General features: G+C 41.7%; 1 protein-coding gene and 1 long non-coding RNA gene across 2 annotated transcripts; one reads left to right on the top strand and one right to left on the bottom strand.

Annotated features, from left to right (window-relative positions):
• The first annotated feature begins 14,665 nt into the window (after positions 1-14,665).
• Positions 14,666-105,767, top strand: skia (v-ski avian sarcoma viral oncogene homolog a). The gene is made up of 7 exons (XM_047364463.1): positions 14,666-16,079; positions 93,182-93,298; positions 93,612-93,727; positions 94,343-94,644; positions 94,734-95,071; positions 99,655-99,885; positions 102,667-105,767. The coding sequence occupies exons 1-7, from the start codon at positions 15,174-15,176 to the stop codon at positions 102,835-102,837; spliced, it is 2,181 nt and encodes a 726-aa protein (XP_047220419.1). The 5' UTR covers positions 14,666-15,173; the 3' UTR covers positions 102,838-105,767.
• Positions 25,365-30,408, bottom strand: LOC124867830. The gene is made up of 2 exons (XR_007038154.1): positions 30,089-30,408; positions 25,365-26,147 (listed from the first exon to the last, which is right to left on the bottom strand). It is a non-coding gene; the product is annotated as an uncharacterized LOC124867830 (long non-coding RNA).
• Positions 105,768-136,135: the final 30,368 nt, after the last annotated feature.

Here is a 136,135-nt window from a genome sequence, read left to right as displayed (position 1 = left end):
AAAGCCCGGAAACCACCCTGACACTCTCCCTTTCCTCCACACCCCCCCTTTTATGCTGACAGGACACTTGTAACTTGTAACTCTATGCGTTACATTAACGCTCAGCTTGGACTCCTGCTTTACTTGCACTGCCATAATTGCACAATGATCACCTGCACTGTTGTACTGCTCTCGCACCCAATACTGCTCTATATTTACTCTCACTCACTTAAAACTGTGCACATATATTTATATTATATTGTAGATATGTTTATACTGTTTAATTTGTACTGTATTGCATTGACTACGCCAAAACAAATTCCTTGTATGTCCAAAAACGTACTTGGCAATAAAGTATCTGTCTATCTATCTATCTATCTATCTATCTATCTATCTATCTATCTATCTATCTATCTATCTATCTATCTATCTATCTATCTATCTATCTATCTATCTATCTATCTATCTATCTATCTATCTATCTATCTATCTATCTATCTATCTATCTATCTATCTATCTATCTATCTATCTATCTATCTATCTATCTATCTATCTATCTATCTATCTATCTATCTATCTATCTATCTATCTATCTATCTATCTATCTATCTATCTATCTATCTATCTATCTATCTATCTATCTATCTATCTATCTATCTATCTATCTATCTATCTATCTATCTATCTATCTATCTATCTATCTATCTATCTACAACATTGTACAAACTTTTAGGCAGGTGTAAAAAAATGCTGTAAACAAAGAATGCTTTCAGAAATGGAGTTCAAACGAAAATTCAGTATGAAAGATTCACCCTCTCCGTCTCCACCTTCCAATGACTCTTCTGTGCGTCTCCTGGCCTTCCAATCAGCATCCTGTCCACCTGATTCTCCATCCAATCACCTTCCGACACCTTGTTTTTAAAGGGCCTTCGGTTGTGTTCCTCCTCGCTTGTCAGCTGAGCTCATCCCTCCTCCACCCCACCTCCACCATCTTCCTCCACATCTATTCTGGCTTCCTCGCTCCCTGGCTGCCAATCCACCACCAGTGTCGGATCAGGGGAAGACATCTCAAAATCTAAGCCTTACAAATGTTCATCTTGGCTCATTTCATTCACACCATTCATGTCTTCCTCCAAGGTCTGAGCGCCAAAGATATAATAATGTAATTTCACATCATTAAAACTTTTCTAATTGCCAACCTTCTCTTTGTGAGTCTTTTCAGAATGAAATATTAATGATGGTTGTTCATTTTTCTTAATTTACAGAATGCTAAGTGAGTGAACCCAAACATACAGCCAAAGTCATTAAAACTATCTTCAGCATAAAGAAGAACAAGAATTACTGGAAGTGATGGTCTGGCCCCACAGAGCCCTGATCTCAACATCATGGAGTGTGTCTGGGATTACATGAAGAGACAGAAGGATGTGAGCCTACATCCACAGATCTGTGGTTAGTTCTTCAAGATGTTTGGAACAACCTACCAGCCGAATACCTTCAAAAACTGTGTGCAAGTGTACCTAGAAGAATTGATGCTGTTTTGAAGGCAAAGGGAAGTCACACCAAATATTAATTTGATTTAGATTTATCTTTTGTTCATTCACTGCATTTTATTGACTGATGAAAATAAATGATTAACATTTCCATTTTTAAAAACATTCTCTGTTTACATATATAAAAGTTCATAAAACCTTTTCACAGTACTGTATATCGAGGAGAGGAGAGGAGAGGAGAGGAGAGGAGAGGAGAGGAGAGGAGAGGAGAGGAGAGGGCTTTTCAATAATTAATTTTAATAGTAGGAGTATGCGTAGCTACTTTTCTCAGATAAAAAGGTACCTTGGGAAATTTGATGAGAAATGTAGTGTGGTAGCAATCTCAGAAACCTGGATTACTGAGGGAAACAATCTGATGGATGGTCTGGATGGATATCAAATGTTTAGTCAGAATAGGTTAAACAAAAGGGGAGGTGGTGTTGTACTGTTTGTGTGGATTGAGATGTATGGTTATTGCTAAAATGACATTTTCAGTTGACAACTTGATGGAATGTTTATCTGTTAAAATTGAGGGTAATAGACCTGGACATATGTTAATTAGTTGTGTTTAACGACCACTTTCACCCTCTTCGCTACATTCTCACACTACTCTCCAATTTTGCATTGTTTGCTGTTATTTCAGCTTTTAACCTTGTTCTCTCTTTTCTCTTCCTAGAAGCTACACCTGGCATGGCTCTGTGTCTGCCTGTGACACCTTTCTGGAGAGGGGAATCGTCCGAGCTTCTGCTGGCAACAACTTAATGCTCACCCTCTACCGATGATCCACATAGCCCTGTCTTTTAGTGTTTAACCCTTTCTCTCTCCTAGACATGGAAATTGACTGAGCTTTTACTGTAACTAATTATATGTGCTCTCTTTCAGACTCTAACCTTGAAAACTGGCTCAGAGTTTATCTGTTCTTTCTTTCTAGGTGAAACGACCAAAGGAGCTACAACCATTAACATTTACTTTTCCTTCCCTTAGAAAATACTTCTGGATCAGTGCTTCTGTGTTCTTTTTGTGTCTCTGCTCTGTTCTCTCAAACCCCCAGTCGGTCGTGGCAGATGGCCGCTCACACTGAGCCTGGTTCTGCTGGAGGTTTCTTCCTGTTAAAAGGGAGTTTTTCCTCTCCGCTGTCGCTACATGCATGCTCAGTATGAGGGATTGCTGCAAAGTCAACGCCAGTGACTGTCCACTGTCTCTACATGCTCATCCAGGAAGAGGGAATGCTGCAAGTCACTGACTGGATGCAATCTGCTGGGTTTCCTTAGATAGAAAAACTTTTTATCCAATTTGAATAAAAAGCTAACTCCGACTTCACTGTTCAATTGTTAGGATTAATTGGAATGTATGTACCTGACTGTTGTGAAGTGCCTTGAGACAACATGTGTTGTGAATTGGCGCTATATAAATAAAACTGAATTGAATTGAATTGAATTGAACTCCTGGGTCATCCATAGATGAGTTTAGTAAGAGAATATTAGAGACGTATGAAAGGCACAATGATTTTAACGTTTATTTGTTGAAATATAATGAGACTATTAAAACGACAGAATTCATGAATACAAGGTTTGGTCTAGGTTTCTATCCATTAATTTTAAGACCTACACAAATAACTAAAGACAGTGCGTCATTGATCGATAATATTTTTATAAACAAGCTCAATGTGAAAACAAAAAGTGGATTGCTGGTTACTGATATAACTGATCATTTGCCAGTGTTCACTATGTTGGATATTAGTAATCAGTTTAACTTAAGTATGGCAAAGCAAATTACTAATCTAGTTAGAGTAAAATCACCTGAAGCTGCGGAAGAAATGAAAGTAGAATTATTAAATTATAATTGGCAAAATGTTTATGTTGAAAGAATTTACAATCGTTATTGTCCCTTCAAATAATATAAACAAACACCTAAAAATAGATTGACTCCCTGGATGACAAAGAGTTTGGAGAAGGTATGTAAAAAGAAAAACAAGTTATATAAGGATTTCATTAAATGCCCAACTCAAGAAAAAGTAGAAAAATATAAAATATATAAAAACAAATTAACATCAGTGCTAATATCGGTCCTAATTTAGTTAATAAATTGCCAAAGGTTACAGATGGAAGACATAATTATAAATTTAACAATATTAATACAATGTTTCTGGGAATAGTGAGTGAAAGTGAGGTAAAAGACGTAGTTAAAAAAAATAAAAAATAGAAATCCAAAGATTGTAATGAAATAGATATGGTTATTGTGAAAGACATAATTTATAGTATTATTAAACCTCTCACCTATATTTGTAACAGATCATTTTTAACTGGAACCTTTCCTGACAAAATGAAGATACCAAAGGTTTTTCCAGTTCATAAAAGTGGAGACAAGCAAATATTAACAAATTACAGGCCGATATCATTGCTACCACAATTTTCAAATGTTTTGGAAAAATGATTCATAAAAAGGCTGGACTCCTTTCTTAATAAATATAATATACTGAATGAACACCAGTACGGCATCAGGAACAACTGCTCCACAACTTTAGCTGTGATGGAGTTTGTTGAGCACATTGTTGCAGCAGTTGACCAGAAGCTTAATACCGTAGGTGTGTTTATTGACCTATGTAAGGCACTATTGACCACGCACGACTATTAGGTAAATGTGAATTGAATGGCTTAGGGTTACATATCAGTGGTTAAAGAGTTACTTGAGTAATAGATTACAATTTGTACAAATTAACAACACAAAGTCACAAAGACAAAGTAAAATGTGGTCTTCCTCAAGGCTCAGTTCTAGGACCTAAATTATTTATACTTTATTTAAACGATATTTTTGCAGTATCCAGTATTTTAAAGTTTATAATGTTTGCAGATGATACAAATTTCTTTTTTTCTGGAAAACATATGGATGAAATAATAAAAACAGTACAAAAAGAATTAGCTAAGTTGAAAACATGCTGTGATTACAATACGTTGTCGTTAAATGAAGGAAAAACTAAATTTATAGTATTCTCTGGTAATCGGATTTATAATAATGTACAGTTATGTATAAATGGAGTTGAAATCGAAAGAGTATATGAGACAAAATATTTATGGGTTATTATAGACAATAAATTCAGTTGGAAGCCTCCCATTGAATATATTAGAAATAAAGTTGCAAAAACTATTGGAATATTGGTTAAAATAAAAGATTTAATAAATGTTAAGGGCTTGTATATTATATATTCTTCTTTGGTTATGCCTTATTTGTCTTACTGCTCAGAAATCTGGGGAAATGAAAGTAAAACAATTATTGATAATTCGGCCGCATGTTATGGACACTCGGGTGAAGAGAGGGGCTGAGCTGTCCACTGATCACCACCTGGTGGTGAGTTGGATCCGCTGGAGGAGGAGAAAGCCGGAAATAGTGAGGGTCTGCTGGGAACGCCTGGCGGAGCCCTCGGCCAGGGATGTATTCAACTCCCACCTCCGGGAGAGCTTCGACCAGATCCCGGGGGATGTTGGAGACATAGAGTCCGAGTGGACCACGTTCTCTGCATCTATTGTCGATGCTGCTGCCCGTAGCTGCGGCCGTAAGGTCTGCGGTGCCTGTTGCGGCGGCAATCCCAGAACCCGGTGGTGGAAACCGGCAGTAAGGGATGCTGTCAAGCTGAAGAAGGAGTCCTATCGACTGTGGTTGGCTTGTGGGACTCCTGAGGCGGCTGACGGGTATTGTGAGGCCAAGCATGCTGCAGCCCGGGCTGTGGCAGAGGCAAAAACTCGGGCCTGGGAGGAGTTCGGTGAGGCCATGGAGGACTACCGGTTGGCCTCGAAGCGATTCTGGCAAAACATTGTGTGGCCTTCGGGGACAGTGCCTCTGGACTGGCAGACTGGTGTGGTGGTCCCCCTTCATAAGAAGGGTGACAGGAGGGTGTGTTCCAAATACAGGGGGATCACACTCCTCAGCCTCCCTGGTAAGGCCTACGCCAGGGTATTGGAGAGGAGAGTCCGGCCGATAGTCGAACCTTGGCTTCAGGAGGAGCAGTGTGGTTTTCGTCCTGGCCGTGAAATACTGGACCAGCTCTATACCCTCTACAGGGTGCTCGAGGGTTCATGGGAGTTTGCCCAACCGGTTCACATGTGTTTTGTGGACCTGGAGAAGGCAATCGACTGTGTCCCTCGTGATGCCCTGTGGGGGGTGCTCCAGTGGTATGGAATCGGGGGCCCTTTATTAGGGGCCATCCATTCCCTGTACGAGCGGAGCAGGAGTTTGGTCCGCATTGCCGGCACTAAGTCGGACCTGTTCCCGGTGCATGTTGGACTCCGGCAGGGCTGCCCTTTGTCACCGGTCCTGTTCATAACTTTTATGGACAGGATTTCTAGATGCAGCCAAGGGCCGGAGGGGTCTGGTTTGGGGACCAGTTGATTACGTCTCTTCTTTTTGCAGATGACGTGGTCCTGCTGGCCCCCTCTAGCCAAGACCTACAGCATGCGCTGTGGCGGTTCGCAGCCGAGTGTGAAGCGGCTGGGATGAAGATCAGCTCCTCCAAGTCCAAGGCCATGGTACTCGACCGGAAAAGGGTGGCCTGTCCTCTTCAGGTTGGAGGGGAGTTCCTGCCTCAAGTGGAGGAGTTCAAGTATCTCGGGGTCTTGTTCACGAGTGGGGTAAAAATGTAGTGGGAGATCGACAGACGGATCGGTGCGGCTGCCGCAATAATGGGGGCACTCTGCCGGTCCGTTGTGGTGAAGAGAGAGCTGAGCCGAAAAGCACAGCTCTCAATTTACCGGTCGGTCTACGTTCCTACCCTCACCTATGGCCATGAACTTTGGGTCATGACCGAAAGAACAAGATCCCGGATACAAGCGGCTGAAATGAGCTTCCTCCGTAGGGTGGCCTGGCACTCCCTTAGAGATAGGGTGAGGAGCTCGGCCATCCGGGAGGGGCTCGGAGTAGAGCCACTGCTGCTCCACATCGAGAGGAGCCAGTTGAGGTGGCTCGGGCATCTATACTGGATGTCTCCTGGACGCCTTCCTCGGGAGGTGTTCCAGGCGCGTCCCACTAGGAGGAGGCCCAGGGGACGGCCCAAGATACGCTGGAGGGACTATGTCTCTCGGCTGGCCTGGGAACGCCTTGGGCTCCCCCCGGAGGAGCTGGAGGAGGTGTCTGGGGAGAGGGACGTCTGGGCATCTCTGCTGAGTCTGCTGCCCCCGCGACCCAGTCCCGGATAAGCGGAAGACGACGAGGTACGAGGTAGTTAAGTTGCAACAAAAAGCTATAAGACTTATTAATAAGGTGGGATACCGTGAACCAACTGATAAACTCTTTATTCAAAGTAATACATTAAAATTTAAAGACATTGTTTATATAAAAATGCTGGACATAATGTACAAAGCATTGAACAAAAGCCTTCCTTCTGGTATTCAGAGATTATTTAAGCTAAGGGAGAATAAATATAATTTAAGAGGTTGGTTTATATTTTAATGTGCAAAAGAGAAGAGCCAGATAAAGTCTAGATGTGTTTCAGTTACTGGTGTGAAATTGTGGAATAAATTGAATGATGAGTTTAAAGTGTGTTCTTTCTTGGTGAACTTTAAAAGAGCTTTAAAATGTAAACTGATAAAATCATACGCTGTTATGTAGATTTATATTGTGAAGACATCCTGGTAGTTTGTAAGATAAAATAAAAAATAGGGTAGGCAAGAATAAACTTTGCTTCGGCCTATTCCTTTTTTGGTAAACTGTGGGTTTGTTTATTGTTATATATTTTTTTCTCCTTTGCTTGGTGTGGACAATTTACCAAAATCAAGTAAGTAAAGTAAGTAACCGTTAGAGTTAATCGCACAAACCAGAACTATGATTCCACAGACATATATATATAAAACATTTCTACTTCTGTTGCCACCAAATATCTTAAAAAATACCTCTTTGTTAATATGTCGTAAAAACTACAGATCAAATGAGGCAGCTTCTGTTTCGTTCAGTCATGATTGTTTTGGGTTTTGTTGTGGTTCCTACCTCTGATCATGATCATTAACGTTCTCCAGGTGCTGCTTTTTCTCATTCCTTGGGTTTAGTTTCTTGTTTATCGTGCATTTTAGTTCTGTTACATCTTAAGACTAAACTTTGCTTAGATTGTTTCCTCGTATCTCCGTTCAGCTCATTCATATTTTAGTTACAGCTGTCACAATCACATTATAATCAGCTTCTTTTAGTCTGCCTGTGCCATGTCATTAGTCTCCCTGTCTCAGCTGTGACTGGTACTATTTATACTTGTCTGTTCTCTTTGCTCTCAACTGGTTTATACTGGGTTACCCATGCATGTCCATGCCTGCTTCTGTTATTTCCATGTCTGGATGTAAGTTTCCTCTTTTTATTTAATTACATTTTTTGACTCACCATGCTGCTTCTGCCTGCCTATCTGCTTTTGAGTCCAGTCCCAAGAGCTCCTCTTGACATGTTCTTTAACTATGAAAAGAAAGAATACCAAAACAGAAAAGGATGGTTTCATATTTCCACAAACATTAATTTAAACAAGTGCCACCAAGTCACTTTGTCATAATACTGGTGCCAATCATTGTGTCAACACGAATGTTTTTTTCATGATGGAGCAATAACTTAGACTTTGGGTCAACAACAGATTTAAAACTATATTCATATCCAAAAATGAATTATAATAAAGTATTGTTGGATACCAAAAACAGATCAAACTTAAACAAGATCTATATAATTAAACTGAACACAAGACCTGTTGGTTTATGCCCGACTAACCCAGTCTTAGTGGGTTAGAGTTACATTCCATCTGAGCCCAAATTCTTGACAAGGATACAAATATTGAAATTAAATGACAAACCTTACAGCTTGAGTGTCGTGGTGGCAGTTCACATCACTGTGCAGAGGGGACAGGTGCATTGTAATTTATTGCAAAGGGCTTTGTAAGTCGAAAATCTATACTTCATAACAAACAGATATTTTTTTTTAAGCTGGCACAAAAAACAGTTAACCCAATTTTAGAATAAACAGTCATCAGTACAAATGAAGCTGTGTTATCTTCAGTCTAGTTACCAGACTGATGGTTACTGCTGTTTCCCAGATGACCCATCCTACAGAGTGTGCCACCAGTGCAGAGCTTGCTCAACACTGACATAAGTGGTCAATCAGTTGACGAGAGTGAATATATCTGCACTCAGTGAGACTTTTGAACAACAAGAGTTGCAGCATAGAAGTCAAATCTGAAAACAGCAGGAACAGATCTGAGTTCTGCTGGAAGTAAACAGATGGACAACAGAAGTTATTTTCTCTTCTTCTGATTCTTTGAAGCATTTCAGAGTTCAGGGACATTTGTCCTGTGATGAATAGACTCTGTCAGGTTTTGGCTCAGAAGTTGATATCCAGTTTGCTAAAATAATTTGCAGATATTTATGAAAAACCATAATGCACCCTGTAAATATTAACCCTCTTCCTTTATATTTGTCATCAAAAGCCTTTCACTCTTGTGAAATGTTTTACATATTTCAGGAGTATGCCACAGAAACGTAAAAAGATCTAAAGACGTCAGAACCAAGAAAACAGCATGTGTGTAATGTGCCATGACTGTATAATCAGCATAAATCAATTATTTATAAATTCTGAACACATTAAAGGATGGCACACTATCTTTATGTGCCTTCAGAGGCACATAAAGACAGTTACAAGGTTGGCCTTCTATCACATAAAGAACATCTCCAGGATTAAAGGACTAATGTCTCAGCAGGACCTTGAAAAAGTAATTCATGCGTTCATCTTTAGTAGAATTGATTACTGCAACGGTGTCTTCACAGGTCTGCCTAAAAAGTCAATCAGACAGCTGCAGTTGATCCAGAACGCTGCTGCCCGCGTCCTCACTAGAACTAAGAAAGTGGAGCACATCACCCCGGTTCTAAAGTCCTTACACTGGCTCCCTGTAGCTCAGAGAATAGAGTTTAAAATACTTCTGTTAGTCTATAAATCACTGAATGGCTTAGCACCAAAATACATTACAGACTTGTTGTCAGTGTATCAACCACCCAGACCTCTCAGGTCTTCTGGCTCAAATCTACTCTGCAGAATCAGCTTTTAGTTCTTATGCTCCACTAATCTGGAATAAACTCCCAGAAAACTGTAAAAGCGCCGAAACCTTAAGTTGCTTTAAATCAAGATTAAAAACTTATTTGTTTAGAGTGTCCTTTGACTGTGCCATATAAAACATTATTAGTTACATTTTTAGTCCAATTTTCCTTTCGTTTTCTTGACCATCATTCTATTCTCTTTATTTTATTTATTTATTTATTTAAATTACCTATGTTGTTTGATTTTCTGTATCATTGTAATGTTTTTCCTTGTGTGCAGCGCCTTGAATGCCTTGTTGCTGAAAAGCGCTATATAAATAAACTTGACTTGACTTAAAGGATGAAAATAATGTATAACTTCTGTAGTTTGGAAATGTCTCTCCAAATAGTGCCACAACAGATCTTAGTCATGAAATAATTTTGTTTTAGCATTAACATGTGTGTGACACAGCTGTGTATATCTAGCTGAGAAGTGTGGATAGATCTGAATGACGTTACGGACATTTTCTAGGAACAGCTACTGGAAATTTGTCTCCTAGGAGAAATTTGCAAAAGAAAATGCTGCCCATCAATCTGGTAAGGGTTATTAGGCCATTTTCAAAAAATTAAAAAAAGGTGGAGAGCCTCCAAATCCTTCACATATTTGTCTGTCAATGTTTCAACCCTCGCCTGTGGTTATGAGACATGGATGATGACCAAAAGAACGAGATGCTGGATATAAGTGAATGAAACTAGTTTCCTCTATTGGTTGGCTGGATTCAGCCTTAGCGATAGAATACGGAGCTTCATCATCCTGGGAGAGTCAGCTGAGGTGCTTCGGGCATCTAATCTGGATACTTCCAGGGGGCCTCCTTTTGGAGGTTTTCTAGGCATGTCCCAATGGGAAGAGATTCTGGAGCAAACCCAGAACCCAGAGAAGGGACATATCTCTTCTGACCTGGAAACACCCTGGGATCCCACAGACTGGGTTTCCCTCCTGGATGTGTTACCCTGGCCTGATCTCTGTATGAATATTTTTGACCCTGACTGTGTAGTTTAGAGAAATCTACAATAAATTTGAACTTGTGCTCCCACCCCAGCTGCTGTAAATAAATGCATTTAACCGTGTCACTAAAACTGCTTTAGCAGACTCGCACAATACAAAAACACTGAGGGGAATAAATCCCCTTTAGGAGGAAACACTGGTCTCTGAATTCCAACATATCACTAAGTGTGAAGCATTCACACAGTCGGTTGGTTCTAACACTGATCCAGGAGCTCCATTTAACAGGACAAAAGAAGTTTGAAATGTGTAAAAAAAAAAACTTTCTTCATCTCTACTTGTCAAAAAACGTCTCAAAAAGTATTAATAACTAATTTATTATTGTAATATTTAAAATCAGAGAAAGACAAGTTAAGATTAAATCTGGGTAAAGTAAAAAACAAGAAAATGATTCTTAGGTCAATAATTTCTGTAATTATAGGATGACTCTGAATACGTTTAGAAATATTTTTATTCAAGCTTATATTTCGGTGTTCTTCAGGTTGCTCCATTTATGTGTATGCTCTTTCATCTAAAATTGGAATTACTGTTTATTTTGTATCTTTAAATTTAGAATTTAAAGATGCAAAATAATCTTTAAAATGATAATTTTTTGTACTAAATTATTTTCTTTCTTTATATTACCTTTCATTTAAATATTAAAAACAAACATTCCTATTTTTTTCTGAATAATCACGATGCAAATATTCACATGAATATTCCTGGGTGATATAAGCAGTTTATTACAAACAATTAAACAAATATGCGGGAATCTGGAACCAATTGTTTGTTTATTTAAAGAATGACTTGGCCATTACCATCGGATTTTCTGTCGGACGAATCATCTCATACTGTAATTACTTTGGCTTTGACCGTGCAGATGTTTGAGTAATATGAGTGACCCCCCACCCCCTACTGATGAATTTGGATTATTAACAGTGCAATTGGGCAACAGTCTAAAAGAGCCCTCAAGCTACAGGTTTTTCTCACCATTACCACAGTTTGACTGCTGCAAAGAGGTGTCCATTACATTCTACATTACACTGATCTTCAGTCCTCCAGGTCTGTAGGAGACAGACTTTTTGAAATTTCTTTGTATGTAGAGTGACAGATAGTTTTTAAATAAAAAATAATCAATTTAACTGATGTTTGGCATTTACTGCATTGGAGGTTTTCAGCTCGTTAGGGGACTAAAATCCTATTTTCTGTTATGTTTGCAAATTTTTATTCAATTAAAGCCATGGGAACAAAGGATGTATCTGTGACAGGGTGCTGGCAATGAGGTGTCAAAAGATCCCAGTTAAAATAATTTTTGATAAGTTGTCTGTTATGCTTGAACACAACATGGGTTTATCTCTGGAGTTTAAGAGCACTTTTATGCTTGAATGACTCCCAGATAAGAATCAGGTTAGGTGAGCTCAACAAAGAAAAATCAGTCCTCTGAAACGTTTCAGCCACTGGACTGAAAGTGAGTAGAAATTAGAAAAAGACCTTCAGAAAGCATCAAGGTTAAGATACATTTAAAAGATTATAAGAAAATCTCCTCTAAAACAGAAGAGACCTGTTATTTAACACAAAACCCCAAACATATTTAGTTAGGTGTAATAGAGAAACAGAGAGCATGAAGTCCTTACTCTGAAAATGACTCAGGTAGGTGATCCTTTGGTCATTAAATGACTGCAGTTCTGCAGTAGTTCAGATGTTCTTCCTGAACTAGAATAAGATGAAAAAAACCCTCTCCCCTGGACCGCACACTGGTGAAGTTGGTAGTACTGCAGGTTCATAGCAAGAAGTTCCTGATTTCTCCTCTAGGTTTCCCGTCAAAGTCCAAAAACATGTGTTAGGTTAAATGGCCGCTCTACAGTCACATTGGTGAGTGTTCTTGTTGTGATGGAATGACAACCTATCCAGGGCTTGGAGTTAGTCTCTGATAATGCAAGGATTAGAAAATGAATGGGAGTGCCCTTCTGTTTGTTGATAATTCTCATTAATATTTCGTATTTTTAAATCTATTTACTACATTTTCAGTTGTGGTTTTAAAATTAAAGCTTTATTTTGGTCAAATCTTTTAGTTTTTCTCACATGAAATCAATTACTAGTCAATACGTGGGCATGCTTTATGCTCCCAAAAACTGAAATTTATAAAAAAAACCTTGACTAAGTGACATTTTTCTTCAAATCTTCATTATTATTATTATTATCATTATGCTTTCGTATGTGTATCCTCCTCATTCTTGACTTTGCTCTTTGAAGCTCCCTGTGTTGTACATGTGTTTGAAAGGTACTATCCCAACACGTTTCAGGTCATGACCTACATCTCAAATTGCAGTTGGAGCTAGATTTGGAAAGGGGGCGCTAAAGGAACAGAATTCCACTAAAAATCTCCAGAAGTTGAACTTGCCCTCAACACAAGGACCCAAACTACCCCCAAGATGGTTTGGATTATAGATCATGATTACCTTTTAGTATTCCTTCATTTTTTGTTCTTCATGAATAAACAATTGATAAATAAAAATATAAACCTTTTTTTCTGCGGCACAATTTAATTAGCACATAATTACATAGAATCAACCACATGTCCAAATACATGGTTAAAATCGACTAAATATTAACAGATTTTAAAAGATTAAAATTCCTCTGAGAAAAGTCAAATTCTGATAAATGTTGCTGATTTTCTTTCAGTAATCACCAAACCAAGCTAACCGCTGGTTGACAAACTCTGATGACAATTGTTTTTAAAACACTAACAAGAATGTTTCTCACAGTAACCTCCAATATTATTTGACAATTAATCAACTCTTACCGATGAATTTTAACACATTAAAGCAGAAGGTAAAATAAACCGCAGCCAGACGTGCAACTTGTGTTTCCTTCTGCACACATAAATATGTCCTCTCTCACAAGACAACGCCCATCCTCCTTGTGGTTCCTCTGTCACCGAGCCAAGCGATTCACATCAACTTGCTGCTCTCTTGCATTCAGGGCCCCTTGGCGAAATGGGTAAACTATTTAAGGAAAGCTTTTTTTGTTATGCCTTTTCATTGTATTTTTGATGTATGTTACTTAAGTCTATACTGTTACAAAAAGGGTTTTCTTCATAGTATCACTTAAAACAGGTCCAGCCCTAGGTACAAGCAAACTTTGAGACTGCAACCTCATTGGTGGATTTCTTCACAGCTTTAAAGTTGTGTTGGAAAATAAATCGTTTCCAGCTAATCTAAGGATTTCCCATGCTTCTGTCTGTGCATTGAACACTCCATTAACATTGGCTCCTCTCAGTATTTGCCTTCCATATGGGAGCTTCACTTCATATGACTGACATTGCTATGGAAATTAATACTGAAAAACCGAAGCAAAAATCAAATGTTATTAATGAGTACCTTATTGACATGTATTTATTAAACAATGTGTAGGGATTGATTTAATTGTCACGCACAAGTTCAGTCATATTCTTCACTTTCCTCACTAATTAGTTCTAAATGGATATGCAAATAAATAAATTAATTAATGAATAAACAAAGAAATAAATATAAGTACTATAAACAATAAAACAAGGACTATATAAAGAGAGGTCAGCGGTGCTATGGTGGCTGGTGGGATGGGAAGCCCCGGTGAATTCCTCCATGCGGTCTTTTCCATCCTTCCTTTGGTTAATATGTAAAGTGTCTTCTCATTTATTTAATACAGAGCTTCACTGGTAAAAACTTTGCATTTGTTGTTAAAAAAAAAGTTAGAACACAGCATAATAAAATATGACTAATTAAAAACTATTTAAAATATCTCAGTTAACCTTAAATAACACGTCTTGAACTTTTTTCCCACGTCTTCCTTGAAAGCAGAACCAGTCTTCCTTGCTTTCTTCGCCTTTTTTCCCTTTCTTCAAGGTCTGTTTAGCAGTCCGTGCAGTGTTTCCGCGTGTCTGTGCGTGCGCCATGGTGCGCGCTGTGCGCGTGCGGCGGCGGTGAGGGGGTGACGGCTCGTTCTTGGAAGAGCCCGGCCTGCCTGCAGAGTCACTCACATTCCTGGCTGGGATTCAACGACTGAGCCAGACACACAAACACAGAGAGGGGAGGGGGAGGGGAGGGGAGGGGAGGGGAGGGGGCGCGAGAGAGCGCTAGACGGAGCGCGAGGCAGAGAGACAGGGAGGGAGCGCGCGCGGACGGGCACGGCAGGCTGCCTCTCAGACTTCACATCTCCATCCAGTCAGAGTGAACTGCGGGGGCAGATCGAGCGGATCTCTGCAGTCCTCGACAGCGGAAACAGCCCTAGATTAAGGAATTTTCTAACCCCGCTTTTTTCTTCGTTTGCTTTTGAAGTCGACAAACGGAACTTTTTGCCCCTCTGGAGACTTTTTTTTTGTGGAAATGGACAGTCGGCGACCTGCTGCGGGGAGCGACTGGCCGGTGTTCACTGAGCTGGAATAAAACAGTAAAAACTGCTATTGGGTCTTTAAAAACGACATAAACTGGATGTTTGATGAAGCTCTTCGCAGTTTTAGTCAGTTCTGGGACACTGTGGATTTACCAGGTTGGAGAACGGATTGATATTTGTGATTCCCGTTCAGCAAGTAGGATTTACGCTTCCAAAGTTGAAGGAAAAACATGGAGACCGTAAGTCGGCAGAGCTTCCAGCCTCATCCGGGACTGCAACAAACTCTGAAACAGTTTCACCTCAGCGCTATAAACTCCCTGGGCGGACCGGCGGCATTCTCTGCTCGGTGGCAGCATGAGCTCCTATTCAAGAAGGACGGGAAAGAGCCCGAACCGGTCCTGCAGCATCTGCCGCCGCCCGTGATGCCGGGCCCACTGTTCATCCCGTCCGACCGCTCCACCGAGAGGTGCGAGACGGTGCTGGAGGGTGAGACCATCTCGTGCTTCGTGGTCGGCGGGGAGAAGCGCCTGTGCCTGCCGCAGATCCTCAACACGGTCCTGCGGGACTTCACTCTGCAGCAGATCAACTCTGTGTGCGACGAGCTTCACATCTACTGCTCCCGTTGTACAGCGGACCAGCTGGAGATCCTTAAAGTCATGGGGATCCTGCCCTTCTCTGCGCCGTCCTGCGGGCTCATTACCAAAACGGACGCCGAGCGGCTCTGCAACGCCCTGATCTACGGAGGCGCATACCCGCCGCGCTGCAAGAAGGACCTGGGCACAGGCTCTCTGGAGCTGCAGCTCACCGACAGGAGCTTCAAGATCTACCACGAGTGCTTCGGCAAGTGCAAGGGCTTGTTCGTACCGGAGCTGTACAGCAGCCCCAACGCAGCGTGCATCCAGTGCATGGACTGCAGACTCATGTACCCGACCCACAAGTTCGTGGTGCACAGCCACAAGGCGCAGGAGAACAGGACTTGCCACTGGGGCTTCGATTCGGCAAACTGGAGGGCGTACATCCTCCTGGGTCAGGATTACACGGGCAAAGAGGAGAAGGCTCGCCTGGAGCAGCTCCTGGACGAGATCAAAGAGAAATTTGACTTTGCCAACAAGTACAAGAGGAAAGCATCATCCAGGGTGAGTTAGTCTGGATGCTTTGCATCATATGTGTTTGCTTCATTCCTCTGGTAAAATGTTGCTCCTGTTGAAAACTTTGAGCTAAGGATGCACTCAGTGCGCTGCAACTCTACCATCTGCTGATGTTCCTGCTTCATGTGCTTGCTTTATTCACCGAATTCCCATCCATAGGAAGGAGTCCGTGTAATGTCTCTGGCTTTCACTTTCCTGTCCCAGTGAAAGAAAAAGTTTTCTGTTACTAAAATAACATTCCCTCCAATCCCTGTTTTAATCCCTGACTCTTCCAGCTGTGTCCCACTTTAGGAACCCCTCAGTATTTGGCCATAATTGCCATATTGGCACTAATTGGGCCTCATCCAGTGGTGACAACAGAACGCCTCTGGTGGCAATGAAGTCATTATTTGGATCATTATTTGGATCATTATTTGGATCGTGAAACACCTCTTAAAGCCTACTTTACTTGCCTGTACAGTAAATACAATCTCATCTAGCAACAAATGGCTCAGTGGGGGGATTGTAAACATGGGTGGGAGGGAGAAATCAGATAAAGTAGTTTGTTGCCTTTTCCCAGGTGTAATAACAGTGTTCTCCAAGGATTACACCATAAGCTAAAATCCTTTCTGGCAGTTTTTCCACTCATGCGGATCTGACGATCATCTGGCTGTTGCAAATCTGGATTTTGACTTTTGTTTCTACATTTTTGGTTGCAGTTGTGTCTCTTTTTCTCTGAATGCATTTATTTTATCTTCACAGACTTTGAACGTGTAGATGTTTGCCTCTGGATGCTGAGGTTTAGGTGATGAGTTGCAAACTTTTTGAAGTGTGAGATCTGACTGTTTGAAATCTTGGAGGAGGAGTTTGCAAGGAGTGGTGGGCTGATTTAAAAAGAGTCCTGCCCCCACACCCATCCCTCAGTGAAAAAGGGCTAGTGGGGCCATTTGCATGAACTGTTACACATCAATGGAGGTGATGAAGCAGGGTTTAGAAGTATTGTGGTGGAAACATAATATGATCTCAACAAAGGGGAGCATTCCGTAAACAGACTGGACCACCCATCCCTACCTTTGACACACTACTCCTCTCCCCTTCACCTTCTGCTTTATTTCCCCCCGTCAGAGTATCTTGAGTGGAATCGCAGTGGGCTTCTTGTTGACGGAGCTCAGAAAGTGTTTACAAGCAGCAGCTCTCTGCTACTGAGGCTTCTTTCAGTCAGAGTCAGAGAAAAAAGAGGAATCAGTGAAAGCCCTTGAAATCCAGAAGAGTCCCAGAGTCCTGCAATGCACGGTGAATACAAGACTATTGGCACACACACCTCGAAGACCTCCGCTCTCAGGGGGCCTCTTGTGTTTGTAAGAACGCCAATGGGGAGCAGTAAACTTGTTTGAGACTCCTCCATCCTGCTTTTTATCCCACACAGAAGTTTCATCTCCTGATTCAAGGAACTACTAATGAAGGAGTCGACATCAGCTGCTACACGTCAACAACGTGGTTCTTTTTCGCCAGCACATATCAGCTCTGAACCCTGAATGAGGTTCTTGGATGTGGCGAGGCAAGAAAAGGCCACGGCGTTGTGAGCTCAGCAGCGGGGCGTCTCTGGGAATATTAATGAGACTGTTACAGAAGTGTGAGCAGCAGTCTCGTATGCAGACAGACACAGGAAGTGATATTGCCACACTTCCCTCCTTGCAGACGCTCTTTTGAAAGCTTCACTTTGGGGCGTGCACATGTCTGGATCACAGAGTGTTTGTTTGATAAAAAAGTCACTTTGTTTCTGCCGCTGTGCCTCATGTCGGGGTACCGAGTGTGAATTTGCTTTTCATTCTGTGCTCCTTATCTCAGAGGATGCACGGCGCTGTAAATAGCAGCAGGCTAAATGTGCTGGAGTTTTGGATTGTTGAAATGAGTTTTGTTGTGCTGAGTGTGGAGCTCTCCTCTGCATGGCTCTGATGCCAGGCCTTGGCTGTGAGTCCTTTTGGTTTCTGGCTGGTGCACATGTGGGCGGTGCGCATAATCAGTGGCTTTCCGCATCAGGATGTTTAGATAAGAATTGTGGCTGCAGAATTAGCATGTTTCTAACTTTATAATTTGCCCTCAAGATGAAGTGATTTCTCCTCTGGCTGCCTGTTTAGAGAAGATATGAGAGTAAAGAGGAGACTAGCAATGCAGACTGAGCATGTTTATGTGGGTTATTTTTCCTCTACAGACTTCAGTTTTCCAAAGTCTGCCTTCAGTTCTGGAAGTAGATGAGCCTCCATCAATCAGATTATTGTACATTCATCTGTGCTTACTTCTTTCACCTAAAGAGATCGTTCCACTAAAAGCCCAAACAGGACTCAAATGGGTGCATGGCCTTCCAGCCAAGCGCGACTCCACTGTTTACTGTTGCAAACTCTAAGGGAAACCTCGTTAACTTATATGTAATGAGCTGTTCTTTTTAGCAGACGTTATGAAAAATGTCTTGGGATAAAAGTCCATCAGGAATCCAGCAAGAATAATAAAACAGAGTGTGTGCTTGACAGATGTTGTGTTATTATGCTGACACCCAGCACCATGTGTTTGTTATGGATATCACTGTAAAAAAAGCAAGGCTGAAACTGGTGCTGACTTATGTGGTTGTTTTGAGCTATTTATTCCTACAAATAGATGCTGTTTGTGGTTGATACATTTTCTTCCACAGCTGCAGAGACACTTTTAAATATTCAGACGCTAAAACTTCCCGTTTTACTTCCAGAACCACTCCTACCCTTCCCCCCTCACTGCTGTAGCTCAGGATATCTGGCCTCCAGCTGAAGGGGCTGCTTGTTTCAGGAGGTAGGAGGGGTTTGTGGTGGTTGGGGCTCAGAGGAAGTGAACTCCCATAGGGGATAGAGGGTCATGTCCTGTTTCATATGCAAGGCGCAGTGTTGGAAAAAGTTTGCTGACTGCCAGCCATGTGTGCACAGAGGACAGGACAACAGCTGCAAACTTACTTTTCAGGATTGTTCTAAGAAATCTGCAGCAGATCTTAATGTTGTCCTGGCTGTGGGCATGAAGATTCTACAGTGAGATTTCATGCAGTGTTTTCTGTTTGGATTCTGCTTTTGACATATCTGACCGGGTTTAACATTTGTCCTATTAGACAGACTACAGTGTGTGTGTGTGTGTCTTTTTTATTACAAAGAACTCAGTTTAATGATATGAAGTATTTTAATTTAAACAGGGTTTCACTATTTTATATCAAGGACGTTGACATTACAACAATCCTTAGCATCATGTGTTAGCAGATGGCATGGCTAGCATCACCAAAACAGTGCTTTCTGTGTGTATATTATAGAGAAGGTAGATCCTTTACTTAACTCTGGGATTTCCAAAAGGTTTCCAGCATTTTCAAATCCAGCATGTTCCATGATAGACAGAGGTTAACAGCTCAAAAGGATAAAACGGGGCGTTGTTGCTGTGGTCTGTTCAGTCTTCCTGTTATCTGCTGAAAGTCTTTCTCTCTCTCACTGTGATGCAGCCGGAATACAACACAGACATGTCTGTACTTGTTGGACAAAGTTCTGTTTCCTTTTTTACATCGGTGCCTTCTCTGATTTCTTTTCAAACACCTAACAGATACTGAAAAAGCTAACTTTGACTCTTCACCTCGCAGTGACAGCATCCACAATAAAGAGCATTGTTTTCATTGATATTCATATTGGTTACAGTAATTATGTTGATATATTGTGAGATCGTACTGTAGAAAGAACTCTATGAAGGAATCACTTTCTTCTGTAACTTTATTTTATGTCCCAGAGAAAATGAAGACTAGAAGCAGGTTTAGAAACCCTGATGACCTTCATTCAGTCTAGCTTTTTCTTAGGGGCTTATAGTGTGATACATGATTGAAGCTCAGTAAAATCAATGCCCCATTCACCTTTCGGAGTCACTACATCAAGTGTGATTGAAAACTGTGTCTTAGATCCGTTCAGAGTGACATACTGACATAGAATAGAACTGAAACTGATTCAAAACATGGACCTGTTCATCATTTCAGAGGGGTTAGATCGTTGTTAGGGTTGTATGTTTCCTGCAGAGTTGTTTCCTAATCTCTTTCATCTCGCTTCCTCTGAGCTGCAAATTAGCTCTATAAATATATAAATATATGTACTTGAGAAATACTTTTGCCTTTTTTCCTTCTTCCATTATGGAAAGAAATCTCACTTTGAGGCTTGGGGATGTAAACTTTGAGGGACTATGTCTTTAGATGAAATAGTCTGCGTAGTAGGTTTGATACGTCTTTAAACGGCAGCCTCTGAGTCTTTTTTCCACCAAAACTGCTGACATTAAAAGCACCGCGGTGTGCATAAAAACGGAGGAAACGCGAGCAACAGAACATCACAGACTGCATCGGTTGTTTCATTTGTTTGGAAAAAAGAGGTTCCAGGAGGTGGCCACTGAAGCAGCAGTGGAAAATGAAATAAGTGCAGTGATTCTCTTTGTAAGGTAGGTCCTTCTGCCAGAAGCTGTTTATTTCAAAAGCCTTTATAGTTGTGAGAACAAAAAGGGATTTTCCCAGATGATGCTTGATCATGTGCAAGCCATGAAGGCTTTTAGCAAACAGTGTGAATTTCATTGTATTCTGATTATCTTAACATGCACAACATTCAAATTTCTACTGCAACATGTTTTTCTAGACCTTCTTAATTAAGCCAGAAGCCTCAAGAATGTTCCTATTAGCCCTTCTTGGTACTACGCAAATACATGAAGCCCTAGACAGAACTGCTGATTATTAAAAACTGCCAGCAAATGTAAAAGAAAAAATGAATATTGCTTGCATATTGTGTGAAGAAGCCCTAAGATGGACTCACCACCTGTTGCTCATTGACCATCCATTGAGACAGGCAGAACCGATGGATGGATGATATTCTGTGAGGCAATCAGAGATGCATTTATCAGTCGGTCAGGGATTTTCCCTCTATTGGTTCTAATCCTTGATTGGCATGTCAAATAGGGAAAAACAGATTTTCTTTCTAAAATCATTAAAAACTTAAAACTGCAGGGCTCCTCCCAGTTTAACTCTATAACTGCATCAACCAGCAGCATTTACTTCCCTAAACTATAATCAACTATAATCAGATGTTCAGGGACAGGCTTTAATGGTCTTTTGGGGAGACTCTTGTAAATCCTTCATGGTCTGTTAGATTTTAAACTTCTACATCTAAGAACCCGCAGCACAGCTTTTCTCTTTTACTGTATGCATTATAGTCTCACCTAAAAGCAAAAATGAAATTGGTACATGTCAGGAAAATGCTGATTGGCGCATCTCCAGAGGACATAGTTTAGGACTTTTTGCGCAAAGCAAGCAGTAACTACAATGATTCCATCTACTGATAGCAAAACAAAAAATCTAGACTATGTTCCCATTTTTTACTTTTAGGAAATAAGACACAAAACTCTTTGGCAGTAAAGTTGTGTATTATTTGAAGTCTTTATTAAATTTTCCAGATGAGCCATCTCAAAACATCTGCAGCTACACTACAATGCAAAAGTTTTAAACAGCCCCAAGGTGCTTTAGATTTTACATCCAAGAAGCATGAGTTTCAGTTTAATATAACAAAGTGGTTTTTATCAATTGTTCTCCAGGCTTCTTTCAGTTTCTTTGGACTTTGGCAGCTTCTTAAAATCAATACCAGTCCTGTCCTAGTCCCTTACATTGCCATGATATGGTGTAATGATTGCATAAAAATGACGAAAGTTGTACTTAACAAAGTACCAAAAGATCCAGTTTTAATCAATTCGTGCCTGAATGTTTCTTAGGTCAGAGTTGAGTGGCTTAACAGTCCAAAAAAGTTCATCTGAAAATGGTCAGGTACTGCAATGGACATGATCCAAAATTCAAACCAAAGCTTTGAAAGCCCTCCAAAAGACTTGGAGGATTATTGATAATGATCACTGTAAATGTCACTATGAGATCTGGTTGCTTGGAATCAAAATCCTGTCTCTAGAAGTTAAGGATGAGCTGAAAACTTTGGAACATCACTGTATTTTTAACTACCTACTGAGATCTGAATAAAAAGAAATAAAAGAGAAGTTCAAGCCCTCATTGTCAGCCATTGTCTGGCCTCCACCCACTGTGCTGCATGCTCTGCCCCCAGCTTCACTCCCCCTTCCATCCATCAGCAGTGTCGCCATGTGATGAATGGATGTAGCGGCCCATCGAGTGCTTCACTGAGGGCCCAGCCGGGGAGGACTGAACTCCATTGATACACCTGCTGGGGACTGACAGCAGTAAGTCAGTCTATGAACAGAAGAGGAGGCTGGAGCAGGGGAAGAAAAACAAGGCCCTCAGCAACTACCTCCCACCATCTATTATTCCATTCAGAAAGCATGGAGAAAAAAACTGCCTCCCAACTTATTAGCTACATGGCTGTTGTAAATTATATCAGCTTAAAGAGACGGCAGCACGTGAAGAAATACAGATTTCCTTCCGCTGCCTGAAATTTCTGTCACAATATTCACAGCTTTGCAGTAAAGTGTGACCTTACAAGTGCTCTCAGCATACTGTTCTATTCTTAACCGCCTTAAGGTGTTGCGTGGTACAGAAGCTGTTTCTCCTTACTTGTCGGTTTGCAAACAACCTGCTCAGGTTTTTGTGGCCTTTCAATATTTATGATAGGCCACTGTAGGAGGAGAGGGCTGCCGTGTTTATTTAATGAAAGGGCTCTGAAACATTCATAATCACACTGTAAAATCCAGCAGCAGTCACAGCTGCACATTCCTGGGCTTCATCCACAAACCTTAGATCTGACTTGCAGCTCCTGTCATACATGTCTATGCTCCATTACCACTAGTCCGTACTCTACTCGACTTGGGTCAGGTCAGCTCTACATGGTTTGGTTTGTTTTCCAGTACAATTGAGTACCATCTCATTGTGGCGACATGTAAGATTTTTCCAACTGACATTCATCAGTCCAAATGGCGATATATTCGTGCGGTTGAGTTTTAATCTTTTTTGTGGGCGGAGCAATGTAAACAGCCACGGACTTATTTGCCAATTTAGAACACAGAAGTCCAAAAAATGCAGGAACTAGTTATCAAAGAAAATACCAAGTCCATACTAACTGTTTGGCTTTAAACCGGATGACCTAGAGGTACAGCACAGGATGTAACTAAAGCTGTGTGCTGCTCGTGCAGATGTATAGTGCCAGCAAATGCCCGGAGTAGCGACTAGTAGGGATGGGTACCTTTAGTATTTGAACCGATGTGGTACCAATACCCAGTACCTGGGAATCAATAACGGTACTCAACAGTACCAGTTTTCTGTACATTTGTGTGTGTTTATGTGGTAATAAATGTTTAATCGTTTAAATAAAATCCAACAAATTTTCAATTTAACTTATTAATTTCTCAATATATAAACTTTAATGGATATATTTGTATTGTAACATCTCAGTTGTTTCAAAGCATTTCTTCATCATTAAAACCCTTAACTGACTACGCAGTGTAATGCACAAATTAAAACCCAGCCATGTCGTTGGCTGCAGACAACGAGTTGCTAACGGATGCAGGCGTGCTAACGGTGCTGAATGCAGGAGTTGTAGCCATAGCTCTGAGGCTGACAAAAACTGTCTCTTCAACCTTGACAAAAACCTTGTGCTTAACCAACCGAATTCAGTACCCATCCCTAGTGACTAGTGAAAAAGGGGCAATAGAAGCCCCTTTTTCACCTTGGCAAATTTTCCGATCTTGTGTTCTCCACAAGGCATGAACAGCCTTCTAGAGCTGGTGCAAACTTAAAACTGCAGTTATAAATAGAGAATAAAGCCCTTCTCTGTAATAAATGTGTAAAGCATGTTTAATTTAAATCTTTTTGCCAGATTTCAAGTCTCACGTAAAAGATCTACACTCTTACTATAAAAGCGCTTAACGATCCGGTCTGTTTAAGGGTTAGTGGATAAAAGTGGGATTACAGATTTATTTATTTACCTTTTTGGAGTTCTTAAGATGGAATGCATACTGTACACACAGATTCTTCTTTTGCTAAATTAAATCAAAATTTAAATAACAGCAGAAAGATTCTATAAAATCAGAACAAATTTAGTTATTATAGTAAAGCCAACCAAGAATTGGTCTCTGGGTTTTGTTCTCCTCTGTGCATATATAGGTCATGCTCCTTTAAAAAAAAAAAACTCAATCCTGTGTTACTTGCTTATTTTGAAAGATTTTCATCACTCACACTGTAAAGTCTTGACAGGACAGAAAAAGCAGTGCAGCTGTAGTTCTAGTAAAGTAATCAGGGTAAACAATGGAGAAATCTGGTCTCAGAGCTTGAAAACAGCCAATGCAGCTTCCCCCATTGGTTCTGGTGTTGGTTTTATGCTGCGTCAGCCAGGGGCTATCGCCCACTACATCTCACCCAGTACCATTGCTGCACCCCTCCCCAAAGGTTTGCAAGACCAAGCAGTAGCACATGACCTTTTCCCTCCTCAAATAAAGATGTGACCCACCTCACCCCTCTGCTCTCTTGAAGATATGTCAGCCAGTTGGGTGGTGCTGAGTAAATCCCACGAGACAAATGGTTGCCTGATGAAGCACTTTAAAACTTGTGGACGCATATGAATGCGTTTACCTCAATGTAAAGAAATGAATGGTCAGATTTTTAAAGGTTGACTTGTTTTAGATTGTGCTAACTGATTTTGTGCTTAATATAGATGAGATATATGCTCCTGCTTCATTCGGACTGGAACTGAGCCAGTGGGCGATTTGTAGTGTCACACGTGTATATATGTGTGTGTGTGTGTGTGTGTGTGTGTGTGTGTGTGTGTGTGTGGATCAACTGTAGGAGGAGATTAGCATAAGCTCTCTGCCTACTCATTTCCATCCCCATCTGCCTGTCTCCCACAATGATGCTGCCCCACCCCCATCACACACACCAACACTACAGCCCTACAATCACACAAATAAATGCTCGGACGTCACCCCCCCATTATTTTGGATGTGAATTTTCCAGGTTCACGCCTTCCCGGATAAAAGGTTCTGGTCTGGGGATAGGAGTTTCACATTAATAGATTGTTGAGGTGTGAGGTTATTTGCTGAGCAACGATGATTAGTGGACCCTTTCTTGTTCAGTTCAATGTGCTGAAGTCGTACCCACCATATTTAAGAGCATACTTCCAGTGTTTGAGAATGAACCAAAGGAAGAGGACGTACGATAGGCGGATGAATGATCAAGAGCAACAAATGATTCTTATAGTCGTAACAGGACCAATTAATGGTTCATCAATGAAATAGAAAAATTTTTGAATACATAAAAAATCTCACAGATTTTTGTTTCGCAACATTTATCATCTCAAAGCACTAGAAAACAAACGGGTCCAAATCACATTCAGTTACATAGAATCAAATCCTTCAGATTCGTCCCAGGACAATCCAATCATGTGGACAAATTCTGATACATTCAAATTAGATCGTAATTAAAATGCAATACAGTCATATTCAGTGGATCATATAGTGTCATTTGGTAAAAAGTTAGCTATCTGCACTCATAAATATTTGATAATAATGTAGTTTTAATGAAGTCCTAACCTAAGGGGTTCTAATACATTTGATTATAGTTCCTTGTGATATATTTGTGTAATAACTTGACAAAAACTTCCACTGACATACTTTAAAAGTAGAGTTTGGAAGCCCTCAAGTTGTATTTTCTGATGTCCTTAATGAACCTCTTTGTCGGGCTCCTCTTTCTGCTTTTTTCCATTCTTCCAGAAATGGGGGATGGGTCACGTTGGCTTGACCTCCTCCATGTGGAAAGGAAGCTTCCAGGAGCTTGGTCTAAGGTATTGTGAGAGCGTAGAGTGATCATGGTGGAGCTGGCGGAGGGGGAAGTGGGGGTTCCACTGGCCAGTCTTTGTCCCCTCTTCTGTAGTGGGTATCAGATGTTGATCTATGATTGTTGGATAGATAGCGGTGATTCCCCACCTCCTCTACCTCCCCTTCACTGCTGGATGATTGGTGTTACCAATCTGAGTCATGGACCAGTTTTGGCCTCCCCCTCCTCCGTCCTCAGCCCGTCTTTGGTCAGATTTCCAGGAAATGTCATTCCTTCTCCTGTCCAGGATAAACAAATAAAAAGGTGACGGAACCATATTGGAAAACTGTCCCGTTGCTTTATTTACAAGATGTAATCAGGAGTGGACCCTTGAGCCACAATGTAAATGTTTAAGACTACATGGTTTTATTTTTAGATATTTTCAGCATCCATCTAAACGTACATGTAGATCTATCTTACATGCTTTACAAAGGCCACTCATATCTAAACCATCCACATAATGTCTGTGCAAACTTGAAACACTAAATAACCTCTAACACAAGTAGAAACCAGGCCAGAGATTTCTAACTGCTGTACTGATCTTTTAGGAAGCTGTAGCCTGGAGTAAAGGCATTTACATCTCCTGGATTTTAAGGCTGAAAGGGGACTAACTGGGGGTGGGTAAGGGTGAGGTGTTGGGGGGTGGGTGTTTGTTGGGGCAGAGAAACATATCAGGGTTGTTAAACAGAGTTAGCAGGCCCACAGGATCTAAACTCCTTACTCTTTCCAGCAGATTATTCTGGCTCCACAATGAATAAACTTGTCTTATTGTTGATTTCTGTTCAGCCGCTCATAGTTATGTTACAGTGAGGCTGGTTAATCTTAAACTAAACTAATCAGCAGAACAGCCGTCCTGCCCTTAATGAGCCAATAAAAAAATCCTTATCAATTAAATTCTGAAAATCGTGGAGGAGGTAGAAGTGAAAGCAGACAAATTTAGGGTGGTTGTAGTTGGTGAATGTGGTAAACAATGACACAGATTATCTGCACTGGAACTGCCTTAAACAACTTATCTGGAATCTTCAACCACACCTCAGCCTCAGCCTTTTAAAAAGTCTGCTGCACCACGTTAGGAAAACATACAGTTGACATATTACCACTGAATACTGTGATGATGATGTTAGTTGCAATTAACCCACAATTTCCTTACAGCATCCATATCCACACGTCTCCTTCAACTTCTCACTAAAGACTTGCTTGTTAATGGCAGTGAAAGTCCATCCGACTGAATATATTATTTCCATGCAGAGCATTAAAGACTTGCTCTCAGGATATATTAGCCCTCTGAATATTGGATTCAAGCGGTTCTTTGTTATTGCACATAAATCAGCTAGTCTCTTGCCTGTCCTCCTAGACTTTATTCCATTCTGTTTCTGTCTAAAAGATAAAGCTCTGATGTTCTGAAAAAGAAGGTGCCTTTTTCATTGATTCATTTGGCATCTTTTATGTTTGATTTCCCTCATAAAACCTGACCAGCTGGTCAGAAACTCCATACTAAGGCCTACTACTAACAACTACACTCTGGTGTGGACATTATTACTGAGGGAAGAAGACCCAATATTAGATTTTGTCAGTATTAGAAGGGTGATGAAGGCAGATCACAACATTTACAACCGAATGACTGTGCAAGCACCCTCTTTCTCTTCATGCACTCATTCACATGCAACACACTCATGCTCCTCTAGAGCAGACAATAGGGCTCTTGAAATCCCTCCTCTTATAATTACTGTAATTGTAGATCTCTAAGACAAGGTAATGTGTGGAGTGTGTAACCACCTCCGAGCACAAAGGCGATATTCTGCTTCACAGAACCACTGCCAGGCTCGTCCTCAGCAGCAGTGTCTGCTTGTCTGCAGCTAACGGTGTGGAGTAGCGGCGGCTGACTCAGCCGCGCTGACTTCTCCTATGTGACCCCTGCCTTTCTCATCTGTCTGCCCTTTTTAATTATCTGCTCGCACACAGAAACATGCACACATGCTCATAGGTCAGAGATGCAGGTGAACCTTAGCACCCTTAGCAAAACTATGTAGGAACCTTGGCCTGGTGCACTACTGTAATACCTCGCAGCCTTAGGCAGCAAAGTACTTGTTTTCCTCATAATCTCCAGGATGTGTCAAGATTTCATCTTCCATTATCTACCAAACACAAAATCCTGATCAAATGTCCACCTCATCCCCTTCACCGTCTAGGCAGTGAAACTGAGAGAGGCAGTTACACCACACAGATATCAAATGTGAAAGAGGTGGTTTGATCAAAGCTAAATTGGTCAGCATGCTTACAGATTCACATTAAGATACTCTGATAGTTAAGGCTGGTTTCATGCCAGAAAAACCATACTTTGCTCTGCAAATAATCTTGTGTTTGTAAAGGAGAACCGTGTATAGCTCAGAGATACGTTGGACCGCGTGTCTACATGGTCATTATGCTGGTCAAGCTCAAAACATAAATGAAGTCAGTATGGTAGGATAGGATGAGCATTAACGTATCAGGAATCATAGATGTATCAGTGTAAATATGTTTGATTCTGAATGCTGTCTGCTGCTCTGATATTACGGGGATTATTAGAATGATGGCCTGGATAGCCTAAAAGGGTTGACCATCTAAATCTGAGACGTTCATAGAGTGAACATGGTGAGAGTTCTTAGTTTTGATCCATTTAATGACAAGGAAAAAAAGAAAACCAATTCTTCAGTGTATGACTGGCCAGTTAGAGCTGATCAAGAGAAAAACTGGTTCCAATCTCTGGCCGACTGGTTTACTGTAACCCAGAGGTTCAGTAGGAGCTGCCAGGCACAAATATTCTTGATTAGGAAGAGGAGTGTCAGTCAACAGAATCTTTCCTATCTTTTAAACTCTGACTAAAGACAAAGGTCCAAACACTTCTGACTGTGCAAACAAACACACTCACACACACACACACACACACACACACACACACACACACACACACACACACACACACACACACAGTTGCAAATGTCATGCTTTAGGGCTTCAGGCTCCTGAAACACTGGATAGCAATTGATTTTTCTGCGGAGCAGCGGTCAGCTCTCTTTGAAAAAGAAGAAGAGGCATTGTTTGGTCTCAGCCCAAGGACAAAGCCAAAGCTGTGCCTGTCTCTGCACTCCTTCTTCTCTTCCTTCAAGCCTGTTTCTCTGTTCTTGCTGTTTTTCTAAACCTGGTTACTTCCCCTGTGTTGAGTCTCTTCTTCCACCCGACCTGAACTCCGCCGCTCACAGCTTTCACTGTCGGTGGCGCAACTCTCTAACTCAGGAAGCACTCTGAAACATCAGATTCCACTTCCTGCATCGATCAATACAGCTCACGTCCAGACAACTGAGACACACATTCAGTGCACGTATATACACACGCACATACACGCACGCACGCACACACACACACACACACACACACACACACACACACACACACACACACACACACACACACACAGTGTGAAGTCCTGCTGTAAGCCTCAGAAAATGTGCTTTATTCAGAGCAACATCCAAAAAAAGGGTTGGATTCTGTTTTCAGGCATTGAGATTAGAAAAGATGGGTTAAAATATCCTGCTTGGCCTTAGAGAATTCAAGAATGGCAAATCAAATAAAGAATTTGTTCATGTTCAAGAATTTAAAAGATTATTCCAGCACACTAACATGCAATACATTCAGTTACAAATGTTTTTTTCTAGCTGAAGAGCCTTCTGAGAGCTACTAGGACAATCTACTGTTCAGTCCATTTCTCTCCCATGGTTTAGCTTTGACTCTAAAAGCAAGGAGCATGGAAACGGACTGATAGCAGACATGAGGAGGCGATACTTCCAGGACCTAAACGACAGTAATGAAATGATAAATTCCTGATGCAGATGGAAGGAGAAGTGAAGGAATGACCTCACGGCCACCTAATCGTCGCTGTGGGAGTAGACGGCAGCTAATGTGTCCATTAACTCTCCTTTCTCCAGAGGAGAAACCAACCTGGCAGGGAATAAGTAAGCAGAGGATGGAGAACAGGAAAGAACACAACTGCTGTATTTCAAATTCCTTGGATTTTAGTGACCTATCTGTCTTTAGTTGGGATTGAAGTTAAATTCTGATCTAAATAAAAACTCCGGTTTACTGGAACATAAAGTTTGCCATTCTAGACGAGCCCTTTTCAACCTTTTGAACTCAGAAACCTTACCGGTTCATCCAGAATAAAAGCCGTGTTGACCCAGTATCTCTGTCTGACCCCTGCACAAACATGGACCTCTGTGAGAGATGATCTCTGTGGTTGTGCAAATGTTGTCTACTGTCTGTTCCTGTTGTTCCAGGCCTGTGGTACGGTTCATCAGAGGGGAGGTGGGGGTCAGAGAGGTTGCTGATTCCACTTTTCTCCCATGGAAGCCCCTCCTCATCATGTGACCCCGGGTGGGGTGATGGGCTAGGGGACAACATCCACTAGCCCATCACTGGGGCCTTTTTTTGTTCAGATTTCAAACATAGCACACCACTGAACCCTTGCAGTGGTGTGCATGGGTTCACAGTCACATGACCTTCTGCTGCACTGAATTCCCTCCCACTTCCCCTTTTCTCGGTACAGCCCGGATGAGCAGAGTGTTGGCTGTCGGCCACAACACCCCAGCAGGCTGTCAGTCGAAATGTCTACCGCAGAGCTGTGGCAGGCACAAACCCTTACACTTCTGGTTTCGACACCACACTGGCTTTATTTTGGGACTCCTCCCTGTTGACAGAAGCGTCTTAATGTAACAGTCTCAGACACTTGTACTGCTTTAAACTCTAATTTCCCTTTTTTCACTGTTGAACAAGGCTAGATGGATATACTGGTCTCACACCTCTGACGCGTCTGCAGTAGAGCTCTAAGAGGTTGAACCCATAGCAACTACAATAATATTAAGGACCACAATGGCCAGAATTTTATTATTTACAGATCATAAACCATGCCTGAAGACCGAAAGAAAAGGAAAAGGACACATCAGCTTTCTGAATTACACGCAGGTAGGAGGCGCTGTATTTAATAACACTCTAAATCAGACTGCTTGCATCGGATCAAATAGAAGGAAGATCCCGCTGAATCCGCGGGGCAGGAATATCCAATATCCAACCTGAAACTAACTTTACCGCAGTCAAAAGTCTGTGGTTTTGTGCTTTAAAGTCCTTGTCTTCATTATTGCCATGGCTGAGACAAAAACTTCCTCGTAAAGCCCAAAATTGTAACTTTAGATAAACCTTGGTGCATTACCAGTCCAGACAGCAGTGTCTTTCATCTCTTCTCCTGCCACACCCCCCTCACATCAGAACAGTGTCCAGAAGGCCACTATTGACACCCTCAAGCAAGAGGGTAAGACACAGAAAGAAATTTCTGAACGAATAGGCTGTTCCCAGAATGCTGTATCAAGGCACCTCAGTGGGAAGGAAAAAGTGTGGCAGAAAACGCTGCACAACGAGAAGAGGTGACCGGACCCTGAGGAAGATTGTGGAGAAGGGCCGATTCCAGACCTTGGGGGACCTGTGGAAGCAGTGGACTGAGTCTGGAGTAGAAACATCCAGAGCCACCGTGCACAGGCGTGTGCAGGAAATGGGCTACAGGTGCCGCATTCCCCAGGTCAAGCCACTTTTGAACCAGAAACAGCGGCAGAAGCGCCTGACCTGGGCTACAGAGAAGCAGCACTGGACTGTTGCTCAGTGGTCCAAAGTACTTTTTTCGGATGAAAGCAAATTCTGCATGTCATTTGGAAATCAAGGTGCCAGAGTCTGGAGGAAGACTGGGGAGAAGGAAATGCCAAAATGCCAGAAGTCCAGTGTCAAGTACCCACTGTCAGTGATGGTCTGGGTGACGTGTCAGCTGCTGGTGTTGGTCCACTGTGTTTTATCAAGGGCAGGGTCAATGCAGCTAGCTATCAGGAGATTTTGGAGCACTTCATGCTTCCATTTGCTGAAAAGCTTTATGGAGATGAAGATTTCATTTTTCAGCACAACCTGGCACCTGCTCACAGTGCCAAAACCACTGGTAAATGGTTTACTGACCATGGTATCACTGTGCTCAATTGGCCTGCCAACTCTCCTGACCTGAACCCCATAGAGAATTTGTGGGATATTGTGAAGAGAACATTGAGAGACTCAAGACCCAACACTCTGGATGAGCTAAAGGCCGCTATCGAAGCATCCTGGGCCTCCATAAGACCTCAGCAGTGCCACAGGCTGATTGCCTCCATGCCACGCCGCATTGAAGCAGTCATTTCTGCAAAAGGATTCCCGACCAAGTATTGAGTGCATAACTGTACATGATTATTTGAAGGTTGACGTTTTTTGTATTAAAAACACTTTTCTTTTATTGGTTGGATGAAATATGCTAATTTTGTGAGATAGGAATTTTGGGTTTTCATGAGCTGTATGCCACAATCATCCGTATTAAGACAATAAAAGACCTAAAATATTTCAGTTAGTGTGCAATGAATCTAAAATATATGAATGTTAAATTTTCATCACGACATTATGGAAAATAATGAACTTTATCACAATATGCTAATATTTTGAGAAGGACCTGTATGCACCATCAGTATTCCCAGTTGAGGACAGTGTTTTTATGAAGCGGCTCAAATAGGAAACAAGTAATTCTATTCTGGCTACAATCAGATTTTGGCTCAGGAGACCTTCTCCATACAATATGCGGATACCAGAACCAGATTTCCAGATCCTCCTCCCTCACTTCCAGCCTTCCTTCCTGTCCACTGGAAAATTATGTGATCTGGCTCCACAGTCAAGTCTCTCACTCTCCCTTTCACTTGATCAGCTTATCCCAGAGTTCAGCAGTGGAACAAAATGTCCGACCTTGGAATGGAAAACACCAGCATGTACTGTCCAGTCGGCTCGGTTACGAGGCGGCCCAGTGTCCTGCGCTGAACTGAGGGGCCTCTTTGTGCTCTGGCCTTACAGAGATATACCCGAGCAGCAGAAAAAAGCCACCTTCTAAAAACAAAACCAACAGCAGCGTCTTGGTTAGGGACATGCCTGCAGCCCTGTCCAAGTAAAAGAGCTGGCTACAAAAATATCGGGTGAGTAAACCAGAGAAAACAGAGGAAGGAAGTTTCCCATTTGACCTGAAGGGGCCCCACGTGGTTTGCTTCCCGTTATTCCTTCCTTTATGTACAAAACCAGGACTGCTCTGCAATTGCTCCAATCTTTGTAAGAGCTTTGCTCTCTGTAAATTCTACATTACCAACCAAAGCCAGTTCTGTGTAGTACACCACACATATGTCCACAGATTCAGTGCTTCAGGTCAGCCAATTCTGCTGCATATCATGATGTGGAAGAAGAGCAGGAGATGATTGGAGCTAACCTTCTCTGAAAGGTCTGTTTCCACTGGGCTCATCAATGCAGATTTTAACATTGGAAATTAGCAAAGACAGATGGAAATGTTACACTTTCAAAGCAATCTTGAAGAATTTTGAGACTTACTTCCGTTTTCCTCTTTTCAAGAAAGGCTTGATTCACATGAGGAGGAATGAAAACATTTCTGGCATTATTATTGACTCACTTTTACACAAAAACAAACCCAGCTAGTGTTTAAAATAATACCACACACCATCTTCTTATGTGCAGCTAAGGTTACTGCTTTTCTGTGTTCTAGCTAGCATCGTCATGTAGCCTTCAGTGTCATGCTTCGAAGCCAACACCCCTCAGACTGCAAGACTCAGTCAGTCAGTCATTTTCTATACTGCTTTTTCCATAGTGGGCCGTGGGGAAGCTGGTGCCTATCTCCAGCAGTCTACGGGCAGGTCGCCAGTCCATCGCAGGGTAGCACACAAACAACCATGCACACACTCATTTACACACCTAAGGACAATTTAGAGAGACCAATTAACCTAACAGGCATGTCTTTGGACTATGGGAGGAAACCGGAGTAGCCGGTGAGAACCCACACATGCACGGTGAGAACATGCAGAAAGATCCCCGGCTGGGAATTGAACCCAGGACCTTCTTGCTACAAGGAAACAGTGCTACCAACAATTAGTGACAGTTCCAAAAACTGCACCACAGATTCACCTGATGAATACACAGGTAGTGAATCAGCTCAGCACTCCATGCTCAGTAGTAGAAAACACCTAAGACTTTAACTCCTGCCACCTAACTGAGGATAGTACGTGCGCATAGGAAACCATCCTGTTTGCTTTTAACACCTGCTCAGGGATCACAGTAACCATACTGTTGTCCTGCACTGAATATATTAGAGACGAGTTTTCTCAGGTTAACACAGTTGTCTAACATACTGTATGTAGTGATTGATAATATAATCTCAAGACAATTTATATTTCAATCTTTTTCTAACTTGGTGCGATGGCAGAGTTTAGTCTTAGGTTCTGTGAGGGTATCCAAAACACGATCTGCTGATTTTGTGGTTGGTTAGGCAGTTCCACCTTTTCAGGGTCTTGGACAAGTAATATGCACAGGGCACAACGCTTTTCAATAGAGACAAACTGATACTAATAAAATGTAGCCTAAACAAATTACTGTTAAAACACAAATCTAACAGTGTTTCAGATTTTATAAATGTTTTGGTACAACCTTCATTAGAATGGAATGGAGTCTTAGTGTGATTAATGAACATTCTTATATAATAGAGATGCATTTAGAGAGGGGTTGATTTTTAACATGACAGGCCCAGAACATCCAGTCAGTTTCCTGTCAGTAAATGCATTAAAACAACAATCTTCAGTGTGGAAGTCGATACTGATGGAGAAAGGCTGGATAGATCCAGTTCTGATCCAAAAATGAATGTCTGTTAAAACTAAATATGACCAAAAATGTACTTTTTCTAATGTATTGAAAGATGCTGCTCCATACTGAATATTTTTTCAAATAGTTAAACTGTATAGAGCATCTACTATGAACACAGGAATTCAAATAAAATGTGACCTTTGTCAACCAATTACCTAGAACTTCATGTGTTCTCCATGCTTGTTCATGCTCTAATGAAGGCTGGTGGCCCGAGATGTTAGCGTGATTTCTTTCATATGGACTGGAGCTAAAATGGGGAATGAGAAACCAGCCTGAGCCTGAAGTCTTATGTGGATCCTACCAGGAAGTTTAGATCTATACGGGGACCAAATCCAATGGTCTTTGGTGTAAAACTTCACTGAAACTTCTTAGATAACTGCACTCTAGAGTGAATATGGAAAGCGTGGATCTAGAGTGACAGGGAGTAGTAATTTGAAAGAAGGAGAAACTCATGACTGCTGGTGTGCAGAGGTGACTCCGTCTCCTTCTCCCTCTGTGGGTGCTTCTAAACATTAATGCTAATGAACTTTGGACCCTGTCTTGAGGTCTCAGGTACCGACTGTGATGTGATGAAATCATGTCTGTCCCTAATAATCCAGCTAGGTGGTACAGCGACCTGATTAGTCGTACTTTTACACCACCTGCAACATACGCCTCTACACAAACTTTATTGTTTACTGCTCCATGTGTTCAAGGTGTGCCGTACAAAGTCTCTTTTCAAGTGTTAATTTGGCTCAGCCCGAAGGTCAGTTCATTAAAGAAATAGCTCTGAGGTCCTGGTGAGGATAGCCTAGACTGGGTGGTGTGTTTCTGTCCAGCATCTAGGGCTCAGCCCCATCAGCAGCAGCTACCGCAGATATGTCTGTTCTAGTGTGTTTGTCTGACTGGGGAGATTGAGGCAGACAGTCAGACACCTCTGTGGCATACAGAGGGAGGGGAAGAGCGATAGTGGCTTTACTTTGGTGTGCCTTTTTTGAGGTGCCAGACAGTGTTTCACTCCCTTCCTCTCTAGAAGAGGGCTAGGCAGTAGCTCAAGCATTAAGGAAAAACCCTCTTCCTCTTCCTTTCATGCTCGGGGAGAACAGCAGCAGCAGCATTAAGTGAGACAGGCATCAGATTGGTGTGTGTGCTTTTTGAGGCTAATGCACCGCCTCCACACAGCAGAGCGCAGCTCTCTGGTCCTGCATTATCCCAAATGCTGCTGCTGCTGTGATTGGAGCTGTAATGTGGTTGCTAAGCAAATGCAATCTTCCTGGACTAAATTGCAATGGGCATGACGGCTTCCTGGCTGGCGAGTCGGACTCAGGTGCTGGGACTGCTGTTGTGCTGACTACACTCACAAGTCTGTCTGGTCTGTGGCAGCAAGTTCATCTCGATCTCATCTTACTGCTTATTATCAAGGATATGTTTAGATTACTCAAACCTCTTACATTTAAGCCAGATTTCAACCAAACTATAAGGTTCCCTGAAATCTGGCGAGTTTTATTCAGAAAACTTCAAGTAAGTGATGGTTTACTTTTCCAGCATAGTGTAAAGCAGGGCGAGGATTAAACAAGTTGGTCCGCTGCCTCGCTGCTGCACATCCGTTTAAGGAACGCAGTTTGCAAACCAGTGTGCAGCTGCACACCCCCAGATCAGGCTTGTCCTGGCAGGGCTGTGGGGGGCTGGTGTCTATCTCAGGTGGGCAGCGGGCAGCAGGAGGGATACACCCGGATAGGTCGCCATTGCATAAACATATAAACAATATCTATATATTTTTACTTTTTAATTTCTGTTTGAAAGCCGACAGCCTCCTGAAACAGATTCAGTCCAGTAAAAGTTGACTTATAAGAGCTGTCATGTCTGCAGCCCATGGAGAGAGGACGACTAGTTATGACTTAAATGAATCACGCAGCAGTGGCAGGCAACAACAAAGGGTTTCAGATGATTCAGTGAAAGTAGTTGTAATTTATTAGTAACTGTCCTGCAGCTCCAAAATGTGATGCTTCAAAATAACACAGAAGAGAAGAGAACCAAGTTGTTTTTCTCCAACTTAATGCATTTAGTTTTAATCCAGTCATGTTACAGTTTATTACAACATAATTACAATTAGGGCTGTAATGTACACAAAACTTAGGGTTGGGTACATTTTCTATATGCTTCAATCAAGAAAAGTAAATCAATATTTTTTTACTTGGGTCAGCAGTACACAAAGAGTCTTTTTTAATTTCTGAAATGAATCTGATTTTATTAAGTTCTAAAACTTAAAAACCTGGTCTGCCTATATTTGAAAATAAAGTCACTTTATTAGATTTCAGCAGCCTAGTATCCCAGCTGTACCTGAATGCAGCATGGGCAGTTGTTGGGGACATCCCCTCTCATCAACTGAGGTTCCTCAGACTTGATCTCATGTGGAGTTTGATCAGATTGGGTGCTACAGGTAGCCATTCAGAAGTCAGCTGGGTTTTCTCCAGTATCTGTGAAGTTTACATTTAGCTTGAGGTTCAGCACAGAGCAGAGCAGAGTTGCTTTATGTACCTTATCTCTGTTGGAAAACACTGATGTAAAGTTCTGGTTTGGTCCACCTTACCTTCTCCCCTGTAGCTGCATGAGAGACCTTCATGTTCCCAAATAGCGGAGTTCAGTGACAACTTGGAGTCCTCTCTGTTTAGTTCTGGTGTCACTTTTTAAAGTTTCCCTACAGAACGTTGCATTGCGCTCTTAGTTCCACACATAAACATTCTGCAGGTGTTCAGGTAGAAAACAATCATTTAGAATATTACATCATTTTATCACTTTGCGTGTGTGCTGGTGGAGATTCCCAGTCATCCAGGTTAATGTAGCCAAAAAACTGAATGAAATTCAACTGGACTTCCTCTAGTTCTGGAAGAGAACTACAAGAAGTCCAGTTGCCTTTCATTCAGATATTTGCACCACATTCTTTTTGCAAAATAAATACAGTTTAATACAATTGAGTTCAGTTTATTTTAAGCAAGATTTCCATTTCAATTCATTTAATTTATATGGCAGCATTTCACAACACGTCACCGCAAGCCACAAAAAATCCCAAAACAGTCCAGTCAAATCAGACAGATTCCAATTCAGTCTCATACATTCTAATTTATTATTTTTTATCAAACAATGCCGTCAGGTTTAGTTTATTAATCCAACTGGTCACCTGGGGTTGAGGCTAATTAGCTCAGTTATAACCTAGTTGAATAAATCTCAAAACTTTTCAAACCATCAATTCTGTACATTTTATGCTAATTGAAAAGTTTACTACAAATAATTAACCTTTCATATTTAATTGTTGTGATTTAGGTTTTTCAATCATTAAATGTCACAGATGTGATGACAAAATGTAAAGTAATTCAATATTTCATTAGATGTACCAAAAGAAAAACGTTTGGACTTCCTTCTCTGAATTTCCAGAGTATTCAGGTCATTCTCAGATTCTGGCTTACATCGTATGTTTTTGCTGTTAGGGTTGGGGTCTGGTCCACTCCTCCTCAGGTTGCCTTTCAGGCATATTTGCCAGCTTGGGTTTCCAGTAAGTTGAGATTCTAGGTCTCAGTCATGAGTCTGTCAGAGAGAGTGAGATGGAGGAGCAAGCTGAAGGAGTGGTTCTGTTAAGGTTTTGGTTTGGTTGGAATCTAAGAGAGTGCCACAGAGAATCAATTAGACTTCCCAGGAGTCAAGCTGGTTCTACAGGGGTTGGACAATGAAACTGAAACACCTGTCATTTTAGTGTGGGAGGTTTCATGGCTAAATTGGACCAGCCTGGTAGCCAGTCTTCATTGATTGGACATTGCACCAGTAAGAGCAGAGTGTGAAGGTTCAATTAGCAGGGTAAGAGCACAGTTTTGCTCAAAATATTGAAATGCACACAACATTATGTCTGACATAGCAGAGTTCAAAAGAGGACAAATTGTTGGTGCACGTCTTGCTGGTGCATCTGTGACCAAGACAGCAAGTCTTTGTGATGTATCAAGAGCCACGGTATCCAGGGTAATGTCAGCATACCACCAAGAAGGATGAACCACATTCAACAGGATTAACTGTGGACGCAAGAGGAAGCTGTCTGAAAGGGATGTTCGAGTGCTAACCTGGATTGTATCCAAAAAATATAAAACCACGGCTGCCCAAATCACGGCAGAATTAAAGGTGCACCTCAACTCTCCTGTTTCCACCAGAACTGTCCGTCGGGAGCTCCACAGGGTCAATATACACGGCCAGGCTGCTATAGCCAAACCTTTGGTCGCTCATGCCAAGGGCAAACGTCGGTTTCAATGGTGCAAGGAGCGCAAATCTTGGGCTGTGGACAATGTGAAACATGTATTGTTCTCTGATGAGTCCACCTTTACTGTTTTCCCCACATCCGAGAGAGTTACGGTGTGGAGAAGCCCCAAAGAAGCGTACCACCCAGACTGTTGCATGCCCAGAGTGAAGCATGGGGGTGAATCAGTGATGGTTTGGGCTGCCATATCATGGCATTCCCTTGGCCCAATACTTGTGCTAGATGGGCGCGTCACTGCCAAGGACTACCGAACCATTCTTGAGGACCATGTACATCCAATGGTTCAAACATTGTATCCTGAAGGCGGTGCCGTGTATCAGGATGACAATGCACCAATACACACAGCAAGACTGGTGAAAGATTGGTTTGATGAACATGAAAGTGAAGTTGAACATCTCCCATGGCCTGCAGTCACCAGATCTAAATATTATGGAGCCACTTTGGGGTGTTTTGGAGGAGCGAGTCAGGAAACGTTTTCCTCCACCAGTATCACGTAGTGACCTGGCTACTATCCTGCAAGAAGAATGGCTTAAAATCCCTCTGACCACTGTGGAGGACTTGTATATGTCATTCCCAAGACGAATTTATGCTGTATTGGCCGCAAAAGGAGGCCCTACACCATACTAATAAATTATTGTGGTCTAAAACCAGGTGTTTCAGTTTCATTGTCCAACCCCTGTAATTGAACCTCGTAAGCAGGTTTAAAGCTGCAGAGCTCTCCATGTATATCTGGTTGACACATAGGAGCAGGATGTCATCTAGTTTTAGTTGCAGATTCAGTAATGTGACCTTTTCTTTCCACATGGAGTAGGACTTAACTGTTCTCTGAAGAATTCACTGATTTGTTTAGGAAAATCATTCTTTATTCCATCTGATAGAACAGTTTGATTTTTAAGGAGCAAGTCAATGGTTCACCTAGTATTCATACTCCTTGATGCTGTTTACCTGATGAATTTAAAAATAGAAAACTTTGAAGCTAAAATTCACTGGAAGTCCATCTGGACCCAACTTCCAGCTCTTTGAGATTTACCAGTTTTAAATATATTATACTGGAGTTTTTAAAGGCTGGATGTAGCTCACTACTATTTCTCTTTCTCGAAAATTGGTCCGATTCTGGGCGACACAAGAAATGATCACAGCATTTTTTCTGCATTGAACAGGTTCAATAATCATCATCAAAAGTTTGTTCAAAAGAAGAGTGCAGGTTTTAGGATCTGTTTGAATACCAACTGGAAAAATGAACCAAAATATTTAAGTTTTAATAACAACTAATGCGATTTATTTTCAGAAACTAAACGTTAAGAACTGCATGACTTAATGGACTGACAAGTGCAAATATGTTTGTGTACAAGCAGAATATGATGCAAGTCGACTTCCCACTACTGTTTGCAATCTTTTCTCCATCTTGTAAAATCGTTTTAGAGATGGCAGCCTCACATACTGCCTGTTAGGCCACATGTATTATCTGGTTCATTGAATCTTATCATTTGAATTGACATTCTCTGTGTCTCGCCTCTGGTTCCATATACAACTTAAGATCTTTACTACCTTTACATTTATGCTGCAAAACATTTAGAATTGTGCTCATAAATACTTCTTCCAGTTTCCAGTTTTGAGTCAATTAGAAGTCTGTTTATTGATGCTGGATTTATTCTAAAGGTGCAGCTTAAATGTTTTCCCTCGGAAAACAGCCATAAGAAGGTTTGAGATGGTTTGGACAGGTTGTGCGCTACATCTCACCTTGTTGCTTAAATATAGTAACAATTTCTAGCATTCAGCTCATCTCACAATAATAGATCAACCATCTAGTTAATTTGTGAATCAAAGCCACCCTCCATCTGACTGTGTAGGTTTAAATAATAAACTACAAGCCTGGACTCCATTTGATGTGCTGAATACACAGAGTAGCTAACAGGCTAACGACCCACAATGCACTGCATCTCACCAGCTAACAGGCAACTAATCTGCTAGCAGCTCACTACATGTTGCATTGTAGCTAATGGGCTAATGAACTACACGCATGATGTTACAGCTCCTAATGGTACCAGAGTAGCTAACAGGCTAGCATTGCTCCATATTTAATAATGCTGGAAACATAATATCCAACATTATTGTATGCGTTAGCAAATTTTTAATTAAGTTACATGAATCTTATCCTGCACAGTTAAAACTTCTCATACTGTATTAATTAAAACACACTTTCTGGTCTGTTATAGGTGGGCTTCCCCCTGAACTGAACCACAGTGGCTAATAATTCAGGACTTGTTTTTGTCGCAATTATTTTGGAAGTGATTCTCTGTAGCCCAGGATGATGTCGTACAAGCAAGCACAAGCACTCTCGGCTGCTGTAGGGATCCTTTTTGTGGAGTCTGTGTGTGAGGGAGGCCTCGTGTGGGCCTGACCTGATTCTAACCAAGCATTGCGTGCCTGACCAGAGGATCTCTGCTAGTCCTTTCCTTTTTTTTCATCCATCTATCCCTCGTTCCCTCTATTTTTCTCTTGCTCTCTTTTCTTCTCCACATTACAGTCTGCCTCAGCGCTCATGCTGCAGAGCTCTCTCTTTGCACACTTATTCTGTAACATGGTCTACCAGCATGTTTATCCAAAGAAAACTGAACAGAAAAAATTCCCAATGACAAAGAGACAGTGGCAGCATCAGATTTCCTCTTGTTCAAACTTGGTAGTGAAACTGTGCACCTCTGACTTGAAGCAGGCTTCTTTTGCCAGGTCACATGTCAAGCCATATTTTTGCATCCGAGAAATTTCTTACAAAGCAAAAAGTTCCTATTTAATTATAACTTGCTAGTTTTCTATGAATAGCATTCCAAGCTGCAGAAGCCTTTTTTTCATCAAAAGGACAAGCTTTTCCCTGCAGCTGGGAGCCTGTCAGCTCAGAGCAGAGGGCGTGCCCCAGGGTTTATGTTTCACCTTTCGGGGTATATAGGTAGTTGTGCATGTGATAGTAGATTTTCACAGCACATATACACACACGTACACACACCCAGATGACAGGACAAGCTTGATAATAAAAGTCAGGGATGTAAGCGATACTTATGTTGTTTACCTGCTTCCATGTAATCCCAATCCTGCTGAGTTCTACAAACAAACACAACAGCTAAATGTTCAAATACAATCCAGCACAGTCCCGTCAAAGGAATTGTGACACTCCGCTGGAAACTTTCAGGGCTTGATGTCACTCTGCCTCCTTCTCTAATGTTGTTGTGAGGGATGATCAGAGATCTGCCATTCCCAATTAACCAGATGTTAGTCTTCTAATCTGTCCCTCCCATTAATCCCTCCATTCCTTTGACACAATGTTTTTGGTATCTGCCATTTTTATGGTGAGCATAGAGCAGCTGCTACTTCATTTCTAGAATTGGAGGTGCACACCTATGTCTCCGCTCTTCTGCTTGCTGACAAATAAATCTCCCTCCCTGCAGTCTGACAGTTCTACTCTGTTAATTCTCATTTTACTTAATACATTTTAGAAATAATTGCTAGATTTTAGTCCCACCCTCCTTTACTTCTGAGTTGGTTTGATCCAACTCACCTAATAAAGCCACTTCATCCCACTGTGATCTCTTAAATAGCGCAATTCACAGAATCTCAACCAGCTTTAACTGTGCTGCATATCTATCTCACGCAAAACTTGATAAAAGACATTAGAAAACTTTTCCACTGACAACTTCTGCTTTTGGGTTTATTAAGTCACTCCAGTGAAGTATAAAATGCTTGGTGCTACAGGCAGAAAGCGAAAAATGTGTCCGTCTGCTTTGGGCCAGACAGTCCTTCCATCACTTTGATATAAAGAAACAGAACCGGGTCTGTAACCTGAGGAACACACCTCAAACCGCAGGTACAGGCTACCTTTGGTTCGTTCTGTTTGGAGGCTGGTAAACATTAATAGCTGCACTGTTTCGTAACTTGGTCTACATGGGTGTTCCTACCCGGCACGTCCTCGCCTCTGCACACAGGATCTGGGCTGGAGGCGAGCAGCCGTGATAGAGATGAAGACACTGCTGTAGAACCTTGGCCGCTAAAGGAAGGTTTGACCCGTGGCATTTAGAGCTCAAATCTAAAAATGTAACACAAGCAGAAGCTTACAATAAGAAAGATTTAGAACAACTACCAAGTATGGAAAGCCAAAAGTGCCACATTTAAATACATTAGTGTCTCAAAATTTATTTTTATACATGTTCAAATTATTCCATGATTTACTTTAGCATAAGAAGATAAAGTAATTGAAACACATTTTTTTTATTTTAATATATATTTCATTCAAATCTAAGATTCCCCAAATTACTTGATAAAATAATTAAAATGAGGCCTTTAGAATATATTTATTTATATGATATTTAAGTTTCCAGTTTATTCAAATTATCAAATATAAGAATGTAATAAATAACTTATTAATTTTGGGCATTTGTGCCACTATATTCTATAGAAGGAATGTTATCTAGAACCTGTTCTAAGGAGGAAAACAAAAAAATCCAACATATGGGGCAGATTGGGGGCACAGAATTCTGCATCAATCGTGTCTTCAAATGGTAAATATGAATTACTTTCTACCAGTTACAGAATGGCGCCTTGTCCTGGCCTCAGGCAAGGTAGTCAGCTGGCCTGGTGGTGGAGACATCATGATAACAAAGAAGAGAGAAGAATATGTGGATTGGTGAAAAGAAATATTATTTCAGTATTTGACAACTATATCACAATTTTACATTTCCTGATACCGTACTGTCTTCATTCTACCCAATAGTATAGGGAGGACAGACCTACCTCCCCTTCTTCTTGGTGCACTTAGAAAAAAAACATAAAACTTTACCAAATGTTACCAAAAGCAGCTGTAAAAGAGAGAAGGCTGAATTTAGCAGCAGTAGGGAAATCAGGTTTTCTATGTTATGGATCATGTGTGATGCCCACCCCTCGTCTCGATTGATCATTCCCAGCAGGACATCAGGAAACCTCTGATACCACCAGCCCTGCTATCAACAAAACAGGGATCCTACTCAGTCTGGAAAAGTCTGGGATTTGGGTTCATCACTTTCTAAATCTTTTAACTTGACCTGAAAATAAGTCCGGTCCACATGGAGAACAAAGCACTGGCACTAGGTTTTAGAATAAGCACTTTTGGAGTTTTTACACACAAACTAAAGGTTTCACAGAATCCAGCTTTAAAGCACGATAACCCAGTCCAGATTTTCTGAAGTGTTGGAGATTTTGAAATAGGGTTGATCTAGGTTTGCCCACAAAAACAACAATGGAAAAGCGCTTAATCACCCTGCTCTATTAGAAGCCAATGTCCTCATTGTGTTGAGTCATGGTCTGTTGAACATACAGACAATAAAACACAACTACATACATGTTTTCAACTCAGATGTTGGACAAACAGCTTAAAAATCAAGAAATTTGAGCCTGGAAAGCCTGGACTTCTGTATAGAAGGTGAACATGTAGACCACTTAATTCTGGGGGATCTTTGTCAAGTACTGTTGTTTTCTGCAGCCTTGTAAGGTGGGGAGAGAGGACAGGCTGCCACTGCTGTGTCTTTAAAAATCTCCCCAAGCTGCTTTTCAGATTACCAGCACTGCAAACTAGGTAATCACCCCTCAGCACGAAAAGGCTTATATGCCAAGTGCAAAGTGCTCACAATTCATTTTCCAGCGCCACCTAAGTCTACTCACCACTTTAATCGGCTTCTTGTTTTGGCTGTTTAGTTCTCACTGTGAGGTGTTGGTGTTCTTGTTTACCACTTACTCCTTAAGCCCTCCCAGCTTCTTCCTGGTGGCAGGTGACTCTAGTATGGTTTCACTATGCACACAGAGCAAACCAGACACAGCGACAGCAGCGGGAAATATGGGAAGTTTGATCAAGTGTTAGAATGAAAAATGTTCCTCTAAAATACCGTAAAATGTAACTTCAAATAAACACCTAAAAGCCTTTTCTGTCTGTCAAGCATCATTTAAAAATATTGTTGTAATTTTATTAATGTTATCTATACCATATAGCCTACTGTTTGATTTAGATACATAGACTTGTACAGATATATAAATTGCACTCATAATTTAGATGTAGTTTTCCAGTGATTTAGATCTACAGGGGTTGGACACTGAAACTGAAACACCTGTCATTTTAGTGTGGGAAGTTTCATGGCTAAATTGGACCAGCCTGGTAGCCAGTCTTCATTGATTGCACATTGCACGAGTAAGAGCAGAGTGTGAAGGTTCAATTAGCAGGGTAAGAACACAGTTTTCCTCAAAATATTGAAATGCACACAACATTATGGGTGACATACCAGAGTTCAAAAGAGGACAAATTGTTGGTGCACGTCTTGCTGGCGCATCTGTGACCAAGACAGCAAGTCTTTGTGATGTATCAAGAGCCACGGTATCCAGGGTAATGTCAGCATACCACCAAGAAGGACGAACCACATCCAACAGGATTAACTGTGGATGCAAGAGGAAGTTGTCTGAAAGGGATGTTCGGGTGCTAACCCGGATTGTATCCAAAAAACATAAAACCACGGCTGCCCAAATCACGGCAGAATTAAATGTGCACCTCAACTCTCCTGTTTCCAACAGAACTGTCCGTCGGGAGCTCCACAGGGTCAATATACACGGCCGGGCTGCTATAGCCAAACATTTGGTCACTCATGCCAATGCCAAACGTCGGTTTCAATGGTGCAAGGAGCGCAAATCTCGGGCTGTGGACAATGTGAAACATGTATTGTTCTCTGATGAGTCCACCTTTACTGTTTTCCCCACATCCGAGAGAGTTACGGTGTGGAGAAGCCCCAAAGAAGCGTACCACCCAGACTGTTGCATGCCCAGAGTGAAGCATGGGGGTGAATCAGTGATGGTTTGGGCTGCCATATCATGGCATTCCCTTGGCCCAATACTTGTGCTAGATGGGCGCGTCACTGCCAAGGACTACCGAACCATTCTTGAGGACCATGTACATCCAATGGTTCAAACATTGTATCCTGAAGGCGGTGCCGTGTATCAGGATGACAATGCACCAATACACACAGCAAGACTGGTGAAAGATTGGTTTGATGAACATGAAAGTGAAGTTGAACATCTCCCATGGCCTGCAGTCACCAGATCTAAATATTATGGAGCCACTTTGGGGTGTTTTGGAGGAGCGAGTCAGGAAACGTTTTCCTCCACCAGTATCACGTGGTGACCTGGCCACTATCCTGCAAGAAGAATGGCTTAAAATCCAACTGACCACTGTGCAGGACTTGTATATGTCATTCCCAAGACGAATTGATGCTGTATTGGCTGCAAAAGGAGGCCCTACACCATACTAATAAATTATTGTGGTCTAAAACCAGGTGTTTCAGTTTCATTGTCCAACCCCTGTAGTTTTCCAGTGATATTGGTGTATTAGTAGTATATGGGTGGTGTTCCTTTAGTTTTCACACCATGACTGTCAGTGCAGTCAAAAACATTTCTATTAGTCCTAGCTTTAAGTTTAGGAGGTCTCTTTCAGCAAGGTGATCAGCAGTGCTCATCAATAGATGGGGGAGGGGCAGCCTTACATTACTCTATACTCCAAACATTCTCAGAAATCTCCTTCTACTCCAGAACTTCCTTTACAATTTCATGAGGAACACTTTAAAGCATGGGAACAGTATAATGAAAAACCCTAACTTTGATGGACCAGCCCATACCTGGCCTCTAACTAGGAGTCTGTGATGGAGAAACTAAGGAACAAACCAACTGCAGCTGTAGCCACAGCCTCTACGGCCTGCCACCAATATAGATCACATCCAGTTGTCTTTTGTTCCTTTTTATCGGCCTTCCTTCCTTCCTTCCTTCCTTCATGAAGGCCACTTTGGCTCCTGTAGCAGTAGCGATGGTGGTGTTAGTGGTAAACACCCAAACAGAGACGGGTTTGTTTTGGCCCAGAGTTTGGTCCAGCTATGGTGAGATGGTGGCCAGGCAAGACATCATCCTCCTGGAGCCAGAAAGAGTGCCTTAATGCCGCACCGTGGTGCAACACAGAAAAATACATCACAATATACAAAGCCAGCTATTCCTGCTTTTCTGTGGAAATACCCTCCACCCGCCTTCATCAGGATGTACCGATTGGTGTAAGCTTCAAACTTGGCATACATGCACAGCAACAGATGTTGTGTTTATTTAAACCAACAAAAGAAACCCTTAATTGGCTTAGAGGTAGAGATTAGGTTTGAGCCAAAGGAAGAGCTTGTTGTCCGGTTGTTTAAAAGGAATCGCAGCCTTGCCTGGTGACAGGGGAAAAGGAATGGAACAAGTGAGTTTTAGGAGATTTCTGGTACACTGCGCCTGTGTTCTGGGGACAACACCCCTTCCTCCAATGTTCCTTTCTCAGCTCATATGCTTCCCATCAGGCAGCGCAATGTGCATGACGTCAGTCTGTGTGTGTATTTGTGAGTGTGTGTGTACTTGGCGACTGGCAGGGAAAACCAGTCCTGCTTTCCAGATGTGAGAGGAAAGGAGGGAATGAGGAGAACAAGCAAGAGCAAACTGATGCAATGTTTCAGTCTCTGTGGTGGTCACCAGTCTTTCTAAGGTCTGAAGAGTCATTTGGGATCATTCTGATCATTTGTTAATGCTCCAAAATACAGTTTCTTCTGCTCGTGGCTTTAAAACATCCCTCTCTAGTTTGTAATCCTTAATCCTGTTGCCATGTGTGGTAGACAGGTATGAGCAGCTCTGGATGCTACCCAAACATGCCGGTGAGCTATTATTCAACCTGACCCCTCTGTGACCTCTGGCTGGTCTGGGGTCTGTGGCTGTTAAAAAAGAACAGTCAGAGAAAGGACTGTGGCTCCTTGTCATTACAGGACAGTTGGTGCAATTAAGCCTCTAAGTGTTCCTGCCTTGATCACTTCTGGAGATAGTGTTTGCAGAGTGAGTCTGCATTTCCAAAGGCTAGACGGCTAAAACTCTTAACACCCTCCCTCACTTCCCCTGTCCCCTTTTAGCTGTTTTTTACAGTGGGCCAGACCATAAACTCACATAAGAGGGGGCTTTGGCTGCTTCTCGGAGAGGTCATAAAGGGTTGTGAACCTTCTCTGACACCTAGAGAAGAATCCTGAGGAGACAGGTCTGCCTGAAAAACACTTCTGAATAGTTGATGAAGCTGGAGCTTCAGTCAAAGTGCACTTCCACCTCAGTGATCCGCTTCAGTTAGAACCACAGTGTAGCAGCTGAAAGACCAGGACCAACTGAAGCAGATTTAAGATAGTCTTTTTATGGATTTTCTTTTCATTATTCTGTGTGTGAGTTGGCCTCCTCAGGTGACTTGACCTCAGTGGCATGGTTGGAGCCTTGTTGTCTTAGCCGTCAGGTTTATATGTCCCCAGGGTCAACTGGTCACCGTTTTACAGGGGTAGAGGCTAGTTCACAGGCAGCCCAAGCCCATTTAATGCCATCTGGCAGCCATAAAACCACTATGCTTGACTTCTGCACTGTTCAGTGGGACTCTCTGGGGGCAAGTTATAAGCTAAGAGAAATTTAGGATATTTTTTTTAACCTTTTGCTCTTCACCTTTTACCCAAGACACTTTAATTATTCTTCACAACAGAAGGTCAGAAGTTCACCTTTGAAAGCTGCTTGACTTGATTCGACTTTTTTCTTTCCACTAAAAAAAGAGATTGCAGCTTTTTCATCTCGGTTGACTTAAGTCCTAATGTAGTAAGTTGCCAACGTCCTTCCTCATCATTCATTGATTGCCTGCAGCAGAGTGCATGCTGAAGGTTGTACAGAGGATGTTAGTGGAATATTCATTGCACATCTAGCTTCCTTTGATCCTCTGTAAAAAGGCCTTGACGACAGTGAAGAGGCATAAAACGGCCAACAGTGGAAGTATCTGCCTCGGTGAGGGGGTTTCCTCCTTCACACCTGTCCGCTAATTCCAGTTTTCTGACTTCTAGTTGCTGAAAACATGGTGATCCTGGAATAGAATAGGTTACATCCTGGACAGGTTGCTAGTCCATCACAGGGTAACACATTAACACACAGAATATACAGCTATTCACACACACATCCATGATTTTGGATGCCACATGCATCTAAACTACCTGCATCGAGGACCCCGGCCACAATTTTAACCAAGGATCTTCTTGCTGCTAGGCAACAGTGCTCAGAACTGTGCCAGCGTTATTCCTTCTGTAAGGCCAAACTGAATTTATAACTCAAGCTTATCGATGTATTGACCACCCCTGGTAACACTTAACCCTCAGATTGCACCTAGTGGTTGCTGTGGGATTTTGTACACTGTATACTGGAACCTGGGCAAGACCTTGGTGACATCACTTTAACAGGACTTATTCAGACATCAGAGCTGATGAAATGGCTTCCTTGCAGGGTGTGTCTTCTTCTTTCTGTAACTTTTTAAAGTTGGTGCAGTTACACTACCGAGCAAAAGTTTGAGTTACACTGTCTCACTTAATGGGACTCTTTATTTTCATGACTATTTATATTGTAGATTTTCACCAAAGGCAACAAAGCTGTGAATGAACACATATGGAATTATCTAGTAAACAAAAAGTGTGAAATAACTTTAAACATTTTTATATTTTAGGGTGTATTCACACCAGAAAAGTCCTTTGGTCCGCTTGTTTGGTCCAGACCAAAAGCAAACTTTATTTTTTTCATTTGGTGCGGTTTGTTTTCACATTGTACTTTTTGCAAGTGAACTATTACTTGTAAACAAAGCCACGTGGGTGACAATCACTGTTCCCATTGGACAGAAATGACGGGGGCGGGACAGAGCACAGACCCGGAAATTTAAGAGAACAGCTGTAGACGTGCTGCGTGCAGCACCAATGTTCTGCATATTTGTCCCGTTATTAAAGCTGCAATATTATTGTGAAAGTAAAGAGGAGCTCATTCAACACAGACTTTGAGACGTTCCATTTATAATGTTGGAACCCCGTCGGAGAATGCGTGCTGAATGCCGACGTTCTCTATGTGCCTTGTCCCACAACAAGCCAGTAGCGTTGCTAAGCAACACACAGCTTATCAGGTATCAATAACTTACAACACACACCTTTGCTACCGGCTACGGTGGCTTTTTAGGTCCAAAGAGACGTACACTTTTTGTAGTTGGTTCGGATCGGGGCCGGTTCGTATTCAGACCATAAGCAAACCGCACGAGAGTCCATTTGGAAGCAGACCGAGGCCACCTCAAAAAGTGGGTCTTGGTCCGGTTGTTTGGTCCGGACCAAGGGGGAAAACGAACTCTGGTCCGTTTAAAGCGGACCAAAAGTGGCAAGTGTGAATACACCCTTAGATTCTTCACACTAGCCACCCTTTGGCTTGATGACTGCTTTGCTCTCTTGGTGTTCTCTCCATGAGCTTCATGAGGAGGTCACCTGACATGGTTTTCTAAAGAGTGTTGAAAGAACTTCCGAGAGGTTCATTGAGAGACGGCCAAAGGTTAATGTTTCAGTCATTACAGCAAAGGGCGGCTACTTTAAGAAAAATATAAAACACATTTAAAGTTCTTTTACAATTTTTCATTTTCTACATAATTCCATATGTGGTCATTCACTGTTTTGATGCCTTCAGTGAGAATCTATATACAATGTACATTGTATATACATCTTCTGATTCTAGTCCTTCTGGGCCTTTGCCAATTTCTACCAGTCTAACTCATCAGCTTGTACATGCCAGGAGAGGTTTTCATAGATCTTGCAACCAGTCATTTAGAGTAATTCTTTATATTCCACTCATAGGCTACTGTGAGGAAATGTACTTTTATGACTCCATTAAATATGTACCGGCAGGAGGTCACTTAGTTATTTTAAGTCCCTCTCGCTACAGAACTTTCAAAATAAAATAAAAGGGACCTCAAAGACTTTTTTTTTCAGGCTGCATCATTTACATATTGGTGGGGAGAAGTATTGTAATTCAGATTTTGGATTGTGATTCAGCACCAAAACGATTATTATATGCTCTCCTGGCCGGCCAGCCCACCCCGGGTCAGAACCCATGCCTGCAGAGAAGCTGAGTGTATTTAGCAGCCCACTAAAGAGGGAGGCCCAGGGCGAAAGTAGGTTGAGGACAGTGCTTTGTCCCAATTACAGCTAATCCCTTTAGTTGCAGAGAAAGTGGGAACCCCCGCTGGCTTACTCTGAATACAGAGAAACAGCTATGGGGGTGAGGGTAGCAAAGCAAATGATGGGGGGCTGGGGGGGGTTTGCCATCCCAAAGAGAAGAGAAAGTCAAGACCTATCATCTGCCTTTTGTCTTTGGGATCCATTTGTCTTTTCAGATGAAAACGTGCCATTTGCAGCCGGGGCCTGAAATATGCTAAGCGCTGAGACATTAGCCAGACCAATCCTATTATGAGCATCAGAGCCTGGGGAGGCGAGGGGATCGCCGGGGTGGGTGGCACAATCTTCTTAAGTGGTTAATCACCATGTGAAAGTGAAACCCAGTGAGGAGGGATTTCTCCACCTCAAAATCTTAACTGCATTTTTCCCTCAGAGAAAAAATTTCTTTTCATTAGCTGAAAAATAGATTTTAAATAGAATATTTCACTTCAGAATGATCCGTGAAAGCAGGCGGGTCAGATGAGTTATCATGGGAGGGCAAGTTAGTCAACTGCAGTCATCACACAAACTGGAGAGCTGCAGGAGAAAGCAATTAGCAGGGCTGGGTGTGAAAAACAAACAGATCTGGAAAAGTTTGGCCCTCATTAGCTCATCAGTTAATACTGTGAAGCCAGCGATGGTTCTGACCCACAGGATGGTGGGCTTCTGTAGTTTCTATGCAGCGAGATGGATGTCAGGGATGCTGCATGAGACAGAAAAGACCAATCAAAGGAGGAACTGGGCTCTCAGCACTAGGGGGTCACAGCCTCTGCTCAGAAAAACGTCAACTCCTGCAGATTTAGCTCTGTGGACTGAATGTTGGTGGCTACTCTGTGTGGGTGCTTGCTCTCAGTGTGCATGATTAATCAGTCCTGCTTACAAATGTGTGAGTATGTGCTGGTGTGTGGGTACGAGTCACTGTTCAAAAGGGCGTTTAGGAGGCTAAAACCACAACCAGTACTTCTGCTACGAAGCTGCTCAGAAAACCAACGAATGAGCGGCTAAAACCTCAAGTAGAATTCGCTTTAAACGACGGGAGGAAGTAAACCCTGAGCTAGCAGATCCCACCCTCTCAGCAGCACTTCCTCCTCTACTGCTGCACCCAGCCCCCCCACCACCCCACAGGAAGACATGGGGCTTATAGTAAGAAACAAATACTGCCCTTTAATGACATGGTCTGAAAATTTCAACCCTCCTCAACTCTGGGGAGAACGAGAAATAATAAACAACTTAGAGAGGGATTAATGATGGAAGCTATGGGACTTGATTTCTTGTTGGAATCATTTCCCATGTTTTCTGCACTGTTTAAATGGACTTCTGAAAGATTTTTCCTGAAAAACCGTTTTTTAAAAGTCCTCAAACTAATTGTGTTTAAACTCTGATTAGGAATGATGTTTGGATTAGGCAGATCAGACGCTACGTTTGTTCTAACATTTCTATTTGGAGATTACTAAGCTTTACCTGGTCCTGTAGCTTTTAACAATCCCAAAGTTCCTGTTATCTGAACCAGTTAGGAGTTGGTCACTCTCTACTGGCAGGAACTGTGCTGAAGCCAGACAAAGAACTGGTTTAAATGTTCTTGCTTATTCTGAACCTTCTCAGTGGAAAATAACCCCCAGATGTGCAAAGCCTACCCTTTATGGTAGAAAACCCCAAACGAGGAGGAAGGCACTGATGACGGCAGTTATTCTTATGTTTCTAATGAGGATGGTTCCAATAAAAGTGAAATGAAGCTGTTCCTCATGTTGCTGAATGATCATCATGGGAACCCAGGTTTCATTGAGATTAAGTTTGGAGGAACTCTGTGCTGACAATGATGTGACTAACAATTTTTCCTTTTCTCTCTCCTTTTTCCATGCCTCTGTGGTGTGTCCTGCTGCTGTTTTTCATCTCTAGGTAAGTGTCCCTCTCTGCTCTTCATCTCCTCTCCTTTCTCCCCTTTGGGCTCCATGGCTGCAGTCAAAACACGCCGTCAGATAGAGTAGGGGCTCTCACACAACAATAACTTAAACTGGCGCGGCAGTAAAACGCACCTGCCTCATGCCTGTTGGTCTTACATGCAAAGCTTATTGTAGCTTCCTGGCAGTGTCAGACGCTGCAAACTGTGATTTGTTTGGTCGTTTTGGGAGGAGAAGGCGCTGCAGCCGGGGAGGGGAAGGGTGCGGTAGTGAAACCCCAAGTGCAGACCAACATGGGTTTAACCAAAATGGCCACCCGCCACAGGCCTTTTTGAGATGGAGCTGGGTGTAACCACATGTCTATGCTATCTTCTGAGCTGCAGCAGTACATGCAGCAACTACAAACCATTCGGGGCGCGCTCAGTGAGGCTTCGTCTGCTCCTGCACTTTGTCTTACAAGCTTTTTTTCAAATCATGCCCGCCGCTGACTTTCAGTTTGCATCACAGCAAGCTTTTCAAAGCCACAGAGCTCTGCAGATGGCCCAGTCTTACAAGTCATAATTAATTGTAGGTTTCTGCCTTCTACTCCAATGCCTTCCACTGGCCTAATCTCCATTTCAGCTGCCCCAGACTGTCACTGTTGGAGAAAATGTAGTCCTAAATTGCAGGTGAAAGTTCACACAACCACAGAGTCAATAGTTGGACAATGAAATCATAACTCAGAGTCACATTATGGCTTTTTGAAACATTTCAATCTGCCTACGTCAGCTGAAGGAGGTTTGTTCTAGTCAAAATCAAGTTTTACTAGAGATTCACCTGGCAGATACTGATTTCTGATCATTTCTCAGTTGTCACCTGCCAGTTCACATTTTGATCAATGTTTTTCCCTGTTGACAATAAACCTGCAGCAGGTTATTTAGTAGAGGTAGGAGTTTTGAACTGAGGATTATCCCTGTTTATGTCTCTAACCTTAATTAGATGTTATTAAACTGAGAAACGTACATCAAAGTACATTCTGTTTGTTAATGCACTTAAAGACCAAAATGGGACGAGTTCTTACGTTTGATGCATTCAATTAATAGAACAAAAATAAGATGTGCCTATCAGGGACCGGAGCTGATCAAGGAAAATGTGTCGATTCCGAAGTTCATTTCCTCCCTAACATTTAAATTCTCTCTTTCAAAACGTCTTTTACTCGCCCTGCTCCAACAACAGAGCCAGACATCCTTCTGTCCATGGAGGGACCTTCTGCCACAACAAAAGATCTGCTTCAGCCTACAGGGAATCCATGAGCTCATCTGTGCAGGAGGGCAGTGGGTCTGGCTCTAAGGGGGAGGGGCACTGCGGCCACAGGGTCAAGGGTCAGGGTGGACTCTAGGTGTGTGTGGTGTAGCAGGGTCTATATTCCGCTCTGCTCAATGCAAATGGGCTCTAATGGCCAGGTCATTGCACCTCCAGGTTTTTCAGTTTGTGTGTTTGGTCCAGGACAAGGGTCAGAGTTCATGTCGTTCTCCCTGGCCTTTAAAATGAGATTCTGTTGAGAAATAAAACCCAGCCAGCTGCCTGCATCCCTGAGTGTTCAAACTAACAAAAAGTGATGAGCCAAGTTGTTATGCAACAACGAAATGATCGGGAGAAGTTATAGTGAAGGCAGCTTTTCTAATGTTGCCAAAAACAGAAGAAACCTGTATGCTGCTGCAAAGCAAGAAATGCTACCCAACTTTTTTAGTTTAGGCTTTTGTACATCAGCCTCTGTTTCACATTAACAAGTGTTAAGGCTGTTGCTTACCTAAAAGTAAAAGCAGCTGATCACTCTTGTGACAGGTCATGGGAGAGGAATCTTTGATATGTTCAAACTATTTCGCTATAATTTGCTAAATGTGTAGTTTTTGTTAAGGTTTCACACATAAATACCTCAAGGTCATGTAATGGAGAGCAGGACCAAATGCAGGAAGGAAGCATGCAGGCAGGTGAATATAAGCATGTATAGTTAAAAAAGGAAAATCAAAAACCAAAGTCCAGGGCACAATCACAAGAGGAAGACATAGAAACTTGCTGGTGTGAGTAACAGGAAGATCCAACAAAAAGCTGACTAGCTGAGAGATATTAAAGCTGGAGTGGTGTTTAGTGAACAAGGAGCTGGTGAAACAGTGTGTCAAAATGAGGGAAGCCAATGAACTGAGGTTTACCTGAGGAAACGGGAGAAATGGCTGATAGGACACACAGGAAACAGGAAGCAGAATAAAAATACCAGAATAAAGCTGAGTCCTAAAGATCATGGCTCACACTTACAGTGACAGTGTTAGCGAGCACACACAGAGTGACCTGTCACTGACCAGCCCAGCACAAATTAATCACAATAAATAATCAAGCCCATTTAGCCTGGGAAATATTTAAATATTAACCCATATTATATTATTTATATATTTTAAAGGCTTCCTCTGCAGCTGCTACCCAGACATCCAGCATACTGTACATAAGCCTCAGCTGTTAGAAACTTAGTACTGACACACCTGGACTCTTATTGTGAAGAGTAAAGTAAGCTTTATTTTGAATGTTATCTTGCTGTTTGTCTTTTAGGCTAGTTTAGGTCTGGGTCTAGGTCTCTTGCTTCCCACCTTTTCTGGGGAGCATTACTGTTTTTTCTCACACAGGCAGAGAGGAACATCTCTAAGAATGGATGCTTCAAACAAACATGCTGTGTGAAAACTACAAGCTTCTGTTAGCTACACATGTGGATTTGTGTGTCTCTGGTGTTTTATGAGGTCTGACAGGTTAAAGAGATCCTTCAAATAGAACATAATGGAACTCTGGGCTGAAGTCCACCAACAGTGGAGGACAGACATGGTGGATGTAGAATAAAAGGCCTACTCTTTGATGTGTAAAAATCATGCTATCCTGAACATTCCTTCTTTCAAGGGAAGACCTGCATGTCTGTGGCTCACCTCTAACTGCTGCACATTCAGTGTATCCATGTTCCGTGGTCCAGGCTGATGGCCTAACAGTGACACCGTCAGAGACTGAGGCATGGAAACACAGAGCACATGTATGTGTGCAGCGGGCAGCACGCCCTTGCAGGTTTCTCTATCATTCAGCTTCCATTAATTTTTAATTGCTTCCTCCGCCTGGCACACAGCTCCACTTTTCACTCTATGAGCAGGAAGGAGGAGGAAAGACTTTTCCAGCAGAGAAGAGGGGAAGGAGAGATGGAGAAGACAGGAATGAGGAGAGATAAGGAGGCAGGAAATGAGAGGAAGAGAGGAAATGGTTGCAAAAAAGCTGCTTCCACCAGCCAGATTTGGCTCCACTCTTTACCTCCTCTATGAAACTCCTTTTACTGTCCCGGCTTTCTGCTCCTCCTTCCGTTGCCTTTACTGTCATCTTTCACTGTTGGTGAATAAGTGAAAGGAAACCTGAAGCCTTTGATGGAAAACAGAGGATTTTTCACCATCCACCCTCGCCGAGCCCTCCTTCTCTCCTTTAATTAAACATCAAAGTGGAAGAGCTCTACTGGTGCCCTCACTGCTGCACCACCACTGATGCTGGGGCTCTATTTCCTAGTTTAAAAATCCTGGAGTGCATTTCACACCCAATCCCACTCTCCTCTGCTGGTGCTGCTGGGGCCTGGCAGGGAAGATGACCTGCAGACGTGTCACTCACATTCACCAGGTGAAGAAATTCATTTAGGATTCCATTGATTTGATTAAGTGAATACTGAAACACAGGTGAACAATGGTGAAGCAGGGATTTCGGCAGGTGAACACACGACCTGCTTTGCATTCCACTAGAACCCGGTATGTTCTGAGAGGCAGAAATCCAGGAAATGATCTTATTTATTTACAGTGTGTGTTTTACTGAAACCTGGGATGTTTGTGCCACATTTACACCATATTAAAATCCTGATTATCCTCTCATGTTTTGGTGGAATAATTAAACCCTCAAAGCAATATACATTTACATGATCTCCTACTAGAAAACATGTATTCATATCAGATACCGTTGGAACAATGTAAAATGGTCACTAAGCCTATTTCGGCATTGTGTGTTCAGCGCTCCCTTAAGGATTCATTAATGAAGGTACTGGGATTATTTAAATTTAATATCAGAATTTGGCTCCACTGTATGTAGAAAAGAGTCATAATGAATTGTTTGTACACATTTTAATATTGATCTTCATGGACCTACAGGTGGCCTTCTGGTTTTCATCATCAAAGATGTTCTGTGAAACCTCCTTCTAAATGAAGGACAAGCCTTGTGGGCATGGTTTTAGAAAAAGGAAAGATTGTATTGAAAGAAGCTGCAGCTCCAGTCCAAAAATAAGCGTGTAGAAAGCAGCAGGATGGAGGAAAGACGAGGACAAGGAGGAGGAAGAAGAGAAGGAGAGATTGCTGGCTCCTTGCCATGCCCTTTCAGTACAACCTTCCTTAGAAAATGCTTGGATGAGTTTTCACCCTCTTTTCTGGTTCTGATGGGAGGAAGATAAAGAAAATGGAGATGGCTTTAGCGATGGCTACAAGCCCCCATTTATTACCTATTTTTATAAGAAGAAAGCTAGGTGTAGCAGATGCTCATAAACATAAGCCGCCAGCAGACTGCATCCTGACTACCACCTCGTCTCCTGCTTTCACTCTGAGAAATGCTTCAGCTGGAACTGCAAAGCAAAAATAAAAGAGAAACAACAAATTTGACAGAAAATCTAGTTTTCACACAGTGGACACAGTGAATGGCTGTTCCCAACTCGGTTTTAAAGTATGTGACATTTTCCGAGGTCACGAGACAGAGGACGTCTTCCAAAGCTCATTTGACTGTTAAATAGAGCATTGTTGCAATTAACAATTCCTTAAATTGGTTTGCCAAATTGGATTGGCAGAGTGTGACATAGTGTCTCAGTGGAGGCAGGACCAGTGCTGACACTTTACTCTGAAATAGATGCAGGGTTGCATTAGCTGACTCTTCATTATTTCTGTTATTGACGACACTGCTGGCATATAGTTCACTAAAAGGTTAGTTTTTAACAAATCCATCACACAAGTGTTAGAAAATGAGCCGATTACCTTCCTCCATCCCTCTGCTGCCTTCTGTGTCACCGGGACACAGTCTCCGCCGACCGAGGCAGATGGCATGTGGATCGTGAAAGGGCACCACACAACAGTCACCCACCAACCCGGCAGCACCCTCCCCTGAGCCACCTGGTCCTCATGTCTGTTTGACCCTCATGTGCCACCCCACACACACACACACACACACACACACACACACACACACACACACACACACACACGCATATTGTGATATAACATTACCAAACCTGTCCTGAAGCAGTGTAGAATATTATGGAATTAGGTTTTTGTATTTTTGTATAATTGTAGTGAACGTACAAAACTGTTTATTGGAACATTTGGTGGCCTATCTTGAATATTGGCTACCTCTCCTATGCACCACTGATATGGAATGTGTGCAGGAGCTACTCAAATGTCGCTACAGTGACCGGATAACAACACTTCTCATGCTACACTATGCAGAGGCTTGGTCAGCGCTGAGGAAGATTCACTCACATAAACTATCCAGATGATTTATGGCAACATTTACATACCCCATTCTGACGCACTGAAACACTGTGAATTCTACACCCTTCCCCACCATACAGTATGTACATACTGAACAAAACTGAGGTGCATCAGAAGCGACACAGACTTTGTAATGGGAAAGGACTTGTACGAAATGCTCTGTAGTTCCTCTCATTTAGATTTGTGTTGCACACAGACACATGCTCTCTGATCATTTCAGTTTAATGGATGGCTGTGCCTCGGGTGAGAGTGGGTTCTGGGAACAGTTTATTGGGTTCTTTTGTGAGTTAAACAGAAGAAAAATCACAATAGTAGTAAAATGTTTCTGGAGATGTGTCTATGCTTTTACTGCAGAAGCTCGACTTTAAGGTCCTGTCAGGTTGTTTTCCCAGTTTTATTTTCCTGGGGGTGTGGGTTACCTTAGTGTGGGGCTTGAATAAGACCTGGTTGTTCCAAAACAGATGAGGGGTATTGCGCTGTCCACAAGCAGAGAGAATGAGCTCATTGTTTATAGTTGAACCTGGTGCTAATCTTTTCTGAAACGTTAACAGCTGCCTGGCTGTACTCCCTCCTCCCTCCAGCCGGCCCACCATCTCTGTTTTTGTCTTAACTGCAGACTCCTAAAAACCAACCAGGCGCCTGATGATTGCCAACCTTCCCACTCAGAAAACCATCAGCTCCAACCAAGCGCTCTCCCCAAATCTAATCTGTGCAATGAAATCGATCACTGTGGGCTGAGTCGCCAGTATTGGGTTGCCTACTGAAACCTTCCCCATCACCACCCAGTGATAGGAAGGGTTTCAGACCCTGGGGTTGGGTCAAACAATAAATATACATAAAGACTCCAGTTCATTATTCTTAAAGATTTAGTTTTATGGAAAAAAATCCTCTTCCTTCTGTGATGGCCTGGTTAATTAGCCATGGTGTGCCATGTGTGTCCCCTATTGATTGCTGGAGACCACCAGCATCCCTATGAGCCTGTAACAATTAGGTGTGTATAGAAAATGGATCGTGATCTCTGTTATTAGTCTTTCATTCTGTGCCACCAGTCTCCCTTAAACTTAGAGGTGTTGTGTATCAGTATGTTTTTTATGAATACCATAATTAATTGCAGTTTTCACTATACATAACAGATATTCATGGCTTTTTAATGCCTTGATTGACATTTTTAGTGATAAAAGCTTCTCAAGCTTTCCATATATGATGTTTGATATTACCCAAACCGGTGTGTGTGAAAAACTGGTAGCAACATGGACTCCAATTAGTTTTTGGTTTTTGTATAAAGTTGTTATAAACTTGATGCATTTTGAATGAGAGACCGTGGCACAAAATATGCAGGAAAGACAAAGACTGCCCTACCAAGCATATTTGTAATAATTCAGCCTTGTCTTCCTCATTGGTAAAAACACTGTGTACATATAAAAAAACCAAAAACTATTTATTCTTATTTCTCTTTTTATATATTTATATTAAAAATGTCTTCATTGAAAGCAAAGTGGAACCGAAGTCAAATTCCTTGTTTGTGTCATAAACATGGCGACTAAAGCTGAGTCTGATTCGGGTCTGGTTTAAACACACAAATGACTTGAAACAAAATTATTAATAATGAAAAATTAAAATTCATGGAAAAATGCACAACCTAGGCACATTTTATGGTATAAGCAAGTTGCATCAAATAATGAATCAACACAACCAAAGGTATAGATAAACAAAAGATGTCCTGTGACCCGTGAGGGTTAAAGACCAAAATAACTATATGGTTGTAAACCTAAATATGGTCAGTAATTTTAACAATATGTATTTCTAGTTGATAATACTGTTTTAATGATCATATGGAGCTGAATTTCAGATTCACAGCCCTAACAGTATCAGCGGAACACCTGCAGGTTGAGACCTCTAAAAGGGAATGGACTAAAGCTGCAGTTCAGCCATTTAAGTCAAGATGTTTGTCCTTCTTAATTGGCTTAAGGGCCCTTGTTAGTCTTGGTCTGTTAGCACCTTGACCTCCCTCTAATTAGTTCTAATAATTGTCAGTTTTTTGCCAGCTTAGCCAATGCTCCATCTTGGCATGGTTATTACTAGCTTGTGGTTAATATTTGTTGGGAGAAGCAGAGTTGCCTTCTCTGCAGTTAAGCTCTTTGTTTATGGTCTTCCTACCTTATGGTGGGGAAGTAAAGGTTCAAACGCAGATATTGTGTGCAGTTTAGTAATGAAAATCCCACTTCTTTCTGTATCTAATGTCCTAAAGAAGCCTATATTTTGATAGATTTATTTTTCTAGAGCAGTGTTTGTGTTTGTGATGCTATGATTGCTGTGACCTGCAGCCACACAGTTACCTAAAATAGACTAAAGAGGAGTGATAAATAAGTTTTATCATCACCTTTATCGTTATCACAATAGTAATAATAGTTGACGTCCATATGGCCCATCCCTAATCTGAGGCTTCTCTGTTACACAGACAAGCACCCAACAAAGCTTCTATGTTTAGTTTGAAGAAGCTGTGTTTTTTCACTTTTCAAAGCACAGATGAAAACTGACTGTGATCCACAGCACTGCTACAAAACACTGTGCTAAGTCTGTCCGGGATTCTCTTCTCCTCAGCCTCAGACATAACAGATGAGTGTGATATGAGCATGGGGGGAGCAGGGAGCAAGAGGAAGAGGCTGCTGCCATAGTTTGTAAATTCACTTATGTAACAGAGTCCTGGCTGCAGAGGAAATGAACATGATGAACATGGAGATGTTTGCATCAGAAAGAAAAAACTAAATCGGCAGAGTGTGTCTTGTTTAGAAAGTGGACCTAATGTCAGTCTGTATCAAATCTGGGTTTTATAGTCAGAAATAGTAACTGTCATAACTGCCACAGACAGACCGGACACTATGGTGACGTTTCAGCTTGAAGAAATGTAAAGATAGAGGAGGGTTGCTGATAGACAGCTGACATTGTCCAGAGACAGCTGATAGAAGCTCTCTGACGCTCTCTGCCAGAGTCTGCCTCCCTGGATCTTGTCTTCGTGTCACGTAGACCTTTCCCACAGCCTCCATCAAGGCTCCCTCCCTTCCTTTCCCTTTCTGTTATCCCTCTCTCCCAGCCCACATATCCCAACGGACCACTGGGATGGCTCAGGGCAGCGGGGCTGATTGTCCACAGTGACAGACGGCCGGCCGATGGGCCTGGCGCTGCTCAGTGTCAGCTGACGGTATCTGTATACATAAAGGATGTAGTTCTTGATGAATCTGTGCATCTCCCAGGAAGAGCAGCTCATTATTTAAGAGAGCTCTTTAAGTGTTTGCACTGACGGAGTTTTTTTCCACCAAATCAGCTCCCAAGCTGGTTAACACTGGCTCGTTCTATTTTAACAGCCAAAACAGCAAACAATTCATGCTGAAATCACCCTGACTGTGTGGTTTCAGAAGGGCTAATGTCACAGCCTAGGGATGGGGTTATAGAGGGCACAGGGCTGCTAATAAACACCATGGTTACATTCAATCATTGGTTAAAATTGGTCAAAATTGACTTTTTAGAACATTGTTGGTCCTTTATACAGTTGACTTTTGCATTTCAGTCCGAATTTCATGGTTTTTATTTTATATACCACCAGTTCACAACAATAAAACACTACTGTTATAAAAGGGCTCATCTGACCCTCTGTGCACAGAAGATCTTTGCAATCCTTTTGGATCAAAGACAACAATATGTTCCAAAATACAGTTAGGTGAAAGGTTAGCATACAGAAGATGATCAGCTGAAAGATGATCTGACTTAACTATTAGAAAACTGCAAAAACACAGCAGGACATAAAGGGGGACAAAAACGTACCAATCCCAGGTCACAGCACATCAGCCAATCGGAAGACACAGCACATCAGCCACAGTTCCTGCCTACAAGTCTCAAAAATCCTGCAATCTAGTGAGCAAAGAAAAGGCAGCTGAGTGTGCTTTGAGAGAGCTAGGCCCACGCTGAGCACTGTGGTGAGCTCGTTGGGTCACATTTTTGCTCACAGTGGGTTCACAGTCACTAGGGAGGATCCTTCTTTGCTTGCAAAAACAGTTTTATTCACTTGTGGTGTAGAAATGCCTCCTTTCGATGTATGTTTTCACTTGTATTTTCCTTGCTTGTATGCCCATGATGTGCCTGTTGTTTGCTGTGTGCACGCTACACTGTCTGGCACACGCTTGGTTTGCACATGCATGGGATATGAGACGAAATACGGGCTGTAGAACTGAAAATGTTTTTGACTGGACTGAGAAAGTGATGAAAAACCTGGACAGACTGTAGAAAGGCTTGAAAACTATGGATCAGAACCACTTTACAGGAATGTTTTGCTGCTTGATGAAAAACGTTTGCACAGCAACATGCAGCACAAAATGGGAATGCATGGTTTATCTCCTTTTGTTTTCCTCAGATTCCAACCTGCTCTGACATGTGTGGGTTTCATTAAAGAGTTTTCATGTTAAGGGAATGTCTTGGAAGGAAGTTTTTCTCGTTGGTTCTCAGCCCTGGAAACGTCAGACTCCTGAGATTCGTCATTTGTCCCATCTGGCAGCTTGAGTGGAGGGTTTGGAACGGACCAAGCGCTTACATAACTTAAACAAATATCTGGCATTTTAAGGGATTACCTCATAGGAAGGGATGAACACTGGTAGGTCTGAGTTGCTTTCATGCTGGGCTGGAGCAGTGTCTGCTCTTGTGAAGAGCACAACCCTCATTATCCGTCATAATTACAGCAGAATAAAAAGGCCGCTCACAACAAGTGGTTTAATCACGACCAAGAGCTCCTGCACAATTTGGAGAAGAATCTACAGAAACATTTGAGTGTTTTTTTCTCCTTGCAGCCTTTAAAACTCTTATGGTTGAGTTTAAAACTTGGGCTTGAGTAGCTGACGGAGATGGAGGGAACAAGAAAAAGACTGCTTTCACACATGCTGACTAAATGATGGATTTTATTTGGCCTCTGTTTGCAGAGCCTAGGCTTCGCTATGTTGGACTGTTGTGTCGGTTTCTATGGTGAAAAACACAGGCCATGCCAGACACTGAGTTGTAGTGGGAATAAAAAAAATGAGAGAGGGAAACATGTGCAGGGATAGGGTAAGGAGGGGTGGAAATTTGATTCCAATAATTCAGAGGGTGTGGATTTACAAGGAGCGAGCCATGGCAGACAGAACGTGTGCAGCAGAGCGAGCGAGCGAGCTGAACTAACTGTGAGGGAGAACCCAGACCAAAGTGTGGAGAATGCATATCAGAACAGCTTCCTGATTGCAGTCATGAAGTTCAGATTATTCATTACTAGGTGGATTCTGCATGTGTCTGTGCATTCCCACCAACTGATACACTGTGGCAGAATCAGCTGAGTTCTATTAGATCTTTTTTAGGGGCTCGTTATGGCGAATGTGCCAAAGAATGCTAGTAAAAACAGAAGAGGATTTTCTGGTTTCAAACAAGCCGATTTATAAAGGATTTTTTAGCTTCTTTTCATAGATAAGAAGAGATGTGTTGCACTCATGAATTCCCATTTGACACGGAGAATAAGAAAGACATACAGAGGCCTCAGGTGTGAGCGGCGGCAGTTCTTCGCCCTCAAGTCCGCTGCGACGCCTGCTTCTGTTAACACTAACCCCACATTTCAACATGAACTCAGCTGCTGCCTGCTCATCACGCTTCCTCTTCATGAATGAAAGATGAGCTGCATTAACACTCACTGACTAGTGATTGATAGCGTGTGTATCTGTGTGTGTATGCGAGGCAAAGTAGAGATGAAGAGTGTTAGCTTTGCCAAAGGTGGATTGATGGGGGAGCATTTTATTTAACAGATTGAAGTGAGTGAAAGGTCAGTGCTGAGAGCTACACTTCCATTCCCTTGATTGGTCTGTGTGTGTGTGTGTGTGTGTGTGTGTGTGTGGTGTGTGTGTGTGTGTGTGTGTGTGTGTGTGTGTGTGTGTGAAAGCAGATGTTTGGACTAAATCTTTTGTAGATGTGTTGTGTATGCAGCTGCATCAAACCTTCCTTTTCATGTCACCGTGTCCGCAGGCCTGTACCTGCTCGTCTGCTATCACTTCATCTTTCTACAGCTTAGCTAGTGGTATGCAGCTTACCTGCAGAGAAAACACTCCCACACTTAGACTGTGCTGCACACACACCGTTTTCTGTGTGTGTGTGTGTCTGTGTGTATTTGTTGGCATGGGTGAGGGCGCAGTTACAGAGTAAAGAGGTAATGCAGTTAGTACATATTGGCACACAGAGGCCCAGGAGTGCACGTTGGTGCATGCAAACAGACAAATATATTTACACTTCTCACAGAGAGTGTTGCCTGTCTTCAAACAGGAAAGGTGACTCACTTGTAGTCTCCCACTCTTTCACACACATTCGTGCGCCCACGAGCACACACACACACAAACACACACACACAATCTGGCCGAATTGATGGGCAAACAGATGTCATGCTGAACAAAAACACAACAACAGCGTGGATGTTGTTTCTGGCAGGTCACAGTGATCCTGCTCTGAGCTGTGGGCCCTCTGTGGATCTGTTTGTGCTCGGTGACATGGGTCACAGAGGAGCTGTCACACCAGGGTCTGCTTTGATTTCCTATCGGCAGGCTGGTCTATGCTGTCTGGTTCTCCTGCCTCATCAGCACCCCCCTCCTTGGTTCACTGTCCTGGTCCATGACTGGTTGTCCTCACTCCAGTAACATTAAAGAACTGAGTGTACTTTAGTTTGGGAAAATTAAAGAAGTTGATGGTGAACTTTTTTGCCTTTTGTTAAATATGCTTTTTTGGACATTTCAAGGTAAAGATGACAACATGCTGATTTTCATCGCAGTACCTGAGCTTTACCACAGGACTGTTAAACCTCGTAACTCTGAGCAATGAATCATTTGGGCCCCTGAACTCTAGGGATGGACCAGTGTTGTGTCTACACATAGACTTACCATAGACAGCGGCATTCCTGTCACATTCAGTGTGAATATGATATTGTTGGCTTTTACTAGCTGACAAAAATTTTAGCCGACTTTACTTTAACAGCATTTAAAATGCTTCTTTTTAGTCTTTCAGTCTGGGTGTTGTTGGCTTGACTAACTGTAGTCTCCCTGAGTATTCTCCAGAGAATGAAAGTCCTTATCTTAATTAAGATTTCCTAAAGCCTGCCAATGTTTCAGTAACCACCATGTTCCATGTCAGACGAAAGCTGGAAGGTCCAAAGGTGAAAACAGAGCAACTTTGCTGTAAAATGTTCAGCCTTCTTGTTATCTGCTGGAGAATTTGGGGTTTTCTTTAACTGTAAGCCACAATCATCAAAATTGGCTTGGAATATATCATTCTATGTGAAATGATTTCATATAATATATGAGTTTCACTTTCTGAGATGACTGGCAAAGAAATATTGCACTTTTACACAGTTTTCAAATTTTTTCAGAAGAACCTGTTCTGTAGCTCATTTTAGCTTTATGTTTGTTTGAAATGTTCCTGAGTATTCCGGATCTTGTTCTCTCATTTTGCTCTCCTAACTGAGAATTGAGCATTAGGTCTGATTGTTTTCAGTTCATATTCTGAATTCCTGGAACAGAAGTTCACTTTTTACAGTCAAATGGTGAGTGATGTCATACTTCCAGACCTGAGACAATCCTGGGCCATTCTGAAACTAATGGGCTGTGACTTCATAGCCTTCTACTGGTCACGAGGGCATGGCTGCGGGCCCAGATGTGTCTGTGTGGCTGCTTCTGAGGGAGGGACGACAGTTAACGCATCCACCAAACAGACCTAGATTGATGGGAACAGCAGCTGACGTTCCAGCCCCTTTAGACAGATGCTGGAAGCCTGCAACATGCGCCTCTGCATGTACTTCTTCAGTTTGCTGTGGCAACAACGAGCTGCAAGTCCCTTCAAGGTTTATTAATGTGTTTTGCTCTCAGCCTTCAAACTGGTTCTTTATGAATCTTTCATCACCTGCAAATTACACTTTGCTGTTTGATAATTACAGGGTTCCTGAAGGAGGACTCACTGTGAAGATGCATAATCACACTGACGGTTAAGGAATGTTTGGAAATGTTCTTGGATCTGTGGGATTTGTGGGGGGAAATCCGTATGTGAGATTGTACAAAACTGTTTCCTTTAAGGCTATGGAGAGAAAAAACAAGTTGGCTCGTTGTCCTCTGTTTCTTCCTTCGGAACGTGTTTGCACTGCAGCCGGCTCCCCTCAGGCACACGCTAAATGCATAACCAATTATTTTAATTAAGACGGATTCCAGGGAGGAAAGAAGTGCTATCCCAGCAAGCAACACACACACACACACACACACACACACACACACACACAAACATTAAGATGGATTCCAGGGAGGAAAGAAGTGCTATCCCGGCAAGCAACACACAGACACACACACTCACACACACATAGAAACAGCAGCTTCGTGTCATCCGTTTTCTCTTCCTGCTGTATGTCTTTTTAAGTCCTTCTCTTTGAGCTAATGTCATTCTGAGCACATGTTGTTCAGTCAAACACTAAACAGCCACAGTCAGCAGAAACTATGATGGCTGCAGGAACGACCTGGAGAGCTTGACCCCAGCCTGCTCTCTGAATGACCTCAGACTCATTGTGTTTTTTCCCTAAACACCCCTGTATTTTTTATTGTGTTGTCCCTTTGCTTGTTTCTGTTGTGTCTCTGCACAGAACAAAAAACCCAAATAGTGGCTATAAACTTCAGACCTTTTTATGGCGGGGTCTGGTTGCTCACCTCTGGGTGAACTCTAACAGACACCTCTATGTTCTCCTGTTGGAGCAGGAAAACAAGCCAACCCCAACTTCACCCTGTTCCTGTCCACTGGATGACTGCAGCATGACCAGCATGTCCTTTATACCACATTGGTCTGCTTTATTATCTCCCTTGCTTAAACTGAGCTCATGTAATCGGTCTGTTTTCTGTAGGATTGGTTTAGGTTCCAGCAAACTGTCACTTAGACTAAAGTCAGTATTTGTTTGCTTCATGGCATCTGCTACTGCAGACCTGTTAGAACCTCTGAGATACGCCCACATCATGAGCTGCATTCAGCTAGGCAATAGTAAAATCTTCTGAATTGTGACAAGGCTCCTGACCTTTAAACAAGGCTCCTACACACTCAGGAAAAGTCTGGAAAGGTATGGAATTTGCTTTACAATTTTCTAGATCTGGATAAATATTGAAAAATGTTTGGTTTTTTAGGATCTTTTCCTTTTTCCCTTTTTCTAAAGGACAAAAATCCAATTTTGCTTAATACATACAGTGATTGTACACAGAAGTATATAGAAATGACACATTTTATATTTGATTTGCCACATCGCAAATTAACTACCATCTCACCCCACAATATTTTGGTGTTTGACTCACCTTTTAAATGCATCATCAATAAATAAATCACCACATTTTTGGACTCTAGAAATTCAGGTTTAATTAGACCTGTGCTTTTTAAACTGGGTCTAGTTAAAGTGCCAAAGTACTAAACTGGATTTAGTGTGAGATACTCCATTCCAAGAGATGAGATTTATTTTAGTCCAGTAATCAAAAACTTGATCGAAATCTTGAAATTGAAGTCTAGAGAAGTTTTGAATTTCGAAAATAAAAATGTGTTGGCGCTCTGTTATGGAGTTCCATTTTGTAGCTTTGCAGTTTGATCATTTTGGGCCCGCAATTTGTTTTGTCTGAGATAAGAAGTAAAAGTTTTAACCTGATTGATTTGACATGTGTTGATTGGTACTGCCCTGTTTTCCGAAGTCTTGGATGATTCTGGGAAGCCTTTCATGTAAACTGTGTTTTATAGACAGAAGGAAACCCGTAATTGTTGGTTTCCTGTCTTTATGCACTCACAAGGACTTTCACCTGGGATAACAAGGAAACGGTTCTGTATTACTACCTGTTAGGACATCTCTATTTGACTGCATTCTTCTGAAACTATTTTAGTGGTAAATACAGGTTGGAATTAAGGAACATTTCTCCAGAGAGGGAAACTCTCATCTTCTCTGGTGGCTGGACTATGTGACCCTGATACAGTATCAGTGAGGTTGTTCCCAATTCATTCCAAAAGGAATGAATACTTCATCATTGGAAGTAATTTATTTGCATTTTATGGAAGAAGGCTGGATCTTCAACATTTCATTATTTTGCTGCAGAAAAAGGCAAAAAGATTCCTTATTTACATATAACAGCCATGGAAAAAACTAAGGATAACTGACTGGAGCTTTGGCAAAAACCTTTAATGTATGTTGAATCTAAAAAGACAATCAACAATGTGAGGATGATTTGGCTTTCTGAAAGGATTTCGCTGAGGAATATTCCAACCTCTGTTAAGTAGGAGTTATTTTTTTCCACTGTCACCACATGCTTGCTCAGGTTGGGGGATCCCTGCTGGGCTTCTTTATGCAAACATTTTTTTTCATACCAGTTGATATTATTATTGACACCATATTATTTATAATTAGTATTGAATTGTAGTGCAATTGTATTGTCATTGTATGACTGGATTAAATTGGAATGGCTTTAAATTGATTTGAATTTGGACTGTTTGGTATAAATTAATTGAATGTAACTGGGTTGAACTGATCTGTGACTTTGATTAAAGAGCCAGCAGTTAGACCAGTAAGACTAGTGGAGTGAACCATTAGCAAATTAATATACACAACTGTTTTCACAATATGCATAGAAGGCACGTAACATTTGTGCTGATCCGCAAGGTTATGGAGCTAGGAATTGTTAAGTTACTGCCCTGCTACAGAGTCATTAGCGAGCTGTGCTAAAGCTGCATGTGCTGGCGTCTCAGTCCAATGAGCACCCTCCCTGATAAACTTTGACTTAACTTTCTGTTGGAAGATTAAATTACATCAGCTACTTTTTTGTTGGTTAAAATGCAATTATTCAGTGTTTATTTAACACGTAGAGTTTCTAATAGATTCTCAGATTTAGCTGACTACAAATCAAGCTTGTTTGGTTTGTGGAAAAGTTTAGCAGGCTAATCTGGGATTAAATCTCCTAAGATCTTCTCATGCCCAGTCCATCGGCCAGACATATGAATTAGTGCACGAACGTTAAAGCAGAGTAAGATTAGAGAACGTCGCTTTAACCTGCTGCCCAGTTGGCCAAACTATTTTCCGCCTGCCTGCCTGCAACTAAAGAGCCATGATTACCATTTTATTACAGCATGTCATTATTCTGATGCTATCAATAGAAATGAATTGGCTGACAATCGATTTACAATAACCCTCCCTTGTGCAGTGCGGGCTCCCAGAGAGCCTCCAGTGCTCCTTGATTTGTTCTTTTTGTCGGCTCTGTCTGAATGGCTCTAATGACGCTCTCACCTTTCACAGGCCAACCCACAGAAAAAATGTACTGCTGGATTTAAAGAGATTCATCTGCTTTTGGCTAGACATGGCCTTTTCAAGGTAGAACTAGAACTTTACAAGGATCATCCAGGCAATACTATGTTTCTAAGACAAATCCCAAGATTAATAACTCTCAATCAATCACGGAGCACCATGCAGCTTTACTGTTATCTGCTGAAAATCTCACTCTCTGTTGAAGCCTTAATGAACCATGGACAAGTTTCCTTTTGTAAAGCTTGTTATATCTTCTTATTCCATTTCTGCATTTTACTGATCCTGAAAATAGCTCACTTTGAGTCATCTTACTCAGTAAGATGCATTGCGGTCTGGTTTTTGGGTTCGGCCGGCTCTGCTGCCGTTCGAGTGGGTCTGGTCACCAACAGATTTCTGTGTGAAGCTACAGAACAACCCAAGTTGCTTCCTTTATGTTCCTTTTAGCACACCTCTGTCTTTACCTTTCAATTCCAAACAACAGCGGTGAAGCAGGGTTGGCATGTTTCCAGCAGACTGATTGGAAGAGGACTGTAGGGGAAAAAGGCTCCCAGCTGGCCACTAGGCATGTAGAACATCATTAGTGCCATGTGTCTGAAAGCTGTCGAAAACATTTCCATCACTGCACAACTGGAGTGCTCACTAACAACCCAGACCATTATGCCTCTACTCCCTGAGCAGGCCCACAGACACTTAGGGGCGACTGGAAGCTTCAGTGCTTCCAGTCGCCGTTTTCTCTCACCTCATTCGCTTGTGTCATGAGTCCCGACAGACACAAGTGAAAAAAGGAAGCGTGTGACAGCTTTCAGACCATTCCAAGACCTTTTTTTCTTTCTCTATAATACCTTTATGAATACAGGGGAAGACAAAGCTCACTATGCCCTCCATAATGTTCCCCTGTGGGTTGAGTCTTTCAAGTGTTAGATCCAACTCCAGGCTGCTGGTTAATAATGGGTAATAGCTGTGGTTTCCTGTTGCAGTGTTATGGGAACATGGCTGTTGTCTGTTTTGTCAGAGATCTTCTAGATGCTTTGTTTAGCCTTTGGATGACATGACTTAATGTCTCTCACTGAAACACTTCTCTTTCTCACAGTGCAGCTGCTAACTTCCTGTAAGGTATGCTTGTTTGAAAAGGCACGTTAAGCTTTTTAGTGGCATAGCATTAAATGAAAAAAGATGTTAAAAAGGCTCCTTTCTGGTAAAACCGCTCAGTGACCATATCCAAATAAATAGGCTGTCTATTTTCCATCAGCATCATTTAGATGTATTTGGGTGCTGGAAGGTGGAAGCTTTCCCCCTGTCTGCTTTGATGGTACCACAGCAGTGTTTACTGTGTGGTGGCTGGCATCACCTGCACTGACAGCTGCTTTCTGCAGCACGTCCTAATTGGGACAGGAAGTGGAAGGAATATTTTTCAGGGAAAAGGCTAGGAGCTATGGTTGCAAAGACTCAATGTCTGCATAATGTTTTTCCATGCTTTATGTCTTTGCAAAAGCAAATCCAATAAATTCCCCACCATGCAGTCAGGAAAACCTATTGTCCAAGAGATGAATCAAACTATGTCTGTCCGTCCGTCCCTCCCTCCCTCCCTCCCTCCCTCTCTCTCTCTCTCTCTCTCTCTCTCTCTCTCTCTCTCTCTCTCTCTCTCTCTCTCTCTATCTATCTATCTATCTATCTATCTATCTATCTATCTATCTATCTATCTATCTATCTATCTATCTATCTATCTATCTATCTATCTATCTATCTATCTATCTATCTATCTATCTATCTATCTATCTATCACGACTGCTATTACCATTGCCTGATTTTCTAATAGCCCTAGATTAAATGGGTTTTGACAGTTAAAATATTTACCAAAAAAGTCTTCAACATAACTAAAAGTTCATGTTTATTTAAAGGTTATATTAAAGCTGCTCTCCTGATTCTAGTAAACAAGGTTTTACATCTTGTCAGAGAGGTTCTGCATCCTGCTGGCTTCACTGCAGAGACTGTTGTTTTTCAATCTCTCTACATAATGACACTTGAAGACCACCACTTACTTCTCAGCAGGCATGAATCTGTGAGAGCCTGCTCCTCCATGTCAGATGATGGACTCAGCATGGCGCTCTTTCTGACCCCACATATCTGCACATGCATTAGCTCAACCGCACTCGACCCACTTAACACGCCGCTACGATAAACACAGGCGTCAATAGGAACAGCAGCCTTTTATGCAGCATATAGTGAACTGCTGTCTGACTGGTAAGGAGCCCAGTGTGTTTAAAATGCAGACTGTGACCCATTCCTGTTGGTTCTGGTGTCGTTGGATCTGAAACAGTTGACAGTTTGACCTCATCTTACCTCACAGACAGGAAGGAGATATCAAGAGTGCCACCTCTAGCCATCAGAGCTCTGGACTCTCAAAGAGTGGTTCTGTGTGAAGGAAAGGGTTGAACATTGGACGATGGCTTGATTGAAGAGGAGTTCATGTTGTCGGTTCATGCATGTTTAAATAGATGTTGTAGATATAAATCAAATATTTTGAAAGGATGATCCAGACTTTCTACTTAATCTGCCAAATTATGTCTAAACCTTGCTGAGCAACATTTTATTTTCAGCCACAGGTTCTTGGAAGGAAGGTTTTGTTTTTAGACTGATAAGAATTGCAGCTGTTATGTTATTTTTCTTGCTGAATCATAGAAACAATCAATTGTGTCGCATTGATGCTGTTTATCCTGGTTTGTAAAGACGAGGATTGGGTCTGGACAACTTATGCATCATCGTTAATCCTTCAGTCAAATCCGACCCCTTCCTTCCCTGACTGCGGGGCCATAGACTCGGCTTGCTGGGAGAAAGTGTTGGATTTCCTTCTGGATATGTGCGTCAGCTCCAGTCAGTGTGGCTGCTGCTCTCCCTGTCTGAGCACCACAACATTTCCACAAACTTAGTTAGAAACACAGTATTACTGTATGCGTTTCCCATTAGACTATTTGCTGTTCTCGGTCTGTAGGCAGAGAGGCTGAGCTGGCTGATTACACACACATTTCTCTATTTATTCTGGTTGAGTGACCTCCACCTGAGGAAGCCTTGTCTGAACGTTGCTCCCTGTCCAGACTCACACCTTCCATAAACCACCACCTTCACTGTCTCGCATGCTACAGGCTTGTTTATGTGATCAACAATTCAGTTCCAGCTGCTGAGTCACACTGAACCTCTCCATCTGTGAATTAGCATCCCATGAGGCTTTTTAGGGATGTAGTCACTCCGTGTTGGACGTGTCAGGTTGGCTGCAAATCAGATCCTACAGGTCCCAGCTGTGGCCCGCTCCTTTCCATAGGAGACCCTGCATATTATTTCAGTTAATCTTTTATTTATTTTAGGTGAGCTGTGTTTATGTCCTCTAAGGCTGTTTTTAGGTGGAATAATCATTTATTTTTTGTATATCTTGTATCCACACTAAAGTGACGGGTCAACGCAAACACACAAGACAAACACAATAACAATAAAATAAAAAAAGACTTAAGAAACTGTACAGTCACAACCATAAATTAACTCCTAATACAATAAATAATCTTACTGTTCCTCTTGGTATCTGTTAACACCTTATTGACAATAACTTTATTTATACCGGTTGTGTTGTCATACGTGGGGTCCCATTTTTAGAGAGAGAGTTCAGAGTCTCTGAGCTTCTGAGTAAATGTTATAAGTTAATATGTTGCCTGTAGTAGATAACTTCTTCATTTAGAATAAATTCAGATTTGTTCTGAAAAACATTTATATAAATGCTGTTTTATGAACCTTTAAACTCTCATCGCTTTTGTATTGGGCAGTTACTTATTCAGCAACTAATGATCTTCCTGTGTGAAACTGAGTTTTCTTAGTAGCTGCCTGGTAACTGAAGAGTAACTACCTATCATAAGACAGAATAGCGTTTAAATCAGTCATGTTACTTTCACTTAAACTGACTATATATCACTTTACCTTTTTATCAGTGACTGTGACCCAAAACACTTCTCATGTTCTATTCTCAGGACATGCTTCTCACAGGAAGATCACCTGGGGTGTACCACTGGCCTCTGTTTAACTAACTGCACAATGCAAACATGGAGTTGGTTTAAAGGTTCATAAAATAAATGCTGTTGTTTTAAGAGATGGTAGAAGCTACTCTGGCCTGGGCCTCTGCTGGACCAAGTGCTGTGGGTTTATATGAAACAAGAGAGTTGAAAATATTAACTGCTCAAAAACGTTAAGCAGAACATTATTCCAAAAATCCTGAAGGATCCCTTTAAGAGACCTAACACAGAAGAACAGTGCACCAGTTATCAGCAGAGGAAAAGAGTGAAAGCAAGGTTCATTTTTATTTTAGTTTTTCAGTCTTTATTGGAAGGCTTTTTTCAGCGTTTAATCAGCTCATCTGTCTGGACATGGTTTATGTCGAGTATTATTAAGGCTTTGGACTGGACTGATAAATTCAGACCCAGATTTTTGATTTTAGGTCAACATCTTATTTTATGACTCACTGCTCTTTAATACGGCCGTGAGAAAAGCTGTGGGGATTTGGTTGAAGCTTAAAATGAGGATGATGCCAAACACCCGACCTGATTCCAAGTCCCAGCACAGTAATACAGCAGTAACATAAGTCGATTTCACCTCGACCAACTGCTCCACATCTAAATATCTATGACAAATGAGCTGTGTCCTTCATGTAGTCCTGTATAAAAGCCCAACTTGTCCAGATGGAAAATTCTTGATTTGTTGAGCATTGTTAACAACGGTCCAGAAATGGCTGAGTATGCCACCCCTAACTCCCAACTGTCCAGATGATGTGGGAACTGTTGATCTGTCCCATGAGGCAGCATCTTCATCATCTCCAACATTTCTCCTGCTCTAGATGTCGGGGAGATGTAACTGGTCGTCTGTTCCAGTCACTGGAAGAAGAGATCATCAGAGATCAGGCTTTTGCAGACACAGCTATGTTTACCTGCACCAAGCTTTATTCAGAAAAGAAGCACTTTGACACTTTGACAGTTGTTGGATTTCCCTAAACAACCACAGAAGAAGAAGTTGTACCTCCACCAGTAAACAAAAAAACCCCAAAAACAAACAAAAAATAAATAAACGCCAAACTGTGTTGGTTCTGAGTGTTCTTAGCATTCAGAATGTAGGCAGGTTCTGGGACCAGCTGAAGCGTTACTGCTTTCCATAATTAAGCTACAGACTTAATTTGGCAACAGACCAGCTATATCCCTGTGATTATGCCGCTGGCCACTAAAGGTGGAAATGCATCGCATTGACAAAGGCCACACATGCAGTCAGGTCAGCTTGCCACAGAATGACATGATCTGAACAAGTGTTTACATGTCTATCCTTTGGATTGACTATCAGCATAAACCACCCCTCTCATTAGGAACACAGTTTCAGTCCGATTGAGCCAAATCTGATCAGAATATTTCAATTGGTGCGTTTACATTACACATTTTTATTCCGATTGGGCCTTGATTCCTTATGTCCATGTAAATATCCCTACTGACGGAGGATCCATGCATATCAAACTCAGAGGCACATTATGCACTGTTAGCTACCCCCCTGTCCTAAATTTATCCCAGAAAATTAGTAATAAACACATAATAAATGCATTAGTAATAAACTCAACTCGTGGTCTTTCAGAAAGCATAGAATCCCTGAGAGAGCAACTCTGAGCTAGTCCTGCTGTTGAGTAAAAACATCCTGCAGGAAGACAGTAGGGCAGTTAAATGATTCATCTCTCAGGGTCCATCTTGGAAGAGGAAAGAAGGTCTGGATGAGTTTTTCTGATGTGTTCAACATCTGGTCCTGACCTCATCTACTAAAGCCCATAGCATAACTAGCCAACACCTTACATGAATTTCTCAGACAATGTTTTAAAGGCTGTTCTAAAAAACCTTTGCTACAAGCTACAAGCGTTTCCGTGGCAAACTCTCTGCCATTGTCATTATTTTCGAAATAGCTCTGACCCACATACAGAGAACACTCTGGAGAAAGAATGAAAAGTAATAAAGGTTGTTTATTTGGAACAAAATGAATAGGGAACGTAAACAGGCAAAACTCCAACTGTTGGGGAAGAGGGGAGGAGAACTGATAAATACAGGGAACACACGAAGATGGAAATAAACAAGACATTTCGGGAAGGAAACAAACGGCTTACTGAATGGATGTGGTCAGGTCGCCAGGGATAGAGGGATTCAGGGTTCGGGTTGTTGAAGTCCAGTCTACTTAGTTGATCACTTGGTTGTGACTTAATTGTGCTTGGTGAAAAGGTGAGGTTGTTTCCTTGTGCTGATACTTGCGGTGGAGGGTGGACAGGTTACGCTTAGTTCTTGGTCCAGGAGATGAAGGTTGCAGGAAACTGCCAGCTTGGTCGAAGATCCAGACAAAAACGAAGTAGAGAATGAAATCCACAAAACGAAGTTTAACCATGAAACCCTTAGCTCACAGAGTCCACGGTTCAGAGACATAAATCCAAAAGGTCCTGGTACTTGGTCACAGAAGGCAAACACTCGTCGAAGTGCTGGCAGTCTCCTCCTTAAATATTCCACCAAGCAATCAGCAGGATAAGTCGCACCTGTCACCCAGCACACCTGAGAACTTCAGCACAGTCTGGAAACACTGAGACACAAGTTGTAAGCACAAAACACACAAACACAACCCAGATCCCGACAGCCACAGATGATGAAATGGCTAAATGCCAGCTAACGTTCATTTAGCAAATGTAATTTCAACTGCTTCTCGGCATCAAAGGAGTTAGCTGGGGTCCCACTGGAAGGACATCCAAGGATGGACCCAGAAAATATCAGAGGGAAATGTTTCCTTTCTGGTCTGAGAATGGTTGCATATCCCCCAGAATGAGCTGGGAATTGTTACTGGGGAGAGGATGGCCATTTATTTATGTATTTAAATATTTATCATTGGTAAGGTGACATCATTCAGCAACATGAGTTAACAGTGAATCACATTCTGTATCAGGAGCCCTACTGAAGGAGTTAAAGCATTCATTAGCAAAAATGAAAATGTTAGGACAGGATTTAGAACCTTACAATATATCAAATCACAACCATCATACTAATATCATACTTGTACAATATCACATAGGACTGCTTGTATTCAATATGCAACTTCAATGGACGTTCACTCTTCTTTATGCTGACACTGGGTATAGCCATTGGTTTCTGAGATCAGCGCCCCGGGATGGTCATGGGGATGTTGTGATGGTGGAAGAGAGAGAGAGTGGGGTAGAGGTGGGGCTTGATCGTATCGTTTATTGTGAAAAATTGATAAGAATTTTGATTTTTCGTTGTAGCAATACATTTTTGTTGGGATCGTTACTTTTACTATTTTCTCCACAGTTTGATCCATGAAAGCATCACTGAATATCAGTACATTTAAAAATATGATCAACTGCAGTTACTGTGTGCAGTTTAGTGATGAAAATCCCACTTCTTTCTGTACCCAATGTCCTGAAGAAGACTATTTCTAGATGGGTTTATTTTTCTAGAGCAGTGTTTGTGATTGTGATGCTATGATTGCTGTGACCTGCAGCCACAGCCGTCACAGGTACTTAAAAACACTCTAAAGAAGTGATAAATAGTTTTTATCATCACTTTTATTATTATCACAAAAGTACAACAAAACATCGCCCACCTCTACAGTAGTGAGCAAGATGTGCATTAATTGTGGTAAATGAGGTGAGCTAGATCAGGCAGGCAACTCAAGCTGTGCTTCTCACATTCTGCAGAATATATCCCATACCCTAATGATCTGGGTGGTCTGTTGAAGCTGCAAGAAGCTGCACTCTGCACTCATTGGTTTCTGCTACTGCTGCTAAGCAGAGACTGGAGTTGGAGTATAAACGTCTGCTCATTAATAATTTTTACTTTACATTGATATTGATTTAATAATTCGCAGTCAGTTCTTGATTTTTCTTTCTGTTTAGGACAATGACTCCAGCTGTCTAACATCTTTTAACATCAGCTGTTGGCTCTATTATCTTGAATGGACCAAAGTGTGGTAACTGTAGCAATGCATTTACGATGAAATAACTGAAACTGTGTTTATCTGAACGATGTTTACACAATAGTAGTAACCCATGCTGTATTTCTCATTTTTAGGATTAAAAAAATACATTTAAAAAAAAGAAATGAAAAATGAAACCAGTGGAACCAGGGTCCTCTTATACAGAACCATCCAGGTACATCTTGAAATATTAGAAAAATATTAGAAAAGTCCAATATTTTTTGCGAGTCATCTCAGAAAGTGAAACCCATATATTATATAAAATAATTCCACATACAATTAAATATTCCAAGCCTTTTTTTCTTGTTGTTTTGATGATTATGGCTTACAGGGAAAGAAAACTCCAAATTCAGTGTATCAGAAAACTAGAACATCACATTAGACCAATCAAAAATAATGTTTTAGGCACATTTCTATGTATTCAATACTTGGTTGGGCCTCCTTTGGCAGTGTAGGCAGGTGCAAAGTCCTGCTGGAAAATAAAATTAGCATCTCCATAAGGCTTGTCAGCAGAGAGAAGCATGAGGTGCTCTAGAATTTTCTGGTAGATTGCTGCATTGACCTTGGACCTCAGAAAACACAGTGGGCCAACACTGCCAGATGACATGGCCCCCAAACCATCACTGACTGTGGAAGCTTCACACTGGACGTCAAGCAACGTGGATTGTGTGCCTCTCCACTGTTCCTCCAGACTCTGGGACATTGATTTCTAAATGAAATGCAGAATTTACTTTCATCTGAAAACATGACTTTGGACCATTGAGCAACAGTTCAGTTCTTTTTCTCCTTAGGTAAGACGCTCCTGATGTTGTCTCTGGTCTAAGAATAGCTTGACACGATGCGACATTTGTAGCCCGTGTCTAGTATTAGTCTGTGTGTGGTGGCTCTTGATGCACCGACTTCAGCCTCCATCCACTCCTTGTGAAGCTCCCCCATTTTCTTGAATGGATTTTGCTTGACAATCCTCTCAAGGCTGCTGTTCTCCCTGATGCTTGTGCACCTTTTCCTACCACACTTCTTCCTTCCACTCAATTTCCTGTTAATATGCTTGGATATAGAACTCTGTGAACAACCAGCTGCTTTATCAATAATCTTTTTGGCTTTTGTGGCAGTTGATGACTGTCATCTGGACATCTGTCCCGCTCAGCAGTCTTTCCCATGACTGTGTAGCCTATGACCCAGAGTGAGAGACCGCTTAAAGGCTCAGGAAACCTTTGCAGGCATTTTGAGTTCATTAACTGATAAGGGTGTGTCACCATGAGTGTCCAATAAGGAACTTTTTTCCAGTATTCATATTTTTTCTGAGATACAGAATTTTGGGTTTTCTTTACCTGCAAACCATAATCATCAAAATTACAAAAAACAAAGACTTGGAATATATCACTCTATAGGCCTGATCCTCAAAAGGTTTGGCTGTACCAAACCGCACGCAAACCTGTTTGCGCCAGCAAAGCTGATCTACAAACGAGGTGGTAATTGGATTGTGTGTGCAAAATCAGCGGAACTGCAGGCACAAACGTTTTTGCGCGTCTGCCTTCATGAATATGCAAAACATATGATAATGATCCAAATGCTCAAATTCATGGGTGCAGGATATGCTAATGTCATCCCTCACAACCCACAATGTGATTTTCAAAGCCTGAAACGGTTTGCGGACCGATTGCAATTTTTGCGTGTGGATTTTGAAATGCAGGTGCTAACTGGGACGCAAAAATGTCTGCTGTCACTTTGGCCAGAAGGAGGCATAGATAGAATGACAGATGACGGGGAGAGAGAATCTTCTGTACATGTGCCAACAGATTTGGGTTGTCAGAAATAAAAATAGATGAGAATAGAGGATTCTATGTAGGATTTTGAGCCAATCACAAACAAAAGCCATGATATTTCTCCTATGGTAAAACGTCTTGCAACACTTTATTCAACATCATTCCAGCGTAACACCGCTGTCAGTGATCATCTGCTGAATGCGCACAAACCTGATAAAGGCAAAATAACTGCACAGCCCACACGGCCTGTAATCGCACATCATGCAAAAGACCCACTGTGCTTTGATGTTGATAATATAATTAATAGGAAAGAACTAAAGACATTACAAGGCATATTAAATCCTTCATTTGCAAACTGGATGCTAAAATCACTTCTTAGCAGCCGAAATATCACCATTTTAAGGCAGCTTTTCCATGTGGTGACAGACAGTGTATGCTTTAACCTTGTCACTAAACAAAACACATTGCACAGTAACGTTATGCCATTGCAGTACAATTGGAGCTGGATCAGTTTGATTATGTTGTTTAAATGTGAACATATGCCAGGGGAGGGTTTTGTTTATGCAGTAAAAAATTATTTTGTGTCACCAAAAAACAATTTAAACAATCAAACACATCGTATATTGTTAAAATATTTGCAAATCAAACAAAATGAATTTAGTAAAATAATTGGAAAATAATTTATTTTTACGTACATAAATGTTTGATTTAACTTTTTTGCAAGACAGTTATGTGATGTTATGTTTTAAAATTAGCAAAGCTATAACATGCAGATTGCCAACTCCTACAACAATCTATTTTCAGTTGCTAATATTACGCTCAGGCTTAAATATTGTGGCTGTTTATCATAAACTCCCAACTCTTCAAACATATATTCTCACAAAAACACCAGAACCCGGTGAGTCTCCGAAAAGACTTCAAATGAACAAGGAGACAAATTAATTAACATACATATTTGTATTTTATATTGTTAATATTGATAGGCCAATTTGTTGCGAGTTACGTCGAGCAAGAAATTATCTTGTCAGGGCAGATGACAAACCTGCTGTGAGTACCACAAAAAAAGCAAACTAACAGTCCAAAAAAGCAAGAGCCGAACGCAACAGAAGGAAAAATTCTGTAACAGTCCCTACATATTTCTAGCAACACAGCAGATGATCTGTTTGCTTTTCCTTTCGCTTCAGAATCAGAATCAGAATCAGAATCAGAAAAGCTTTATTGCCAAGTACGTTTTTGGACATACAAGGAATTTGTTTTGGCGTAGTCAGTGCAATACAATACAAATTAAACAGTATAAACATATCTACAATATAATATAAATATATGTGCACAGTTTTAAGTGAGTGAGAGTAAATATAGAGCAGTATAAGATGCACGAGCAATACAACAGTGCAGGTGATCATTGTGCAAGTAAAGCAGTAGCACATGCAATTTCCTCATTTAAATAGGATGGTCTTCACCTGTTTTGCACTTGTTATCTGTTTTGCACCTGTTATACACGCAAATTAGCATCCGCTGTTTGGGATCTTTGAAGATCAGGTCCTAAGTGTAATGATTCTATATAATATGTGAGTTTCACTTCTCAGAAGACTGGCAAAAAACATTGCTCTTTTTTGAAATATTCTAATTTTTTGGGGCTGTATCTGTACTGTTGTATCATATCAACCTATTGGTTGCTTTAAAACATCTGTCTGGACATTTTCAGGACATTTAGTTACTTTTTGGTAATACGTCTTCCTGTAGATTACAAACTATGGGTTAAATTTAGCATAACATCTAGGGCTTATCTAACCATGTTTTTTGGCTGAAGGAGCATCTTCTTCTTTACCTCTATAGAAGCTAATGTTAATGACACCCCTTAATACAAGTTAATGTTAGCATTCAGTCGCTCCATAAAGGCAGCATCCCAGAACAGGATGGAAAAGCTGTTGAAATGTCCAGCTGTATTTACTTACCCTCCCACTCAGTCTTCAAGCTTTCCGTCATTTCCACCCATCCGAACCCTGGTTAGCTCTGAACAAGGAGGGCCGCTCTCTCCCTATTCCCACGGAAAGAGTTGCCAAAGCAAATTTGGCAAGAGGAAATGGAGAACCTGCCCCCTTCTTAACCCTCCCCAGTCCTTCCCCTCTCTTCACTCTGTCTTTATATCGTTGTATATATACAGACTTTTACATGGAGACGGTCCGCAATAGAAGAAGAGCCATATATTGCTTTATGATTCCCACTCTTTCAGTTTTCCAGGCATATCACTGCTGTCATGTGGTTTTTTGTTTGTCTCCAGGCTCCTCAAGGTTAAAACCCTCAGTCAAGATGAAGCTAATGAGAAATGAAGACCAGATCAAGCTGAAAACAAAAAATCCATGAAGAAGCATAATCAACCTACATAGCCTAGCCTAACATCAAGTACTCACAGCAATTACTTTTCCTCACCTTTTTAAGGATGAGTTGTACTCAAGGTCATGCTTTTACCAAGATGTCATTGCTACTTCCAGGTTTTGGATGTTGTCCTGTCATGTTTTACACATATATTAAATGCAATGGATTAGTTTGAGCTGGATCAGAACCTTTGCACAGTAATGTAGAAGCATTTAACCTTTAGCCAGTTTCAGCAGTTCTGGGAGGCTTCTCCTGTTTCTGGTGCTGGTGTCCCTCTGGACTCTTCCTAGAATTGGGAGGTTGAAAAGTACTGCAGATTCACTGCAGTAGTAAAAACAAAAAAAAAAACAATTCTAAATAACAGTAATGGTTCAACAAGAATAGAAGAGTCTGATTTCCAGAATGAGGGCAGTCCTCTGGGAAAATGCTCGGAGATGTCCGTAACAGTTGTTTTAGTCTGGAATGTGTCTTTCAAGTAGCAGGGGAATGTTGGAGAAGCTGCTGGGTTGATGAATGACGAGTTATGAGAGGAGATGGAACAGGCAGGTACTGCTGGGGCCCCTTACTATACACATGGGAGTCTGAACATCTGCCATGTGTCTGCACACTCACTACGCAGGTGTCTTTACACTCAGCTTTACTCAACAAGTTCATACTTGCTTCTAATAAATCCAAAGTTATTGAAAAAATAAAATCACTTATGTGCTGAGCACAGGCAAAATTAGTCGGCACCAAATCAAAGAGAATATTAGATGAGGTCATTTAAAGTCTAGTCAGCAAACCGGTTCATCTCAAAGACAAAACTGCATCTCAGCAAGTCTGCAGGCTCTTGAATAATAAGATGGATAAGATTCTTGTTTCAGCAAAATGTTGCAGCAGTCTAACTGTAACTATGTAAAGTGTTTTTGTGATTTACTCCATTGAAGACAGAAGCTCTATTGTTTTTCGTGACTCCTCAGCCTAGGAGGGGATGGTGGAATGAACTGGTTGCCAAATTTGGAGCTCTTTTGTGGATGCCTGTAACCCACAAACACTCGAGGATTCTCTCTGCAGCAAGCTGCTCATTAGATTTTTATTCACCATGTTGGCTGTGGAGCAAAATGCACACCAAAGAGAGGACATTACATTTAAACTGGCTGGTGTGCATTAACAGGTGGTGAGAGCTGAACTCTCCAGAAAAATAAACCCACCATCTGAGGGCAGCAGTCCACGTAAAAACTTCTTAAATCTCAGGGGGGCGGACATCTTGTTTCTTTGCTGGAGGGCCAGCCGCTAACACATTCAGCCCTGACCTCAGCATTATTAGCTTTTCTGCATAAACAGAGGAGCAATGTGTTGTCTGACACCTGTTTGTTTTTTCTGCATGTGCACTTATTTATTTGTGGCCAGGGTTGAACTACAGTCATGCTGCTTCCAGGAAGGGTCCCACCCTTTTCACAGCTCAGGGGGCCCTCTGAAAGACATGCGGGGAGGCCAAAGTCAGGTCACAGGCAGGGTGGGGCCCCATTCAGCCTACTGACTGAAGACAAAAGCAAAGAAAACGTTGTTTGGCCTTTTATCTCAGCCTAGTCTGCAGGGGTGTTTGATTCTGCAACCACCTCTACATCGAAACACCTACAGCGTTTGAATGTTTTCTCCTGAGAGGCACACAATCCTTGCATCTGATGCATTTAGCAGCCAGAGTAGAAGGAAATCATGTTTAACCATGTAGTTGAGCACTGATTGATCCAAACCAATTCCTCTATTCCCAACATTCCGCTCAGTTCTTGAGACAAGACATAAAACATGTATGAATTGACAGGTAACCTGATTCTACATATTTAAGCACATTATTATGGGATGCACGTAAGAACAAAAAAAAGCAGAAAGACTTTATCCAAAATGTGTTTAACATGCCAAACGGTGGCCACATGTCTGCAGATGACTTCATCACTGCTTTATTTATTGCTCCAGGAAAACATTTAGTCTTTGGGTTTAGAGCTGGTTCTAACAACTGGAAGATTTTGCCAAACATTTTATGCTTTATTTTATTCTGTAATCAATGACACAGGAAACGCTGTCAGACAGATAGATAAACACGGCAGGGTGGGTGAGGGATTTGGGAAAGACAGAAATGGAAGAGGGAGTGGTAGAAAAGGAAGCAAGGTGTTGGCCTGGTTCATCCAAGTGACAGATTGGATTAGGACAGAGATTCGGCTTTGCCTTAATAAAGGCTGGCTGTCATCTCAGCAGCTCTGTTCAGCACGTTTGGGACATACTGGCCCTCATACGTTCAGCATTACAAGGTGTCTGTAAAAAAACATAGATTGGTTTCAAGTCAAGCTGACTTCATTGTCCCAAGGGTTCTATTTCCTTCCAGAAACTTTCAAAACAGCATTTATATAATCACAGAGGAAGCACAGTACTTGTAACCCAATTTCACTATTTAGCAAACAGAAAATAAGCAGCAGTGCAGAAATGAGCTGAGGTAATGCTGAAGTTTTCAGAAGATTTAAGAAGCAGATTGGTACTTCTCATCACAGGTGATGAATATCTGATCATCAGGTAGTGAAATGCTTTTGTCATATCCTGCGCTGAGGCCACAGCTGTGTTAGCACAATGCCAGGGTTCACAGTCATCAGCAATAACCCAAGAGAAGCCCCTGTTGCTGCCCATCAATCTGGGAAGGGTTATAGGACCTTATACAAATAATCTGAAGTCAGTCATTCCACCGACACACCAGGTAGAGACTGAACATGTTTGGGTTGCAAGGAGGCGTTGCTAGAAGGAAGCGTCTCTTCTCTGAAAAGAATAATAATACAATTAATATGGCAACATGACCTTGGTTCACAAGTTGCATCTAAATTCACTTTTGGAAAAATGTCCTTTGGACAGATGCGACCAGGATAGAGATGCTTGACCATAATGCACAGTGCCCTTTTGGGTGACAAACCAACACATACCACTGACTGCCAAACATGGGGGTGGAACTGTGATGATTTGGGCATATTCTGCAGCCAGAGGATATGGCTCCTCTGTTTACCAAATTATTTAAGAGTCAAATGAGGTCATCTGTGAGACAGCTGAAGTTTGGCACAATGTGGGTGACCAGCAGGACAATCACTCCAAATAAGGTAGCAAATCTCCAACAGAGTGGTTATAAAAGCAAAGAATTAAGGTATTACAATGGCCCAGTCAAAGTAAGGACCACAATCTAAATGAAATCCTGTGATGGAACCTTAAGAAAGGTGTGCTGTAATGAGTGAGTGCAAATGTCAAAAGTTCCCCAGCAGAGGATGATAAAGTCTGACACAAATGAACTATTTAACGTAATTCCCTCTGAAAGTGGCTCTGCCAGCTGTTAGCTCATAAATTACTTCTGGACTGTGGGCCAAGTTTGGTTTCTTAAGTAGTTAAGATTACACTACAGATATACAAGTGTCGTTCATAATGAGGTTGTGTTTGTGATGTTTATTTCTTACTCAAGTGCTATTTTTAGGTGACTTTACATATTTCTCCCACTTTTACTGTCAGTATGTGTCCAGATACTATCCTTGTTTTAAAACTTTTAGGAAATACTTGATTCTAGAACCACTTTGTAGACACAAAGTCCTCACACCTGACACATTTAGCTGCCACAGGAGAAGGAAAAAACAGTTTAACCGAAGGTCTGGAGATTGTGCATGAATTGATTAGACAGCATGGTATTTAAGGCTAAAAGGTCAGAACAGTGAAAGTGTAGTGTATTCAGTTTCATTTAGGAATTTCATTTCCCCAAATTCTTTTGTCTAAACCTAAAGTGTCTTGATAGGCTTGACGTGTTGTTCCTCTATCATTATTGACCAGAAACAGGCCAACTTAGAGCGACCAGACTGATATTAGTCATGCTGTAACTACCCTAGGTATTTCTAAGAAATAGTATCTTGTCTCAGTGGAACAGCAGACACAGGAACCTGAAGAACAAAGCTTTCTGAAAGGTACAGACAATCTTTAGGAGAAAATACCCCACCCATCCTGTCTCTGCTGCAAACACCCTCTCTCTAACAGATGAACACACCCAGACTGGAGATGTGCACGGGGCCCCCAGCAGCAGCTGAGACGTGCTTGATTCTGCCCCATGACTTAACGCTTTGTGAGTTTCTCATGCGGGGGCTATTCCTGACTGCCATGTGGCAGAGAGAGGGGCAAGAAATCAGCATCTGACACACAGGAGCTGCAGAGTTCCACTGCTGGCCTCTTGTGCATTTTCTTAAATCCACCCAGTGAGCTTGAAAACAGATACAATATCAACACATCATAAACAAACAGATAAGTCGAGTAAATGTGACACATTTAAGGCCTTATTTACATGTAGGAAATATATTCACCACATTAGGGAAAACCTCTCCATTTAACTGAAAGTTTGGCATGAAACCAAAGTTTCCAGATACCGTCGCAGCAGACATGACTTACTGTGATTCGATGGGAAATACAAACGACATGCTGCGGTTATCTGAGCTCACAGATATTGGACAAACAATAGGGCTTCAAAGAAGACTACTTATATACTGGAAGCCTTTTCACAGGTGTAATTTGAACTCTAACCGAGCAACAGTTGTCATGATGGTCCAGAAAGAATTTATATTAGCTTTAAAAGCATTAAGAATTGTAAGATCAATTCTCATGTTTATCTGGAAATATAGTTTTCTGTAGCAAAGTCTGAAGCCACTCTACAGTTTTGACAAGCTGGTATGGTTTAAACAACAAAGGTCTCAATAAATAGGTGTGATTTTTCAGTTATACAGGATGAACATCTGAAACATCTGAACCTCAGACAGTCACCCACTGTTCAGCCCATTCAGCAATGGCCCATTTCCAATGGAATGACCATGTCATAACTGAAGTATGTTAGTAGCGCTATGACGCTGTACTGATAGGACAAGGTGTGGTGTTCTCAGTGTGAGGTGTTGCAGCAGACGGTGCAGTGTGAACACGTCTAACACACCTCAATTAATCTTTAAGCTTTATCTCAGAGGTGTGATATCCTGTCTATACTACACGAGCCATGGCGGATCGTAAAGAGCTGCAGAGAGCAGGAGTGTATGAACGTAAATACATTCACCATGTGCAGCAGCCTCCTGCAGGTCAGGGGTGTTTCTGGGGACCAATAAAGGTTTTTCTTTCAGGGTCTCTATTGTGCAGGCCTTTTTGCAGAAATATTTGTCACATTTGTACATTACTCAGCCAGTGACTCATTTTTGATCATGTTTAACCCAACAGAAAGACATCTACTCCATTGTTGGTGATTCAAATTAGAGTGAAATAACTCCAGTTCTCGTTTTTATCTCCCCATCCCCTGAAAGCAAACGCCAGGCCTCTGGGAACCAGCTCCACTGTCCCTGTGTTAAATGAAAGCTCCAAGCCTCATGCCTCTCAGTGTTGCTACTTAAACACGCAGATTTGTCTCTGTTCCTCTGAGTCCCCCCTGCCGCTGAGCCCCACAGGCTAAGCTGCCGGTTTGTTGACCCCCAAACGCTCTGCTTCATCCAAGATTTTTCCCGGATCGCATCCCGCTGGAGAGCCGCAGTATTGGCAACCAGTAATCCACGAGACAAGGACACGTGGCACACATTGTGTGTGTGTGTTTATGTGCGTGTGAGAGATCAGCCGCTCTAGCCACTTGCCTCTAGCTCTGCTTTGCTACAGTCAAATCTAGGACAAGTCTCCTCATCTCTAGATAACCCACAAAGCGTCATGCACTCGTCCAGCCTCTCTTCTTGTTCAGATCTACTTCCAGGACTCCCACGCTGTACTGAAACATGTGAAAAAGCACAGAGTATACTTACAGTCCTGAGAAGGACATGGAAAACCATTTGTTGACGCCCTCTAGTTGACTGTTGCAGTTTCTAAACCTTTTGGATAAAAACTCATTAATCTAATGAAGACGTTTTTCACAAAGATTATATAAAAAGCTGAATAAACTGGCTGCAACTTGTTGGTCAGGAATTATTCCAGCTCTAAATGGTTTCTTTGCAATTTTATGATGATGCAGATTTCCTCCAATGAAACTCAGATTTCTTCAGTTCTGTCGTGAAATACCCTTTTTCTGCATCATAACGCTGTACTAGTTGACTAGAAGACTCTCTCAGCTGTGGAACAACTCTGATGTTGTAATGGAAAGTTAATGAAAGTCATGGAGCTGAGCCCCCAGGAGTCTACTGGAACGAGGACAGCTGTCATGTTGGGAGTGCTAGCAAGTCTAGCCATACCACTGCCCCGCCAGCGTGGCTCTGATTACACTGACAAGTGGCAAAGCAGGCTGCCTTGCATTGAGAAGCATCTAACCCCGATCCAAATGATCACCTGTTGACACCTAGCAGGATGGCGCTTTGTCCGTGTATGTGTGGAGCAGAGAGTTCTGCCCATTTCTGTACACCTCCTGAAGCAAAAGCAAAAGAGATTCCTTTGCTGATTTACAAGCCGGTGTAATAAAACAGGTGTTTACTGTAGATAACCTTGTGTATTCAAATTCAATTCAATTCAGTGTTATTTATATAGCGCCAATTCACAACACATGTTGTCTCAAGGCACTTCACAACAGTCAGGTACATACATTCCAATTAATCCTAACCATTGAACAGTGCAGTCGGAGTTAGCTTTTTATTCAAATTGGATAAAACGTTTTTCTATCAAAGGAAACCCAGCAGATTGCATCCAGTCAGTGACTTGCAGCATTCCCTCCTGGATGAGCATGTAGAGACAGTGGAGAGTCACTGGCGTTGACTTTGCAGCAATCCCTCATACTGAGCATGCATGTAGCGACAGTGGAGAGGAAAAACTCCCTTTTAACAGGAAGAAACCTCCAGCAGAACCAGAACCAGGCTCAGTGTGAGCGGCCATCTGCCACGACCGACTGGGGGTTTGAGAGAACAAAGCAGAGACACAAAAAGAACACAGAAGCACTGATCCAGGAGTACTTTCTATGGGAAGGAAAAGTAAATGTTAATGGATGTAGCTCCTTTAGTCGTTTCACCTAGAAAGAAAGAACATATAAACTCTGAGCCAGTTTTCAAGGTTCGATTTTGAAAGTGAGCACATATAATTAGTTACAGTAAAAGCTCAGTCAATTTCCATGTCTAGGAGAGAGAAAGGGTTAAACACTAAAAGACAGGGCTATGTGGATCATCGGTAGAGGGTGAGCATTAAGTTGTTGCCAGCAGAAGCTCGGACAATTCCCCTCTCCAGAAAGGTGTCACAGGTAGACACAGAGCCAGGCCAGGTGTAGCTTCTAGGAAAAGAATAGAGAGAACATAAAGTTAAAAACTGAAATAACAGCAAATAATGCAAAATTGGAGAGTAGTGTGAGAATGTAGCGAAGAGGGTGAAAGTGGTCGTTATGTCCTCCAGCAGCCTAAGCCTGTAGCAGCATAACTACACAGATATTTTTAGTTCAGATTATTTAGTTAAACGTCGCTTATTTACAACAATGTCGTCTCAAGGAACCCCACAAAGGGTCCCACTGATGGTCATTGTTATACTAAAAACCACAAGGATTAGGATACCTCTCTCTGTCAGACTGTTTATAACCATTGGAATCACGACAACACATTCACCACAAGACCATAAAACTATTGGCATACGTTAGCCAGAAGCCACAAACCAAGCATCTTCAAACTAACCAAGTTTCATTATACCCACTAAAGACCATATTATGTCTCACTGTTTTTTACCGTCCTGTTCTTCAACACTAAACTGTATAGCAACATTTTTAAACCAAAGAGCAAGGCATAATCATTAGCTGTTTTGAGACTCAGTAAAGATACTGCAGTATAACACTTTCAAAGGATTCACACCTAAATTTAACACAAACATGATTTAATTCCTTTTATTTAAAACAGAGGACTAACAGTTATCCTATTTCGATTTGTTTACTGCTATTTTGACTTAAACGTGGACTTAAGTAAAAATATCAAATATACATGTACCAAATTTACAAGTACTACAAGTGCTTGTTCTGTAGATAATTCTGCCTTTTTGTAGCGAAAGCCTCTGCTATGCTGATCTTAATAGAACACAAGTCTAACAGGCCCATATTAGCTGATTAATTGGTCAGGCTATCTGCTCAGGTTGCCAGCCTGCAGTCAGCTGCTTTACAAACAGTTTGTAGACAGTGCTACTTGAATTACAGTGATAAGTGGTCCTCCTTTAGTTTTCCCATCATGACTGTCCATGTTTCCCACCCCTCGCCAGTTTTCAAATATCTAAACGTCTCTTTCTTTCGAGCATGGGAAATTGTGGAGGTGTGCACAGCTCAGTCCGGCCTGATTTTTGTCGCTGTTGAATTTGGAATTTCATGAACTTTGACTTGAGTGTATTATCTAAATCATAGCAAGCAGCTCTGTTTTTGATTGAGAGAAGAACGCTGCCCTGTAGCTGTACAGGTTTCACCGTTTGCTTCCAAAGTGCATGACACTTTGATCTTAAAGCCACAATTCTCCATGTTCCTCACAGCTGGAAAAGACTTGGCTCAATCTGACACTCCTTCTGGAATCTTATTAAAAGGACTTTAAACCATAGGAACAGCATGACGGAAGATTTTTGGATTCTACATTTTTGCTTGTAACAAAGATTTTTCTCAGCTTTTGTCTCCTTTCATCATCCCATCTAAATAAATTTGACATTGCATGAGTCAGATTCAACTGATTTAAAGAAAACGAGTCAATAGATATTGAGTTCTTATTTATAGAGAGCAACACACTTTCTGTTGAGTCTCTGCATGTGTGTATGTGTGTGTGTGTGTGTGTGTAAGTGTATGTGTGTCTGTGGCAGCTAGTGACAGCCACAGCTGGGAGAAGCTGAGGTCATAGTGACAAAGCCCTGCTTGTCTCCCTTTATGGGTGTATCGGTGTGTGACACACACACAGACACAGTGCCCCAGTCACCTCTTGCCTTCTCTCTTGACTGCCCATTTACAAACACACCTTAGCTGCTCTGGATCCCATGTGTGACGCAGAGCCTGGGTGGTGTGTGAGTCTGAGGTTCCCTGTAAATAGAAAGATCTACTGAGAGTCAACAACACTCCTAAACTTAAATGTTCTGGAGGTTGCAGCTACCAGACGGCTCCCCTGGCACCCCTCTAACAACACACACGGGGCTGATTATTGGTCCGTATGGCACTTGGTGCATTTTCACTTCATTCACATTTATTGTGGCGACGCTCAGTTAGCAGTGCGACCTGTGATGCAATTCTCATCCCAAGGGACAGCTGTTTGCGGCCATTCTGTTGGAAGCTGGTTGGAAGTTAGTTCATTCTTACTAAGGTTTCTACTAGGGTGCTCGATATGCTGTGAATAAATATCACTGCAATATTAGTGTCTGCAGTGTAGCATTTGTTGGTCATTAGATTCCAGGGGCCTCATGTACGAAAGAGAAAGGTTTCGTACACAAAGTTTGCAGTAGGAAGAACTTCTGAAACTTGCAGCGCACAAACAATTCAGATGTATAAAGCCGTGCGTAAACATGTCACCACACGCCCGGTCCTTGACTCTAAATACATATGCAAAGTAGTATAAATAACCAGAAGTCCCCCATCACATGTCGAAATAACCATGGCAACGGTGCTGTGATGGTGAAAGAGCCAGTTCCTGTTGGTGGAAAAATGCTAAAAGAGACTGTGTCTGCACAACATGAGAGATGTTTGTAGTGAATTAAAGCAAACCAACAACTACTTGAATGACATCAATGACCCAAACCTGACTTGAAATGAAAAGGTTGTCAGCTCGATCCAGTTTAGTTCTACAATGTCTGCATCAAATCCACATGGCACTCAGGCTGCTGCACTCAATCACAGCTCAATGCTGATCCTTATAATGACGTGAATATTCCTCCCATATTTCTATTACGAAGATGCAGCTATTTATGGACATATGTGATTGTCACCAGCTTGTCCACCATAGGAATCATCAAACCTGACATGTTTGGAATGAATCTGCTGATCCGACAACGTTTTCTTTTTCAGTGAGAATGAAAGTGCCCCTTAGATGATTCACATGCATTTTATGCTCCTCAGCACACAGACCGATGAGCACTTCCATCTACAGGTGACAAAAACAGAGGAAGTTTTACAGTTTCCATCCGACTGAGGTGGTTTCCATCGTTTTCTGAGGTGTGTTACGTCATTGTGAGGCTAAATGTGATTCAGTTTCATCGCTCTGGTTTAAACCATAAAAGCTCAAACTCATAAAGAAACACCGGGTTTGATGCTCCATGAATTAAATAAAGCTAAAGAGAGTCATATTTCAGAGGATTTAGGTGAGTTTTAGTTTTCTGTAGTTTATTGACCGAAAATGTTTGCGTGGCTTCCGCACATTTTCACGGCAGGTCAAAAATTTGTGTGGATTTACACACACTTTCATGCAGCGTTTATTTTTGTACATGCAGAGTTGTGCGTAAAACATTGTGCTGCAAGGTTTTTGTGCATAAGTACGCTTAGTACATGAGGCCCCGGATGTCTGGATATGACACTTTGACCTTTGGATGAAGTCTCTCCTCTAACATTTGGGAAGAAAGAAAGGTGTAAAGATTTCCAAATATATTTCTTTTAATAAATATGTTTATCCTGTTAATTTTTATGCAAGACAAGCAGCGTCTGTTCAGTAGTCGACATTCTAAGGCGTGGCTCCCAAAGGTCCTGTTGGAACCTTCTCTATTCAGGAGTGTCCATCAGTGCAGCACCCCCGATGTGCCCTCCTCTTAAGTTTCTATAGATTAAGCTTTATTTATGTATTTATTATTGGGAGTAGCTATAAGCAGTCAGTGCCTGATCTTAGGTTGGAGAATCAGGAATAAATGTTAAATGTAGAAGTAGCTGTACCTATAACAACTGAAATCTGCTCCAGCTCTTTACATAAACCTTACATGAAGTATTTTTTCATCACTATAAAAAGCAAGTTTTAAATATTCCTAAAGGAAGGATAGTAGCTTCAGTTCTTTCTTCATCGTCTACTTTTCCAAAGGAGGGGAGAGGATTTCTACATTGGATACATCTATAAGTTCATCTCTAAAGGTTTTAGCAGCTCCCTAACCCTTACAGGATTCTGCTTGAAGCGTTCCAAAAGGAAACATACCACCCTGACAAATAAAGTGTAAGTCATTAAAATATAACATGAGGTCTTTATTAACCTTCCTGCTGTCCTTTAGGCATCTGATGGCATCCCTTTGAAGAAGTCCAAACTCGAAGACATCCCTTCAAGGTCCCCGCTTGGCGACAAAGAGAAGCAGCATGACTGGCTACAGTCCCTGTCCGCCTCCAATAAGGTTGGTTTGGTCAAGAGGAACAGACTGATAGATGGAAGCCATGTTTTTATGTCAAACCTGTCAGATAAGAGAAGCTTTCTGTTGTAGATTTGATCAACTGTAGCAGGATTTCTAAAAACCTTACAGGGAATTCATCTCTTTAAAAGGAACTCCAATGATTGCACATTATATCTTTATACATAATGATTGAAACCAAACTGTGATCATTTCCAATGAAGTTCTTTCTTTACTGTAATATAATGTTAGAGCTGTAGCTGCATGGTTATATTATGTTTCTTCTGGTTTAGACTGAGACTTTATTTGTGTCTCACAGGTGATTAACTGCATTCAGCCCAGACAGAGACCTTCAGCTTTCAGACCATGGTCTCCTCACATCTCTGCTGGTGATAAGGAACCCTCTCCCCATCCTCTGGCTCTGCTGAGAGACAGGTAAGTCCAGCTCAGGACAGGACAAACAGGTCCAAAAGTGGACAACCAACCACTTCTAACTGCACCGAAGGCAGATTTTTATATGTCATGGTGACTCCATCATGACACATATAGTTAATGAGATAATTTATCTGATATCTTAAACATTAAATTATGTGCTTTTAGCCCTTTATAGTCAGTCAGTGTAAAAGAAATTTCTAAGTCTCTGAGTAAAGCTTTTAGAGCAGCAGATGACTGTGGTTTGAAGCAGCTCAAGATGATGTCTTTTCACTTGTCTGGGTGGGTTGGTGTCACATGGGTCAAGTCTGACTACCACAGCCTCCCACACTACCATTCACACACATTTGATACGCAGTCATGCTGCGGGCACCCACTCAGCACGGCGCTGCACCACATCACAGCCGATCTGGCCCAGTTTCTCTTCAAGTGGGAGGAGAGAGCTGCACACGTTTTGTTCAGTGTTTGTGTACCAAGATCTGTTCTCCTAAAAGGCCATTTTAGTTAAAGTCATTTTCCCACTAATTAGTTAAAACATGGATAGAATGAGATGATCCCAATAAGTATAAAGAACTATAGGTTATGAGACCTAAAGATCAGTGTGTCATTGTCCTTCAGCTTCTACAACTACAAAAGCCTTGAGAATGCCGTTGCCCCCAACGTGGCCCTTACACCTGTCCCCATGGGGAAGCTGGAGCCCCTGTCCCCGTCTGTGCCCAACACTTCCCATCCAAGTGGAGCTGAACCTTTAGATGAGGGCGCCAACCCCAACTCCAGACCTCGTAAGAGAAGAGCTACAGAGGAGCAACCAGCCCTGGCACCAGAGGTCCCCTGTCCCCCACCCGCCACTGCCGGCAAGCCTACACCACAGGATGACAAAGATTCCGAGGTGGAGATCGAAGTGGAGAGCCGTGATGATTGTAAGTGAAGAGCTCCATGCTGCCTCTGTTCTTTGACATGTTCACAATGTTGCAGCCATTTCACATGTTTCTGATCTTTTTCTTAACAGTCACTTCATCCATGTCCTCCCTGTCATCACCGTCCTTCACTTCATCTAGCAGCTCAGCCAAGGACCTGAGCTCCCCAGGCGCCCAAGGGCCAGCCTGCACCGTCACGTCGGCCGAATGCTCAGCCTTTGTGACTGCACCTGTTGCAGCCCCTGCTGTTGTGGTGGCCCCATTAGAGCTGGGACTGGAGTCCGAGTTGGAGAGCCTTAGACAGGCACTGGACAGCGGACTGGACTCTAAAGAGTCAAAGGAGAAGTTTCTGCATGAGATTGTTAAGATGCGAGTGAAGCAGGAAGAGAAGCTGGGATCAGCCCTTCAGGCCAAACGCAGCCTCCAGCAGGTAGGGGTTAGACCAGATTCCTTTGCTGTCTTCTTTGCAAAATAGCTCAACCTCAGTTTGATTGGAAGGGGAGCGTCTTTAAACATTAGTTTTCAAGTCTTCTCACAGATTCTTGGTTTGAATTAGATCTGGACTTTAACTAGGCCATTCTAACACATTCTATTGTGTCCGAGGTTCTGTGTTTAGGGTCATGGAAGATGAACCCTTTCTGCAGCCTCTAACAGCTTTTCTTCCAGGATTGTCTTGTATTTAACTCCATCCATCTTCCTTAACCCTGAACAGCTTTCCTGTCCTCCAAAGAAGCATCCCCACAGGATGACACTGCCTCCACCTGGTTTCACAGGGGAAGAGTGTTTACAGTTAGCTGAAATGCATTGTTATTTATCTGCCACGCAACATTTTGCATAAAGCCCAGAAACAAACATTTTGGTCTCATGAGAAGAGGACCTTCTTTCACATGTTTTTCTTGTATATTCTACACCGCTTGTGGCAAACCTTAAATAAGACTTAGTTTCTTTCAACAATGGACCCTTCTTTCCACCCTTACATCTAGGCCAAATAGGTGGCACCACAACAAATATATGTCCTGTCAGCAGACTCTCCTACCTGAGCTGATCTCTACAACTCCCCTAGAGTTACTATGGGCCTCATGGCAGCTTCTCTGATTAATGCTGTCCTTGCCCAGCCTGTCAGTACAGGTGGACCTCCATGTCTTGGTAGTTCTGCAGTTAGTCCATCCTCTCTCCATGTTCAGATGATGGAGTGAACAGAGCTCTGGGAGATGTTCAAAGCTTGGGATGTTGTTGTAGAACCTAACCATGCTTTAAACCTCTCCACAACGTTCTCCCTGACCTGCCTGTTGTGGTCCTTGGTCTTCATGATGCTGGTAAGAACCTCTGAGGCCAGAAACAGAACAGCTGCAGTTAGACTTAGATTACACACAGCTGGACTCTGGTTACTAACTAGGTGACTTTTATTTAAGGGCATCACAGGAAGAAAATGGTTACTTGTTACTTTGTGTTGGTCTTTCAAATAAAATCCCTATAAAATACCAGTTTATGGTTGTGAAGTAAAGAAGTTGAAGAGGTATGAATACTTTTGCAAGACACTGAACATGTAGACCCTGTGGAGGGCATAATTCATGTGATCATGAATGAGGTCTTAATTCTAAAGAATATTTGAAATACACTTAACCAAGAATACTTTTATGTACTTAAAATATAGCTAAGATACCCAGTCTTGAAACAGTTAAATAATGGGGTTGACACAATGAGAAACTATGACTAGAAGTAGAAAAACATTAAAAGTGTTTCCTTAGGTTTCCACACAGGGAGAGGCCAGATAGTTCTGGTCTTGGACTGAGTAAAAGAAAATGCAGATGGATTGTGTCTGTGTGAGGGAACGACGCAGGAGGCATCCTGGGACTCCATCCCACTTTCACTTTGTGTCACAGCAGCTCCACACAGAATTAGCAGCATATCTTAGTTAAATCACTCAGTGTGGACTTAAGGTCCAGCATGAAGGAGACAGTTATTCTTGTTAGGGGTGTGATGGGGCTTGTTACCTCTCCGTCTTTTCATAGGAGCCAACAAAGACCCGATGACAGATGTTTTTTGTCCCAGCTTCCAGGTTCCCATGAGAAGAGATGGGCGTGTTACCACAACACCTTCACACTCAGCCAGCGGCTCAGAGGAATGAAACTTTCTGTCAGCCCACACATAACCTGAACCCCTGACTAACATCCCTCTGCTCTCAGGTGGCTCTGGCTCGTAAACAAAGCTTCAATCCTCCAGGATGGCAGCCCAAATTATTCAACCCCCCTGAAAATCAAGTTTCTTGGCAAAATGTCCAAACTAGCAGCAAACCAAACAAGAAAAATTTAAATAGCTCAACTTAACTAATCTTACAAGTGGTTTCTTAAAATTAAAAAGCTACTTTTATTGACTACTGAACTCTTACCCGCTTCATGCCAAGCATGTTTAGTATGCAGTAGAGCACCTTTTGCTGTGATCATCTGCTCTAGATGTGATTCATAACCAGACGCTAGCTTTTGGCAACGATCTTGAGGAATAAAATCCCAGTCCTCATGGATCAAGGCCTCCTGTTTGAAGGTTCAATGGTATGAAAGCTCCTGCTTCCCTACATAATCCATGACATTCTCACCCACCCCAGGATATTCTGATCCCGAACAGAACCCATCTTGTGCTGGTTTCCTGTGCCATATAAAGCAAAGCAGCCCCAGAGCATCACTGCGCCACTGCTATGCTGCACCGTAGACAAGGTGTTCTATTCAGAATAAGCTTTATTCTTCCTCCTCCATACATACCACTAATCCATAGACCTGAAATATTCCAGTTTGACTCATTGCTGTCTAGAATTTCAAAACCCCTTTGGCTTGTAGTTGGGACGAAGGCTCACATTTAATTTTCTTGCTGCGTCAGTAGGTGTGTAGATCCTAAAGTTCAGGCAGAGAAATGTTCAGCATTTAGTTCGGGCCTTACTGTGGAAACTGCTGCCACCAAGTCTTCCTGCAGGTCTTTTGCAGTCAGTTTGGGGTTTTAATAGGCTTCTCTTTCTGCCACCATGTAGCATAGCCACTGTTCCTTTAACCTTAAACTTGTGAACTTTGCTTCCAGTCTCTCCAGGAACATCCAGGGTCTTTGCTGTCTGTTTTTATCCCTTTCCATGTTTGTGATCTTTTCATTTTTTACAACATACAGGTCCTTCTCAAAATATTAGCATATTGTGATAAAGTTAATTATTTTCCATAATGTCATGATGAACATTTGACATTCATATATTTTAGATTCATTGCACACTAACTGAAATATTTCAGGTCTTTTATTGTCTTAATACGGATGATTTTGGCATACAGCTCATGAAAACCCAAAATTCCTATCTCACAAAATTAGCATATTTAATCCGACCAATAAAAGAAAAGTGTTTTTAATACAAAAAACGTCAACCTTCAAATAATCATGTACAGTTATGCACTCAATACTTGGTCGGGAATCCTTTGGCAGAAATGACTGCTTCAATGCAGCGTGGCATGGAGGCAATCAGCCTGTGGCACTGCTGAGGTCTTATGGAGGCCCAGGATGCTTCGATAGCGGCCTTTAGCTCATCCAGAGTGTTGGGTCTTGAGTCTCTCAACGTTCTCTTTACAATATCCCACAGATTCTCTATGGGGTTCAGGTCAGGAGAGTTGGCAGGCCAATTGAGCACAGTGATACCATGGTCAGTAAATCATTTACCAGTGGTTTTGGCACTGTGGGCAGGTGCCAGGTTGTGCTGAAAAATGAAATCTTCATCTCCATAAAGCTTTTCAGCACATGGAAGCATGAAGTGCTCCAAAATCTCCTGATAGCTAGCTGCATTGACCCTGCCCTTGATAAAACACAGTGGACCAACACCAGCAGCTGACACGGCACCCAGACCATCACTGACTGTGGGTACTTGACACTGGACTTCTGGCATTTGGCATTCCCTTCTCCCCAGTATTCCTCCAGACTCTGGCACCTTGATTTCCGAATGACATGCAGAATTTGCTTTCATCCGAAAAAAGTACTTTGGACCACTGAGCAACAGTCCAGTGCTGCTTCTCTGTAGCCCAGGTCAGGCGCTTCTGCTGCTGTTTCTGGTTCAAAAGTGGCTTGACCTGGGGAATGCGGCACCTGTAGCCCATTTCCTGCACACGCCTGTGCACGGTGGCTCTGGATGTTTCTACTCCAGACTCAGTCCACTGCTTCCGCTGGTCCCCCAAGGTCTGGAATCGGCCCTTCTCCACAATCTTCCTCAGGGTCCGGTCACCTCTTCTCGTTGTGCAGCGTTTTCTGCCACACTTTTTCCCTCCCACAGACTTCCCACTGAGGTACCTTGATACAACACTCTGGGAACAGCCTATTCGTTCGGAAATTTCTTTCTGTGTCTTACCCTCTTGCTTGAGCGTGTCAATAGTGGCCTTCTGGACAGCAGTCAGGTCGGCAGTCTTACCCATGATTGGGGTTTTGAGTGATGAACCAGGCTGGGAGTTTTAAAGGCCTCAGGAATCTTTTGCAGGTGTTTAGAGTTAACTCGTTGATTCAGATGATTAGGTTCATAGCTCGTTTAGAGACCCTTTTAATGATATGCTAATTTTGTGAGATAGGAATTTTGGGTTTTCATGAGCTGTATGCCAAAATCATCCGTATTAAGACAATAAAAGACCTGAAATATTTCAGTTAGTGTGCAATGAATCTAAAATATATGAATGTTAAATTTTCATCATTACATTATGGAAAATAATTAACTTTATCACAATATGCTAATATTTTGAGAAGGACCTGTAAAATAAAACATTACAGTCCAGGTATCCAGGTGTTTTAGCACATGCACTCCTAATGCAACTAATAATTGGTTTGTTTCAGGTGAGGCCGAGACAACCATGTGCTGTTATGAATGATTCTATTCCAGAGGATGAATAAGTTGGAGACTATATGGGTTGCTAATAAACCTAATGAGCAGTGTGATAACTTCAGTTATCTGTCAGATACAGTAATATTCCCAGATTCTCTAGTGTAACTTTTGCAATCTCTTCTTCACAGGAGTTGGAATTCTTGCGGGTGGCAAAAAAGGAGAAGCTTCGAGAGGCCACCGAGGCGAAGCGCAGCCTGAGGAAGGAAATCGAGCGTCTGCGAGCCGAGAGTGAGAAGAAGATGAAGGAGGCAAACGAGTCGCGGATCCGTCTGAAGAGGGAGCTGGAGCAGGCCAGGCAGCTGCGAGTCTGTGATAAAGGTTGCGAGGCCGGCCGCCTCCGCGCTAAATACTCCACACAGGTCAGTTAAAGCTCATTGAAGGAGCCTCACTGACATTCTGAGTTCCAAATGCTTTAGGATGATAGGAAACATTTAACAACCTTGAAACAAAACTGAATCAAGCCCCGGTTTAATAGCTGAACGGGCCTAAACATGCTGTAAATGGCAGTTTGATTGTCTCACTTTAGGGCAGGACGGAGACAAGAAACAAAGTTTCTCTTCCTTCCAGGCTGAAATGAACAGGTGTAGTAAGATCACTGCCCTCTTGAAGAGGAAACAGGAAGAGACTTCAGCTTCCCCAAGGCGGCATTAGACAAAACAAGACAGAGGCTGTGATCTCCAGCTGCGTCTGTGTCCTCCCTGCAGAGACGGCAGCCATCTCTGGGATGAGAAGTTTTCACTGCAGCCAGGAAAAGAAACAGTTACAACTGTAGTCTTGGAATATATACAGGTCCTTCTCAAAATATTAGCATATTGTGATAAAGTTAATTATTTTCCATAATGTAATGACGAAAATTTAACATTCATACATTTTAGATTCATTGCACACTAACTGAAATATTTCAGGTCTTTTATTGTCTTAATACAGATGATTTTGGCATACAGCTCATGAAAACCCAAAATTCCTATCTCACAAAATTAGCATATTTTATCCGACCAATAAAAGAAAAGTGTTTTTAATACAAAAAACGTCAACCTTCAAATAATCATGTACAGTTATGCACTCAATGCTTGGTCGGGAATCCTTTTGCAGAAATGACTGCTTCAATGCGGCGTGGCATGGAGGCAATCAGCCTGTGGCACTGCTGAGGTCTTATGGAGGCCCAGGATGCTTCGATAGCGGCCTTTAGCTCATCCAGAGTGTTGGGTCTTGAGTCTCTTCACAATATCCCACAGATTCTCTATGGGGTTCAGGTCAGGAGAGTTGGCAGGCCAATTGAGCACAGTGATACCATGGTCAGTAAACCATTTACCAGTGGTTTTGGCACTGTGAGCAGGTGTCAGGTCGTGCTGAAAAATGAAATCTTCATCTCCAGAAAGCTTTTCGGCAGATGGAAGCATGAAGTGCTCCAAAATCTCCTGATAGCTAGCTGCATTGACCCTGTCCTTGATAAAACACAGTGGACCAACACCAGCAGCTGACACGTCACCCCAGACCATCACTGACTGTGGGTACTTGACATTGGACTTCTGGCATTTTGGCATTTCCTTCTCCCCAGTCTTCCTCCAGACTCTGGCACCTTGATTTCCGAATGACATGCAGAATTTGCTTTCATCCGAAAAAAGTACTTTGGACCACTGAGCAACAGTCCAGTGCTGCTTCTCTGTAGCCCAGGTCTGGCGCTTCTGCCGCTGTTTCTGGTTCAAAAGTGGCTTGACCTGGGGAATGCGGCACCTGTAGCCCATTTCCTGCACACGCCTGTGCACGGTGGCTCTGGATGTTTCTACTCCAGACTCAGTCCACTGCTTCCGTAGGTCCCCCAAGGTCTGGAATCGGCCCTTCTCCACAATCTTCCTCAGGGTCCGGTCACCTCTTCTCATTGTGCAGCGTTTTCTGCCACACTTTTTCCTTCCCACAGACTTCCCACTGAGGTGCCTTGATACAGCACTCTGGGAACAGCCTATTCGTTCAGAAATTTCTTTCTGTGTCTTACCCTCTTGCTTGAGGGTGTCAATAGTGGCCTTCTGGACAGCAGTCAGGTCGGCAGTCTTACCCATGATTGGGGTTTTGAGTGATGAACCAGGCTGGGAGTTTTAAAGGCCTCAGGAATCTTTTGCAGGTGTTTAGAGTTAACTCGTTGATTCAGATGATTAGGTTCATAGCTCGTTTAGAGACCCTTTTAATGATATGCTAATTTTGTGAGATAGGAATTTTGGGTTTTCATGAGCTGTATGCCAAAATCATCCGTATTAAGACAATAAAAGACCTGAAATATTTCAGTTAGTGTGCAATGAATCTAAAATATATAAATGTTAAATTTTCATCATTACATTATGGAAAATAATGAACTTTATCACAATATGCTAATATTTTGAGAAGGACCTGTATAAGTATAAATAAGTCTGTCAACTTCAGCAGCAAAGGTTTACTACTTAGGTATAGTTCTCCATTTAATTACCACTGTTTAGATTAAGAGGTGTGAGATGTCCTGTCTGTACTTAGAGTAACGTCATCCAGGGAACGCAGCATCTTCAGTCAATGAGAAGACTTTCAAATTATAACCTGACATTATGTTGGCATGGTTAAACATCTCAATATGTTAGAGACTTTAACTTGAGGGATAATGGTGCACGTTATGCCAACTTGGGAAAAGCAGTGGCCGTTTACCCCCAATCAACTACTTTGTGTTGCTTCACCCTAGCGCAGAAGTTTGTCCACGGTTTCTGTGGTGCTTGGCTTCACAGTTGATAGCGCCACCAACTGTTCATTGGCTGTAAGTCTTTATTTGGGCGCCACAGCAAATGGTTCCAAATGACAGTAATGTGAGCTGTTAATTAATCATTAGCTGCTCTGTGGACATGATGAAATGTTCTGTCTGAGAATGGACCGCTGCTGTAAACTGTTAAGGACCAGTTTTATCAGACCTCACAATGCAAGAAAATGACACTTTTAACTCAGTGAATTCTAAAGAGAACTGGGCTATGAATTATTTCAGTTAATATCTGAACCTGCTTAAGGGATGTTGTGTCTCTATTCTACATGAAGACACAACAAAGCTGTTTGTTTTAGGTTTATTTAAATCGAATGGAAGGTTTTATTTCTCGGCCCAACTTCAGCTGACTCCTCCTTGTGTTTTCCAGATTGAGGACCTCCAGATGAAGCTGCAACATGCCGAGGCCGACCGCGAACAGCTGAGAGCCGACCTGCTGCAGGAGCGGGAAGCCAGGGAGCACCTGGAAAGAGTGGTAAAGGAACTACAACAGCAGCTCTGGTCCAAATCCAGCAGCAAAGAGGCGCCCCCCAACAAGTAACCCAGAGACAAGCCTCTGCACTCAATCATTCCCCCTCATTGCTCTCATCCCACATGACACAGCCTGCCTGCTTCAGGAAGTAAAACACTCCCTGGAGCTCATGGTACCACTGTCACTAACACCTGCCCCCAAAACATCCAGAACAATTCAGGAAAAGTTTCCATCAGAGAAAATCCACAGAGCATTCCTCATGCAGACCCATGAAGAGTGAAGGGAGTGATTCCCTTTGAGACCAGAGGCAGCCACAAGGACACGTTTCTAAATCAAGCACTGACTGACTCACACCTTTCACACTCTCAGAACCGAGGAGATGGAGTGCACAGAGTGCAGCTGCGCCTGACCAGGAAATAAGACGAGACTCCCAGTCCGTCATATTATATTACAGCTGCAGAGAGGCGTTACAGCGGATCAGCCGAGAGGACAGCACCAGAACAACCACCCCCGCCAAAAAAAAAAAACAGCTTCCACCATTGTCTCCGTTGGCTGTAAGCAGGTGGAGACTTTTCAAGACATTAGAAGCTATTTAAGAGACTACATAGCGACATGTACAGGAAGAAAATCTGCTTTATTAGAGCTGTTGGAGTGGAGAATAGAAACTATACAAATAAATACAAACAAGAAACGCAGCAGATGTAAATTCCAGCGTGGCTTTGTTTTTGCAACCTTCTGACATTTTCTTTTATTCACACGGATCTTTGGCTCCAGATCCAACCTTCAATTAAGGAACAGTTAAAGGCACCTTTTCTGTTTTTACTGAGCACTTGTGTTGGAAGGTCAGTCTCAAACACATCCACTCTGGTTACCATAGTTTTCCTTTGGTTTTTTGAAGCGTTTCTCTCCGATGTGAGTGTGGCCTTGTGTTCTTGTAATGTTGCATGTTTTTACTCCAGACTGGCTTCTCTATCTGGGAAGTTTCAGTGTGCTGGACGGATGCTCCTGTCAAAAACAACAAAATGTCTGTTCAATAAGTTAAAGTATGTAAATAAAAATTGGTTCCTTTTGTTTTGTATTTTACAGTAATGAATCGCACTTTGTCAGACTTTGTTAGAATGCATTTTACTCCCATGACTGTCATACGTTTTCCACAGCAGTGGACACAGAACTAAGTGAGTGTTTAGTTGAATACATGCTGGTAAACCAGGAGGCTGCTCCGTTTTCCAACAGCAGAGAATATTGTACATAAACACAAAGGAAAAATGTCCAGCAGTCAGGACTTTTCAGGAAGTTTTGAGTGGCTCATATTCCTGCAGGCTGAACTGTTACAGGAGCACGAACAAAAAGATGAGTTGTTGATGCTGTTTTTTAATGTGGAGAAACTTTTATTGCTTGTCTGTTATGTTCACATTTTATTTTCAATACAGATCTCATATTTTGTTTATGCATGAGAAATGAAAAAGTTTTGCCATTCATATAGTCACTTATTGGGCATTGATACTGTACATGTAAGGATTTTATTGTGTTATGCAATATAAAGCAACTTGTCTTTTTTGGTATTAAATAAAAGCCACATGCCATTTTTAAATTAACTTCACACTTACAAAAAAAATGATTAAACGAGGAAAATAAAAAACGAGCGCAATGCTGGACAACCTTAAGTGCCTGAACATGGGCTCAAGGTTTCCAGAGTCAGAAACCTGATGTCATCACGTTCCCATTTGCAGGTTTTAAAATGAAGAGGCCCTTCTTCACTCAGCAGCGCTTTAATCAGTATTTCCTTGAATCAGCAGTTTACAGATGCAGAAAACAGTCCAACAGATGCTAATGGGCTGAAAATGTTTTTCTTGTTTCTTAATCAGTAATATGCATGCTGGAAGGAGATTTTATAAAACATCCCAAAAAAGCCACTTACTTGGTAAATTGTTACTATGGGTTGTACATAATAACCTTAGTCGTTGAGTTTGATGATGTAACTGGAGGCAGACGTGTCCTGGATAATAATGAGGGCGTTATGTGGGAACGGCCCTCTCCTTATCCAGCGTTACAGATGTTGCCTCCTGCTCCAGCAGACTTTAATTGGTACATGTTTCTAGTAGTTTTTACACTTCGTATCCTCTATGTTCTGGTTTTCTATGACAGAGGAGGCGATAACATTCGGCTTTTTGCTCTCCAGTTCAAAACAAACAAAAAAAATAAGCAATTTAATGAGGTCTTGTTTTCTAAAGGAGAATTGTTTTTCTAAGTCATGGGCAGCAGAACAGCAATAACAGTCCATATTAATCGGCCAAATACTAGCCAGTGTAAAGATTTACACATGTAAATATCTGTTTTTCATTTACGTATATATTGTGTAATAAATGTACATGGTGTTTCTGTTTTGAAAAACATATCTTTTCTTACAGCGGCTGTTTGCTTTCATTTTCTGTTGAGTGTTTTCCTTATTTTTAAGTTTGGGTTTTAATGAAAATCATTCATGAAAATTTCAGGAACAGCTGATGCAGAGAATATTCTTTCCATAACCATTTTCTCCTGTTTTCTCTCTTCCCTTATTACTTTCCAATGAATGAACTTTTTCACCACTTCATATAGATTTTGAACGAATGTTTAGCATCATATAGCCAGCCCACATGACTTTGCCACCTAGCAGATTGTCCTTCCCCTTCACCCTCAAGTATCATTTTTAGCCCTGTGCTGCTGCTGATGCTATATACAATTCTAGAAATATTTTTATGTAAGAGGCAAGCTTTCTCATGTATTAATGCCACATATATAGTATGAAAAGAAGCTTAGCTTATTCATCGATGTCCCTTTTTCCCCCTTGTTTTTTTCCCTTCCTCGAACAGCACTGTTCCCTTTCTTTAACGACTCGGACTATATTGTAAAGTAAAGACTTTATAAAATCATGTTTGAAAATAGCCATGCTTCTATACTACAGTGACTGAATGTACAGTGTATAGATGCATTACCAGAAATAAAGTTGTTTGTCGAGATTAGATGACCCAGTCTCTTATTTCTGTTGTCTGTTTGGGAAACAATATCATTTCTAATTATTCTCCAAATAATTACAGACTACATGCTTTGTTTTTGCATTTGATTAGCCCAGCAAATGATTCAGTTCAGTGAAAAATATAGTGGCTTGTAAAAGTTTTCAAACCCCTTGAACTTTTCCACTTATTGTCACATTACAACCACGGACATAAATATATTTAATTGTAATTTTAGGTGAAAGACCAACACAAAGCGGTGTATAATAGAGAAGTAGAACGAAAATTATACAGGATTTAAAAAATGTTTTATAAATAAAAAAACGAAAACTCCTGTGTGTAAAAGTATTCAGCCCTGTTTACTCTGAGTGCAACCAATTGCCTTAAGAAGTTGGCTGATGATTGCTAATAACTAAATAGAGTCCACCTGTGCATAATCTAATCTCAGTACAAATACAGCTGCTCTATGACGACCTCAGAGGTTGGTTAAGAGAATATTGGGGAGCAAACAGCATCGGGAAGTCCAAGGAACACACCAGACAGGTCAGGGATAAAGTTGTGGAGAAGTTTAAAGCAGGCTTAGGCTATAAAAAGGTTTCCCAAGCTTTGAACATCTCAGGGAGCTCTGTTCAATCCATCATCCAGAAATGGAAAGAGTATGGCATAACTGTAAACCTACCAAGACAAGGCCATCCACCTAAACTTACAGGCCGAACAAGGAGAACACTGATCAGAGATGCAGCCAAGAGGCCCATGGTGACTCTGGATGAACTGCAGAAATCCACAGCTCAGGTGGGGGAATCTGTCCACAGGACAACTATTAGTCGTGCACTGCACAAATGTGGTCTTTATGGAAGAGTGGCAAGAAGAAAGCCATTGTTAAAACCAGAAGAAGCTCTGTTTGCAGTTTGCCAGAAGCCATGTTAGGAACTCAGCAAACATGTGGAAGAAGGTGCTTTGGTCAGATGAGACCAAAATTGAACTTTTTGTCCAAAATGCAAAAAGCTATGTGTGGCGGAGAACTAACACTGCCCACCACTGGTGGTGGCAGCGTCATGCTCTGAGGCTGCTTCTCTTCAGCAGGGACAGGGAAGGTGATCAGAGTTAATGGGAAGATGGATGGAGCCAAATTCAGGGCAACCTTGGAAGAAAACCTGTTGGAGTCTGCTTGAGACTGGGGTGGAGGTTCACTTTCCAGCAGGACAACGACCCTAAACATAAAGCCAGGGCTACAATAGAATGGTTTAAGTTTGTGCTTGAAATAACATGCCCAAATTTAATTGGGTTTTTCACAGCAATTACAAACTCAAAATAAATAATCTTGGTATCAAATAAAAGTTAAAACTAAGGAGATTGCGCCAATAGTGTAAATATCACAGTAGCTGCTATTATAAGGATGGAACACAGAAAAAAGTTAGTTACTTTCTCTAGCCAGAAGTTTTTTTTTTTTTTTTTTTTACAAACTTTTTAAAACCCTAAATCCACTTGTGGACATCATTGGTGCAAAGATTGATGCAGCTGATTTAAACTAAAGCAAAGTTACAGAACTTTTAGTAAAGACATGGCTAGACGTTTTGCCCATTGGCACAGTATGGAACATGTTGCCACCATTTACAAAAATAGTGTTTTTACTTGCAAAACTTTTTTTTACATGTCTAGGGTAGTTCATTTTAACATATTCGTTTCTTAAATTACCGATATTTATCTTCTTTTTTCAATAAAACACGGAGAAACTACTCTCTTTTGCTCCAAGAGCATCACATTCACTGACAGGCAGCTTTACGCAGGGCAATAACTCGAGTTTGGTTGGTCCGAATTGCACAAATGACCCTCTTTTTAATCCGTAGAGCCAATAGAATCAGACTACACCAACCTGATTGACCTCAGTCCCACAAATCACCAGCTGTAAAAAGACGAAGACCTGTGACGCAGACTTCTCCGTCGAACAAGTTCTATGGAACATGAAGCAGGAAATGTACTACTTCCGCTTGAAAAGTACACTGGGAGATGTAGTTACTCGATAAAAATAAAAACGGAACGCCGGAATATTCTTTTAGGAGAATATTCATTCGTGAATGATAATTCTGGTCTGCTTTTGCTGCTGGTTTGCTAAATCCTGGGTGGATTGTGATAAAACTTATTTTTCGGAATCTGTGAGGGGTGTGCCGTCTGCAGATGCTGTTTGTGTGTGTGCAAGCTGCCGGGAGGGCAGCTGTGACGGCATTCTCTGGAGTTTGATTACTTTCTGATTCAACTGCTTGTAGTTTTAACTGTGTTTGGTGTTCGTAGAAGTGGTTTATTTCAGCTTTTAGCCAAGAGTCTGACGTTTTAGAGGATACCACTGTTATGGATGTATGATTATATGGCCTTTTCTAATAATCTCTTTGCTGCCCTAATTAAATATCTCTGCCCTTGTTGCTTATCTGCCGCACCGCTCACTGCTACAGCTTACACAACATAACTGTTGATATCACATAAGATGCAACACATAGTCAAAGATAAACTGATACAAGAGGATGACACCCTTTAGGAGGGTTAAGAACAGGCAAAGATAAAAGCAGGACTCACGCTCCATTCTTTGCTCCTCTCAATATTTCACAAGGTAAATACTTTGCTGGTTTTACTGGTTGGGTTTCGGAACTGGAGAGAAACGGTGGTGGTGCACAGGGAGGAACGACAGTAAAAACTCCCATTTTACAACACCACACATATCTACAGGGGTTAGACAATGAAACTGAAACACCTGTCATTTTAGTGTGGGAGGTTTCATGGCTAAATTGGACCAGCCTGGTAGCCAGTCTTCATTGATTGCACATTGCACCAGTAAGAGCAGAGTGTGAAGGTTCAATTAGCAGGGTAAGAGCACAGTTTTGCTCAAAATATTGAAATGCACACAACATTATGGGTGACATACCAGAGTTCAAAAGAGGACAAATTGTTGGTGCACGTCTTGCTGGCGCATCTGTGACCAAGACAGCAAGTCTTTGTGATGTATCAAGAGCCACGGTATCCAGGGTAATGTCAACATACCACCAAGAAGGACAAAACACATCCAACAGGATTAACTGTGGACGCAAGAGGAAGCTGTCTGAAAGGGATGTTCGGGTGCTAACCCAGATTGTATCCAAAAAACATAAAACCACGGCTGCCCAAATCACGGCAGAATTAAATGTGCACCTCAACTCTCCTGTTTCCACCAGAACTGTCCGTCGGGAGCTCCACAGGGTCAATATACACAGCCAGGCTGCTATAGCCAAACCTTTGGTCACTCATGCCAATGCCAAATGTCGGTTTCAATGGTGCACGGAGCGCAAATCTTGGGCTGTGGACAATGTGAAACATGTATTGTTCTCTGATGAGTCCACCTTTACTGTTTTTCCCACATCCGGGAGAGTTACGGTGTGGAGAAACCCCAAAGAAGCGTACCACCCAGACTGTTGCATGCCCAGAGTGAAGCATGGGGGTGGATCAGTGATGGTTTGGGCTGCCATATCATGGCATTCCCTTTGCCCAATACTTGTGCTAGATGGACGTGTCACTGCCAAGGACTACCGAAGCATTCTTGAGGACCATGTACATCCAATGGTTCAAACATGATCCATCTTCTGAGAACAATAAAAGGTTTGAGAACAACCTTCATTCTAAACAGTCTTCTCCTAAATTGCCAGAGAAAAAGCGCCCCACCGGACCAAGAACCCCTATAGTGGGCAACACAGCTGTGGATGGGATTAAAAAGTTCTGCAACACGAAAAACACAGAAGGTATTATTGGTACCAGTAATGTGGTGTCCGATATCTCAGAGAATATTCTTGCAATCACAGAAAAGCGCCCGTCTCTGGAAAACCTCATTAGAGCGCCTGAAAAACTGGGTTGGCCTTTGTGGTACAGCACTCAATTGGTTTAAATCCTACTTGAAGGACAGGGACTTTTTTGTGTCAGTAGGTAACTTTACATCAGAGACCACAAAAATCCCTTGTGGCGTTCCCCAAGGGTCCATCTTAGGGCCCCTCCTATTCAATATCTGTGACCCTTATCTCATCAAGATGAGTGAGTTTTCGAGAGAACCTCAAGATTTGCCTTTAATTGAGGCTGTTGATATCACGAACTATCTGGCACTTCAAACGTCTTACTACACTAAACAGCAGATGAAAGCCTACAAAAGTCTGGAGGCATAAAACTTTTTTGTCAGCGGGTGGGTCTAGAACCTCGGAACCAAACGGCTCCACGATAATTATCGTTTGGTCTTTGCCAAGGTGAGTGTTAGTTCATATATTCATATATTAGTGGAGATGTTAGCGGTTAGCAGAATTGGCTAAAACAAACATACAACGCCTCTCTACGGCTACATTCACTTAACAATCATTACTACATAAATAGGCATTTCACGACAAACTAATGGTAAACAGAACCACAAAAAAAGAAGTTGGACTGCTACTTACCGCTGACGAAGTGGTCGCTACAGACACTCGCATTAGCAGACTCTGCTCCTCCCGACCGCAGATGTAGATTTGTAATCCACTTTTTAAGTCGTTTTTCGGTTACTTTTTTACATCTTTCACCTTTATGAATGACAACCTTTGGCACACGATAATAATGCTTTTCCTTTTTTCTGCTGGAGCGATCAGCCGTAAACGGCACAAAATATGTGCGTGTTTACAGATGGCAAATCCTCGGCTACTTCACTTCCTGCCCTCCATCTGCATTCCGCGCTCTCGCGGCATAGCTATGTGACGTCACATGAAAGCTAGCTATGAGAAAGAGAGGAGACGTGAGCGGGGGTTGTAATATCAGGAAATCATGGAAGGAGAATAGTGGAGGCTTAGTGGTAGATGAAGATGATGACGCCAGGGGAATGAGCAGAATCAGGGGGAGGTCCGAGTTTGCGAGGTGGATAAGGAGGGCGATGAGGCAAAAGCAGTCAGAGGGTCTTGGCTTGAGCGTTGCAGGACGAACAGGTTCCACAGAGGTGAGAGAAATGAGAAGCCCTAAGGGGTTGCCAGCCGTGAAGGAGATTGTCTGTTGAAGTTTCAGCCAAGCCGAGTGACATGGATTGAGTGACCCAAACCGAACCATTGGTTCCGCCCCTCAGTGACTGCTGAGCGGGCCAGGCCAGTGGCCAGTCCACTGGTTAATGTCCCAGGGCTCCTGATGGCCAGTCTGCCTCTGCTTGTGATGCAAAAAAAGTAATTCAGAATAAAAGTCCTGCTAGCTCGAGATCTAGCTGATGATCACCTCCTCTTTGGTCATGCACGAGGCACTCAGTGGTTGGAGGTTGGTGAGTACCACACTGCGCTTGAGCGGCGGAGAGGCTGGGGTGCTATGGCAGGTGTGCTTGGTCCACCACTGCTCCTAAACAGAAAGAAAAAACAACTCCCAAAAGGTCAGGGATCCCCTCCGGAGAGCCTTAATTCAGCCCAAACCACCACCTCGCCATGGACGCTTTCTCTGCAGTACGCAGAAAAGTGTGTGACGCAGGTAGGCTGGTATATCGGTAAGGTACTACAGTTACTTCCAATGTTGTCTCACTTGCTGAGGATGAAGTAATCATCTTCGGGAGTATGTCAAAGATTTTATTTTTAATAGAATCAATTTTATTTAAAAAGAATCCCAAAAAGTCATGACTGCTGAGAGCTAAGGGAATGGATGGCTCAACAGAGCTATGACTCTGTGTAAGTTTAGCAACTGTACTAAAGAGAAACCAAGTATTATTCTTGTTCTCTTCTATTAATGATGAGAAATAAGCTGTTCTGGCTTGGTGAAGTGTCTTTTTATACAACAGTAGGCTATATTGTCTGATGAAGTAGGAATCCTCTAGGTGCGTTGAGCTCCATTTTCTCTCCAATTTTCTAACATTGTGTTTTAAAGTACGCAGCTCTGAATTAAACCAGGGAGCTAACCTCCTATGAATAATTACCTTCTTTTTCAAGGGGGCTGCATTGTCTAATGCACCACACAGTGAGGAAGTAACACTATGAACAAGATAATCAATTTGTGAAGGGGGAGAAACTAAATTATTGCCCTCCACTGTGCTTTTCTGTGATAAGAAAGAAATGGTAGTGAGTTGAAGGCATTAACCTTCAATTTGCACCTCAAAAAAGACTTATGGTGATGTTAGATTTCTACAAGGGCCTAACGATTATAAGTCAGGAGAGCAGACACATCATGCGAGCTGATTAAAAACAAGAAAAATGTGATATAGTAGCAAACAAATTTAAAGAGCAGGCTTGACAGACAAGGAGTGGCACACGCTGGCGCCATCTTGCCAGAATATGTACAGTACTTTGTGGACCTTGGTTTAGTTTAAAGTGCTAGTAAAACTGGTGCTGGTATTTAGCCTTGGAATGGTTCAATTTTGAAAGCATTAGGAAACCTCACACAGCTCCAGAGACTTGTTGAAGATCTGAGTGAAGATGGAGGCCTGTTGGTCAGTTCAGGCTTACAGGTAGAAGGAGGAGATACTATCAGGTCCTGGAGCTTTCTTGGTCTTCTGAGCCTTTTGACATTTTTCACAGGGGGTCAGAGGGTAGAGGGTTCTGGAGTTGTTGGTGGAGGGTGCAGGTAATCCTTTTCTGCTTGTTGGAGGTGTAATTAGCTGTTTTTCAAACCTGCAGAGGAAGATTTGAGGTAGTCAACCATTCTGGGGGATCATCACAGTAGTTAGTGATAGGCTCCTCCAAACTGCATCTGCTGGGTCGTTACCTGAGAAGCTGCTTGTTAGCTTCTCACTGTAGCTTTTGTTAGCTGCCCTGATCTTCTTGGTCAGTTTGTTTATGGTCTGCTTACATATGGCTCGGTCCCCACTGTTGTAAGCTTCTTCTTTGGTTCGATGCAGCTTTCTTATATGTAAAGTGTTATCAGGTGAGTGAGTGAGCTGTTTTTCAGCCTCTGATGTGCAAAATGGTATATGGACTGAATTTATATAGCACCTTTCCAGTCATACAGACCACTCAAAGCGCTTTACACTACTTTACACTAGAGCCACATTCACCCAATCGCATTCACTAACGTCACACATTTATACACCAATACGCAGATCGGTAGGCAACTTGAGGTTAAGTGCCTTGCCCAGGGGCACATCAACATACAGCAGGAGGAAGCTGGAATCAAACCCACAACCTTCCAATAGCAAGACAACTACTCTTCCTACTGAGCCACAGTCACCTGGCTTGTAAAGGGATATAAAACTGATCAGGACAAATGAGGATAACTCTTGGTGAATAAAAGGGTTTAAAGTTTATAAAACATACAGTACAGACCAAAAGTTTGGACACACCTTCTCATTCAAAGAGTTTTCTTTATTTTCATGACTGAATATTGTAGCTTCACACTGAAGGCATCAAAACTATGAATTAACACATGTGGAATTATATACTGAAAAAAAAAGTGTGAAACAACTGAAAATATGTCTTATATTCTAGGTTCTTCAAAGTAGCCACCTTTTGCTTTGATTACTGCTCCGCACACTCTTGGCATTCTGTTGATGAGCTTAAAGAGGTAGTCACTTGAAATGGTTTTCCAACAGTCTTGAAGGAGTTCCCAGAGATGCTTAGCACTTGTTGGCCCTTTTGCCTTCACTCTGCGCTCCAGCTCACCCCAAACCATCTCAATTGGGTTCAGGTCCGGTGACTGTGGAGGCCTGTGGCCTGTGGAGACTGAGGAGTAATGATGGCCACTCGTTTTTCTTTACTTAGCTGCTTTTTTCTTGCCATAATACAAATTCTAACAGTCTATTCAGTAGGACTGTCAGCTGTGTACTGTATCCACCTCCTGCACAACACAACTGATGGTCCCAACCCCATTTATAAGGCTTGAAATCCCACTTATTAAACCTGACAGGGCACACTTGTGAAGTGAAAACCATTTCAGGTGACTACCTCTTGATGCTCATCAAAAGAATGCCAAGAGTGTGCGTAGCAGTAATCAAAGCAAAAGGTGGCTACTTTGAAGAACCTAGAATATAAGACATATTTTCAGTTGTTTCACACTTTTTTGTTCAGTATATAATTCCACGTGTGTTAATTCATAGTTTTGATGCCTTCAGTGTTTAGCTACAATATTCATAGTCATGAAAATAAAGAAAACTCTTTGAATGAGAAGGTGTGTCCAAACTTTTGGTCTGTACTGTATGTGACACTGTGACATCAGTACATCAACCTTTGTTTACCTGCCCTGCTCACCAATATCTCAGTAAAGTCAGTGTCCTTTTTATTGGTCTGATTTAATACACAAATATACTGGAAATTGAATTTTGGATTTTCATTAACCTTAGGGCAAAATAAACAGAAATAAACCCTCAAAATATTTATTTCTGTGAGGAATTGATCTATTTAAGATTCACTTTTGAACTGAATTAGTGAATTATTTCAATGTTGCTGCCACAGTTTGTGGAGTTGAAGGACCAAAGTGGCAACAGGATTTCATCAGGTGAATAATGAATGGATATATTTTATAGGATGACTTACAGGACATAAAGAAAACACAGGAACCAGGGAGACGGCAACGCCTACGACAACAGATGACCCAACTGTGAGGGACTGAAAACAGGAACTTCAATACAACTGAGGTGAAATAAAAATACATGGAAAACAGGTGGGTGCAATTATCGAAACACAAAAAGGTTTGGATGATGACATTACCCCTCCCTCAAGATACAAGACACCCCCATGAGTCCAAGAAAAAAAAAAAGAAAACAAAACAACCCTGTCCAGGCTGGCTGAGGGGGCCTCCAAGGGAGGGTAAGAAAACTAAACAAAAACCCAAAGTTCCCAGAAGTCATCCCGCAAAGTCTGTTGAGTTCTGACGATTGGCGGCGGTTATGCAGGAACTTTGGAGGCCGCAGACAGTGCATGGGGAACCCTTAGAGAACCTTCCCAGGAGGTCAGCAAAGGGGCTCTGGAGAGAGAAACCCATGGCTGGCCTATGAAGCCTGGCACCCACGGAGAAGCTCAGGAACAGGGACAGGAGCTTTGGAGTAGGAACAGGAGGCGGGTCCACCTGGACACCTTTGTCAAAGAACTCAAGAGCAGGAACACGAGGCGGGTCCACCTGGACACACACATCGGAGAACTGAGAACTGAAGCACAAGGCGGCAGCAGCAGCTTGAGGCAAGGAGTGGGTACTGGCGCTCTGAGGCAGCTTAGCGCAGGCTCTAGCGCTTTCAGGCAGGAAGGAGCAGGCTCAGGGACCTTTAAGAGGCTTGGGGCAGTGGAGAAGCACCTGGAGAAGGAGTGGGGGTGTCCTGGCTATGTGTTTCACATCTGTAATGCATGGGCTGAGTGGTGTCTCAGTGTCTGGACATGGGGTGCATCCAGCGGGTTCACCAGAGTATGCTGATGGGGTGCCCCTGACTGATGCACCGCAGCATGCTGATGGGATGGCGACCAACCAGACCAACCAGATGTCGGTCGGTCCCTCAGAGACTGGAGAGAGGCGAGGTGGCTGTAGCGTCGAACCCTGTTGCCCCAGGCAGAGAACGTGCGAGCTGTCAAGCCAAGGTTCTTGCTGACGTCCTTTTTGCCAGGCTGAAAGACCATGCTGAGAAGGCAGAGAGGAGGCATACCGCCACTGGCTGTACCCTGAAAAGTCTTCTCCATTTTTCCGGCAGCAGTGGAGAAGGCAGAAGCTCCATTTAATCTCCAATTAAGTTCATTATCTTCTCCAGCTGCTGCAGGATCTACCAGAGAGCTTATGTATTCTTCCTGCCTGCTTGGTCCATTTTCTGATTAGATCTTTCTGTCATACTTTGTGGAGCGGAGACGATATTCAAGATATCTGTTCTACATACGTTTTAGTGGAGAATGTGCCAGGCGGAGCTGAGATTTTGACACAATTTAGCCAAATGTGCCAAAGCTTTGCCAAATGTGTTTGTCATCTCATAAAAGGGAATCTGGTAAAATAAAAGTGCTTATTTTAATTGTAGGACTCCTTCTGCATATGACATGGCCTTTGGTCATGACATTTACCCTGTGTATCATCAAATGTGCCATTGTGCAGAACATACTTTTTTTTTTTTGCAACTTTTTGTCTGCAACTGGAGGAATTTTAATGCAAAAAACAATAATTCATGACAAACTATGTAAACCAATGTGAAAAAAATTATCTATGAACAATTGTTCTCTGATGAATACAATGAACAACTCGCCTGAATCCGCCTCCTCATTCATGACATGGTCTCTCCTTCGGATTCTGTCGCCTGAATCTGTCTTCCCAGCTCTGACCCAGTTTCTGTCCTCTGACCACTGCACACTGCCTATTCACTGTGTTTGCAAACCTGCTACCATGTTCCTTTGTGACGTTAACCTGCTGTCACCAGGCAATCATGCTGAGGAGCCGAAAATCTATTTCCTTTTTCCCCAACGGATTCTGAGAAGCTTAGTAGCTTTATTTCTAAGCTTATCATTATTCTCAGTTCTCTGCTCAGTCAGAAAAGATCGTAGAAACATGGACTGGCTAAAAAAAAACAAAGGTGAGTATGGGAGAGGATATTTGTTTTTTTGTGTTATCTGGTTAAGACCTCTATAGTCAATAATAGGCTGCAGGGAGCAGTCTTTTTTTTGGCAACTAAAAAGAATCCAGCACCTAATGGGAATGAGGAGTAATATTATCCCTAGTGCCAGAGACATGTTGATATACTTTTCCATGGACTCGTTATCTGGTTTGGATAAATTGTAGAGTCTACTGGAAGGTAAAGGAGCACCAGGTAAGAGATTGATGGTACAATAATATGGCCGGTGAGGAGGAAAAGACAAAAGCCTAGTGAATACTTGCTTTAAGTCCTGGTACTAAGCTTGAACATTCAATACGTCAGAAGATGTAATTTTGTCTTTCAAAAGAGGTCGTTCAACAGGAGAAACAGCTGACTGCCAACAGGAAGAATGACAATACAGGTCCTTCTCAAAATATTAGCATATTGTGATGAAGTTCATTATTTTCCATAATGTAATGATGAAAATTTAACATTCATATATTTTAGATTCATTGCACACTAACTGAAATATTTCAGGTCTTTTATTGTCTTAATACGGATGATTTTGGCATACAGCTCATGAAAACCCAAAATTCCTATCTCACAAAATTAGCATATTTCATCCAACCAATAAAAGAAAAGTGTTTTTAATACAAAAAACGTCAACCTTCAAATAATCATGTATAGTTATGCACTCAATACTTGGTCGGGAATCCTTTGGCAGAAATGACTGCTTCGATGCGGCGTGGCATGGAGGCAATCAGCCTGTGGCACTGCTGAGGTCTTATGGAGGCCCAGGATGCTTCGATAGCGGCCTTTAGCTCATCCAGAGTGTTGGGTCTTGAGTCTCTCAACGTTCTCTTCACAATATCCCACAGATTCTCTATGGGGTTCAGGTCAGAAGAGTTGGCAGGCCAATTGAGCCCAGTGATACCATGGTCAGTAAACCATTTACCAGTGGTTTTGGCACTGTGAGCAGATGCCAGGTCGTGCTGAAAAATGAAATCTTCATCTCCGAAAAACTTTTCAGCAGATGGAAGCATGAAGTGCTCCAAAATCTCCTGATAGCTAGCTGCATTGACCCTGCCCTTGATAAAACACAGTGGACCAACACCAGCAGCTGACCACACTGACCATCACTGACTGTGGGTACTTGACACTGGATTTCTGGCATTTTGGCATTTCCTTCTCCCCAGTCTTCCTCCAGACTCTGGCACCTTGATTTCCGAATGACATGCAGAATTTGCTTTCATCCGAAAAAAGTACTTTGGACCACTGAGTAACAGTCCAGTGCTGCTTCTCTGTAGCCCATGTCAGGCGCTTCTGCCGCTGTTTCTGGTTCAAAAGTGGCTTGACCTGGGGAATGCGGAACCTGTAGCCCATTTCCTGCACATGCCTGTGCACGATGGCTCTGGATGTTTCTACTCCAGACTCAGTCCACTGCTTCCGCAGGTCCCCCAAGGTCTGGAATCGGCCCTTCTCCGCAATCTTCCTCAGGGTCCGGTCACCTCTTCTCGTTGTGCAGCGTTTTTTGCCACACTTTTTCCTTCCCACAGACTTCCCACTGAGGTGCCTTGATACAGCACTCTGGGAACAGCCTATTCGTTCAGAAATTTCTTTCTGTGTCTTACCCTCTTGCTTGAGGGTGTCAATAGTGGCCTTCTGGACAGCAGTCAGGTCGGCAGTCTTACCCATGATTGGGGTTTTGAGTGATGAACCAGGCTGGGAGTTTTAAAGGCCTCAGGAATCTTTTGCAGGTGTTTAGAGTTAACTCGTTGATTCAGATGATTAGGTTCATAGCTCGTTTAGAGACCCTTTTAATGATATGCTAATTTTGTGAGATAGGAATTTTGAGTTTTCATGAGCTGTATGCCAAAATCATCCGTATTAAGACAATAAAAGACCTGAAATATTTCAGTAAGTGTGCAATGAATGTAAAATATATGAATGTTAAATCTTCATCATTACATTATGGAAAATAATGAACTTTATCACAATATGCTAATATTTTGAGAAGGACCTGTAAGTGCTCTAAAATACAAATCTTTTATCTCGCCAGTTAAGATGAGAAATATGAAGTTGAAGCCAAGATAACCCATGGACAATAGGAAAATAAAAGGTGGAAAACACTAAAAAGGACAGATACCACTTATGATTACCTAAGACTAAGAGTTCTACAAGTTCAGTCTTGTGTGTGATAGTAGGGAGCAGATTTACAGGTCCTTCTCAAAATATTAGCATATTGTGATAAAGTTCATTATTTTCCATAATGTAATGATGAAGATTTAACATTCATATATTTTACATTCATTGCACACTTACTGAAATATTTCAGGTCTTTTATTGTCTTAATACGGATGATTTTGGCATACAGCTCATGAAAACTCAAAATTCCTATCTCACAAAATTAGCATATCATTAAAAGGGTCTCTAAACGAGCTATGAACCTAATCATCTGAATCAACGAGTTAACTCTAAACACCTGCAAAAGATTCCTGAGGCCTTTAAAACTCCCAGCCTGGTTCATCACTCAAAACCCCAATCATGGGTAAGACTGCCGACCTGACTGCTGTCCAGAAGGCCACTATTGACACCCTCAAGCAAGAGGGTAAGACACAGAAAGAAATTTCTGAACGAATAGGCTGTTCCCAGAGTGCTGTATCAAGGCACCTCAGTGGGAAGTCTGTGGGAAGGAAAAAGTGTGGCAAAAAACGCTGCACAACGAGAAGAGGTGACCGGACCCTGAGGAAGATTGCGGAGAAGGGCCGATTCCAGACCTTGGGGGACCTGCGGAAGCAGTGGACTGAGTCTGGAGTAGAAACATCCAGAGCCATCGTGCACAGGCATGTGCAGGAAATGGGCTACAGGTTCCGCATTCCCCAGGTCAAGCCACTTTTGAACCAGAAACAGCGGCAGAAGCGCCTGACATGGGCTACAGAGAAGCAGCACTGGACTGTTGCTCAGTGGTCCAAAGTACTTTTTTCGGATGAAAGCAAATTCTGCATGTCATTCGGAAATCAAGTCAAGTACCCACAGTCAGTGATGGTCAGTGTGGTCAGCTGCTGGTGTTGGTCCACTGTGTTTTATCAAGGGCAGGGTCAATGCAGCTAGCTATCAGGAGATTTTGGAGCACTTCATGCTTCCATCTGCTGAAAAGTTTTTCGGAGATGAAGATTTCATTTTTCAGCATGACCTGGCATCTGCTCACAGTGCCAAAACCACTGGTAAATGGTTTACTGACCATGGTATCACTGGGCTCAATTGGCCTGCCAACTCTTCTGACCTGAACCCCATAGAGAATCTGTGGGATATTGTGAAGAGAACGTTGAGAGACTCAAGACCCAACACTCTGGATGAGCTAAAGGCCGCTATCGAAGCATCCTGGGCCTCCATAAGACCTCAGCAGTTCCACAGGCTGATTGCCTCCATGCCACGCCGCATCGAAGCAGTCATTTCTGCCAAAGGATTCCCGACCAAGTATTGAGTGCATAACTATACATGATTATTTGAAGGTTGACGTTTTTTGTATTAAAAACACTTTTCTTTTATTGGTTGGATGAAATATGCTAATTTTGTGAGATAGGAATTTTGGGTTTTCATGAGCTGTATGCCAAAATCATCCGTATTAAGACAATAAAAGACCTGAAATATTTCAGTTAGTGTGCAATGAATCTAAAATATATGAATGTTAAATTTTCATCATTACATTATGGAAAATAATGAACTTCATTACAATATGCTAATATTTTGAGAAGGACCTGTACATTCAAAGCTGAAACCTGAATGGGTGTGGGAAACTCATTGGTGGTTATCTGCTTGTTTTAAAAGGATATAATCCATCAAATTCAGTTCAAAACCCGAATCAACAAGTGCGTAGGTTTGTGGCATACCTGATTGGAGCCTGATTCAAACAGGGAATGTGAGAATGGGGGGATGAAACCATTTCTGAGGCGTCTGCCAATGCCCCCGTATGTTTTCTTTTGGTTGAACAGCTTGCCACAGTACAGGCACTCCTTTGATTCAAACCCGTGTTTTTCAATTAAATTTCAGTTGAGCTTATTTATATAACAACAATTCACAACATGGACTGCATGGTGGCACAGTTGGTAGCACTGTTGCCTTGCAGCAAGAAGGTCCTGGGTTCAATTCCTGGCCAGGGGTCTTTCTGCATGGAGTTTGCATGTTCTCCCTGTGCATGTGTGGTACATGCACAGGGTACTCCAGCTTCCTCCCACAGTCCAAAGACATGCCTGTTAGGTTAATTGGTCACTCTAAATTGCCTTTAGGTGTATATATGAGTGTGTGCGTGGTTGTCTGTGTGTTGCCCTGTGATGGACTGGCGACCTGTCCAGGGTGGACCCCGCCTCCTGCCCATAGACTGCTCCAGCACCAGCTCCCTGTGACCCACTATGGAATAAGCAGTAGAAAATGACTGACAATTCACAACATGAGAGGTTAAGCGTGTACGCCCAGTCTGCATGGGCTCAACCATGTTGCTGGGCTGAGGCAGAGATAAAGGAGATCCTACGAGTTAACCAGGAAGTGGATCAGTGAGAAAATATATTATTTGTTTGAAATTTTAAAGTCGTTTTTTTTTATGTCTCGCCACAGTTTTCCGATACAAATTATTTTGTCTTCCCAGCAAGTTTTTGGCATGTAAATTCACAGTAAGGAATTTTTTTAATAGACTAAGACTTAATGATAAAACACAGCACTTTCACTTTTCCTCATAAAGAAATTTTTTTTTTTTTTCCATGCTTATCATGTTTTTTTTTTCATTATTTTCATGTAAACCTAATTTAGTGGGGTGTGAGCTTGATTATTTTCCATGTTTCAGGGTTTTATGCTGACAGCTGTGCAGAAGGAGAAACCACAATTCCAGGTTTAGATGCAGTTTCCCAAAAACATCCAATGATTCCCTTCAACCTTGTGTCCTGCCATTGTCTGCTCCACTGTCTCCTCATTTTTTTTTCACATTATATAAATATTTGCTTATGATTAGACAGTCAAGGTATAAACCTGTACTTGCATGTTAATTGTCTGTTTGTTTTTTGTCTTTTTTTTTGTTGTTCTAAAAAAATAAATGTTTTTGAAAAACATATTGTCTTTGTTTATAGTGTGGATATCTGAAATTAATTTACCTGACAATAATAACAAAAGACAAGTACGTTTTTTAATTGCAAACGAATTATGCAGTTTTAAAGCCTAAACTCTGGCCATATGCAAGTGGTAAAAAAATTGAAAAGTAATTATTTAAACTTTTGCTACTTATATCCAGCGTGAACTTAATGGATAATGCAAAGAATTAATCAACTGTAAAACTCTAAAGCTGCTCATCTTCTACTATAATTAGTCAATTGAGACATAAACAATTCACAAGCAAATAGCTTGTGAAGGAGTGAAGGGAGAAGGGAGTAAAGGTTTATATTTTTTTCCAGGTACAAACATGCTAAACCACCACTATTTCCTCTGTAAAGTTTTCTTCAATGATCAAAAATGAAAGGTTTAGCTTATTACTTTTATCCCAGTGTTTCATTCTAGTCATGGGATGAAACATTGACTGAACTGTACACAATTAAAGTGGCTGGTAGGAAACACTGCATCTTTAATTACACACATTAACCTACTTCTAGTCTAGCCCAGGACGGAGCAGTCACAACGTAAATCCCCGTGACATCATTAAGCCACTAATAAAACATGTCTCCCAGCCTCACCTCATTCTCATTGACCAGTGCCAGCCAGTGCAGCTGATACATTGGGCAGGCAACATGCAAGAATCGTTTGAATGTGTTTGTAACTTGCTGGTGGGTAAGATTGTACTATGTCGAACAGTCCTTGGATCCAAAGCTTACTACTATCTGTTGTTGGTGTACCTGCTGATCAAAGGACAACCAAAAGTTAAGTAATAATCTGTTGTTCGAGCATCCAGTTAATTAAGACAAGCTTGTCTTAAACCTTTCTTTCTGAGCTTCTGCAGAAAAGTAATCTGAGCCAGAGATTTCCCCAGAAGGGATGGTGATGCTAACCGGAGCGGTTTTCCCCACTGCCTGAAGAAGAAGGCATCGAAACCGCAGTTCTGCATGCCTGATGCATGTCGATCTATCAGAGATTTCCCCAGATGCTACTGAGAGTAGCAGCCACGGCTTCTTTATTAGCTGTCCGCCACACAACCAAACAGCCAGACCAGTCCGCCCTTCAGACCTTCCTTATTACTGTTCATCAGAACTGTTCACGTAAGAGGTGATGTCTGGGCAGAGAAAAGTTTAGGACCAAACAATGTAAATATTGTTTATTTCATGGTGTTTTACTTTTGGGTGTGGTGCTTAAAGTTGAACTATTTGAGTGCTAGCAGGCTATTTGCTCAGCTAATGCGTAAAAGGCCTCTAAGCCTTGAGGCTAGCCCATTTGTTCTGTGTTGTGTTTTACATTTAACACAAACTTTAAATCAATAAATAAAATTATGAATATTGTTTATTATTGTTGAATTGTTTTGTTTATTAATTTTGTTAATAAATCTTTATATTTCAGAGATAAGTTGTTGTATTCCAAATGTGTGCAGAGTTTGCTGTTTTGAAAATGCTAGTGCTCAAATCACTCTTTAATGTATTATTCAAATACCAGCGCCATATAGGGCAGGTATTCACAGGACAATACTTGACAGACAGAATGTTATTTAATTAAATAATAACTAACTTAACCATATTATTACACAACACAACTTAGTATACACACTTTTTCTAATTAATTATGTATATTTGATATTTGTCACACTAACATTTCTTTCTTATTTTACTATCTATCATAAATGTGAAAAAATTCACATTCCCGAGTAAAACAGAACAATACGCTCTGTTCCAAATACAGAGCTACTGTACTGCGTCCTTGTGTTGTCAACAAGAAAGCATAACTGTATGGAAATCAATGGTGAACTTATACAAATTTGATTTCTAGTTTATTACCCCAAAGCACCTGGTTACACTGACTTTACTTTAAATGTGAGGCTGAAGGAGGTAGACCCGAAAGAAAAAGACATCTGTGTTGCAGCTCTGTGTGATCTTGGACTTTATTTTCTGAAGTTTATTTTTCAATCATTAAACATTATTATGTTTGGCCCCCACATCAGCCTTGCTTTTTCCTGTATTTGGGTCTTCCACATTGTTGGGATTATGATTATTGATTAATTAATATTTATTAAGAATTATAATTAAAAATCATAATTTGAGAAAATTTATTTCTTAACCAAATGTCCTCATTTATGAATCAAAATCAGAGATGTCCTCTGGTGTAGTAATTGTGGCTCAAAGCCCTTGATAATTACAATTATTGAATTCACAGTAATAGTTGATAACTATTATTAGATGTCACTGTTTAATCAACCGTTTCTGCCAAAACGTGGGGAACTTTAACCTTATTTTGACTGACAAATCACTCTTGCACAAAATAAACACAAACGCCTTCTCTTTATCTAGATGAATATTAATTAAATCAAGAGCCCTGATACAACTCGCTCTTCCGATTCAATAATCTTCACCTAATCAAACATGCAAAGTTCTACGCAAAAAGGTAAAATATCAAACTAAACAAAATAAAACAACATTGAGTGTGTATGAGATCAAACCAGCAGTTATAGCAGTTATGGCAAAATACAAAAGGAATATGGTTGAACGAAGCTTGGGGAGGCCCCTCCCAAAGTGTAGCTTAGTTACTGTAAGTCATAAAACATCCCCCACCGCTGGGGATGTCCGAGCACACAAAGGGTAGTAAAACTTTTGGCGGAAACTAATAAAACATGAAGTTGAAGACAAAGAAAATGGTTGATTTTCACCATAAGGTTATTATAGTAGTTCAGTTCCACAGCGCACCTGCTCTCAGGTGTTTGCACAGTAAAAACACAACTTGCGAGACTCGGCGGCCTCAGAAATCAACAGCAATCAAGTTTCAATAACGTAAGGCATGCACATACAATTTAGAATACATTAGACTATAAGTGGCGATTCTAAATCGCACTAAAATCCTACTCTATCCTGCCCAAGCTCTTCCTAATAAAGAAATAAAAGGAACGAACGGACTTTACTTGTTGAAGTCTTCCTTGGGGCAGTGAGGCAGAGAAAGGAGGGGGGAACAGTTTCCACACGTCTGCGGGTAACTCAGGTGGGGATCGGTCTGTCTTTGTCCTCTTGGCCTCCTTGGCAGAAAGGTGAAAAATATGACGGACTGTCACTAGTCGACTGGAACAAAAAAAAAACAAGGAGGAAAATTGTACATCTCTGATCCACCCCACTCAGTGTATTTCTACAGATGATAGGAAAGGAGTCCATACACCTCAGACTACAAGATAAAGTGAAAAGGAATGGTGAGAGTACTGTCCCCTGTGGTGCTCCTGTGCTGCAGACTACCTGGTTTAACAAATAACCCTTTCTCAAATAACCCAGTCTCACAAAGTGGGGTCTGTTTGTCAGGTAGTCTTTGACTTAGGAAATTGTTGAGGCCTGCACTTGAGTCTTCTGGGGTTTCTGACAAAGCAAATCAGGTTGAATTGTGTTAAATACACTGGAGAAATCAAAGAACATGATTCTCACAGTGCTGCTGGCTTTGTCCAGATGACAGTGGGTTTGTTGCAGCAAGTGTATGGTGGCATTTTCAACTCCATCTCCACTGTGATAAGCAAACTGAAGGGGGTCCTGATAGTTTATTGTTTGCTTACTCAGGTGGGCCAACATGAGTATTTCTAGGGCCTTAATGATGTGGGGTGTCAGGGCAACAGGTCTATAGTCATTGAGGACTGATGGGTGAGTTTTCATTGGTACCAGAACAAGACAGGAGGTATTCTTCTTCTTTCTGCTCTCGGTGGAGAAGGACACTTTTTCTCTGTCTCCCGCACCCCTCCCATATCTTCCCTGTTTCAGCTCTGTGTCTTGTCTTCTTTTTGGAGCCTCTTTTTGCATATATTCCAAATTCTGAGTTATGGATTTGGTCAGCTGGTCTCTCAATGCAATTGATCAAATTTTCTTGACGAGAAGACACGGTGGAGGAGAACACTCTTGTCCGGATGGGACGTTTTTCTCTGGATACACAATGGACTCCTGGCAGAAGTGGAGGATTGTGTGTTTGTCGATGATGTCAGTCGAGGATGTGGAAGATATGTATATAATTGGATGCTTGATATCAGGATTTCTGCTTTTTGGGGTCAGCGGTTACCTGGCATATCGAGAAATTTGGAGAATGTCAGCAGCTGTTCTGGCAATTGTGAGGCTGCCTGGCATGTGTGATGGGATCTTCAGGGCGATCAGCACTCAGACTGAGATGTCACGTGAGCTGAATCGCAGACTGGATGTGATCCTTACACAGGATCGGAGGCAGGTTGCGGTTCCTGGACTCAGGGGTGAAATGGGATAGATCTTGGAGAAAGTTGTTCGCTCAAATGTGGCAAAAGACCAGGAATTTGGCTGTTTGGATTTGCCTCTGAGAAGCACCAGCGAGACTCTCAAGGCTGACGTAAATTAAGAGTCAGACTAACCCAAATAATTATTGTTTTTCTGAAACTGGCTACCCTGCACGGCCTTGATGGCTGGCTATCTTCAACTTCTCCTGGAAGTTATGTAAACATGATGCTCTGCTCCCTCTGCGCCCTCCCTTCCCTGAGGACATCTGTGGAGCTGCTCAGAATGGTCGATTGATGAACATTCCAACGTACCATCAAGGACAATGGCCTCTGTGACAGTGCTTCATGGACTTACTTGCACACACTCATTTGCAAACACACTAATGCTCAAGATAAACGTATGCACCCCCCCACACCGCCTTCACTAATCCCGGCATGATGTTGTTTTGCATACGTGTTGCTTCTTTGTGCTGAGGTTTCTTGCAATCTCAAACTGTATCCTGCTAAGGATAAAGTGTGAAATATGATTTTTTTCCCTCTACTTACCCAATGTGGTCTCTTTTCTCATCTAGCAAGGGGAGTGGGCAGCAAAGCCTCGGTGACCCGTCCCCCCCTTTGTCTTGTGTCATGATGTAGGTTTTGATGGGTTGTACTGGAATTTTAATTTCCCATCGGGGATCAATAAAGTACCTTTGAATTTGAATTAAATTTAATTGAACTGAATTCTTCTGGTCTAGGCTATATTGACTTTAAGTTGCTTCTGTAAACTCCTCAATAATTTCCTGTCTCCCTCACTGAAGGCTTTTTTCTTGTTAAGCAGGTCCTTAAGGTCACTGATCCAGGGTTTGTTATTGGGGAAGCATCTCCCCATTCTGATGGGGATTATGTTATCCACACAGAAGGTTATATAGTCTGTTACACACTCCGTCATGGCACTGATGTCCTCTCTATGTGGCTGGCACAATGGGTCCCAGTCTGTAGCCTCAAAGCAACCTCGAAAGGCTTCTTCAGTTTCTTGTGACCATCTTCTCACAGTCCTCCTTATTACAAGTTGTTCTATGAACAAGAGGCTTATATTTTGTTGCCAAAAATAACACTGATGAACTTTCTGGATGAATAATATGGACGAAAACATACTGCTCAATAACAATATCTGGGCTGCAGAGATGACACCTCACAGTAACATGTCTTTGGTTACACCATCTGTTGTTCACAAGTACTGCTAATCCACGTCCTTTGCGTTTGCCTCTCCTCTACAAATCTGTTATCTGCTAGGTCAGGGGTCTGTAACCTGAAGCTTCGGAGCCAAAAGTGGCTCTTTGGCTAACTTAATATATAAAACGATGAAATTTTCCCCTTGTTTTTTTGTTTGTTTCTTTTGTTCTGTGCCAACTGGCCACCCTGGAACATTTGGTCTAGAACTTCCACTGGTTGTAGTTGAAGTATTATTTGATCTTTTGAGATATTAATCAGTTGCACCCCATTGTAAAAAAAAAAAAGCACCCTGTTGCTACAGTGATGCATCATAACAAATGTCCAAATGTAAAAAAGTATCATCAAAAATCCTTCCAGCTACACAGCATCTGACACCGGAGATGGGACGAAAAAAAAAAAAAAAAAAACATTTTAATCCACCACAAGAGGAATTTGAGTTCTTAAACAAAATTAATCAGAATGAAAAGTAAAAGAGTTACTCCAACCTGCTGCCACCTTTAATGGCACAATTCGAGAATTTGGGCTATAAAAGGACTTTATACATCAATTTTCCTTTGTTCACATTTTCATTTTGCTTTAGACATGAATAGATTTTTTTTTACCATATCCTGTCTGGCAGAATAGAACTGACAATTCTTGTCTGAAAACCCAAATAAAAGCACAGCTGTTGCTACATCCGCTCTCTTCCACCGGTGATCATCAGGATAAGAGAGACAAGCGCGCAGATGTCTCTTTGCTGGCAAACAGACATAAACTCTTCAACTGGATCCAAGGAAGCCATATGATCATCGATCATATGCAAAGATAAGTACGAATGAAATACTATCTGTGTATCCGGTATTTCCATTCATGAACGGGGAAATTAAGGTGTAAGAGTTGCTTATTTTTTCCTCTGAGGCCTGTAAACCAAATTGTCCCAGAGAAGTTCCCTACAGAGATGCGCGGTCTCTATGAAGCCGAGCGGAGCGGTCTCCCAGTCTGGAAGGAAGACAGCAGAGACCCTATCACCGTGCAGTGGCATTGGCGGACACAACGAGCCGTTCTTCATCCACAGCTGGAAGTTAGCGGGAAGCTAACCCTTTTGTTCACAGAACGAATGCACCTGATTGTGAGAAGCTGAGGAGGTTAGCGGGAAGCTAACTCTTTGTTCACTGTGGATACCTTCTTCAAACTTCATCGTCTTTTGGACAACATTCTTCACCACAGTTCATGAGGTTAGGTTTGGGCAGATTAACAGGTAGGATGAAATGATCTGAACGTTTTCATTCTATGAAGTTTGGCTTTGTTTTTGTGAAACTCGGCTATCTTACTGCTAGCAGGCTATCTGCAGCACACGTGCCCTGTTTGTGTTCTGTCTTTGTATGTTTTTAAAGTTAAGGCAAACTTTATTTAAAGGGTGAATTTAAACAGAACGTTGATCATAACGCGCCGTCCGCGCTTATGCATTTTAACCCTTATATTAACCAAGGTATTTTAAAGGTATGTGTTGATTATGGTGCTAAGCTATTGGCTCCTTTTGTTAGCTCAACTGCTAACCGGTAAGAACACATGCTTGCTACTAAAGAGTATTTAACAGAAAGGTTGTTAGTTTTCAAGCTAGTGAATAATAGCCCCTAAATTTCATTTACTAGATTTGAAAACTAAGTAAACACCATTAAGCCCCATTTATCCAGAAAGATTTGGCTCTTTTCCAAAATACTCCCTTAATAATATTTCTTCAAACATTATTTCAATAAATAAATGCAGCTAATTAGACACCGTTGAGAAATGGTCATCCAGAAGGTTGGTTTTATTCAGCAGATCATTATTTAAAACATTATTTTATTAAAATAATGTTTTATCTGATCTTGCATTGTGATTGGTTGTCTAAATGTTTGCTGATTATTGCCTAAGGTAGTTCCAAGACTGACTTAACTTCATTTCCAGATTCTTCAAGATAATCCTTGGTTCTCAGACATAAATAACATTGCATGGTAATGTTGCATCATGGTTTCAAACATCTTTAATCAACTTGTTTATATTGTACATAGTCCATTAGTTTTCCTTATTCTTTAATTCTGCTTGGTAGTTTAGTTGGATTGTCTTAGCATAGTAAAGAGTTTGTTGATTGAAATACAGTGCCTTGCGAAAGTACTTATTGAGGGGTTTGCTGGCAACATCTGGCAGAGCCTTCGGCCAGCGATGTACCTCCGGGAGAACTTTGACCAGATTCCGGGGTTGTTGGAGACATAGAGTCCGAGTGGACCATTTTCTCCGCATCTATTGTCGATGCTGCTGCCCATAGCTGCAGCGGTAAGGTCTGCGGTGCCTGTCACGGCGGCAATCTTCAAACCCGTTGGTAGACACCGGCAGTAAGGGACGCTGTCAAGCTGAAGGAGTCCTATCGGCTGTGGTTGTCTTGTGGGACTCCTGAGGCGGCTGATGGGTAACGTGAGGCCAAGCGTGCTGCGGCCCGGGCTGTGGCAGAGGCACAAACTCAGGCCTGGGAGACGTTTAGTGAGGCCATGGAGAAGGACTACCGGTTGGCCTCGAAGCGATTCTGGCAAACCGTCCGGCGCTTCTGGAGGGGGATGCAGTGCTTCGCCAACACTGTTTACAGTGGGGGTGGGAAGCTGCTGACCTTGACTGGGGACATTATGGGGCGGCATGAAGGAGTGCTTCGAGGATCTCTTCAATCCTGCCATCACGCATTCCCTGGTGGAAGCAGGGGCTCGGTGTTAGACTCTTTCATAACCCAGGCTGAAGTCACTGAGGTGGTTAAAAAGCTCCACGGTGGCAGCGCTTTGGAGGGGGGTTGATATCCTTGAGTACCTTAAGTCTCTGGATGTTGTGGAGCTGTCATGGCTGACACGCCTCTTGAACATTGCATGGCGGTCGGGGATCGTACCTCTGGACTGGCAGACTGGGGTGGTGGTCCCCCTTCATAAGAAGGGAGGGTGTGCTCCAACAATAGGGGGATCACACTCCTCAGCCTCCCTGGTAAGGCCTATGCCAGGGTATTGGAGACGAGAGTCTGGCCGATAGTCAAACCTCGGCTTCAGGAGGAGCAGTGTGGTTTTCGTCCCAGCCATGGAACACTGGACCAGTTCTATACCCTCTGCAGGGTACTCAAGGGTTCATGGGAGTTTGCCCAAATGGTCCACATGTGTTTTGTGGACCTGGAGAAGGCATTCGACTGTGTCCCTCGTGGTGCCCCGTGGGGCACTCCCTCCAGGAGTATGAAATAATGTAAACATTTTTCATTTTACGACGTTTGGTTTTGCTTGTGTTGAAAACTCATCTTAGTCCTAGCAGATCAGCTGCTCAGCGCATGTGCTCAGTTTATGTGTTCAGTGTTTGTGTTTTTAAAGTTAAGACAAACTTTATTTAAAGGGTGATTTTAAACACAGAAGATCGACCATAACTTGTCTTCCATGCTTGTACATTTCAACCATTTTATTAGTGGCATTTTATGGTATGTGTTTGATTCTGATGATAAGCTATAAATTTCTTTTGTTAGCCCCAACCGCTAACATTTAAGAACACTTGCTTGCCTACTTTGAGTCAGCTGAAGATCATTTACCCAAAAAGGTTGGTTTTCAATCTAGGAAATATTTCCCTATATATTATTTTACTAAACTTAATAACTAAGAAAACACCATTAAGCCCCATTCATCCAGAAATATTTGGTTCTTATTCAAAATTATATTTCCTTAATTATTATTTTACTATTTCCTTAATAATATTTCTTTAAACATTATTTTAATAAATAAAGGCAGCTAATTAAACACCATTGAGAATTGGTCATCCAGAAGGTTGGTTTTATTCAGCAAATCATTCTTTAAAATATAATTTTATTAAAATAATGTTTTATCTGATCTTGCATTGTGAGTTGTTGTTTGAAGGCATGCTGATTATTGCCTAAGTTGGTTCCAAGACAAACTTAACTTCATTTCTAGATTCTTCAAGATAATCCTTGGTTCTCAGACATAAATATTGCATGGTAATGTTGCATCACTCTTTCAGTCGTGGTTTTCAACCATCTTTGATCAACTTGTTTATATTGTACATAGCCCAATAGTCTTCCTTACTCTTTTATTCTGCTTGGTAGTTTACTTGGATTGTTTTAGCATGGTGAAGAGTTTGTTGATTGAAATATGTTTGACTTTGAGTTGACTTGTTTTTGTTAATAAATTCTTGTATTATAAGAAATTGTGTGAATTCATTCCATGTGTGTAAAGAGTTTTGCTGTTCAATAATGTCAGAGCTTTGCTCATCCCTTTCAATTTTGTCCTAATACCACCGCCTTATTGGGCTTGTATTCACAGGACAATCCTTAACAGACCACAATATTATTTCATAAAATATTAATATTAAAATATATATATTTATATTCATAATCACAACACACAATTGTATCTAATTTCCTACGTGTCACCTAAACAGAACAACTACAGCCTCCACCAAGAGGCTTTTATAACATTTGATACATACAGAATTAAAAAATAGAGATATTTTTACAATGTAATGATTTACATATTTTCATGTCATATTTGTGTTTTGTGCCACCCAGGGTTATTATAGTTTACGAAAACGAACGAAATAACGAAAACTAGAAGTAAAAAAACATTTTCGTTTACTGAAATAAAAATAAAAACAAGACTTTGCAAAAAACCGAAAACTAACTGAATCTGTGATGAGTGTTCACAAAACTAACTAAAATTAACGTAATTTATAGAGATAATGTGCTTAATTTTCGTTTGTGTGTCTCTTGCATAAGTATGAAGTCTAGTCTCGGGTTGCTGTTGTTTTTATTTCTGGCTGTGCTGCATTCCGCCAGCAGATGGAGGGTATGTCAGTCAAGTCATGTGAGCGGACCGCTCACACCAATCGTCATGTCAGCAAAAATGGGATAAAGCACCAGAGCCCAAATTGCAATTACTTTGAATATGACTGCGTTTTAGATAAAACCAAGTGTCTTCTGTTGTAGGGTGACCAGACCAAATCAAATGGCTTGGATATGTTTTGCTTTACTAAAGGTGAGGATACAAATGCTAATAAAACAAGTTTTTATGAATGAACAGAACAGCAAATAGGAAGACAAGAGCACAATTCCCTGATATGGGAAATTGGAGCTACAGTGTCAACAAGGATTCATCCAAAGTAAGATGTTTTAGAATTGATTGGTGACCTTTAGTTTATATTTCCTGAGTTAGTTATTAGTTGTTTTGCTAATTAATATAGTGATTTGTGAACTCAGGCTGAGGGGTGTTTTCCACTCAGTTTGGACATATGAAAGTTACTGAAAGGAGTCAGTAACAGGGAAAGTGAATGAGGCAAGAACTGCATGAACTGAAAATGATGAGAAGGGAGAGAGAATCACCTGGTTAAATGTGCATTTCTTCTGTTGTATGAGCCTCTAGCTCCAAGTAAAAATAGTTGTTTTTTTCTTTTTGATAAATATGACAATTTTGGTATTTAATTAACTGAGGAAAATAGTTAAAAATAGTGATAATTAAAGAACAGTTAATATTTAAAGGATTATCCTAGTTTACTACTATCTAAAAATATCCAACTACTATAGGGTCTCTGAAACACAAATCTTATTTTATTTGTTAAATTGTAATTTTTCAGTATGTCATACGCTCTAATGTTTTTGGAGAGGATTGTGATTATATTATGTCTCTTTTAGAATAGTGAACGTCTGAGAGAAGAGGAGAGAGGAGGAAAATAGAAAGACTGATAGAAAGAAGAGTAAAGCTAAGAGCAGGGAAAGCAGATGAGTGTTACAAAAAGGGTGTAAAGAAGACAGACATTACTACTGCTATCTATTTGTTTTATTACTCTTAGGAAATCCTAACAACAGTGTGGATAGGCTTCCCTGCTGTTACACTATACACAATAAATATTTATTACACAATAAATATTTTTTAAATAAATGAAACTGTAACTGTACCACTCTGTGAATAGGGGCCCTGTTTTCAGTATATCTTTATAACATTTATTTATTTTAATCTCTGAGCTGGAAATGTCCCTGGATTTGATTTCAGAAAAAGAAACGAAAACTAAACTGAAACTGAAAGCATTTTCAAAAAATAAAAACTAAACGAAAATACCAAACAAATGCTAAAAACGAATTAAAACTAAAATAGAATTGAAAATGTGAAGTGAAAACTAAATTTAAAAAAAAATAATGAAAATTGCAAAACTATTAAAACCTCGGTGCCACCATGTTTCCCCTGCCTTCTCTCTGCTCTGATCAGCCTTGTCTAGTCCACCTATGCCATGCCTGATTGTCTCCCTGTTTCATCTGTGTGCTACACAACTTAAAGCTGAACTAAAACCTCAACGCAACTTTTTTTGCAGATAAACTGTATAAATTAGGCCTTAATGGCAATATTTTTATGGTACTTTGCAATTATTTACATTTTCATGTAAACTTGTTTAATTCTGTAATATTTGTTCTAAAACCGTCTTAGTGCTGCCCTCTTTGGGTTGAATGGTAGCTACTGCCGTTGAATTTTCCTATTGGTTCAAACGGTATGGCTTGGTACATGCCTATTTCACTGCCCTGTGTTCAGGAATAAAACCATCTCAGTCAGACACACGCCCCATGCGAGTCAGGAGTTGGAATGGTGACCATTGATCATAGCGTTTTTTTGCTTAAAAACTTTGATCATATGCTTTAATTGAGATGATATAAATCTACATCTAAGTGTAAATTATCTTAAAGTTTGTTACTTCTGTGAACATTAGCTCATGTTAGCAATGATGCTGCTAACATCACTTTACCACTAAGAAACGTGGCTCATTCTGTCCTTCACTGCCTCGGCAGCACCGGCTTTGGGCATCGCTGAGCCAGCGCCTTGAGCCAGTGGTTTCAACTGATAAGGCTCAGGCACACTGGGCTCCACAAAGCCTCCCCCAACCTCCGGTAATGAGGGGGTGAAAAATCCTCCACCTCAATAGATTTATTTGCGGCGAAACTACCAGAGTCGCTCTGCTCACTCTTCATGAGTTAATATGTCAAATTAAGTTAGCTGCCACCTTCCCTCGTCCTCCAGACCACAACCCTGCTTAACCCCTTCTACTCATCCCCACACTTGGCCCTGACCGTAAGTGTTTGGTGGCACCTCCCGCTTTGGTGACATTTTTCAAAACTTGTTTGGGGGGGGGAGTTATGCCTTTACATCGAGTATAGTTCCACTTTAAGAGCTTCACAACCTCTGCCTCCTCGCCAAATTTTTTACATTGCCACTCGAGTAGTGGAGGCACTGGCTGGAAGGAGCTAAGGCACCATTTATTGTTTGGACCGATCAATACCTAAAATTAGCTAAGAGACTTATTCCCAAATAGGCTAGGTGGCCTCTATTTTTCAGCCATTTCAACTTTTCTCTATCTTACATACTCAGGACCAAGAACAGCAAACCAGATGCCCTCTCCAGGCTTCATGAGACTCCTGAGGGGACAGAGGACTCCATTCTAACCAGATCAGTGCAGCTTTTGGCTACCCAGCATAACTTAGAAGAAAAGGATTAAGGAAACCCACCAATAACACCTGGTTTCTGAGAACTGCCCTCATCTTGGACTATCTCATCCCGGAGGTACTCAGAGGCACTGTGCCATAAATCCAGATTACATTGTCACCCAATAATCACCAAGACCTTGTTGGGGGCCCAGGACCATTTTTGGTGGAAGACCATGGTACCTGATGTCAAGGAGTTTGTTTCATTGTGCCGGGTGTGGTGTCAAGAAAAGTCCTCCCACCAACCGGCTGCCAGGTTTACGAAGTGTACCTTATGGCTATTCTTGTTTCTTTATGTTATATTGTTGCCTGTTATTTCAATATAAAACAGGCTGCTTATGAAAATGAGACTTCATGTCTGGTGTATGTTGGAACTGTTTTGTGAAAGAGACTTGTGACACAGCTGAGAAAGTGACTCCAGCAGGTTAAAAAAACACCAGAAATGTTTAAGAAAGCGCACTGTCTATAAAAAAATATAAACCTTCAAAAACATAAACATTTTTTTTCTCAATTTCCCTTTCATGAAAGCCATTATTAACTTAAGTCATCATTTTAAAACCATCAAACCCATAAGTGCCTGTTTTAGTATTGTTTTTTTTTCCATTTATGCAAATTAGTGCCTATAGAAATATCTATTTGTATTGACTTCTATACAAGGAAATAATGCAAAATGAACAAAATGTAAATAAAATTAAGATAATATATTTGAAAATCAACATTTTAAGAGGAGTGAATGTGACAAAATGCTGACGAATTGCTCTACTTAGTTTCAAAAGGCATAAGAAAAGACATCAGGAAAAAAAATAAAAATGAAAATTGCCCTTCAAGTTACACAATGTGGTCACATTTTATTCAGTTACCCCAGAAACAAAGTGATGCAAAGTAAAAAATATATAAATACATTTCAAAAGACCCAGGATGGTTAATAAATGAATGTTTATTTTCAATAAAAATCTTCTAATTTTACCAACAATTTAGAGGCATGTAGGCCCAAAATGAAGATCTCTTGCATCACTATGCAAGATGCTTACAGACTTGCATAGTGTAAATAGAGTGGAACTCTTTTTTGTGATATGAGATCAAATTTATGGCTATGTTGTGGCAACTTAAAAAAGTCAGTCACTTGTTTTCTACATTTTTTAAATTTATTTCGAGAATGATGTGACATTGGTCCAATAAATCAGTGAGACACCTAGTTTGACAGTCTCAGTTGTTCGGTCATAATACATTTTTCACCATTAATAAAAAATGGATTGAAGGATGAGTGGACTAAAATACTAAAATAGTCATTTTGTTCATTAAACTCAAATTCAAAAATACTTTTTTTAAACCCGAAGGGAAATTAGATGTTGTAGTTCATATTATACAGGTTTTGTCAAAGAGCCGTTGCAGATGCTGAAAGAAAAGCTGAAGTATACAGAGGTTCAAAATTTAAATTGGATTTATTTTTGAAAGCCATCATCATCATGATTCTTAACAGTCTTTAAATCAGTTTTTTTGTAGTTCCTCTTGTATTAAAAGTGTTCACAGTGACCATGTCATGGATATAGATTGCTGAAAATAACACATATGTTTCTAATGCTCAGTGAATTTTAACTGTTTATGTATGTATGTATGTATGTATGTATGTATGTATGTATGTATGTATGTATGTATATATGAGAAGAATAAAAAAGTGAAGAGTATGAATACTGCTTTTATATTATTCCATCTACTATAGGCAACATTTCGTCAAATGCAGCAGACTTGAACTTTTTCTCTCTTTTGCCCCTACACACACATCCAGTTGACTCCCCAGAAAGGCTGCTATT

The sequence above is a fragment of the Girardinichthys multiradiatus genome, chromosome 1 (genome assembly GCF_021462225.1).
Source record: "Girardinichthys multiradiatus isolate DD_20200921_A chromosome 1, DD_fGirMul_XY1, whole genome shotgun sequence".
Taxonomy (NCBI): Eukaryota; Metazoa; Chordata; class Actinopteri; order Cyprinodontiformes; family Goodeidae; genus Girardinichthys; species Girardinichthys multiradiatus.
This window is presented reverse-complemented; position numbering and strand designations above follow the sequence as displayed.

Coding starts and splice junctions, on each gene's coding strand:
- skia (XM_047364463.1), top strand. CDS start 15,174: ATGGAGACCGTAAGTCGGCAGAGCTTCCAGCCTCATCCGGGACTGCAA. Junction 16,080..93,181: donor AGAGGAAAGCATCATCCAGG/GTGAGTTAGTCT, acceptor GCTGTCCTTTAG/GCATCTGATGGCATCCCTTT. Junction 95,072..99,654: donor CCAAACGCAGCCTCCAGCAG/GTAGGGGTTAGA, acceptor TCTTCTTCACAG/GAGTTGGAATTCTTGCGGGT.